At 41.0% G+C, this 144179-nt stretch overlaps 4 protein-coding genes and 1 non-coding gene across 12 annotated transcripts; 4 read left to right on the top strand and 1 right to left on the bottom strand.

Annotated features, from left to right (window-relative positions):
- Window positions 1-9900: 9900 nt before the first annotated feature.
- LOC132575414 (enoyl-CoA delta isomerase 2-like) lies at window positions 9901-33598 on the top strand. The gene is made up of 9 exons (XM_060244178.1): window positions 9901-10137; window positions 15836-15934; window positions 18435-18620; window positions 21538-21607; window positions 22217-22319; window positions 27127-27247; window positions 28960-29049; window positions 30270-30413; window positions 32941-33598. Exons 1-9 carry the CDS (start codon window positions 10030-10032, stop codon window positions 33094-33096), a joined length of 1077 nt encoding a protein of 358 aa, XP_060100161.1. The 5' UTR covers window positions 9901-10029; the 3' UTR covers window positions 33097-33598.
- TRNAP-AGG (transfer RNA proline (anticodon AGG)) lies at window positions 19518-19595 on the top strand. Its single transcript has one exon. It is a non-coding gene; the product is annotated as a tRNA-Pro (tRNA).
- An 18691-nt stretch (window positions 33599-52289) lies between the features above and the next one.
- FAM217A (family with sequence similarity 217 member A) lies at window positions 52290-65456 on the top strand. 2 transcript variants are annotated; one of them, XM_060242992.1, is made up of 7 exons: window positions 52290-52323; window positions 53903-54011; window positions 56020-56101; window positions 56183-56208; window positions 57056-57124; window positions 57247-57326; window positions 64070-65456. In XM_060242992.1, exons 2-7 carry the CDS (start codon window positions 53943-53945, stop codon window positions 65211-65213), a joined length of 1470 nt encoding a protein of 489 aa, XP_060098975.1. In that variant the 5' UTR covers window positions 52290-52323; window positions 53903-53942; the 3' UTR covers window positions 65214-65456. The 2 variants fall into 2 exon arrangements, with proteins under 2 accessions (XP_060098975.1, XP_060098974.1); XM_060242991.1 differs by lacking the exon at window positions 52290-52323 and adding an exon at window positions 52430-52531.
- A 4947-nt stretch (window positions 65457-70403) lies between these two features.
- PRPF4B (pre-mRNA processing factor 4B) lies at window positions 70404-114544 on the bottom strand. 6 transcript variants are annotated; one of them, XR_009555676.1, is made up of 19 exons: window positions 114321-114544; window positions 103413-104612; window positions 97009-97179; window positions 90327-90479; window positions 87924-88005; window positions 86930-87140; window positions 86155-86228; window positions 84534-84624; window positions 82972-83119; window positions 80982-81119; window positions 79761-79914; window positions 77932-78046; window positions 76909-77060; window positions 75159-75245; window positions 73473-74240; window positions 72905-72950; window positions 72291-72375; window positions 71495-71541; window positions 70404-70585 (listed from the first exon to the last, which is right to left on the bottom strand). XR_009555676.1 is itself a non-coding variant. In XM_060244176.1 (16 exons), exons 1-15 carry the CDS (start codon window positions 114428-114430, stop codon window positions 74037-74039), a joined length of 3090 nt encoding a protein of 1029 aa, XP_060100159.1. In that variant the 5' UTR covers window positions 114431-114544; the 3' UTR covers window positions 72700-73607; window positions 74015-74036. The 6 variants fall into 6 exon arrangements, 2 of the variants coding, with proteins under 2 accessions (XP_060100159.1, XP_060100158.1); XR_009555674.1 differs by having other exon boundaries at window positions 72905-74240; XR_009555675.1 differs by lacking the exons at window positions 70404-70585; window positions 71495-71541; window positions 72291-72375 and having other exon boundaries at window positions 72700-72950; window positions 73473-73607; window positions 74015-74240.
- Window positions 114545-121239: 6695 nt separating this feature from the next.
- Window positions 121240-126898, top strand: LOC132575411 (uncharacterized). 2 transcript variants are annotated; one of them, XM_060244173.1, is made up of 3 exons: window positions 121240-121817; window positions 124023-124103; window positions 125314-126898. In XM_060244173.1, exons 1-3 carry the CDS (start codon window positions 121268-121270, stop codon window positions 125757-125759), a joined length of 1077 nt encoding a protein of 358 aa, XP_060100156.1. In that variant the 5' UTR covers window positions 121240-121267; the 3' UTR covers window positions 125760-126898. The 2 variants fall into 2 exon arrangements, with proteins under 2 accessions (XP_060100156.1, XP_060100157.1); XM_060244174.1 differs by lacking the exon at window positions 124023-124103 and having other exon boundaries at window positions 125314-125807.
- Window positions 126899-144179: the final 17281 nt, after the last annotated feature.

The raw sequence follows: 144179 nt of genomic DNA, 5'->3' as shown, positions 1-144179 counted from the left end.
CACGAGAAGCATTTTGCAGAGATGAGTAGGCTGTAGTGGGAGGAGGGAAGCAAGCAGGTTCCATTCTGCTGATGAAAACTTAAACAGATTCAACTCACTAAATGAAATTGAGGGGAAGGAATAGGAGATACAGAGGAAAAAATGGATTTTGAGAAAAATAAAGAAGGTAGAAAGGGACTAATTCTGCGCCAGAAACCATGTGGGAGATACTACAGCTCAGTGGCAGAGCATATACTTTCCATGCTGTGGGTTCACTCCCTGGTTTCTTGGGTACCAAGGCTGGGTTAAGTCTCAAGTGGGACTCTAGAGAGCAGCTGTCAGAAGGTGGAGACTGGAGATATCCTGAAGTTACAACTGATCTGCAGATGAAAGAGATCAGTTCTCCTGGAGAAAATGGCTACTTTGGGAGGTGGGCTCTACAGCATTATATCCCTCCCCTCCCCAAACTCCACCCCCAGGCTGTTCCTCCCAAATGCCCAGGTATTTCTCAACCTGAAGCTGACAACTAGATAGTAGACTGCTTCCACTCAAACAAAATGTTTACCAAACCTCAAATCAACAAGCAACTTCAAAGCAATGGGGAATGGGATTCTCAGCCTTGGAAAAACCAATAGGTTCCCTGTGCGTTTGATGTGTGTAGCTTGGACTTTTGAACCTGCACCTGACATTATCCTCAAAAGCACTTTGCTGAGGGCATTTTCTTTGGGGGGGGGCATAACTTGGACTCCTGAAGTCCAGTCTGCATATAACTTGGAGGCCATGTAGAGGAGTATCAGGGGAGGTCCCTGTGAGTTTTATGCTTCTAGTTTGCACAGAGTCCATCCTATACACTCCTGAACCTGCACCTGTCATTTTCTCAGAAAGCACTTTCCTAGGGACATCATCTTTGGGAGCTGTAACTTGGACCCTGTAAATCCAGTCTTCACCAGATTTGGAGGGCAGGTTGAGGAAAGTCAGCTGGAGATCCCCTGTGAATTTGGTATCTCTAGCATACTGGAGGTAGAGTTCTATTGCATCGTGAACCTCATGAACTGAACCGGTTCATTTGGCAGCTAAAAGCTTGCGATGGCTTGTGGTTCAATAATTGGGCACGCTATAAACCAAACTGCATTTTCCTGATTCACGCCCATCCCTAATGTTGACTGAAGGGACATGTAATAACTTGTTTGTAAAAGTTTCTGTTGTGCTTTTTCTAAAAAGATCAAAGTGGCTTATTTAATAGCATTCATCCAAAAGTAGGATTTTGAAATTTCTGCAAGACTTAGTCATGGAGCTCCCTTGATGGGAGTACATTCAGCCAATGCTGAAAGAGCTGCACTGGCTACCTATTGTGTTGTGAGTCTGTTTCAAGGTGTTGGTATTGACCTTTAAAGCCCTTTATGGTCAGGGGCCTGCTTATCTACGGGACTGCCTTTCTCTGCATGTTCCCCAGAGAGCACTGCATTCAGGGACACAAAACCTACTGTCCATCCCTGGACCAAAGGAAGCCAGGCACAGGCTAGGGCCTTCTTGGTGGCAGCACCAGAAATGTTCTCCCGGAGGCCATAAGGGTCCTGCAGGATCTCTCTACTTTCCACAGGGCCTGCAAAACTGAACTGTTCTGACAGGCCTTTAATATCTAACCGGGAGAGGACTGCCACCCCACATCATTATAGAGCTATGATACTATATGATCACCATCAGGAAGGAAGAATCCACCTATATTGAAGTGGTACAGCACCACGGAATGGTTTTAATTGTAACTGTATTTTATTGGTTTTAAATTGTAAATATAAATGTCTGTTAGCCACCCTGAGTCCACTTGCGGAAAGGGCAGGATAGAAATTTAAAGTAATAAATAATAATAATAAATAAATAATACCATGTAGCTTCTCCCACCATATTGCCAGTTGTCCTGTCCTAAAAATGCTTTGCCTAGAAAAAGCTGTTCAGATTTTATTACTTACATTTGCATGTAATAGGAAGATCAAACCTAAAACTTAGACTGGAAGATCATTGAGAACTTGTTCCCATGGTACGTTAGGACCAATTTCGCACTAGGCAGGTTTAGCCCTGTTCCCAAACTGACATTCTACACTAAAATCATAGAATCACAGAGTCATAGAGCTGGTTTCTCTTATTCTATTATTCTAGCATAGAATGTCAGTTTGGGGACAGGGCTTAACCAGGATTAAAGGTTTAGTGCAAAATTGTCAGGCTGGGAAAACTGGAGTATAATGTGTAGTTTGGCCTCCAGATGGCACTGTTTTAAAAAGAAAATTGGCCAAAGCTTGTGAGCACAATTTAAGAAGGTTATCAGTAGACATTAACATTGTTATTCCAAAACAGTGGCTCATTGCTGGGCAGCAGTATTAAATGCACTGTTATCTGTTTGAAATACACTTCCCCCAATAAAATATAATTGCAACATTTAAAATAAGAACATATAATAATTCAATATATCATTTCATTCAAGAAACCCCTACGATGCCCTGACCTGGATAGCCCAGGCAAGCCAAATCTCATTGGATCTTGGAAATTAAGCAGGGTTGACCCTGGCAAGTACTTGGATGGGAGACCTCCAAGGAATACCAGGCTGGGTCACAGAGGTAGGCAATAGTAAGCCACCTCTCTGAATGTCCAAGCCCCACTAGGGGTTGCTGGAAGTCACCCATTACTTCCAAGCATGCACAGGGACACAAACACATAATACTCACACAAAAAAGAAGCCCTTACTGTGTCTGTTATGTGAAGCATAATCTGAAGATAATATTTTCATTTTATTTTACTTTGAACCCAATTTTAAATCAGTGCATGGCAATTATAATTGCTTACATCTTCCCCCCCTTCTTCCAACATTTGAGAAAAGGTTTCCAATTCCAAAGTCAGCTTCTAATTCAGGGGTAGGGAACGTTGGCTCTCCAGATGTTTTTTTGCCTACAACTCCCATCAGCCTCATCCAGCATGGCCAATGCCTGGGACTGATGGGAGTTGTAGGCAAAAAACATCTGGAGAGCCAACGTTCCCTAGTTGCATGTTTGCCAGATCTTACAAACACATATGTTAATGAGTGGACTTTGGGAGTGACTCTCATTATTAATTTCTTTGTCAATAATCCTTTTTGCAGCTAACAATAAACCTGGCACCATATAATAATATTTTGGAATAACATAACTGCTAACAAGCCACAGAGAGATATTGTTGGTTCCATTGGTAGTTTGACACTCACCGTTCAGTTTGTGTCATAATTTTCCTCCTATAATGCTGAATGAGGCATTGGCACCACATATGTAAAAAGTTTCCTGAGATTTGTCTACATTTTGTCACAAGCTTTACCGGATCATGTTAAGGGCCACATAAGCCTAAGTAGAGCAAAGGGCTGGTTTGCCAAGAGTGGCTTCTCCCATGAAACCACAGTTAGTTCCACACAAGGGATAGCATAGGTAGAGAGAGCCTTGTAATGTGGGCAAAACATGTAGTTCAAGTTAACCTTTATTGGCATAAAAATATCAGAACAAATTAGTTAAGAAGGTAGAGTGGAACCATCACATACATCTATATCTGAGTGAGCATAAACATAAATTGTTTCTATGAGATCCCTTGACATATCTTTAAAACAAAGAAACTTAGCCACCTCCTCAGTAATATTAGATGAAAAATTGTTCAAAGGTTTATAGAACTTAAGTGCATCAGAACAATCCACCATGCTAACTAAAACAGAATGTAAGTACTTGTGACAAAGATCTGTACACAAATGACAAAAGATATATCTAAGTGGGCAGCCATGTTGGTCTGAAGCAGTAGAACAAAGTAGGAGTCAAGTGGCACCTTTAGAACCAACAAAGTTGTATTCAGAATGTAAGCTTTTGTGTGCTCTAAGCATACTTCATCAGACATTCTGAATAAAACTTTGTTGGTCTTAAAGGTAAGACTCCTACTTTGTTCTAAAAGCAAGATATGTATGACTTGTAGTCCTAAATGAGCATCTATTTACTAATCAACTCTGCATAAAATTTTAGCTACATGTTTTTGTCAGGTTGTTCCCAGTTGTGCCAGCACAGTTACCACTACTGCATGGCACTCCAACAAGTCTCACCTGTAAAACAATCAATTAGCCATTCCTTCAGTGGTCACCTTATCTTCCTTATGAGAAAACCAGTGAAACTATGTTAGCTCCACCCCTAACCTGTCAAGTTCTACATTAGTTCCACCTGCCCTAGCTCTGCCCACTGTCCACACAAGGACCAGTGTTTTGGAAATCAAAAGGCACATATCTAAATGTGGCTCGATCATTTTAGAAATGGAAATGGAATCTGCAATGTCTTTCCTTGTTTTAATGTGCTAGTAGCTTTAGCAATTAAAGACTGTTCTTCTTGACTCTAAGTAAACATTAATTATTCCATAGACACTTCACAATAATTAGATTCTCAGAAAAGAAAGTGGTATAGAAATACATAGTGCAATTAGAATAAAGAGGATGGGAAAAAGAAGATAACTTCAAAGGATGTAGAAGATTTTATTTTTTTGAGGGCAGAAGCTGCAGAGAAGAATGTGCATGCCAGAGCTGGTTATTTTTATGCTTCCTAATTGCATGGAGAGAGAGAAAGCGGGAGACAGAGAGGGAGAATAGTTAAAACATGATGACTATGGACCAACTAATTGATTATTAAAGCATTATCATTTAATATAAAAGCCTTTCCCAACAATAGCTTGGCACTCTAGCACTTGGGCCAGGGGAAGGAAGGATCATTAAGAAGATGAAAGAAATGCTGCTTTTCTGCTTTAGAATACATTGGCAAGATTGTCTTTCAGGCATGCAGTTCATTTGATAGGATGATCTGTAATAAGATTATGTACCAGGAGATATAGCTGTGATTTTACACTCCTCCTGGAAGGAAAGAAAAAAAAGAACAAAGTGGTTCCTTTTCCAAAATAAGACAGGGGAATAATGGAAGATTTGCAGAAATTGGTTTTAACTAGCTAATACCTGGGTAACATTCACACATCTGTTTTGAGTTTAGCATGTACTCGTGTGCGTCCAGTTGTATGCATCAACAACAGCACATAGAAGTCCTTCAGTGTAGAACATTGGTTAAAGAGTTGGATTACAGCTCGAGAGACTCAGGTTCAGATCCTTCCTTGGAAACTCACTGAGAGATCTTGGGCCAGCTAATCTTTTTGTCTAACCTACCTCACAGGGTTGTTATTATGCCCCCCTCAGATCCTTGGAGATTGGATGAGTTAAAAACAAGCTGTAATTGCTGCTCAAAACATCTTCCAAATAAACAAGTTAAAGCTCTCCCTGTATGAGTATTTGCATTGTTCAAAGTACTCATATCCTTTCACCTCTCCAACATCTAATCAACTATATTGCATAGATGAATTTTCTCCCCATCCCACCCCTAAAGACTAACAAGAACAAATGTCCTGGAACTAGGAGTGGTCATGGGATGATGTCCAGTACTGTGGAGGAGTTGATTCTCTCTCCCTCCCCCCCAAATCTGCATTTGCAGATGCTGCCTATTATTTTATTTGCAGAATATCCAAATGGACCATGGTGAAATACTATAATGTAGCAAAAACAGCACAGTGTAGAAACTCTTTTAGAATCAGTGTATTATACATTTTTGTAAGTAAATATAATACATTGGCAATTTCTATTTCAACAATCAATCTGATCCTTGCGATCATCAATATATATATAAAGTATATAAACCACTACACTTACAGTGATGTTCTCAATTACATATAATCGTGGGATGATATTATCAAGTACTGGAAAGGGCGGTGTTGTTGATTCCCCTCTCCCCAAATTCTGCGCATTTGCAACTCTACACAGTTAATATTTGACATTTGCAGGTGTTGCCTATTATTCTATGTGCTGTATTCTATAGGCATGTAGAAGTGCACACATTACCCTGCCCTCCCAAAACACAATTCAAGAAGGATAGGGCATTCCCACAGGTAGGTGACATTTTATGGTTTTCATCTGTCCACATTTATAGGAACAGAAGATGTAACTATGGGAGATAATAAGCAGTATTGCCCATTCCTTAGAATCAACCAGCTTTTCCATGAAAGTATTAGGGCAACCCTTTAGAAGTGCAAAGAAGTCCTTGTATTGATGGTTATCTGATTAGAAGATCTTGAAGTAAAGAACAAAATTCATAGTACTGGAGTGGGCGGGGGGGAGATCAGTCCGGTTGTGTTTTCTGTGGCTCACTGTATACAGAAAATATTTAGATTATTCTGTCAGCTAAGATCAAAATTTGACATTTAACCAGTTGCCTGAATATTTAAATTACCTCATGCTCTCTCACACACACTGTATTGCCAAGGGGCAATAATTCTTTCCCTCTAAGAGATATGGAGGTAATGAACACACAGTGGAGGAAAACAGATTTTATTAAGTAGCTTAAGCAGTCTACAGAGGAAAACCACATTTACAAAAGAAGCCACATTTACATCCCTTCAATTGTCAGAAACCCTTGGAGAATGACAGTGGGCAGACCCCTGGCCAGTTGTGCAGTACTACCCCATGGTTTCAGTCTGCATTGAGGTTCAGTTCTGGGGGAGGGGTCTGTCTATGGTCATTCTCCAGAAGTTCTTGACAGCTGAAAGGATGCAAACCTATTACTTTGTTGCATTGATTTTTCTCTATATGTGGTTTTCTGAAGACTGCTTCAGATACTTAATAACATACATTTTCCTTCACCATTTGTGTGTTTGTTGCCTCAATACTCCTTAGGGGGAAAGAACTATTGTCCCTTAGTAATACACATACATGCACCACTGAAACAGCCAGTCACAAATACTATCGTGTGATTGGAGAAGCTTGGAGAGTTTATTACTTGCCATACTCTGCTGTGTGACCTGCAAAGCTTTCTAAAAGTGCTGTCATCTGCACAACACAAGTTGGTAACCTTTTGTTATGCTGGTGAGCTCTTTTTAAAATGTTGACACATCAGAAAGCTGCATATCTAAAGAACTGGCTGTTTGGTTCATGTCAGAGATCAGTTTTACAGGCAGGGAGTCACTTGACCTACAAAGTTTTATTCGAGGTATTAAGTTTGTGTGCAGGCACGCCTCTTCATTTTGTGTGTGTACACACAAAAGCTTAATACCTTGAACAAAACTGTTGGTCTTAAGGGTGCCACTGGACTCAAGCTTTGTTCTGCTGCTAGTTCAGACCAACACAACTACCTACCTGAATCCATCACACAGGTAATTATTCTCGCACACGGTTTACTAGCAGTTTTATAGCTAAGCGTTTATACATACTGTGCAGACTTTTAAAAGCTATTTGTATTGGATTAAGGCTTTTATGGTCTTTCATGGAAAAAAACCCCGCTTTGATTCCAGCTGGCCTCTCAGAAAGTCCGGATAAGAGAGTCCATCTTGTCGAAAGGGCAGCGTTTTCTCAACATCTTCTTGCAGCAGAGGTCATCCTCATACTGTTAAATGCGACTTCTAAAAGCCACGGGTGTCTTTATTTATTAATTAGGGATTAACCGGGGAATAGAAGCTCTCAGCGTTGTATGGAGAGGAAGCAAATTATTTTAAAGCGGTTACTGCAGTCCATAATGAGGTAAATAAAGTTAACTGCTCAGAATTATAATGAAGTAGTCTAAGAACAAGAAGAAGAATGTCAGGGAGAGTGTTTGGAGAATGCAAGCAAAAGTCTGAAAAGGGAGTGATTTAATTATTGCCAAGAGCAGGATTTTAGAATGGAGTGTGTGTGGGGGGGGGAATTAAGATGCAGCTGTGTTAATACCAATATATATACCTTTATAATGCTTTGTTCTGTATTAATACACTTATATGTAATAATTTCAAGACCAGAGGTTTTCAAAAATTAGGTTTTTGAAATAATAGAAATGTACATATTCTAACTATTGTGAGTGCAGAGGGGAGAGGTGGTTGTTAAATGATTCAAGGCCCCACTTCACCTTATGATTTCTTCCTTCTTTCTTTTAATCAACTGTTATTAAGCTGCCAAGACTGCTTTTCAAAGGAAAAGAACTAGCACGAGGAGAGAGGGAGAGTTTCACTCTTTCTTGCCCTGCTGTTTTGGTGTTTTCAACACATGGACAGGCGTGTGTGGCTTCAGTGTTACTTCTTTTGCAACCAACACAGCACAAGGCAACATGACTTCCACGTAGCAGGTTTCCTTATAGCTTCCCTGCCACAGTCCCCTGGCAGTGGCCATACATACCCTCCACCAAGGCTTTTCCTGGTTTAGTTCAAATCAATAATTGAATATCATTATATCAGTACATTACAACGATAAATTTTCAACTTTCATTTTCAAAAAAATTAAATTTTCAGCCCTTCTCTTTGCAGATATATGCCTTTTCTTTTATATCTCCACAACAAATAGAGCTAGAAACTTTTTAAAATGAAAGCTGGTATGTTAGAGAACCCGTTATTAAGGTTGCCAGATCCCTCCTATCAGCCAGCAGGGAGTTGGAGGTCTGCTTACCAGGAGCAGAGAGAAACACCCAGCATTTCAGCAATGTGTTGGAAGTGAAGTAGGCACCTCAGGGACATTTGGGGGAGAGGGGTGACTCTCTGTTTTTTTGGGGGGGAACTCTATGATGTCCTCGACGTGCCTTTATCACTTCCAGGTCACATAGGCACATCCCTTTAATTTCTGGGATTCCAGTGTTCCTTACTTTTGGGGGGCTTGGCAGTGGGATACCCCTGACCTCACCGGGGGGGGGGCGTCTGGCATCCCTACCTGTTACAATATTTTATATCCATATATAACAATATTCAGCTGTCAATTAAAACATAAAATAAAAAAATTAAATAAAAAATATAGATAAAAAATTAAATTAAATTAAATTAAATTAAAACAACAACAGCGGCATTGGGAGGCAGTTGCTACCATGGAGGAAATTGGTATCATGTGGATGGGATTGGCAAAATCTGAATTTTGCCACTCACAATACAGCCATCATCCAGACTTTGCTGCAATCTTTTCCAGAACTTCAGAGCAAATCAGGTTTGGGAACGAATGGGGAAAAGCCAGGGAAGTCCTAGTAGGTACATGAATGCACCGTGATGGAAGAAGGAAACAACGTCATTTCTAAAGAGCATTGAATCCTGGTCAAAAATCCTGTGTGGAACTGGCCTTTCTTGCTAGAAAAAGCCACTCTCTTGAGTTTAAGTTTATAATTTGTCTGCTTTTGGGTAGGTAATCTCCCAGAAATCTGGCCCTCCCACTTGGTTTTTTGTCTGAGCCACAGGGAAATCTTCAGTTAGTTCAAAATGCAGCAGTTGGAATGCAAACTGGGACTACTAAACTAAATTTGACATTGTATCATCTCCACGGACTCCCGCTTTGGTTTTTAACACATTTCAAAAATGTCACTTTTGACTCAAAGCCCTAAACTGTTAGAGTCCAGGAGATCTTAAGTTATGCCTCCTTCCTTGTGAATTTACATATGTGCTTAGATCATCAACTAAGATCCCACTCAATGTTCCTTACTATCTGAGTTGTGGCCGGTGGATAAGGAGTAGGGCCTTCTCTGTGGTGATGCCCAGGCTCTGGAACTCTAGCCTGAGAGGCCTGTCTGGATCTTTCTTTCCTCCAGCTTTTGGACAACTTGTTAAGATGCTGCTGTTTCAGCCTCCGTTTGAGCTAAGGGGTGATTGGATTTATTTCTGTTGCTCACAGTGTCCTTTGCCTCATGTAACTGTTCATATTCTGTTTTGGTTTAGGACTTGTGGATTGTGTTAGTTTGCTGTTTGATATTACCTTTAGTGACAAAATCCAGAGCTCAATGTTTACCTTAAGGACTAGGTTGAATAACTTTGCCCAAAGGTTATAGATACCAAGGCTAAACGTTAACTGTCACTTCAGGGCAACTGATCTTTGCTCTGATGAGATCTACAACCTTTTGAACAAGAAATTCAAGCATTTGTTCTATCATTTGCTGAATATTTTACTTGGATAAATACTAGTTTAATTTTTCTTTTCTTTCCAGGAATACAGCGTGTGCTCTTTATTTTCCTCTAACACAATTACACACAACTCAACGTGGCATGCAGGCCAGCGAGCAAGACTTCGAAAAGGCCAAAGATCAACTGAAACTTTTGAAGACTGATCCTGGTAATGAAGTGAAGCTGAAGCTTTATGCACTGTTTAAACAGGTAACTCCAGCATTTTCATTTTGTAACTGTAGCTATATTTGTTAAGAAGATTGCTGGAATACTTTGCTTCGCCTGACTCAGAGTTTTCCTTAGAATACACAGCCGGTTGAACAAATCGTAGCTTGTTTTTAGTTTTAAACAATTTATTACACCACAGTTTTTCATAATTGTTTTTGTATAAATCAATGTTCTTCATTGTTATCTCTATTCCAAGGTACCTAACTTTGGTTGTGACTTCACAACCTGTCACCTTTTGTAGTTCGTTTGTTTTATTTGGTTGCATGTTTTTACAGAGGAATTTCGATTTCTCCTTATTTATGTATAATCCTGCTAGTTCTCCGTACTCTTTTATCTTAGCTAACAGCAGTGGTGACACTTGAACCGGATTCTCCATTATGAGCACTATATCATCTGCAAAAGCTTTATATTTATAAGAGAATCTTCTAATTTTTAGACCTTCTATTTTTTCATCTTTTTGAATTTGTTGTAACAAAATTTCAAGAGTCATTATAAACAACAATGGTGATAGCGGGCATCCTTGCCTTGTTCCTTTACTCACTTTCAATTCTTTGGTAAGGTCTGCATTTATACACAATTTTGCATGCTGATCTGTATATATTGCTCTTGTCATTTTTATAAATTGTTCCCCTAAATTAATTTTTTCCATTACCGCAAACATAAAGTCCCAATTTAAGTTGTCGAAGGCTTTCTCTGCGTCAACAAAAAATAAGGCCACTTCTTTTTCCGGGTGCTTTTCATAGTATTCCACAACATTAATAACAGCTCTTACATTGTCCCTTATTTGTCTTTTAGGAAGAAATCCCGCTTGGTCTTTGTTTATAAAGTTGGTCAGGTATTGTTTCAGTCGCTCTGCTAAAATTCTTGTATAGATCTTATAGTCATTATTCAACAATGAGATTGGTCTATAATTTTTTACGTTTGTGCTATCTTTATCTTCCTTAGGAATCAGAGAGACTACAGCTTCCCTCCAGGTCTTTGGGATTTTCCCTTCTTCTCTTATCGTGTTTAACAACTTCAACAGTTTGGGTGTTAATTCATCCTTGAGAGATTTGTAAAATTTTGACGTGAATCCATCTGGCCCTGGAGCTTTACCCTCTTGCATTGCTTTTATTGCTGCTTCTATTTCAATTTTCTCTATTGGGTCATTTAATATCTTTTTCATATGTTCCGTCAAAGGTGCCACCTGAATGTTTCGTAGATACTCTTCCACTTTTTCTTTACTTACATTCACACCCTTGAATAAATTTGCATAGTATTTAAAGAATTCTCTTTTAATTCCTTCTTGATCCACTACTGTTTTCCCATTTGCCATGATTTTATTTATAGTCTTATTTTCTTTCCTTTTTTTTAATTGCCAGGCCAGGTATTTACCAGGTTTGTTTGCACTTTCAAACGATTTCTGTTTCAAATTTTTTAAATTCCATTCTAATTCTTTATTCAGCAAATGTTTAACTTGGGATTGTAATATCGTAATTTCTTTTATTAATTTTTTCTTCCCTGGTCTTTTTTTTAAGTCCTTTTCTTTTTTATCTATTTCATTTTGCAGTGCTGACAGCCTTTCTTCTCTTGCTCTTTTGTCTTTATTATTCAATGTAATTAATATACCCCTCATTACTGCTTTATAAGTGTCCCATACTGTTGGATATTCCATATCATCCGTTTCATTTATTTGGAAGAATGCTGCAGTCTCCTTTTCTAAGAATGATACAGTGTCTTTATTTTGTAGTAAATCCTCATTAATTCTCCATCTTCTTGATTTTCTTTGCAATTTTGTTGACCAGCATATTGGATTATGGTCCGCCCAAACCTTTGGAAGAATCTCAATTTTTTTTGTTATGAGGCCCAAGCCTTGGGAACCCCACAACATGTCAATTCTGGAAAAAGAATTATGCCTTGCTGAGAAAAATGTATAGTCTCTTACCTCAGGGTTGAACTTTCTCCAAATGTCTTCTAGATTTTCCTGTTTAATCAACTCAAAGAAAGAATTGGGCAGCTTCCCTTCTTTATCATTCTTCTTTGGACTTGATCTGTCAAGGTTATTTTGTATTGTCCCATTAAAATCGCCCATCATCAATACCTGGTCATAAGTCTCTTCGTCCATTTGTCTATTTATGTCTTTAAAGAATTTGTCTTTCGCTCCATTGGGTGCATAGAGTCCTAGTAGTAACGTTTTTTTCGCCTCTATCGTCACCTCAACAGCAATGTATCTTCCTTCTTTGTCTTTAAAGATTAATTTTGGGTCAAGTTGTTCTTTAATGTAAAAAACCACCCCTCTTTTCTTTTGCTCTGCTAGTGAAAAAAATTCCAACCCCAAATTTCTATTCCACAAAAATTTACTGTCCTTGCGTTGTATATGAACTTCCTGTAAACAAATTATATTACATTTTTGCTTTTTAATCCAATGAAATGTTCTCCTTCTTTTCTGTGGTGAATTTAGTCCATTTATATTCCAAGATAGTAATTTGTACTCCATTATGATGTTGGTTCTTTATTTTCTTCAAAAAAGCTATGCATCTCTTGTTCGCTTCTTATTGTAATCCTTTTGCCATTTTGTTCAAATCCAAGACCCTCTGGTATTATCCATCTATATCTTGTGCCCTCTGCACGCAACTGATCGGTTAGCTTCTTGTACTTTTTCCTATCGCTGATCACTTCTCTTGGTAGCTCTTTCATTATTTTAACTCTGCTCCCTTCTATTGCCCAGGCTTTTTGGTACCCTTTCCTCAAAATTTTCTCTGCCACTTCTTTTGATCTTAATCTTATGACGATGTCTCTTGGCAGACCTTTATTTTTCGCATAAACTGAGTTGACTCTGTAGGCACCCTCCAACATACTCTTAAATCTGTCAGGGTCTTCTTCTATGTACTCAGTGATGATATCCACCATATAGCCTTTTAAGTCTGTGTCTTCTTTTTCAGGTACCCCTCTTAGACGCACTTGTGACTCCAGCAACTTACAGTCGTGTATTATGACCTTTTCTTGAATTTTTAGCAAGGCAGAGGCCTGTGTATCCACTTTCATCTCTACCTCTTTCACTTTATTTTGAGTCTCTTCCTTAAAATTCTCTATCTCCTTCTTAAGGTCTCCAACTTCTTTTTTAATATCTTTTTTTATTGCCAAATGCAATTTGTCCATAGCTTTTAACATTTTTGCCTCCAGAGCGTCAAATTGAGCCTGCATCTTGTCAAATGATTGGGCTCTTGCACGTGTTGTTCTTTCTACTGACATATAAAAAATCACCAAACCTTAAAAAAATCCCCACATAAAATTTAGCATCCAATCCAATAGCTTAGAGCCAGTTCTTTCAGATGAGACTAGTTTCGTTTTTCTCCCTTCTTCCTGAGCAAAGATATTGAATTTTAACAATTTTGACAGTTTTTCTCCCTTTTAAAATGGCAATCGTTATTTCTCTATGGTACAGTTCCAGCCTAGAGAGGTCTCTCTTCGTCTTTCTTGATCTGAGTCTTGGACTCAATTCCTTCCTAGTTCAAAGGTCGGATGTCACAGCTCTTGTTGTCCTTATAGGCTCTGATTTATTGTCCAGCCCCTTTTAGTTTCACTTCCTGTCACAGCTTAGACTGATCTCGTGTCTAGTCTCGCAGTTTTTTGAGCTGCATGAAGAAACCGCAACCACAAAAATTCACAACAATATGTCCTTTCTCCAAAATATCTTTGAAGGCAATTGTTTTTACGGCGTTCAGTTTTCCCAAGCTGAATTCTTTTCCTGCTGTGCCCCCACTCAGCTCAGTTCATTCTAGGTTCTGCAGTTTATGGGCATATATACACGGCAACTCTCTTTTCTTTCTTCTGCGTCACCAGCCTCCCATTGCCAACTTTCACTCTTATCTTGAAAGGTTTTTTTTTTTTTGCTGTTGTTCACATCCAAAGCCACAGAGCTCAGCTTAACAAGGTAAAAGTTTTTTTTCATTCAATTATGCTTTGCCTTCGTCTGTTATTAATCCACTCAGTGTTTAAACTATATTCAAAGTCTCTCAGAGTGAAGATAAGAATGATGAGTCTACCTTTTAGATGTTCTCAACTCCCCCGGCTGCTATTTTCTTGCAATTAAAATCAGTCCTTCTAGCGTGCTTGGATTCCGACAGCCTTAAGTGACCGAAGTCACTTTAGAGTCACTGCAGACGATGGTTGACATTCCATTGCCGGACATCAAGAAATGAAGGGGTCAGCTCCCTGACTGCTCCAGTTCGATATCAACAGCATTAAAGGAAGATAAGTCGTCTTGGGTTAACCCTTGCCTAGGGTTAATGAGCATAGACCTTATCAGGGGTCTTTAATACCCTGAACAGTGACAATAAAATCCCCCTCTGTTAGGGAGCTGCAGACTGTCTTCCAGCCAAACAGGAAGTCTCAAATCGTAGCTTGTTTTTGAAGCAAGAAGCTAACTGTGTTCAGTGAGCTTTTCGAGTTCTCCTCTTTGTTTTTCTTAATCCATATTTCCCCCCATTGGCTGTCCAGAATTACCTGCCAGCTTTATTTAGAGATGCTTTCACCTTTATCTTTCTGTTCTTTTTCATCCGGAAGGACACTATCATATAGGATTGCCAGCCAACAGGTGGGGACTTGGAGATCTCCTGGAATTACAGCTGATCTCCAGACCACAGGAATCGGTTCCCTTGCAGAAAATGGAAGATTCAGAGGATGGGCTGGATACCGTTATGCACCTCTGAGGCCTCCCTCCCTGAACCTTGCCATCCCCAGCTTCTACCCCCAGAAATTTCCCAACCTTTAGCTGGCAACCCAACCACGCTCATTCCATGCACAGATCAGCATACAGTGTCCCCTTAGAAGCCAGTGTGACCCTCCCTTCCCCCACCAGGCTACATCATCTTAACAAGGCCATCTGCTCTGGCGTTCCTTATTATGAAGCACTGACAGTGCCATCCTCAGTAGAATTATGCCCTTTTAAATCCATTGAAATCAGTTGGTGTAACTCTTTTGAGGATAGCACTGTGAACAGCTCAACTCCTTTCAGCAGCAGCAGCAGAAGAAGACTGCAGATTTATACCCCGCCTTTCTCTCTGAATCAGAGACTCAGAGCGGCTTACAATCTCCTATATCTTCTCGCCCCACAACAGACACCCTGTGAGGTGGGTGGGGCTGAGAGGGCTCTCACAGCAGCTGCCCTTTCAAGGACAACTCCTGTGATAGCTATGGCTAACCCAAGGCCATTCCAGCAGCTGCAAGTGGACCGGGAACTCAAACCGGTTCTCCCAGATAAGAGGCCACACACTTAACCACTACACCAAACATGTCACTGCCTGTCCTGTAGGGGCATGGGGCCAGTGAATACTGCACAGATGGTGAGGAAATAGCACATAGCCTGGTCAAGATGCTGAACACACAGCCACACAAAAGTGATGCAAGGACTGCATGAGCTCTTCCAGGATGGCTGTGCATGCTGCTTCAGAAGCGTGCATAGTTCACTATTAAGCCTGAAGGCATATGTATGCCTTCGTTATCTTGAGATGCTGTTGTGTAAAAGTATTAATACAGATGTCTAGAAATACCAGCATTATAAGAACATTGCATAAACTAGCTCCAAGTTTTGTCCAGGAGGGATATATGCAAGCCTTGTAGCTGATTGTGCTTTTAATTTCTTAGTTAAACAGTTTAATTTGAAACTTCATAGAAATATGTATCTATTTCCTTCATGCAGGCAACTCAGGGTCCCTGCAGTACCCCCAAACCAGGCATGCTAGATTTTATCAACAAGGCCAAATGGGATGCATGGAATTCACTTGGCTCTTTGCCACAGGTCAGTATGCTGTTACCTGCAAAAATTAATTTTTATTTGGGGTTGCAGCCTTGTGCATCTAAATGTGTTGTCTGTTATTTGAATATAATTAAGGCTTAGCATGAGAAATAAAACAAACCTCTGTTCATGTAGTTAGTGTATATAACTGATTCTTCTTCTGCTAATCATGGGGAAGTGGAAAAACAATATATGGTACTGAACTTCTGGCTACTGGAAATTTAATTTGTAAATGTTCTAAATGTTTCAAAAATGATGTCCAGTCTTTGTCTTATATTTAATTTTTTTCCGGCAGAAGTGAATTATGATGTGAAAATATGTCTTTTCGCAAATAATTCTTTAAAAGTGAAGACTTTTCAATCATGTGCTCTTTAATTTACATCAAAGCTCAGGGATAGATGTACATATTGTGTAGTATTAATCTTACTTTGCCAATTCATCACCTTTTGTGGGTGGTCCACGCTCTCTCTGCTTGGATCATTTACTCCTTCAACTGGAATTTGTTTTCACTTGTGCTCTAATAACACACCTGTTTTAGATTGTTTGGCCTTTTGATCTCGCTTTGTCATAACATCCCATTCCCTCTGAGTTGGTTTAAGAAAGCAGTGTCCATCTTTCAGGGTTAGTAAGACGCTAGAAACAAACTGATAGGCTTTAAGTTGACTCCTGGCTAAGGACTGTCCAGCCAGTGGACATGCAAATGGGCTTTGCCAGTGTCAGATCAAATGAGGGGGAAGTCACACCACTGCCAGAGAGAACAGCTGTGTCACCTTCTCCTGTCAAACAGGAAGAGACAAACAGTCATCTCTATGAATTGGGGCCTCACATATTACAAATTCTCTGGAAAGTATCTCTCTCTACCAGGGCTTTCTTGCATTGTGTGCATCTCTGGACTCATGCCCCCAGATTGAATAATTCCCTTGGACTCCATTTTGTAGCCATGCTAATGAGAAGAAGTCCGAACCTTGAACTCAAGGTAATGACTTTTCTCTCAGGGCTTGTACCTCTAAGAGTTACACCGGCTACAAACAAGTGTAGTCAGCGTGAGACATTCTGCCATTTTGTTTTCCATATTTTGCTCAGTCCTTTTGCCTAAAAGGAATCTGGAGTATGTGCATGATTCCTTTAAAAAAAAAATTCCTTCATCCCTGATAACATGAAAGGGTGTCTGCTTATTCCCTCTGGAGCTCGGCTGAGCAAGGTGGTCAACAAAGTAAGTAAGTGGAGCCAGCACAAGGCTCCAGAGATAAAAGGGGGCAGGAGTTCCATTCATATGGCCAGTTATACTTTAGTGAGTGGTGGTGTCTTCGAAATAAAGGGCAGAAGAGAAAAAAAATGGACAGTTTGCCAAGCAGGGCTGTAGCCAGGATTTCATGTTTGGTGGGGCCCACAGCTGGAATTGTTGTTTTGGGAGGGCCAGGCCCTGGGCTCTCAGCATTGTACGCAGCCTTGAGTCTCACAAACTAACCCCCCTTTGCTTGGGCAGTCACAGCAAATCAGCTCCCTCCACCCCTTTCTTATGTGCCCCTCTCTAAGAGAGACAGATACCTCTTGACTCTCCCCCCCCCCGCCCCACTTTGCTCTGCACACTGTGTTAGGGATGGGAAGAGAAAAAAGCAAAAAGATCAGCAGCAGTGATACTACTTGTTCAGAGCGGCGGTGAGCAAAGGGGGCAGATTGGGGATCCTCCTATGTGTTGGAATTATGTATCTGTTCTGCATGTCTTTTGCAATGTTCTAAAGTTCCAGTCATTATAGGATTAATATTGTACCTGTTTCCCTATTGTCTGCATGACCTAGGAAGAAGATCCTGGCTCCCTGCCAATCAAGAGATAACCCGGGAAAACTTGTTTGTTTGTTTGACCAGTTAGTCAGGTGACTCCTTTATCTAGTCAGCCAAAAGGTCAAGAAGATGGAGAGAGTCTCCTCTCACTCTTAGCCATGTGTCCTCCATAGCAAGATGTAGTTTTTTTAGTTCTTTCTTATTTTCTCTCCCAGTTCCCCATTCCCTTGTAGTAATAAATATATTTTGCAAGCCTCTCAAGCATTATTTCAATCCAGCAATCCTTCGAACTGTTTGAGATATAGAAATTGAATTTCAAACAGAAAAACTCTATCACACTGGAGGGACCATACAGTTGGAAGGGTGGGTTGAAAGGATGCACCTGCCTCCCTGGGCCCCACTGTAGCTATGGGCCTGTTGCCAAGTAGTAACTTAGGAATGGCCTGGAAAAACTCCTAGTGAAGAAACAGCCTGGTGCCTTGCCATGGCTGGGGCAAACCTCCACTATGCAGTAACAAAAACTTTCCAAAAAATACATTTTTCAAAACTGTAGCAGATCACATTTATATTTTCCACCCCTCAAGAGATTTGGGAAAAACTGGCTCAGGCTCTCATTGATGCTGAATTCCCCATTTTGTATTTTGTTTCTTCTTTCTGGGTGGCAAGTCAAACCATAACTTGGCATTTATTTCACATTAATTAAACAAGTTTCTCATTGCAGGAGAGTGCCAGACAGCAGTATGTCGATCTTGTCTCAAGCTTGATGCCTTCAGAATCTTCAAGTCCTGTTAAAGAGAGCCCTCCTGACATCAAGTCCGGCTATGAAACAATAGAGGTCTCTACTGAGAACAACATCACAAAGATCGTATTAAACCGCCCAAAACTGAAAAATGCAATCAGTGTAAAGGTGATGCAATTAACTTCTGGGTCTATATATTTTATACTTCCATTTGTAATTTACTTGGGCTATCCATGTAATGAAGAAGATGATATTGGATTTATATCCCACCCTCCACTCTGAATCTCAGAGTCTCAGAGCAGCTCACAGTCTCCTTTACCTTCCTCCCCTACAATGGACACCCTGTGAGGTAGGTGAGGCTGAGAGAGCTCTCACAGAAGCTGCCCTTTCAAGAACAGCTCTGAGAGCTATGGCTGACCCAAGGCCATTCCAGCAGCTGCAAGTGGAGGAGTGGGGAATTAAACCTGGTTCTCCCAGATAAGAGTCCACACACTTAACCACTACACCAAGGTAAAGGTAAAGGTCCCCTGTGCAAGCACCAATCGTTTCTGACTCTGGGATGATGCTAGCTCCAGGTAGGAAAATACCAGGAGATTTTTGGGGTAGAGCCAGAGGTCGGTGGGGTTTGGGGAGGGGAGGGACTTCAATGTGTACTCAGAGAAGGGCAGTCTACAAATTTAAATTATAAATAAGTATAAATAGATAATGGGGTGTAATGTCATAGAGTCCACCTTCCAACATAGTCATTTTCTCCAGGTGAACTGATCTCTGTTGTCTGACAATCTCCATCTACCATCTGGAGATTGGCAACTTTATACACCTGTTGTGCCTAAGGTTCTCACACAGCGCAGTTACTCATCTCCACTTCAGTTCATTGTCTATTGCTGGCAGGACAGGAGAAAGCATAGCATGAAAAGCAACCACATGGCTACTTTAATTTGGCTTTGCACTCATCCCCCAAATTGAGCAAATCTCATCTTGACACAGTTAAAAGGATTCTATCAATTCTTTTTGTAAAGTCCCTGATCCTTTTACATGTCTCCTTTCTCCATAGATCCAATTACAGGGGATGGGACGGTGGCTCAGTGGTAGAGCATCTGCTTAGGAAGCAGAAGGTCCCAGGTTCAATCCCCGGCATCTCCAAAAAAGGGTCCAGGCAAATAGGTGTGAAAAACCTCAGCTTGAGACCCTGGAGAGCCGCTGCCAGTCTGAGAAGACAATACTGACTTTGATGGACCAAGGGTCTGATTCAGTATAAGGCAGCGTCATATGTTCATATGTACAGGAGAGTCAAAAGCATGCATGCAGAGCCACAGAGAGAGAAGAGCATAGGGTCTTGTGTGCTTAAGAACTTTTGTTGTATCCGTTTGAAATGTCTCTGAATACCTGGATTGATTCTCTGGTTGCATATAGATGTACCTGGAAAGGTGTTTCTGCTGCAGGGTAGCTCTGCTTCCCTTTGACTTTGCTGTAGTGATATGTGAATGCTGTCCTCTTTGCCCTTCCTTCCGTGTTTCAAATAGGCTGTCTCTGCTACTTTTTTGTTTTGTCTTCAGGCACCTTCACATTTCATCTCTTCATAACTTTTGTCTGCTTTTTTTGTGCATTTTTTTTTAAAAAAATGCTTAAACGCTTTAAAAACTGTTCCAAGAAACAGGATGATGTAGCTTAGTTAATGGCACAAGATCCACCTTATAAGCATTTTGAAAATCCTTCTTTCCTTTTGAATTAGACTCAGTGATGGATTAACACTGAATTTACGCATTTCATGGCTAGTTACTAGTCAAGAGGGGAAAAGACTTCAGCCGAGTTCATTCTGGGGAAGTTTAGGGCTTGTGTGTCCAAGATTTGTTCAGGGTGCTTTCATAGTGTCTTGCTGTTAAACCAGTTTGGTGTAGTGGTTAAATGCACAGGCTTTAATCTAGGAGAACCAGGTTGGATTCCCCATTTCTCCACATGCACCTGCTGAGTGGCCTTAGGTCAGTCACGGTTCCTGAAAGAGCTGCACTCTTAAGAGCAGTTTCTCAAAAGAGCTCTCTCCATACCATAGACCTTTATTGGCATTAATACAAGAATACAGTATACTTTAAAACCAACAGTGACACTGTAGAATATAATAAAACCTTAAAAAACCAGCAAAAGTTAAATGACATAAAATAGCTGTGGGCTATGCATGAGTAAAAGCCTCTCTGATTTGGATCGCAACCTGTAAAAAGCAAGCAACATGAGTAGTGACAAAGTTGTGTTTCCCGTGGAGTCAAAAACGAACCTTGGCATTGTCAGAAAGGCCTTGATGGTCAGAAAGCAGTGCATCTAGGTATCTTGCATGTGGACTGCTATAAAAAGGGCAGTCCAAAAGAACATGAGGGACCGTTCCGATGACTCCTTGACTACAAAGGGCATCATCTAAGATTGCAGGGGATTCTGTGGTATCTTCCGAAAAGGATGGCCGATGGTAATGCATTAAATCTAGCCAGCATGAATGCTCTTCTTTGGTGAGGATCACTTAAAAAGAGGAAATAGGGAGCTAAAAGCCCAGGAATCTGGGATAAACCCAGATAGCTTGGGGAGCAAGTTTTCCGAGCTGCCTCAGTTAGACATTGCAACTGGATATCTAGTAGTCTACATTTGATGGATTGAAATACCGCAGAAGCAGAGGATAGATAAAATGCATCCAAGGAAATTCCTATGGATGTGATTTTCTTTTGGATCAGGGTCAACCATTTGAAGCTCTCTCAGCACCACCTAGGTCACAGGGTGTCTGTTGTGGTGAGAGGAAGGGAAAGGAAATCATAAGCTGCTCTAAGACTCTGGGTGAAAGGCGAGGTATAAATCCAATCTCCTCCTCCTCCTCCTCTTCTCCTTCTTTTTCTCCTCCTTGTTCTTCTCCTCCTTCTCCTCCTCCTCCTGTTTGCTGCTAAACATAGCCTTCCTGTAGATGAGAAGAGAAAGCCCCTGTATTCTGGATCATGCCCCAAATCTTTGATACAGCAGAAACTTGAACTTTGGTAGCAAGCTAGTTACAATTATTCTTTCTATAGCATCATAATAGTTCTTGTTTTTACTTTTTTCCCATCCTGTGCAGATGTATGAAGAAATCATCAAAGCCCTTGAGGAAGCAGCAAAGGATGACTCTGTTATAACAGTTCTGACAGGTACTTCTGTTCTGCCATGTTTATTTTTCTTTGGGGTATATTTCCAAAATACATTCACATGCATGCGTCATTTCTTATGAAAAAAACAGACAAGTTAAGTAGGTATTATTTATGCACAGTGATTTGCTGAACAGGTTGTCAGCCACTACAGTGATGTTTGTACTAGGCCTTGTGCAACTTCAGGCAGAATACTAGTTTTGGACACAGAGCACAGTGCAAACCTCTTTTTAAAAAATGTAAATGTTCTTTCATTTGCACAAAAACACTTAGGATGCAGGCCATTTTTCTTGGGGGGTTGGAAATGAATTTTGCAAAAAATTTTATTCAAATGCATATTAGGTCTGTTTAGAGCTAATGTTTCTTCAAAGATACAAAAGTGTCATTAGGTTTGCAGAGATTTTCTAATTTGAAATATACAGTTTATTACGGACATGAAAAGTTACGTAGATGGTATCTCTCATCTGACAGCAAAAGTGCATAACTTTTGCTGTATCGTGTCTGTAATAAACTGTATATTTCAATTTAGAAAATCTCTGCAAACCTAATATGGTTATTTTCCATTTGACTGTTTCACGTGATCAGAATTCTTGATATGTGTTTTTTCTGCAGGAAATGGAGATTACTATTGTAGTGGAAATGACCTGAACAACTTTGCTAATATCTCAGCGGGTGGAATAAAGGAAATGGCAGAAAACGGCGCAAAGCTGCTCAAGTAAGTCTTATTTCAAATTATGTTGACATGCACAGGAAACATCACAAAGGGTGTGGCAGGAGACAAAGAAAACAGTAGTGAGACTTTAAGAAATGAGAAATGCATGTGTGGTAGAGGCCCCAAGCCACCCAGTGACCAGCGTAGCCTGGAATCTCCAGCACTGCCCCCCATGAAGCAGCAGCTGCCTACAGCTAAAGGCCATTGGGTGTTCCATGGGAGGGAGGCCTGGCCACTGAGCCATGTGCTCGGTGGCAGGACTAGGCCCTCATTGTGTGGAAGAAAATGCTAAAGAATGCCCCCTCACAGGCCAAAGCACAGCTGCCACATGGGGGGAGCAAATACGGTGGCAGTGCATTACAAAGCATCTCACACGTGCTGAATTTACAGCATGAAAAAGTCTGAGGATTTTGGAAAAACTGAGAAATTTTGGGGAGCACTGAAAAAATCTTATACATTATTTTAAAGGGGTTTTTCTAAATGTAAATTTTGGCGACGATTAATGCGCTCTCATGTGTTTAATGATTAAAGAAAAGAGTTCAGTATTTTCAGTGTTATAAAGTTTCGCTTAATATCCAAACATGCTGGCAGTCTTACCTATTGTGATTCTATGAGAGTGTTTCTGGCCAAAGAATAATACATTCTTTTGTTTTCTTTAGAATTTGTTTTATACCCTCAACATTTATTTGTTTATACTTCTCAGACAGCAAAATTTAAAGATACATGAACTATTGTAGCATAGGGTGCAGCAATCTGCAACTCGAGTACTGGGTACAGTTGTGATTTTTCTTATAGAATATGTACATACTTTTAAATTTCATAAATATGCCAAATAGTACAATCTTACATGCTGATGAAGTTATAAAGAATGCATTTCATATTGTTAAACCAGTAAAAATTGTTTTGGTTTGATAGGAAAGTAATTGTTACATATATTTCAGCCCCCTCTCCCAGATTTCCATTCCCCCTGGGGGGAAAACCCTGCCCCCTCGTGGCTTCAAAATTTCCAGAAATTTTACAGCATCTGGTACATCCAGGTGGGCAGCCATGTTGATCTGAAGCGATAGAACAAATCTGGAGTCCAGTAGCATCTTTAAGACCAACAAAGTTTTTATTCAGGGTGTAAGCTTTTGTGTGCATGCACGCTTTGTCAGACAATTAAATGGGGTACAGTGAGCAGTGCTACATATAGCTGGAGGACAGTAGTTAAGCATCCAAAGTAGTACAAAGGTAGAATGAAAAAATAATGCTTGGTCTGGATAGCATTTGTGTGGGAAAGCAACAAAGGCAGTAAACATGTCGGAATTGGAGAATGATGGTGAGAGTGTCACAAGGCAATAAATGCAGAGTCTAATTGCTATATTGCAGGGATCCCCAACCACCAGTCTGCAGACTGGTACTGGTCCATGGCCTGCTAGCAACTGGGCTGAAGAGCGAGGCAGAGTTGCCGCACCACCTCTGCCCACCTAGAACTCAGGTGAACGAAAGAGGCATTGCAGCCTTGCTCCAAGGCATGGAGGCAGCCTCAGAGCAAGGCAGAACGGTCCCACCGCCAAGCCCACCTGCCTGAGACCTGATCAGCTGACCAGCAGGGGCCTTTAAATGGGAGGGGGAGGCAGATTGGCCTTCTGCCACCTGGCCACCTAGCGGAGAGGTGGCAGAAACAGCTGAGTGCCCCCATTTAAAGACCCTCATGGGGCATGGGTGGGGGGCAGCCTGGGGCAACAAAAACTCCAATGCCACCCCCCCCCCCCCCCAGTCCATGGAGAAATTGTCTTCCACAAAACTGGTCCTGGTGCCAAAAAGGTTGGGAGCCACTACTCTATTGCTCCTCAAGCTTGGGTTAAACTGAGAATATGTTTTTTCTCAGAGGTGTTCCTATCCATGTAATTTAAATACTAGGCTGTAAAGCTGCTGTGTAGACATGCCCTTGGGGGTGAAACTTGCTCTCGTTTAAGCTGCTGATGATGACCATCATCAACATCATCATTAACAGCAACGAGATATTATGCTCTTATGCAAAGGCTAGAAAATGTGGGACCAGTGCTCTGGATCTGTATACTGATCACTCTCAGTGCATGCTTTTTCTGGGAAGGAGGGAATCTCCTTTATGATCTGTACTCAGGCAGCAGAGTTTCCATCTCCCTACAGCGGAGGAGCTAGCTGTAAACCACATCAGGAAGGACCTGTCTTATGAAGTGTTTCCTGTTTGTGCTACCTACCATCATTGACTTAAACCACCCTAAAGGGGTAGGGAGAAATCAAGATTGTGAATCCCCAGCATTCATAGAAAAGCAGTGCCTTAGAGCAGAATCGTAGAATAAGAGTTGGAAGGGACCCCCAGGATCATCTAGTCCAACCCCCTGCACAGTGCAGGAAATTCACAAATGCCTCCCCCTAAGTTCACAGGATCAGCATTGCTGTCAGATGGCCATCTTTGTTGTTCAGTCACACAGTCGAGTCCAACTCTTGGTGACCCCATGGACCAAATCACACCAGGCTCTTCTGTCTTCCACCGTCCTCCTAAATTTGCTCAAATTCATGTTCATTGCATCGATAACGCTGTCTAACCATCTCATCCTTTACCATCCCCTTCTTCTTTTACCTTCAATCTTTCCCAGCATTAGGGTCCTCTCCAGTGAGTGTGCTCCCTTCTCATTTGGTGGCCAAAGTATTTGAACTTATCTAGCTTCTGATTAAAGACCTCCAAGGAAGGAGACCCCACCACTTCCTGAGGGAGCCTGTTCCACTGAGGAACCACTCCAATTGTCACGAAGTTCTTCCTAAAGTTGAGCTGGAAACCCTTCTGATTTAATTTCAACCCGCTGGTTCTAGTCCTACCTTCTGAGGCAACAGAAAACAATTCCACACCATCCTCTTTATGACAGCCCTTCAAGTACTTAAAGATAGTGATCACCTTCAAGCAGGCAACAGTGACTCTTGCACAGTCACTTGATTTGGGCTAACAGATGCATATATTGCACTATTAGAGAATAGGAGCATAATAATCCAAATTAGTTACAAATATTGCTATACAATAAAGTTATAAACACCTAAAATGAAACCAGTTAGTCATAAGATTTATTTACTGAGACAGTAATCTTGGCCCTAATATTTTTTGCAGCCAGGGCGAGAAGCAATACTCTATAAGTAACAAACAGGTCAGTATCAGATAATTTAGAAAACCAGTTTATCGAGATCAGAGGAAAAATTTGTCCCTTTAACAGATTTTCAAGGAATGTGTGTGTGTGTTTATATATATATATATATATATATATATATATATATTGGCCACTGTGTGATACAGAGTGTTGGACTGGATGGGAATTTAGTTCTAACTTCTGTATACATAGGACAAAATAAAATGCAATGAAATATATCCTCTGGAACTGAAGCGCCACATATACAAACACGCAGGGGTTTGAATAATGGCTCCAACTTTCGAAACTGGGTGTATAGATGTGATGCCTTATTTATCTGATAGCTTTACCATCTCTTAAATCTAAATTTTCCCCTTGGTTCAAGCTAATCAAAAAAGATCGCATTAAATCATCTTACTTAAAAGTACCAGCGGACTCAAACTTCGTTTGACTGCCTTTCTGTATTTAGTTTTACAAGGCAAGGTATCCATATATTATGACATAATGTTAAACCGAAAACATCTCTGTAGAAATTGAGCCCCTTCACTAGACTCTTCGGAGGCAGCCCAGAGAAGCAGAAGCATCATTGATATGATTCACTCGGAAGCATCACAGCATGAGAGAATCAATGGGAAAGAAGTATCTCTGCCTTCAGGCTGCAAATGAAACACAAAATAATTGAGGATGAGAAAGATGTATTACGGAAAAGTAGGATGAGAAACATTCCGTACTTTGAAAAATGGCTTCTATCCTTCCACAGGTTTTGGATGATGGATGGTGATTTCTGTCACTCTTGTCACTTGCACCCTCCCTCAGTAGTTTCTCACTTTGTTCCTGTATATGAAGGTTCTCTGACCACCCCCCCCCCCAAGCAATTGGTGGGGGCTAAGGGACAAACTGCACATTCAGGATTTTAACAAGTTAGGTTCTGATTCCCCTCAATCACACAGCAGCTGCAGGAAATTGGCTTAAAAATAAAAGGGAACCCAAAGCTTAGACCTCCTTGGTGGGAGGAGGGAGGGCTCTTGCTCCCCCCACCCTGACCTTTTCCAGTGAAGCAAATGCAGAGGGGACATTAGCAGCAAAACCAGGGAATTCCACCAGGGAACCAGCTAGAATTCCACCCCTGGAAAGAGGAGTTATTTTATGGCTGTATGTGTTTAATTTGTAGATCCCTTTTGTTCCTAAAGGAACTTCCCTCCCAGTGCTGTTTCAGCAGGGGAAAATGGCTTAGGTGGGAAGGCAGGAGCCCTCCTCCCACTGCAGCACTGTTCCACCCCATTTGGGCTTGCCTTTTATTTTTAAATGCCATTTCCCACAGCTGCTGCATGGTGTGGGAAGTCTGAGTTGGGTCCAGAGAACCCAGACCCACCCAGATGATTCAAAACCCGAAGACATAGGTTGGCCTTTGGTGAGCTGCAGCAGGAAAGGGAAATGGGGAAGTTCCACTTCGTTGCACTTGCAGATCTTGTTAGATACTGGCAGTTTCCAAAGGTTTTGTAGTCCATCATGCAAGACACAAAAGTAATAGAAATTTTTAGCATTTGAAATTATTTGGCACTCTTCATTCAGGGATAACGGAATGTCTACATTATTACATTGTATTCCAGTTTGTTGTGGTATGGAATAAATTGCTGGCAGTGAAGAAGACTGCTCCTTTCTCTTTTCAGAAACTTTGTCAACCATTTTATTGATTTTCCTAAGCCATTAATTGCTGTGGTGAATGGGCCAGCTGTTGGAATCTCTGTAACTGTCCTTGGGCTTTTTGACATAGTATATGCTACTGACAGGGTAAGTCTTCTGCACTATTATCTGCCATCTCCAGTAAGAAGCCTTCATAGAAAGAGTCAGGGATGGAATTTTAGCAGAGCTCCTTTGCATATTATGCCACACACCCCTAGATGTAGCCAGCCCTCCAAGAGCTTTTTGTAAGCTCCAGGAGGATTGGCTACATCAGGGGTGTATGGCCTAATATGCGAAGGAGCTCCAGCTAGAATTCCACCCCTGGAAAGAGGAGTTATTTTATGGCTGTATGTGTTTAATTTGTAGATCCCTTTTGTTCCTAAAGGAACTTCAAGGCAACTGCCTTGAAGTAATAAAATTCATTAAACAGCAATAAAAATCATTAAAATAAACAGGGTAGGTGCTTAGCTCTGCTGCCTGGTGGTGCAAAATGTAGCCATTACAAATCCTGCATGAAAAAGGCTCCTCCTCAAGCTGATCAATGTGTCAGTGGCCAAGACTGCCCTGAACTGAAGCCTCTGCACTCTTGCACTCCATTATCTCACCCCAGGATGGTGGGCAGAGGAATTCTATGAGATTTGAAAGAGGGGCCCTCAGCTTGTTTCTTCTGTTGTTCCTCTGGGAATGCAAGTTGGAATTGGGAAGAAAGGAACTGCATTCAGAGATCCTGTATAACCCCGGTCAAATCAAAACGGGCATGAACTTAAGTTCCGCTAGGCTTAGATACTTGCTCAGCACATCCTCCTTCCTTTTTCCCTTTTCACACAAGAGCACAATGAAGGAATTTGGAGCTTAACGCTAACTCTGGATAACCATAGCATACAAACACAGGCATGCAGCATAACTGGAGTTAGTTTTATCCATGCAAGCTGAAATTCCTATCCAGAGTGTAGTCCTGGTTTAAGTTCCCAGTTAAAAGGAGGAAAACTAATCCTGGTTAATCCATGCTCCTGCATTCATATATCACAAATAACTAGTCTTTTTTTTAAAAAAAACAAACCTTTCGTCATGCTCTGCAAAAGAAGGGAGGAGGGAGGGAAGAGGCAACATGTGTGTGAGTCTGGTAATCCAGGTTCAAGATCAGTTTTATATAACTATCGTTAACGGGATGTCTCAATGCTGCTAGAACCTGACTCTTTCTATGAAGGATATTAAGCGAAACATGTCTGTTTTGCATTGATTTTCCACCTAGCTGCTGAAGCTCAATTCAGTGGAGGATTTATAGGAGTGGGTATAAAATGTTTGCATGAGGGTCCTTATTAGAAATTATGTAGAAGTATGGTTATATTGGTGTACAAGAGGGTGCCTTCCACTATTTCAAATCCAATAAATTTGGGGACATCAAGTTGTCTGACCTAAAATGGCTTCAAAAATAAACAAAAATATGGTAAATCACACACACGTAAAAGATCCATTGGCACTGATTTTGTATGAACCGTGTCACGCATACAAAGAACTTGGGCATTAGTATGTTAAGTAGATATCCAAAGCTATGTTCAGTCTTTTTCTGGATGACTTGGGTATCATTAATTGTGTCTGAAAAGTTGAGGCGGGCCTCACTGTTCCTTTGTATTTCATAATAGTCATAAAGAAATTGGCTTTTGTTGCTAGAGCCATGCATATTGCCTAACTGCGTTTAAAAGCTCTCAAAGGCGATAGTCATTAGTACCCCTGGTTTATAAATCTTCCATTGGAAAGTGGCACATTAGTGTTTGGGGTCTTCAATTTAAATGAAGAGTCTGTTTTGTCTTTTTACACAGGCTACATTTCACACCCCTTTTAGCAGTCTGGGTCAGAGTCCAGAAGGATGTTCCTCATATGTATTTCCAAAAATTATGGGCACAGCAAAGGTGAGATCCTGTTAAAATTTGGGATTCTATGTGATAGAGGGCTCATTTTATCATGAAAAACTCATAGTTTATTTAAACAATAATTGTAAAAAGCCATTTTGTGATTTTGCTCAGGTAGATTTCTTAATTGCAAGCCCCCACCCCACCCCACCCCGTTTTCTGGAACTGCTTAGTGCTGTTTTCAGCCACTGAGGGGAGAGGTCTCTGGTTCCAAAATGAATGTGTTAGTGTTTAAAGGTGGTACCAGATGTTTTGTAATCTTGGCTGCAGCAGTCTAACACAGCTACTCTTCTGGGGCAAAGATCTCCTGAAATGCAACAGATTGCTGACATCATCTAGGACAGGGGTGGCCAAACTTGCTTCTCTCTGCTGCGGACCCACTGGCCAGCAGGGGAAAACCCTCCTCTAAACTCATCTCCAACACAATGGCATCACCCCAAAGTAATGGCATTGTGTCAGGGATGTAGTGCAGGGACACTCTGGTATTTGGGCAAACTCTGGTTTTGAGGGCAGCAAAACCATAGAGCAGAGGTAGCCAACGGTAGCTGTCCAGATGTTTTTGCCTACAACTCCCATCAGCCCCAGCCAGCATGGCCAATGGCTGGGGCTGATGGGAGTTATAGGCAAAAAACATCTGGAGAGCTATCGTTGGCCACCCCTGCCATAGAGTTTTGCCAGAGCGTCCTCATGTGACATCCCAAATGCAACTTCCTGATGATGTCATTGTGTTGGGGACATTATGTGATGTCCCTGCCCACCCGTGGAACACTCCCCAAATCCTCCTGCCAGATGGGTGAGGGGACCTGGCAACCCTATGTAACCTTGGTTTGGAATCCTGGACTGCAAGGAAAATGTAGGCTATACTTTGTCAGGTCAAACATAACAATGAACCATTTTGTGCCATAAAAGCAGAAATAATTCATTAGCTGGTGGCACATGAGGAGAAGCAGAGAACGCATGAACCCACAAATCTCTAGGTTTAGTCATGTTAACAGAAAGCCGTAGTTTGATTTAAGCTCAGTAGCTGTTGCACCCAAACTGATACAATCCTAGAAAGCAAGCATCTCAACAAGACTGGGGATGCTACAGAACAAATATTGAACAGAATGCCAAAATTAGCAGCTGACATGACAAATCATACTGGGAAGCTGTATTTTTCTTTTTTCTGCTTGCCTATCATATTTTTTGCACCAACAATGTCTTGTTTTCCTTTCATGCAGGCAACTGAGATGCTGCTTTTCAACAAGAAGCTGACTGCTGCAGAAGCCTGTTCAGTGGGGCTTGTTACTGAAGTTTTCCCTGACAAGACCTTCCAAAAAGAAGTGTGGGCAAGGCTAAATGCTTACGCAAGTCTTCCCAGAAATGTCAGTATTTTTAAAAAAATTAAAATAATAAATAAACATGAAGTGCTGTGTGTAGGAATGAATACTGCAAGCAAAAATGCACACAGCAGACTGTGTCACTTGCTCTATACTGTTCCCTACCTGTTTTGTTTCCTATAAGAGCAGAAGAATTGACTCGTCACACTTTAAGTCTGCCTGTTTGTAACTGGCTCTACAGGGTTGCCAGCTCTTGGTTGGGAAATATCTGGAGATTTTGGGGGTGGAGCCTATGGAGGGTTGGGTTTGGGGCATAATGCCATTGTAGAGTACAACTTTGAAAGCAGCCATTTTCTCCATGTGAACTCTGTTGCTTGGAGATCAGGCGTAATAGCAGGAGATCTCCAGCCACTACCTGGAGCTTCCAATGCAAAAAGGGAAAATCACGGAAAGGTTGATAGCAGGAAAAAACTGTGATAAATTTAACTAAATAATATAATCCAATATTTCAAATGATTATTCCACAAAACTTTTAAATATAGTGATTTCAACACATCGCACTTATATATTATTTCAACTGGGTAAAGCAATCATAACATTTCATGGCAGTGTGCAACTAAGCACTTATGCAATATTTCATAGAAATTAATTCCAACAATAAAGTGCTTAGTGCAAAAGAAGTGCATGTACAGTAAAGTGCTATGATCAAGCAATTAGTCCATTCATGAAGACTCCACAGTGTCCACCTCTGATGGAGCCTGAAGCCAGCTTATAACTTGTTGCGCTGTTTCCAATCTCTTTATCAAAGAAGGGTGTCAGAAGTCTTTTCTAAATCTTGCACCATAAAAGTATACAGCAACTCATACAAGCACACAGTTCATTCCCAGGGCGTATCACCAATGACAAGCTACAAGCCGGCTTCAGGCTCCATCAGAGGTGGACACTACCTGGAGCTTGGCAACCCTAGTTGCTTACAGCAAGTTAAATGTCATAAATCACACATGCACTCTTACAGTGTAATCCTAAATAGTCGCACTTTTCTAATCCCATTGAATACAGTGGATTTTGAAGGGTACAACTCTGTTTAGAATTGCACTGGCAAGAGGGCTACTCCCCCACCAAACATTGCCTCTGCAAAACGTGTTCCAGACCAGGGTGTGTATCCAGCCTTCCTCCAAGGAGTCCCCCTCCCAACAAAGGAGCTTCTTCCCTAGTGGTCTTGTGCTGGAAGAAGAGTTGCTTAAATTGGAGAAAGGCTCTCCTCCAGCTCCTCAGGCTGGAGCAGTGGTAGGATATGGGTAGGACCTAGTCTAGTATTTTCTGGTTAAAGCCAATATGTGGAGGGTTTTGCCAAGATGGGTTAGCCTGCTGCATCAGAAACAAACAACATTTTACAAAGTGGGCTTTAATCCACAAATCCTTATACTCAATTTTTTAAAAGCATTAGACTGATTTCCCACTAGTGTTGCTCTACCCTGAGTCTTATGTCCTCCCGCCCCGCCTCCCCCCCACCCCGGCTCAAGTGATCAATTTCCCATCAGTTGCTCCATGGGCGCATTTTGACCCACAGCAACCTTTTGTTCCCTGTGCCGTTTTTAGATGCAGTATTTTCAGGATTACGTTGCCACAGGCAGAACTGGAGGTTGCCGTGCCGCAGAATGCACCTGCGGAGCAACCAGTGGGAAATCTATCGTTTGCTCCGAGGAAAACAGAAGCCTGGGGGCAGAGCAATGTTAGTGGGAAATTGGTCTTAGTCTTTCAGATGCCACAAGGCTTGCTTGTATTTTTGGAGAAGAATCAGTGGGACACACATCTTCCTATCTGTTCTCACCCACTGCGATTTCTCCACCTGCTGACTTTAATCCAGTCTCACAGTTTGTCTGGGTGAAGGGTCGCAGGAAGGAAAGCATCAGGGGGAGAGAAAAAGATTAAAAAGGTAAAGGTAGTCCCCTGTGCAAGCACCAGTCATTTCTGACTCTGGGATGACATCGCATCACAACATTTTCACGGCAGACTTTTTTACAGGGTGGTTTGCCATTGTCTTCCCCAGTCAACTGCACTTCCCCCCCAGCAAGCTGGGTACTCATTTTACCGAACTTGGAAGGATGGAAGGCTGAGTCAACCTTGAGCCAGCTACCTGAACCCAGCTTCTGCCGGGATCAAACTCAGGTCGTGAGCAGGGAGCTCGGACTGCAGTACTGCAGCTTTCCACTCTGCACCACAGGGCTCCTGAGAAATAATTTTACACTAGAGCTTTAATTCTGGTTTAACTCTGTCCCCAAACTGACTTTCTACACTAAAACCATAGAATCATAGTGTCATAAAGTTGGTTTCTCTGATTCTAGTGTAGAAAGTCAGCTCGGGGACAGAGTTAAACCAGGATTAAAGCTCTAGTGCGAAATTGGTCAAAGAGATTAGGCACCCCCTTTTGCACCTGCCAGTCTTCCCCTTCCTCTACACTAGGATTACCAGGTGTAGGCCTTTTAATGTGTAGCTCTAGTTCCAGAATAATGCTACTTGGAACTGTTCGTTCCACACTAACCGTAGGCTTTGAATTTTATTTTCTCTGTAGTCCCTGGCAATCTCCAAGCAGTTACTCCGAAGCATGGAAAAGGAGAAGCTGCATGAAGTTAATTCTCAAGAGTGTGTGCAGCTCAAAGAAAGATGGCTATCCGATGAGTGCATGAATGCTGTAATGAGCTTCTTGAAGAAGAAATCAAACCTCTAATCGCTCATCCAACTGTGTAAAATAGATTTCTGCAGAACTAATTTCTATCCCTTTTCCTACAAGAACAAATGTCACTAAATATTCCAGGTAAGTATCCAAGACGGTGCCTTAATTTTGACAAGGGTAATCCGTTTATTGTATTGATGCCAGAGTCGCTGAAGTCCTTAATGGTCTCCACTGCGGAGCTCTATCCCTTTTTGTATCTGGACATGAATTTATGATGCCAATCGCATCGCAAATTGCGGCTTGAACCACGAGCTGGGAAAGCTGTTATCGCTTTACATGCTGAGCAAATCTCTTTGAATACAACAACGATGGTTTGCCTTCCAAAAGGGGTCACTGATTCAATGTCACCAAATTTTGCAAGCTCATGAATAACTGATTGCTGGTCGTGTTGGACTGAAAGGCTGTTTGGTGTCCACCTGTAGAGTCAGAAGAGACAAAAGACAACGACTGACGTAATTTGTATTAGCAGAAAATCTGAATTAAAGTATTTGTTTACGAAGTCTTGTTTACGGACCAAGAATTTCTGACTGCATAGCAGTTCCATAGGTTTTGTTATGTATTATGACACTTTGTGTGTCACAACTCTTACTGGGTAGACACCTGTGACATTTTCCCTAAGAAAAGAGGAGCTATAAAGTCTGAAAGTATGTTCAAACTACTAAGGGTTGAAAGGCGATATATGTGAAAAGATTTGAATAAGCAGTCTCATTCTGCAACCCGCTAATTAAACCTTTGTTTTAACTTGACCTATGATATAGAGGGTTCCACGCAATGAAGAGGTGAGGTGCTAGTGAACAGAGCTCTTTTGTTCGTACAGCATAATATAGGGCTGCACTCAAAGACTGAAGACTGGGCCAACAGGACCAACCATATATACACTCAAGGTTCCCACCCCAGGAGGCTATTGGACCATTCAAACCAGCAGGGGACCCGTGATTGGAGGAGGACAGCAGGGATTTGAATCCTGCTGCCCATTGTCCCCAAGCTCAGCCTTCCAGGCTCCAATGAGCCAGGCAAGAACTCCATATATTGAACACACTTCAGATCACATATATAACATGACCTTTAATTGCATTTTCCACCTCTGGCTGCCCTCAGTGTTCGGGTACTTAGAAGGTTAGGTGCCTGCAAATCTGGGGAGGGGGCGGGGCGGACTGAAGTTTTGCTTATCCTTGTGTGGCAGTATTTCACCAAGCTGCATACTGAAATTTTTTTTTAAATTCTGATTCATGGACAAGTTGTGATTCCTGACTACTCAGCTGCTACGCAGCTACTACCCAGAAGAGTGCTATCAACTGATTCTCCTTAACCTGTGGGCTTTTTTTTTTTCTTGTTAGAATAATTTTATCTAAGGCGTCATTTACCCTGCAGTATAAAAGCTACTAGGGGTAGAAGGGAAACATTTATGCATGACATGATCCTGTGTAATGTGAGCCTCTGATGCCAAGAAAAAGAATTGAGTTCAGTCCGCCAAGAAACCTCAGTTAGTTGGAATTTTGTATGATCAGGCAGCGGGAGACTACAAGTCAGAGAAACAAGCAGAGATGGATAACGTACTATTGAGGCAACAGTATTAATTCACTCACCAAAAGGATTTTTAAAATGGAAAAAGCTTTGGCTTTACATTGCTGTTCCTCTATTTCTTTAGAAGAATTAAACTGATTCTCTTCTGTAGGACCTAGAACTGCTGCCAGTTCCATTTTCCATCGTCTTCATATATAGCTTTTTTGTATAGCACAAGTACCCTAGAGTATGATACCTGAAATTCTGTTTTGTTTCACTTTTTCAGTCTTCTGACAAGTATAAATTGCACTGAGTGGTCTGTTTCAGAGAGAACATTGCATAAGGAAGTGTGACCTGATTATTTCCTGGCCATTCATTTAGCTTTTCTTATTCTGAAACCTCAAATTTTCACAAGTAGATTCCCCCCACACAGAGTTTAACTGTTAGCTTTTTTAATTAGTTGCCAGAAGAACAGTTAGAAGTTGAATGTAAATGTTTTAGTAGTATCCCTATCACTGAGCCAATTCCTATATTTGAGAAGAGAGAATTGTGAAGAGAATTGTGTTCCCTAAAGAAATAGGAGCATGAAGCAAATAAATACCAAATATTGAAAAAGAACTAAAATATGAGGAGTTCCTTTCGTATTTCTTGGAGGAAAGTTAGCATGCCTTTGGAGTTCATCTCTGATTTTTTGGAAGGTGGTAAAAATTCAGGGGAAAACATACAAAAATGTCCATAATTAAGAATTGTTGTGGCGTACTTAGAATTGCTTTTTAAAAAACTGTTTCTCTTCCTGTACTTGTAACAGTAATTCGGCTTGTGGAAATATAGCAGATGAAGCTTTCCAGGCAGTGAGACCAGGTGAAGCTGCTCCATCCCAAGAAAAAGTTTCATCTGTTAAATTTCTGTGAGCCAAGAAGAGATGCTGTTAAAAATACAAGCAGGGCTGGTAATAAAAGTTGGAAACTTGACCACAGAGTAAGAATCATATGAAATCTAGGTAGGTAGCTAAGACATTAAAGGGTTGAAAACAAGCAAGATGAATGTACATGTGTGTTTGTGTCTTGAACGAACAATTAGGCCTATTAATTGGTTTTTGTCTAAGATTCTGAAAATACTTTGTATGCTGCAGCTTCACTGCCCAGATCCAGCAAAGAGTGCTATGTACACCAAAGTAGATTTCCATGAACATATCCCCAGAGGAGTTTATGCATAAGTTAGCACTACACATATGGTTACCCACTATAGTTCAAAAACTGGGATTGGGTAGACTCTGCACTTTTTAGTAAAACTACCATTGTGGAGATGCACTACTGAGGGGGAAGGGATGAGGGGAACAGTTCTGCTGTTCTTCCTTCCCCACCAGACTGCTAATCAAACAGCACTGGATGTATAATTAGATTTTAAGAATGCTTTTAATCCTTATGCCTGTAAACCTTTGACTGCTATGAAACAAAATGAAGAGAAATTGTGCTCATATAGAATTTTTCTCCTGGTCAGAAGGTAAAACAACTAAGCATGGGATACGAATGGGACTAAACAAATCAGAGATCAGACAACAAATGGCCCTGCAAGGACTATAAGAGAGGTGTCTCATTTTCCTCTCCCCTATTTCCTCTTTCTTCCCTCTCCTGGCAGCCTCTACAGCCTCTTCCCTTTCCCTGCTTCTTTCTCTCCTTCACACTCACCAGCCAACCTACCTTTTATCTGCCTATCTTCAGCTATATCTGTTATTATTAACAAAACTTATCCCACCTTTCTGCCCACACAAAGCTGCCAAGGCAACTAGCAATTTAAAACATACAAAACAAAATTACATTATAAAACCATTAAAATCCCCCTCAGGGTTGCCAGACCTCCCAGTGGAGGCAGGGCTTCCCCTATGCCAGGCCCTGCCCCTCAGCCACTGATCGGCTGGCCAGTAGGGACACTTACCTGGCGCAAGACAAACGCTCAGGCCTCATCGTTGGTGTTGCTCAGAAAGTGACATCACACTAGCAATGTACACATGACACTCTGGTATTTGGGCAAAAACTCTATGGTAGAAGCCAGTTTTACCATAGAGTTTTTAGCCAAATACCAGAGCTTCACCTGGACATTGCTGGTGTGATAATGTCACTTCCTGTGCAACACTGGTAATGAAGCCTGGGCCTTTCTTTTTCTCAGATAAGTCTCTCCCCCCCCCCCACTGCCCATTTGCTGCTGGTTGCCAGGAGGGACTTGGAAACCCTTCCCCCTCCTGAACATACATAATGAAAACAGTTAAAACACAAAGTTAAAATACATGCAAATAATTAACATATATGGTACAGGAGAAGGATGTTGGGGGGGAGGGCTGGATTTGACCCATGTGTGGGATGTATGGCCTATGGGCTGGACATTTGGTTATGCCAATAAAGTATTGTTGCCAATCCCCAGGTGGGGGCAGGGGATCCCCCAGTTTGGAGGCCCTCCCCCACTTCAGGGTCGTCAGAAAGCGGGGGGGGGGAGGGGAGGGAAATGTCTGCTGGGAACTCTATTATTCCCTATGGAGATTTATTCCTATAGAAAATCATGGCGAATTGATCCGCGGGTATCTGGGGCTCTGGGGGGGGGGCTGTTTTTTGGGGTAGAGGCACCAAATTTTCAGTATAATATCTAGTGCCTCTTCCCAAAATACCCCCCAAGTTTCAAAAAGATGGACCAGGGGGCCCAATTCTATGAGCCCCAAAAGAAGGTGTCCCTATCCTTCATTATTTCCTATGGAAGGAAAAAATTGAAAAGGTGTGCCGTCCCTTTAAATGTGATGGCCAGAACTCCCTTTGGAGTTCAATTATGCTTGTCACAGCCTTGATCTTGGCTCCACCCCTAATGTCTTCTGGCTCCACCCCCAAAGTCCCCAGATATTTCTTGAATTGGACTTGGCAACCCTACAATAAAGGTTTCTGGAACTGGGCTGGACATTTGACACCCCAGGATTAGCAGTCCTTCAGGTATGTTAGCTTATTGTTTATTTACTTCCTTTATACCCCACCTTTCTCCCCAGCGGGCACCCAAAGCAGCTTACATACTTCTTCCATACTCCATTTTATCCTCACAACACCACTGTTGTAGCAGTAGCGGACTGGGTCTAAAAATATTGGTTGCCAGGAGATAAAGAACTTCTATTATTAGGGTTTGTAGAATCTTTCGGGATCAAGTGCCGTGTTCTACTGGAGAAAGTTTTCCTACCAGACGTTTCGTTGTCAGCTGCGGAGAACATCCTCAGGAAGATTCTACAAACCCTAATGATGTTACCAGCCGTGAAAACCTGAAATCTTTGATAACTTCTGTTATATTGGAACTTCTATTATATTTTCAGGCTACTTAAATGGTCGTTAACATTTTTAACATATTGTCCAATATTTAAGAGGCCTGCTTCATCAGGGGCCCACTTGCCATTGGGCAAGCTGACACCCTGGCCAGTCCACCGACTATGAGGTACATTAGGCTGGAAGTATGTGTTTCTAGGTCAAGGTCACCCAGTGAGCTTCCAGGGGAGAGCAGGGATTCAGACTGGTGTCTCCCAGATGCTAGTGTGAAATTCTAACCGCTATACCACACTGGCTTTTGTGTGGTGACTGCTGCTGAACCGTAGCAAACCACCAGACCTGCCAGTGGCTGCCACTGGGCCTGGCCTTTAAGTCTTCTCTCAAAGGCCAAATCAGGCCTGGATAAGGGCTTTTCCTATCCCCTTTATGTATGTATGCATGTTATATTTATATCCCATCCATTCTATACAGACTCAAGGCGGCTAACAGCATAAAATAAACAGTAAACAAAAGCAATATTTAAACAATGAAACAATCAGATAAATGGCAACGGTGCTACTTCAGGCGGATCATATAATATTTTCTTTCTCGTGCACACATGTGCACACACATGCACACTTGACAGAAACAAAGGCTTAAAGACTGGTAATGCTATTGTAGCTGCCAAGCAAGTCCCACAATGGCCACTGTAGAGGGCATACGGATGGGGGGAGGGGGGGTTAACTTCCCATTTTTTTACAACTTCAGATTTTTTTGCAAATCTGGAGCTTTTCTCAGATTTGTAGACAGATCCATCTAGTCTGATCATGGCTCCAGTCTCCGGATTTAAGTATCCACAGTAGGGGTAGTGTTGAGAATTAGTTATATTGATGATATGCAAGTGTATGTACAAAAAAGTAGTGTACTGTAACTTACCTTGTAATTACAGTTGCCATTGGAGCATCCTGTCTGTATATCCCAAAGTCTTTGTATGTGTTGGCAACCTTGTTGGAAGATATTCTGTGTCCCAGGGGCACATGGTCTGGCCTTGGTGAACTGTAAACTCCCTGAGGTAGCTCCCTGTTAGCAGCAAATACTTCAAAGGAGGCCTCATCCTCTGCAGACAGAGTAGAAAAATAAGTATTTGAGGAAATTATGGGATCCTTTGTCTGCCCTCCCCCTTACTGGTCCCACTGGAGTGCCATTAACACTGGAGTGCCATTAACAACTGCTGCCCCTACTTCACAGGGGAAAAGTAGAAATTAATGCCCCTGAAGCTTACGAAAAATCCTCTAACTACGAATGCTGATTTTCACTGTCATGTGCGACTCTGAATCAGAGACATCAGCTGTTACCTAAGGGTTGTATCCAGGGCTTTTTTTGAACAGGAATGCACAGGTACCCAGTTTTGGCCGACTTGGCAGCAGGGGTGTGGCCTAATATGCAAATGAGTTCCTGCTGGGCTTTTCTACAAAAACACCCTGTGTGAAGTAATGGTGGCATCAGGGGGGTGCAGCCTAATATGCAAATGAGTTCCTGCTGGGCTTTTCCTACTAAAAAAGCCCTGGTTGTATCCACGTGAATAGTAGAGAAACCACCGGAAGCAATGAAATTTACACGTGAACGTGTATAAATGCTTAAACAAAACAAAACTACAGAACACTACACTGAGCTTTCAACACATGAAATTTCCCCACACAGTCTTTCAATAGCCTTGTGAATCAGCTTCCTTCGAGTAGACTCAGTTGTGGATGAACGCTTTTCTCCTCAGTGTCCGACTCCTAACAATGCAGAGAGTGAGGAAGGAACCACTTATGAAAGGACTCCTCATGGTTTCGATCACTTTATCAGTCTCCTCCTCCCGACGTTACATGGAGCCTCAGCTCATTTCTTTCAACATGGGTCTATGCATGCTCTCATCAGCTGCTGCCGGCTCTCTCTCTCTACTATTCACATTGATTACACTGGCTCCAGTTGTTTTAATCATTACTGGTTGTATCCACGCCTTTTTTAAAAAATCAGAAATGCCCAGGAACACAGTTCTGGCTGACTTGGCATCAGGGGAAGTGGCCTAATATGCAAATGAGTTCCTGCTGGGCTTTTTCTACAAAAAGGCCCTGTGTGAAACAATGGTGATGTCAGGGGGTGTGGCCTGATATGCAAGTGAGTTCCTCCTAGGCTTTTAATTTAAAAAAATACCCTGGTTGTATCTAATGGTCATTTTCCTTTGCTGGATGGTTACTTCTGTTGGCCAGCAAAGTTATTTTTGCCAATTCCTTCCCTCACCACACACACCCTATTTAGGCCACACTGTTCTTGAGGGTCTCCTGGATTCTAAGAGTGGAGAGTTTTGATGGTGGAGTGAGGTGGTCAGTGGGCTACTGCAGAATGTTACTGTTTTAGCAAAAGCAGTCTGAGAGTAAAGAACATGTAAGGTTCTCCTGCAAGAGGTATGGATGGAAAGGCAAATGGGGTATGTATTGGAGGCTTCAAGATGTCCTTCTAAATAGTAAATAGGTCTCAGCAAGATTAACATCTATTTTTCTACTCCTGTCTTTGAATGAGAAAGGCAGACAATAACTGAAATAAATAAATTGGTTTTATGAAGAAAACAAATTGCAGACTGTCAAATAAGATAGGACAAGCTTCTGTTACGCTGTGAGCACTAATCCAATAACCTATTTCAAGTGAGGAGAATATACTCATTAAGAAAACTATGATACCAAATTCAAACTCTGGGTGTGTCATAGACTGTTAATTCCAGTGCTCAATGCTTTGTCTTCTAGGGTATCAGTTTCACTTGTGTACTTTGCATGAGGGAAGATCTGTAACGGGGAGGGAGCCGACAATATATTGAGAAAGGGTGGGAATACATCCTCAAACCTTGCAAAGACCCTGTCATAATGAGATGTAAATGATCACAGCAATCTACCATCAAGATTCATTAAATCAGAAACGTGTAGCTCAAGGGCTTCCTACTGTTTGTGTTCTATTCAGGAAAATGTGAGATCCCCCCCCTCCCAAATATCTTTTTCAACAGGTTTTTACTTGTTTTATTCTTACACATCTTAAATAAAATCTTGAGAAAATTAAATGCTCTTTTCTCACAAAATATTGAATTGGAGTTTTTCAGATGGGCAGTGTTAAAGCTCTCCTTATCTAGGGAGGATTAATTTTATTGAAATATAATCCTTCCTTTATCCCGCTTCAGACATTCCTTTAATCTTCTGCAAAGTAGCATTAATGCCGTTTCTGGCCTTCATTATCATCTATATTATTAAGGAGCAGGCATGACTTCTCAAGCTGCAGCTGCTAAGGGTTATAACAACCCAGAGCATTCCTCTTCTGAGGTGCTGACAGTTAAAAAAACACAAAAATGTCATGTAAGTATGCTGCAATGTGGTATAACGCCACCACTTTAAGAACATAAGAGAAGCCATGTTGGATCACGCCAATGGCCCATCCAGTCCAACACTCCGTGTCACACAGTGGTAAAAAAGAGAAAAGAAACAGGTGCCATCAGGAGATCCATCAGTGGGGTCAGGACACCAGAAACCTTCCCACAGTTGCCCCCCCCCCCAGCACCAAGAATACAGAGCATCACTGCCCCAGAAAGAGAGTTCCAACAATATCCTGCAGCTAATAGCCACTGATGGACCCCTCTCTATATGTTTATCAAATCCCCTGTGGAAGCTGTCTATGCTTGTAGCCACCACCACCTCCTGCAGCAGTGAATTCCATGTGTTAATCACCCGAGTGCTCAGCAATTTCACTGAGTGTCCACGAGTTCTTGTATTGTGAGAAAGGGAGAAAAGTACTTCTTACTCTGCCTTCTCTATCCCATGAATAATCTTGTAAGCCTCTATCATATCACCCCTCAGTCTATGTTTTCCCAAGCACTTTAACCTTTCTTCATAGATCATCCCCTTTCAGCATGTAAACGTCATGTACTGGAGGATTCAAGATGTTCTTCTAAATAGTAAATAGTTCTAAGCAAGATAAAAAGTAGCCTTTGTGGCTATACCTGCTCTATCCTAGACTTCCATTGCTTTGCTCCCACTAAAAGTCTCTGTCTCTTCCCCTTTTTCTTTGAGCAAATATTTTCATATCCCATTCTAGGCTTGACTAAACTGCCCCCCCTCAAAAAAAAAATCTCTTCTACTTCAGGTTGCTATTAAAAGCAAATAACTGTTTTCCGTAATTGTTGTATGGTAGGCTGCTGTTAGAAGCACAGGAGCAGATGCAGTGAAATGTTGGCAACCTAATTCCCACATATATAGTATGCACATACGGTTTCCTTCATCTTCATAAGCGCACCAGAGCAGCTGCTCCTTCAAGGGATCGTGCAGCTTGCTGTGAAATTCAGAGACCTTTAGGAATACTCTATTTATGTCTGCGGCATCATCACAGCAGCAACTCAGTTTCTGATAAGTGACTAATGGTGGCAAGTTCAGAGAAGACCTTGTGGCAGCAGGTGAAATGGCACGTCTCGTCTTTCTAGTTTGCTGACAGGGTGCTGACAACTTCTGCAATGGCATCCTCTTGGAAGCTATTGCTCCTTTCTTTTTCACCTGAGCTTTGGACATTTAAGCCACGCCCCTAAGGGACAAAAACAGTCTTTTTTTAGTCCCTTCTTTTTACACCAGCCACAGACAGTTTGCCTCAATGGAGGGTAACTCTGTTTCCTAACCCCTACTGCTATGCAACCTAAATGTCACAAGAGCAGTGTGACATCACAACAAGCAGATACGGGAAGGCAGAAACACATTATAGGCCCTGCAGAGCAAAGTTGGTGGCCACTGACTTATCTCTTAAATCAATGGTAGCCAGATCTAAATAAACCTAGCGACTTTGGTACTTTCATTTATTAAGGGTACTTATAAGCTGCATTTCCTACCATGAACAAAAGTTTAAAATATGTAACAAATCAGATTTTAAAATACAACGCAGACCTTAGCTTCATAAAACAGACTGTAGTTTAATAAAACTGTAAGATGGATCAGTAACAAGACTTGGGACCTGCGTACACACACCCCTGTTTGACTATGCCCTCACTCTGATCCTGCTAGGGAAGCTTTTGCCATATAGTTACCCAATCAGGATATATGGAGATTTTTTTTTAACTAAGGGAAGTACTACATTTAGAAAATCCTGGCTCCCCTTTTAAAAAGAATAAAAATCTTTAATTATTTCTTAGTAAAAATCATCAGGGCTTTTTTGAGCAGGAAAGCACAGGAATGCAGTTTCAGCTGGCTTGGTGTCAGGAGGTGTGGCCTAATATGCAAATAAGTTCCCACTGGGCTTTTTCTACAAAAAAAGCCCTGTGTACAACAATGGTGATATCAGGGGGTGTGGCCTGATATGCAAATGAGTTCCTGCTGGGCTTTTTCTACAAAAAAAAGCCCTATCATCTAGAGGAAACATGCAGGCTTTACTGCCTCCCATTGGCCATTTCCACATGGGTGATTTGCCCAATGCAGTTGGAAAGTAAGATTCCCCCCCCCCTTTATTCCCCATAGCACATAGGGTTGCCAGCCTCTTGGTGGGGGCTGGAGATCTCCCACTTTTACAACTGATCTCCAGCTGACAGAAATCAGCTCCCCTGGAGAAAATGGCTGCTTTGAAGGGTGGACTCTATGGCATTGGACCATGCTGAGGCCCCTCCCCAAACCCCACCCTCTCCCAGCTCCACCCCCAAAGTCTCCAGGTATTTTCCAACCCAGACCTGGCAACTCTACTGAGGAGCTTCTGCACACCATCTGATTTTTCCTCAACTGTCAAATTTGTTTTGCTGCAATGTTTTGAGAAAGATCGCAGCAAAGTTAGGCTGCCTGGTATACTGCCAGGAAATCCAGACTTTCCTGGGCCTGCCCACACACCCAAGTCCCCGCAGCGGCTACCAGGGGGCTCCCCACTAAAACAATGATGATTGGCATATCAATAGAATGATTTATCAGTATTCCATAACCAGTGTAAAACCTTGGAATAATGGGGTGGGGGAGGGGTAGTTGCCATGGTGAATGGGGCAAGGAAGATGCAAGGAAACCCACCCTTTGGAAGCTCTACTGCTGTGCTACATTGGCTTCCATAAGGCAGCATTGCCAATTTAGGGTTGCCAGCTCTGGGAGATAAATACTTGGAGATTTTGAGGGCAGAGGCCTGAGAGGATGGGGTCTAAGTAGGGGAGGGACCTCAGCAGGGTATAATGCCATGAAGCCAACCTTCCAACTCAACGATGTTATCCAGGGCAACTGATCTTGGTCATCTGCAGATCAATGGTAATAGTGGGAGATCTCCAGGTGCCACCTGGAGGCTGGCAACCCTAGTTGCCATGTGGAAAATGCCATTGTTAGATTGTATCCCTAGCACGTCTCATTCCATATTTAATATAATTTTTGTCCTTTATTGCCCAATATTTTTCTTCAGCTGTTTCCCTTACTTTCTTTTCCTGAACTTGCAGATCTCTGTATAACTGGCTGTTACCCTGATGCTGCAGTCATTAAAAGTATCTGGGAGTGAAATGTCCTGGTTTAATTTCAGCTGTAAATGAAATTTGCAGAAGAAATTTAAGATGCTTTGATGAATGTGATGCATGTTTGCAGTAGCACAAGTTCAGCAAATAAAAATAAACACTTCAGACAATGGAGGTGGTGGGACAATAAGTGGGATATCCTGAAACTTCTATCTAAGAACATAAGAGAAGCCCATCCAGTCCAACATTCTGTGTCATCAGGAGGTCCATCAGCGGGGCCAGGACACTAGAAGTCCTTACACTGTTGCCCCTCCCAAGCACCAAGAATACAGAGCATCACTTGCCCCAGACTGAGAGTTCCAACAATATGCTGTGTAGCAGTTCTGTCTTGTGTGGGAAAATGTCATTTTGGACACATCCTGTGTCTTTGAAAACTATCTTTTCTTTGTACATGAACAGGATAAATTATCAACTTTTGTTTGCTCTGCAGAAAATCACAGTTTTATATTATTCAAGAAAAAGAGTATTGAAACAGTTCATTTTCAAAACTACCTTCATCTTTTATAACATGGTATCTGACAATAATTTTTTTCAAGGGGGGAACTGTGAACCTCAGGATAATAAGTCCTAAAGGACAGTTTCTAAAGGAAAATAATGTGGAACAGAGTATTAAATGTGTGAAAATGGGACTTGATGGAAAAATCATATGTAACCTTCCTAGAACTGTCAATATTAGGGCTGATCGCTTTAATAATAACAGAAGGCAGAATGTATAAAGTCAAGTCCATTAATGGTTCATTAAATACAGTGACTTTTTAAATTACCCTTATTACTTGGACCAATATCCGGCCCTCCAATCAGCTTTTATATGCAGTTGCTGCAAATTCAAATGTGAAATTTCCATTCTAGGGATTATGACAAATAATGCTATCTTACATTCAAGGCTTCAATTATAACTGACTTATTTGGGATCAACTCCCACTGAAAGTGGGACTTACTTTTAAATAAACATTCATAAGATCATGCTGTATAAGTCTTTACATAATTCAAAGAAATATTTATGCCTGATATTGCAAGCACTTATTGAGATGTTCAAATTGAAACCATGGAAGATATATCAAAGTCTGTATATAACACTGAAAATATGCTTTGCATAACTACAGGGAGGCTTAGAGCCTGGGGGACATTGGGTGACAGTGAGAAATTATTACTGGCTAGAGACCAGTAGTAATGTATGGCTGTGAGAGCTGGACCATAAGGAAGGCCGAGCGTAGAAGAATAGATGCTTTTGAGATGTGGTGCTGGAGAAGACTCTTGAGAGTCCCTTGGACTGCAAGAAGATCAAATCAGTCAGTCCTAAGGAAAATCAACCCTGACTGTTCCCTGGAAAGTCAGATGCTGAAGCTGAAGCTCAAATACTTTGGCCACCAAATGAGAAGGGAGCACTCCCTGGAGAAGATCCTGATGCTAGGAAAGACAGAAGGCAAAAGAAGAAGGGGACAGCAAAAGATGAGATGGCTGGACAGTGTTACTGATGTAACAAACATGAATTTGAGCAGACTTCGGAGGATGGTGGAAGACAGGAGGGCCTGGCGTGACTTTGTCCATGGGGTCGCAAAGAGTTGGACTCGACTGTGTGACTGAACAACAACAAAAGAGACCTGTTAGACTCTCAGAGAAATTAGTTTCCTGATCTTAAGAAACTAGAGTTGCAGCATTTTTCTGGGTCTGCTCTTGTGCCCTTAACAAGCAGCCTGACCCATCCAGGCAATCATAAAGTTAATTTCTGCCTGCCACGTTACTACTAAGGTCATTCCATACAGCCTGTGTCATCCATGCATGCAAGACAGAACTGTTCAGATATATAATCATTTAAGACCACTTTATACCTAATGTGTATACTACTTGATTATCCATTACTTAATTAGTATGCATTTTATGCCTGGCAGCTCAGTATGTGAGCCAATTCTATTGAAAAGCATTGTGATTGAGCTGAAAGTACTTGGTAGCACTGGATGACTCATGTACTGATTTAAGACATTACAAGTCGATGGAAGCTGGGTTCAGGTAGCCGGCTGCAGGTTGACTCAGCCTTCCATCCTTCTGAGATCGGTAAAATGAGAACCCAGTTTGCTGGGAGAAAAGTGCAGATGACTGGAGAAAGCAATGGCAAACCACCTCATAAAAAGTCTCCCGTAAAAATGTGATGAGATGTCACCCCAGAGTGGGAAACGACTGGTGCTTGCACAGGGGACTACCCTTACCCCCTCCCCTTTTTTTTTACATTGTCATCATTAAAAGGCTTATTTAACATGCTTATAAACCTGCCTTTTTCCTAAACATCTGAAGACCTATAGGGGGTAACAACAATAAAAATTATTTATTTAAAGTATTTATATGCTCATGTTTCTCCTGAGCATCTTAGGACCCAAAGATGGGTAACAACAATGTATAAACAAACATAAACCAGTTTAAAACTACATTATGCATTCACCCTGTGCCCGGGCTCAGACTCCCTCAAATGTTCTTAGGACCAAGCTCTGTTTTGTAGCCTTGCTGGGGAGCCACGAGCGTAGGAGCCCCCCTGACCTGTTCTAGGAGGCAGTTCCAGGGGCATTGAGTGGCCACTAAAAAGGCTCAAGTCTGGCCTTTTGCCAGACAAGGGACAAGGGAAACACTGACAGCTGAGGTGACCCCCCAGAAAGAATGAAGCGGCCTATGGGATTGTGCAGGTAGAGGGGGTGCTTCAAATATGGCCCTATCTGGGGTGGGGAACAGTGGCTCTCCAGATGTTTTTTGCCTACAACTCCCATCAGCCCCAGGCAAAAACATCTGGAGAGCCACTGTTCCCCACCCCTGCCCTAGGTCATGAGGAGTTTTAAAGATAAACATCAGCACCTAAAATTGGGACCAGAAAGGAATTAGCTGCCCTTGAACACAGTTCAAAAACTTCCATGAGCCAGACTTTAGTAGTAAGATTGCTAGCTGTGAACTACATGCATCATATTACACCAGTGCTTAAAGAGCTGCACTGGATGCTTGCTTGTTTCTGTTCCCAGGTCAAGTTGCTAGTTTTAATAGCCTTGTGAATCTTGGGGCCAGGATATATGAAGGACTGCTTACTCCCATACACTCCTGTACAGTCACTTAGATTTGGCTTCACAATGAAGTGTCACCACATCCTTGGATACAAGGCAAGTAGGCATGAAAAAAGGGCTGTTTCAGTGATTGCCCTTTTGCCCGGCACATTCTCTGGGCAGTTTTATGATGCCAGATAAACGTTTTGGTTTCAAATAGAATATCACACACACACATACACGGTTGTTTTTAAAATGCTGCTTGATAGTTAATTTGGTTCTCTTTGCTGTTTTGCTTTATCGGTGGTTTATTTAAAAAAAAAATTAAGTATTTTATATTTTTAACAACTGTACACCGGCTCAGACATCATTTGTGGAGAAGCAGTCTAGGCCAGGGGTTTGGAACTCACTTGTTATGAGGGCCAGATCTGACATAAATGAGACCTTGTCAGGGCGGGCGATGTGTGTCATAAAATGCAATGCCAGGCAGCAGAGATATAAGTTTTATAAAAGACACATACAAACAATTTGTGTGTGTCTGTAAGTTGCAAACCTACTTTTGATTTATTGACATTCATTACAGAAATCTCATGGTCAATGCTTTGAGCCTAAGACCCAGGGAAAAACATGAAATGGCTGGGCATTGTGAGCTTTTGTACATAATTTGCTTCATGTGCTGGTCAGCCACTGGAGAAAACAGAGGCTTTGCTCTGTCGTTCCTGTGTGATTGAGCTAGCCTGGCAAAGCAAGCTGTGATGCAGAAGGAAGCAAGAAAGAGAGAAGGAAGCAAATGACAGTGAGTTGCTCGTGGGCCTGATAGGAGCCCTCCAGGGGCTTGTCCAGCTTTCGGGCTACAAGTCTGACACCCCTGGTGTCAGTATGAGTATATTCATACTCAAAATGAATAAAATTGCCTTCCTGAGGGTTTGTTTTTAAAAAGTAATTTGGTAGTATCATGAGTTGGAAAGAATCTGCAGAAGGAAGGAGTAAGCAGCAGCCTCTTAATTTGCCTTTCTTCTCTGACATAGTTTGTCAGGGCTGCTTTAGGTTCTAAAAGGTGTAAGAAAAAGAATCATGGAACTCTACACTATATGTAGTTTGAGCCCAAGTCATAATGTGTCTTGATGACACAATCAGATTCTAAAAAGCTAAACTCTAACAAAGAAAAGTATCTTAAGCCACATGTGACACTAAGTTTATGGAAGTGAGAGCATGAAGAGGTATTTTCTAGCTGTGGTCACTTTTACTAGATTTCTTATATCTAAGCTATGAAAAAGCACTATTTTTTAAAGTGAGCATTTATAGTTCATTGCAAACTCAATTGAGAGATATCAGAAAATGAGTCAAACACTACGTGGTTTGCCGTTGCTTTTGATAACAATATTTCATATCGCCAAATGTGAGGTTTATTAATTAAACCAACCTCAACACGTAATTACTGTTTCCATAGTCAGTGCTCTGTTTCCATAGTCAAGCCTGCTCTAACAATGACATTAAAGCAACAACTACTTCATCTACCAAAAGCGACAGTTGTATTCTATCCACAAGAAGGCAGTTCTTCCAGTTATAAAACTACCTGGCCTGCCGCTGAAAAAATGCAAACAAGCAGTTTAACATATGGACTACCCATAGTGAGTATGTGTAGCACACCTTTTTATTCCAGGAAAAAACTACTGAGTAAATGCCCTGCTGAAGAAAAGGATCAACCAGGTCTCCCTGACATTAACATGTAAGTTTCAAATGTGCTAAAAATAAGGCATTAATCCATAATACCCCGCTTCGGTGGGGTAGGGTGGGATATAAATCTAAATAAATAAATAGATAAATAATACTTTTAAATTAAACATAGTGGAGTTTTTGTGACAATATTTCATAGATATACCATAGGAAAAGAAGCTTGTAGGCTGGTTACTATGTAAGCCTTAAATGTCTCTTGAATATGTCCATAAAGACCTAAGTCTCCGTCCAGTCAAAAGTCCTATTACTTTTCTCCCACTGAAATCGGATATACAGTATTTTTAATGCTCACATTAAAATAAAAAAGCGCTTAACTTTGGCTGGATCATGACCAAAATTAGCACTAGGTCTCTACAAGTACTAGGAATAACATATACTCCAATGAGATATTTAGTTGCCTCGCTTTATCACAGTAGGGGATTTTTTCCCACACATCTCAAAAGGCAAATTTCACATTTAGTTTATTAGGAATATTGAAAGAAGGACTATAATGTAATGCATATATTTTTGAGAATTCTTTGAGAATTGAGCTCTTTCTAACTAGATGACAAAAATTAAGGTACATGGGCTAAGACAGCATCAGGTGTATCAGCTTGCAGTTTTCTCTCAAGTATTGGCTATATTAACACTTTGCTTACAGAAAATGATTGCAGTTATAACTTTTATATTATTTATTTATTTATTGCACTTATATCCCGCCCTCCCCAGACGGGCTCTAATAATGCTGTCATGTGTTGCAATTTTATATGCTAAGTAAACTATAAATAATTTATTTCATATTGTTAAGGCGGCAAAATTAACTTAGGGTTATTAGGACAATAAGTACTGAATATATCTCTATTTTCCTGCCGAATTTCCAATTTTTTTCTGGGGGGGGGGGAAATCCAGAAAAAAGCTTTGAAATTTTACAACTCTCTCTTTTTAAACCTAAATTTTATTGAGTTGAATTTGACATCTCCAGTTGCATCTAACATAGCATGTACAGTTATTGTTTCATCACAAAATAGATATTGTAGTACTAGAACAATGCAGAAAATGTAATGAAAAGACTTAGGGGCCTGAAAAAACCATCACTAGGAGGAAAGGCTGGAGCATTTCAGTTTAGAAAAGAATAACTAAGGGATATGCTAGTAATATTATACATAATGCATGAAAAATGAATAGAGAGATTTTCTCTCCTTCCCCAATATTAAACAATACTTCTTCACTAAACTGTTTATGAAGCCTGGCTTAGATAGTCTATCAAGCTCAGTATTTAGGACTGCCAGTGCTAACATCCAGGTGGGGCCTGAAGGTCTATTGGATTGAAACAAAGTTTATTGGGGGAGGGGGGGAGAGATGAGGAGGTGGAGCAAAAACTGTGCCAGAACCTCAGAAGAAAACTGAGATCTCCAGACTACAGAGATCAGTTATCCTGGACAAAACAGTTGCTTTGGAGGGTGGACACTGTTGCATTGTGCCCCACTAAGGTCCCCATCCTCCCCCGATTCCATCATCAAATCTCCAGCAGTTTCTCAACCTTGATCTGGCATGCCTAACCTCCCCCCCACCCCGTCATCCTCTACCAGTGGCCAGCTGGGACCTGCCAATCTTAATTATACCCTGCTGCAGCTCTTCCACTCTTCAAACCCTGCTCTCCCCAGTCCCACCCCCTCAAAAAAACCTCCAATAATTTGCTAACTTGGAGTTAGTAACCCTAGCGGTATGACCTCTGAGGTCCAGGTCTTTCACATCATCTACTGCAGGAGTGTGAAACTCATTTGCTATGAGGGCCGGATCTGACATAAATGAGACCTTGTCAGGCTGGGCCGGGCCATGTGTGTACCTATTTAAGGACACAGACAAACATTACTAATTTTTTTAAAAACTTAAAACATTAGCACCTGTTGGTCTTAAAGGTCCTTTCTTTGGATTTCTCCCATGGGATCCAGGGAACGAGGCAAAGGAAGCTCTGGCCAGTTCTTTCCCTCCCTCCCTAGGAGACCAGGAGGGAGAGGAGCTTCAACCAATGGAGAAGATTGAGATTTTGCTCGGTAGTGAGATTAAGCAAGCCTTGCAAAGCAAGCTGAGATGCAGAAGGAAATAAGAGAAAGGGAGAAGGAAGCAGACAAGAGCCAATTGCTCAGGGGTCTGATTTGGTCCCCAGGCCCCATGTTTGATACCCCTGATCTACCATCTATTCCTCTTAAGCAAAGAGGCCAGGAACTGAACCTGCATTTTTTTTCTGCATATAAGAGTATTTGCTCTGCCACTGAGACAGAGCCCTTCCCCAAAAGGAATTCACTGGGACAATATGAGGTCAGTGCTGTATATGGCTTTAAAAGAGGAGGAGAGAAACTCAGAGAGGATAGTCTATGAAGGGCTATTGCTGCAGGCAACTAAATGGAGCCTCCTGAGAAGAAGGCAGTCTTCCACTGAATGCCAGTCAATGGGGTGGTATAGAAGAGCTGGCCCTTCTTGTGGGCTTTCTGGCAGTTTAGCTTGCTTGGAGGGTGGGAGGGACAGATGCGGAAGCAGGACCTCAAATCTGATCCAGCAGGGCTCTTAAATTCTTGAGTCTGTAAAGGTTTGCTATTTCTGAAAAATGTATATGCAAGTCAACTGCCTAAAACTGTCAAACGAGGCAGGGAAAGCCCCAAAGACTGGAGTCATGTTTTGAATTTAAATGCACACGCCCGCTAGGGTAGCCTGAGCTGAGGTCACAGGAGACACTCCCTTAGCACACCCGGGTGTCTTGTCTTGCTGCATCTCGATCTCCCCTCAGCTGCTTTCTGAGGAAAAACGAACTCGAAAGAGGGCGCCTAGATGTGAAGCAACAGGAGCGTCGTTATTAGGGGACTCCCGATGCCCAAAGCCACCAGGGCCGATTTTAGCTGGAGGAGGTCGAGAACTGAGCTGCCGCCTCAGCCCTCAGGACGGAGAAGAGCCATATTCTCCTCCTTTGAGGGGCCTCGCGGGCTGCTGCTGCAGGCAGCTGTGCTGGGCCCGTTCCCATGGCGACTGACTCCCTATACCGCGCAGGGAAGGCCGCGGCGAAGGAAGGGCCTGAGCCTGCCCTGTGGCGGCGTCCTCCCCTGCCCTATCCAGTCATGTACCCAGCGGAGAGTGGGGCTGAGCCCGCTTCTGCGAGAGAAACACACGGGGAGTGCAGAAGCTTCCCAGGGTAGGGGATGTGGAGGCGGCGGCGGAGGGCCTGGGGAGAAGGGGGCGGTGTGGGAGCCTCCGCCCCGACGTAAAACTACTTCCTCTCCTTTCCTAATCTCCCAATTTCCTGAAGGATTGTTGTTCCTGCTTCAAACTCTTGCAGACACGCGCTGCTTCTTTCGCCTCGCTTTCCTTTATGCCTCGCTTTCCTTCACAGCCCATAGAGGGTAAGGAGTTCCACGTGCTCTGGGCCATGATTAGAAAGGAGACTCTCCCCTCCCTTTAGCCTCTGTTCTTTAGTGCAACCTGGAATGAGGCTTACTTTTAAACATAATAATCTTTTGGCGTTTTTCATGTCCGGGCTACTTGCTTCTTGCATTATGCACCGTATTCACACAGAGTGGAGTTGGTTCCATAATCCTGATTTCCTACATGATGTGACACAAACATACATTTGCTAACATGCAGAAAACACGTGAAACGTTGTGCATTGAAACATGAACAGTGGAACCCAGGAACTTGAGGGGCAAAAGTAAATTATTAAAATGTTTGATTTTAAATTGGCTCTCTTCTGCATGCAGCGTTAGTTAAACGTGCACGGTTGAATAGTAATTAATTTCTTGTGTGACGTTGTGGTATAGCCAGGAGATCCAAAGATTGTCTGGCAGCCTTAAATTCTAACTTGTTTGTGGTGAGCTAGACTTATTTTGGGGGGTTGAGAGAGAGCTGTGACTGATCCAAGGTCACCCAGCAGGCTTCATGTGGAGGAGTGGGGAAATGAACCCAGTCCTGCAGATTCAAGTCTGTTTCTTTTAACCACTACACCATGCTGGCTCTCATAACTGAATAGCAAAAATCTGTTTTTAACCTCACAATTTGTACAGATCAAACATTCTTAAAACAAAGCACACTCCCCTCTTGAATGCAGAAAGCTGCTCTGATTTTTTTAAAACCTCTTCCACCGGTGCACTATTTGTTGTAGGGTTGCTAGATCCGGGATGAATCATGGGGAGGCCAAGTTTTAGGGAGGCAAAAGGACTTTTGCCAGGTATAATGCTATAGAGTCCAGCTTCCAAAGTAGCCATTTTCTCCTGGGTAACTGATCTCTGTCAACTGGAAATAACCTGTAATCCCAGGAGACCTCCAACTCCTCTCCCTGGAGTTTGGCAATCCTAGTATGCTACTGTCAAAGGGATGAGACTACTGCAAGTCTTGTTCAATGGGAAAATCCCCTGGTGTGTCTTCTTTGACTTGCATACCTCCTGCCATTGGCCAGCTTTTAAAATAATTCAGTATTTGAGCCAACACCTGAATGGTGTCATATGACCCCGAGGTATAGGGGGGGACTGTGTGTGTCATGGCAATCATGAGCCACGATGTGTGAATGATCAAGCACCCCTTCATAAGCTCATAGTCCCTTGGTGGCATCTGTATTTTCACTTTATCAATCCTAACTATAGTCGCATGCAACCCAGCTGGCTCTGCTATTTGGCACCATTGTGGCTGCTTATGCTGTCATAAATTGTCCATTTTTGCTGTTTTGCTTCTTTTGATTTCTACTATTTTTGTGTCACTCCTAAATTCCTGTCTCCATACAGGCTTGGCAGGGGAAGCAAGATCAACAAGTCTCCCAGCTTAATGGAAAAAAATGACTTCGTTCCTGGCATTTATGGGACCAGTCTCCCACTGAGCTGCTTCACACACCAGGTAGGTGAGCTTTGGTCTCACGGGTCACATTTTACACACATTATTTTCCCACATGTGTTTCATGATCAAGTAGGTAAGAGTGTATCATATTAAGAATGAAATATATTTCTCTATTTGTTTGAAAATCCAAATTGCAGGTTTGAGAGTCAGTGAAAAGAAACTTGTGGAATCGTATAAAATAAGAGTCTGCCATTTTTGTTGTGTCCCAAGAGAAAGTAGATAAAACAAAAAACATGTTAAAGCTTTTTTGTACTTGTCAGATCTTGATAACTAAAACTTTTTAAAAAGCAAGTTGACCATTGTGGCTACTGAGTCCATTGAAAATTTGATGGCAAAAGAATTCCAAACGTGGTAATCAACGGGCAAAAGAAATTAAGTCTCATGAGTTTTACCTCTGAATATCAAAATTATGTATAGTCCAGTTGGTGTGTTCACATAAGGGGAAAACATTTCAGAATAAGAATATTCTAAATAAATGAAATGTTTTCATGTATTGCAGTTGCCTGTTTGGCAAATGTCGTGAGTAATTATTAATACCATGGCCACAATATGCAGACTTCAAGTTTATGGTATGATTCTAGAGTGCCTACAAGACTAAATCCACCATAGTAATATGTGGCAGGGTGACACCACGTTTGTTTGCTTATGATAAATTCTTGATGAAATGGCTGAGATGGTAGAACTTTGCTTAGCAAGGTCATGCTGACATCTCAGCTAGATGGCCCTAATTTGGGGATTAAAGTGAAGTGCTTCCGGTCCTCAAATCTGCACATGGTTCATGCTATGCCAGATTTTACTGAACTGCATACCTGATAGTGACCGGCACAGAATTAATGCAAGCGGCTCATTCTATATGGCTTCCATGTTTCCTTTCCTGTGATATTTCTGTGCTTTGTATTTTATACTATAGCTGCCCTCTGGATGTGCCCTTCCTTAAGTATGGAGTATGAACAGGTGACGTTCGTGCATTTTAGTTTTCCTTTACAAACAGAAATATATGGTTATTACAGATTTAACTCATCTGTCTGTAATGAAATCATATAGTCTTGGACAGGAACGAGCATTGGCAGGGGCAGGCCTTGAATTCAACAGGAGCTCACAGGAGCACAGCTCCTGAACCTTTCTGAGGGTTCCCCCTCCTCCTCCCCACCTTCCTACCTTGTCCATTGAATAGTAGGTGCAGCTGCATAATCCCTGGATGAGCTTCCCCACTTTTTTCCTACAAAATGACCCCTGGGCAGGGGCAATAGCTGCATCCCCATGAGCCTCATTGTTTCCGACTCCTGTTCCACAGAAGCAGCTTTGGGAGAGCTCAAGAGGGTGAAATGGAAAGGGGAGACTGCTCTGATTTTTTAAAAAACCGCTTCTACCAGTACACTATTGGTTGTAGGGTTGCCAGATCTGGGATGAATCATGGGAAGGGCAGGTTTTGGGGAGGGGAAGGACTTCAGCCAGGTATAATGCTAGAGAGTCCACCTTCCAATGTAGCCTTTTCTCCAGGGTAATCCCAGGAGATCTCCAGGCCCCATCTGGAGCTTGGCAACCCTAATGTGCTACTGTCAAAGGGATGAGTGTGGAGTGTTTGTGGAATACCATGTACAACCCTTTGAATCCTGGTGAATATCCTTGATTTTTGGAGCAATATATTTTCCCTTCAGGACCAGGTATTATTATGAGATAGCATTTTAAAATTGCTTGTTTTTCTTAGGGAAACTGACTAGTTAAAAGAATCTTCAATAAGGTTTATTTATGTAGATCTCAGAGAAAAAGAGAGACTTTGGTTTGCTTAGTTGCTTTAGCAATAAATACAGAAATGAGTGTTTATTACTCATTTGAACGTACTAATGAATCTAGTTTATATTGTTTCTGATTGCAATTCTTGCTCGCTCCCCCCATTCTATTTAAAATACAAACCTAAATTATACTTGATGTATATGTGCAACTGAACAACAACAAATATGCTACAAATACAGTTGGTATGAAACTATAAAAAAACATGTAATTGCAGATACAACACAATTGTGGTCTGGATTCTGATGGCTCTACTCAAAATAAATTAAATTCACCAGGAGATAAAGTTGTCACTGGAGGTAAGCAAGCATAAACATTCTTAATACAAACAAGTTGTTTGCAAAATGTATGCTGATAAAACAACTCCTGGTCTTCTACAGGTGTTCATGGAAGCACATTCTATAAGGTAAGAACAAAATAACCATCACTTTTTAAGTTATACTTTACAACTGCAGTATCTTGTTACAGTTTTTAATTCACAGAGATAACCTACATTATCCACTGGTATGAATGGGCCTCTAAATAGAATGATAACTGAGTGCCATTGAAGGATTCCCCTATTGTATTTTCTTTACAGAAAGAACCCATATCTTCATTTGTGAGGATATGCTAATGCAACTGTTGATTTAACACCTCATTAATTTCAAAAATCCTGTGAAGTGCCGCCATTGGCTGGCATCATCTCTTGGTTTTGGAGACACCTAGATTGCCAGTTGCCTTTGTTGCTGCAGCTGCTCAATGAGAATTGTTTAAGCTCAGACTTTGCAAAGGGTCATCCAGCATCCCAGGTGGTCAGCAACATCACCATTTATTTGCCTTTGTACAGGGTTTTTTGGTAGAAAAAGCCCAGCAGGGACTCATTTGTATATTAGACACACACCCTGACACCAAGCCAGCCAGAACTGCATTCCTGCTCAAAAAAACCTTGCCTTTGGAGCACAAATAAGTTACAGCCCAAACGAACATTACAGCAAGAAGTAATGATATCTGTACTGCTTCTCTGATGCCCCCATGTGGATGCTTCCTCTGTCCTTTTGGCAAGGATTTTCCTTGAATTCTAGAGTCACATATATGTACCATTTGAAAGAGGTCATCATGTCCAGTTGAAACTTATGGGGATGTAACAGGAGAATCTTAAATTAGTATTAGAATCTAAAATAATTATTGGGATCAAAATATGCAGTACAAATTAAATATTACAGTTTAGAACTAATGTACCTTCTCAATGTTGCAGTGACTCTGTTCTTTTACAGGACCATTATAAAGCTGCAGTGGAACAGCTGGCAGCTCTTAGCTTGTCAAAAAATACTAGGACAGCACAGGTAGTATTTGTTTGCCAAAATCACCTTTAATAGAGTTTGCTTCTTTTTGTATTCACTGTCCTTATTCTGACTTGCATATCAATAGTTTTTTGTTGTTGTTGGACATGTTTTGCTCATTTCAGCTCAATCCAAACAGCAGCAAACAGGGGGCATTCCATACCTGGAGCTATCTGCACCACCAAGGCAACAATTCAGTAAGCAGGTAAAGAAATTTATTAGCACTGTAAATAGAAATTAAATAGAATGGCTAGACAGGTATGCCAAAACATGCAAATAGCCATGTTCATAGATAAAAACTGAGTGCTAGGTGCCAGCCTTATCGTGTGTATCAGAACTCCTTTGTTTTGAAGTCTGTAATGCTCTTGGTTTTTTCTCTTGTTGTTTGTATATATAAATGCTTCTTTGCTGGGGTTGGAGGCTCCTTTTTTAAAAAGCCCAACGTATATGCATAGGGACCTATGAAATTTGTTTTGCTGGGTATTGCAAAATAGTGAAAAGAGCTGGAGGTGGGTTGTGTCATTGTATGCTTACATATCTAAGAACAAATGAAAGGAGAAAAAACAGATGTGATTATTGGAAGAGATTTTTGAATTGATTGACGTGTGCAAAGTTATATCAACATCTCCATCACATGAAATTTTAATAGTGAAAGACTGGCAAAACAATTGATGGAATGAAGGAACACTATGAAATGCCCATACATTGTCTGTCTGTCTGTCTGTCTGCCTATCTATCCAGAGCTTTTTGGGTAGAAAAAGCCCAGCAGAAACTCATTTGCATATTGGGCCACACCACTGATGTTACCATTGTTTAACATAGGGCTTTTTTGTAGAAAAAACCCAGCAGGAATTAATTTACATATTAGGTCACATCCCCTGACCCTAAGCCAGCCGGAACTGCTTTCCTGTGCGTTCCTGCTTTTTAAAAAAGCCGTCTGTCTTATCTGTCTGTCTGTCTGTCTTTATTTGGTAACAGCCATGGATAAGCCGAAACTTGATACATGGACAATGCCTGAATACGAAAACATATCAAGAAGAATAAAAAGAAGTATAAAGATGAAGTGTTAAGATCCAGAATTCTGCCTTGGCATCTTGCACCTTTTGTTATGTAATATGGTCTAACCTTACTGACTGATCCTACTCACAGAAGAAAACAAATATATTTATATTACTTGAGCTGCAAAAGCATGCATGTGCTCTGTATCTCATACCAATCTTTTGAACCTAAATATTTGTACAACTGCCTACACTGATCTTTCTGCTTGCAATCAGTTTTCGTTCAGGAAACTGAGCTGGGCTTTTTCTACCCAAAAAGCTCTGGATAGATAGGCAGACAGACAGACACAGACAATGTATGGCATTTCACAAAGAAGTCACAGGCGACAAATTATATTGCTATCATTTCCATCACGATTAGGCAGCTGAAACTTCCCCTTCTGCAGTCTCCAGTTTAAAACCATTCAACTTGATCCTGCATATGTTTAATCAGAAGTGCCAGTGATTTCACTCCAGTAAACACGGAGTAGATCGGTTACAGATTAAAACAGCTGAACCAGCAAACAGTTTCCAGTCCTTTATTTCTGCTGAATAATGCTGGAACTAGACACTAGGGGAATGTAGAACTGGTGCCAAAAACAGCAATCTCATGCCCAGTTTCCCCTTGCAGGAGTTGCTTTGTAGAAAAATAAGTGGTGGAGCTTGTCCAGGGGTTGTTATTCAGCTGCACATACTATTCAATGAACAAGATGGGGAGGAGGAGGGGGAACCCTCAGAAAGGTTCAGGAGCTGCACTCCTGTGAACTCCTGCTGAATCTGAGGCCTGCCCCTTTGTCTCTCTGTAGTATGTAGTTAAGCAAATGTGTGACATGTTATTAAATTTATTTTTTTTATATTTAAAAGTTTTATTGATTTAAACTACAAAAAAAGAAGCATTGCAGAAGATACATAAAAAGAGGGAAAAGGGGCCTTGACAGAATGGGGAAAACAGAAACAGAAACCAATACAAATATATCAATTATAATTCCACCTCCCAATAAAATGCTCAGATCATTCTACCTACAAGTATAAAAATCTCCTTAAATATTACCTTTCTTTCTTCTTTTACCAGAATAATTCTTTTTAATAAACTAGTAAAGCAATGTAAATCTAAACAGTTCTTAAACACAAATTAAATATAACCAGTTAAGAAAAAAGATTTTTTCTTTCAAGACTGTCTCAAGGTCAAATTTATCTAATTTAACTCATGCCTATAATAAGCACAAAGTCAGTTATTGATTTAGCATAATCCTTATTAAAAGAAGCACATAAAATCATTTCTTTGTCCATAGCAAATTACCGTATTTTTCGGTCCATAAGACGCTCCGGACCATAGGACGCACCTTCCTCCTGGGGGGTGATCCGCTGCATCCGCCTCCGATCCCGGCGCTTCCCCCGCGCCTGCCTGCCTGGCTCCAGCTCTGCTTCCAGCAAGCGCTGGGATCACTCCACACTGCCCCCACCACAAACCCAGCGCTTCGCGAGCGCCGGCTGCGGAGGGAGCAGCGTGCTTCCTCCGTGCCTGTCTGCCTGGCTCCAGCTCTGACGCTTACAGCAAGCGCCAGGATCGCTCCCTCCGCCCTCCGATCCCAGTGCTTGCTTTAAGCATCAGAGCTGGAGCCAGGCAGACAGGCACAGAGGAAGCACCCGACCCCTCCGCAAACCCAGCGCTTCGCGAGCGCCGTCTGCGTTGGGGAAGCCAGGCAGGCAGGCACGGGGGAAGCACCGGGATCGGAGGCGGAGGCAGCGGATCCCCCCCCCCCCCCGAGGAAGGTACGTCCTATCGTCCCTTCGCTCCATAAGACACACACACTCCCCCCCCCCCACTTTTTTTTGGGGGGGGAGTGCATCTTATGGTCCGAAAAATACGGTACATAAAATACAACTGAATATTTTGTCTATCTCCATCTAAACCATTTCTCCTGATAACATATTAAAAGCAAGTTTGCCAAATTACCAAGTCTACCAAATTCCACAGCAATTATGCTATCTGCCTTTTCACCCTTGATCCTATTCTTACATCATTATAAGCAATCTCACTAAATAGGCAAACTATCAATACATCTATATAGAGAAATAAGTTAACTACAGTCATTACTTTTTCAAGATCTCCCTTATTCTTTTAAAGTTTAACGTCTGTTCATTATTAATGGTTACATGTTTGTTTATTCATCAGGAAAGGAAAAAAAAAAGAACCCAGATTCCAGAGTTCTTCTTCCCAAAGATTAAAAACTTTTAAGTTCCTTTGATTTCTGCACCCAAATTGTATCTGAGGCAGCCCATATAATCATAGTTTATCTTTTGGTATCACATTTTATTTCTTAGTCAGAGTTCCTTGTTCAGTCATTAACCAAAGCAGAAGAAAAAAATCTAAAACCCTTTTTTTGAATGGCCTTCCAAATCCAGATTTGTTGATTGGAGTGCAGCTTTTCTCTTCTCAACATGGCCTGCCCCCTCAACCACAGGGGGAAGAATTCATCACCATTTTTCCCTCTCCACTTGATTTTACTGCAGCTTAATTTCCAGTCTAGTTTTGAAAGTGCGTAAGAAGAGACCATCTTACTTTTCCTTTGTTTGATTCGCAAAATATCAGTTTCCCCTTCTACTTTCACTGCCATAAATACACTCTTTAGTATTGGATACCTGTCGGATCTTCTTCCCTCAGATCATTAGCTGTCAGCATAAAATAATCTCTAAGGAGCTGCATAAATGAAATAAGATCTTCCTTCAGAAAGCTGAGATTTGCGCAAATATCTTTTTCATGTGCCATTACATTAAACGGTGCCATATCAAAACTCAGTCTCTTAAGTCAGATTGTACATTCGCGTCAAGCTCCTGTTTGACGCCGTTCCACAATGGCTTCAACTAAAGTTTTAGAAACCATTCTTTCAAATACAGTCAGGCAATAGAGACAGAACTCTTTACTGTATATCTCCTTTGTGTTCAGATCATATTGCAAATTCTTGGTAATCTCTTTGATATATATCCAATTATAGTCCGAGTCAGCTTTGATGATTATATTCAATCCAGTTTAAATAGTTAAGACTGCTCATAGCGTTTCGAGGTCTTTTGAGCTGATCTTTTGAGCTAGTCTTTTGTTGTTATGCAGAGTGACCCATCGGGGAGTAGAATTAGAAAAAACACCTACTTGTTTAATAGAGTCGTCGCTTTAGAAGTGGAAAAATGCTGCTTTAAAGATGTACTGGGGAAGGTGAAAGCATAAAAGCGGTCGGGAGTTCTTTTTCTGGTAATATGCCAGCTTTCATGGCCACGGAGCTTCAGGACGCATGGAGAGCACAGAGGGCAGTTGCCTCTGGCCCCCTCCCCACCCCCCCCCTGTAAAAGTCCCATGCCGGAGAAAAAGCCCTCTGGGCTTTTCCTATGGGGGCATCACTTCTGTGACACCCCTCCAATGGCCAGACTCAGAGTTGCTGCAGGGAGACGATCTGCAGGCAACTCTGAAGCCCGGAAGTCAACATGTTATTAAATTTTATGGCCCACCCTTTCCCATTCAACAGTATTGGCTGTCACAGTGATGTCATGTCATACATTTTTATAACTATATGTAACAAAAAAAGGAGGGGAGATTCTGTACATGGTTGTTTTTTTCAGTGGCAACCCCACTGTCATTGTCATAGTTTTTCTTCCCAGAAGATTAGATAATCTATGTGGAGCAGATCTTCAGAGTATGTGCAAATATATGGCAAACCATGCCATCCTGTTGATGCATTTGGAGGCAGAAGTGGGTATCAGGGATTTGCCTTGGATCGGTTTCAGTTCTTCCTCATGGGCTCAAAGAGTTGCCAGCGGAGCGAGCTGTTTTCACTGTGGGAGTTCTCTTGTCCATCCAGTTCCACAAAGCACAGATCTGTTATTCAACCTCTATGTAAAGCCTTTAAGAGAAGCCTTTCTTAGCTCTGGAACTGGAAGCCATCAATATGCTGACATCTCTCTATTCTCAGCGTGTTTTCAATATACTGTATCTCTTTATTCAGATCCCCAGGTGAAGTCATAGAAGTCGCTGTGGTTAAAAGCCTAAAAGTGAACAAATTGAAACTGAACCCAGACAAGATGGAAATGATGCTGTTTGGGAAGACACAAATCTTCAAGGATATTGTGCCTTCCACTTTTGTCAGAGTTCAGTTGACTCTTGTTGACTCTGCTAAGAGCTGGATCATACTAGATCCAGTATTGCTGCTGGAGAACCATTTTTAATTATTTTATAGTTTCGTTTCAAAATTTTTGACTTTGAAAACTCTGTAGTTATGTTAAAGTATTTTTACTGCATTTGTCAGTCTAACTAAAAATAATAATAAAAGCCCAGCAAGACTGCACGGCCTTGGCTAAAATTTAATCATCCATCCTTTACTAAAGATACTGCATTATGCTTGCCTTTTAATGTTTAATTCCTTTCCAGCATACCAATTGGTGTTTCAGACCAAAGTCGATATTTTGTCTTTGACAATGACTAGCCAGATGCCCTAGACTAGAAACTGAGGAAATGATGCGGGACATATAATTATCCCTGGGCCACCCTCAAAGGAAACATATGCCCCTTGCAATAGTCGTGACAACACATCTCAGTGCATAACTGTGCACTGGACCTGTTGACTGATCTTTGTATAAATCAGAAGCCTGTCTCTCTTTTTTCTCAGAGTAGCTCTCAAAGTGTTAAAAGGGGGGGGGGGGGTTGGCCATTAAAAACATCAATAAATTATCAAATGTTTCAACGGATAACTAGCCAAGCTTTTTATTGAGGGGGAAGCGATCTGTTCTCTCTCTCTCTCAAAAAGTGGGCAATGCTGCCTGAAGAATGTGGGAGAGAAGAGATCACTTCCAGTCCTGGGGCTGTACATATGTCAAATGAGGAGTGAGGCTAAGAAGCAGCAGAACGTGCTCTGCAACAACCTTTTTGGCCCCTGGTCCTTTGGGAAGGCATGGGTGTACACCTACCACATTCGGCTGCATTGTTCCCCTTATTAGCTACCATTGAGAGGCATATGTTCTATCAGCGATTAATTCCTAACACCAAATCAGGATGAATTCCCCAGACTACATGATGTGAGAAGTGCTTCTCTCTGTTTTTCCAAAACTGCTAGTCATTTTTCTAGCTAGTTATTGAACTAGAGGTGGGAAGTTTTCTTTTACATGAGACTGGGGACTTGGGAACAATGGGCAGCAGGATCCAAATCCCTGCTGCCCTGCACCAATCAGAGACCCCCAGCTGGTTTGAATGACCCAGTAATGTGCTTGCGCAGGAACCCAGTGTTGTATATAGTTGGCTCCTTTCTGCAGTCTTTGCAGTGCAGCCATCTACCATGCTGTACCTAATAACGAGCTTGTTATCACCACTACCTCGCCTCTTCAATGCATAGAACCCACTATATTATAGTAATGTTAAAGGATATGCTGTTTTTAAAATGGAATGATGTAACTTTTGTATATCAGTTAGATTAATAAATTGCTGACAATATTGAACTCTCACGTCATTGTGTATTGTCATGGAATTTAGCTGCAAATACATTTATTCTTCCTCTGCATCAGCAGTGCAGAGCCAGTTTGGTGTGGAGAGCCAATTTGGTGTAGTGGTTAAGTGTGTGGACTCTTATCTGGGAGAACCGGGTTTGATTCCCCACTCCTCCACTTGCACCTGCTAGCATGGCCTTGGGTCAGCCATAGCTCTGGCAGAGGTTGTCCTTGAAAGGGCAGCTGCTGTGAGAGCCCTCTCCAGCCCCACCCACCTCACAGGGTGTCTGTTGTGGGGGAGGAAGGTAAAAGAGATTGTGAGCTGCTCTGAGACTCTTCGGAGTGAAGGGCGGGATACAAATCCAATATCATCAATGACAGTAACAGCTGTCTCCTGTATAATGTATTGCTCTACCTTATTAATACAGTTTCTCTCTTTCTCCAGAGATTTCAGTAAACCTTCTGCAGAAAAGCCATCTAGCTCCAATGATACTCCAACAACCCTCAACACCAATCCAACGCTGGTAGGTTCTCACCCTGCGAATAAGTACCAGTCAGTTTCATATCCTGGAACCCAGCAGACAGAGAACTGCAGCAGAAATGGAGATGGGGACTTTTTCAAAAAGACCCATGAAACCTTTGTTTCCAGTCATAGTGAAGATACGCTTTCTGTAACAAAATTGAACTTGAAAACAGGAGACAGCCACGGAGAGGACAAGCTTTTAGCCAAGGAAAAGGATGCATCTGAGGGTGCAAAAAACAGGTCAGTTTTGCTAAAATATTTAAAAAAGGCAAATCTTAATCTAAGACCAGAGCCTATAGAAGACCTAGAAACTTCTTCTACTGAGTGTGATACAGGATTTTCATATCCCGATTTCCTTCCTGCACCTTACAATACATTGGATTTACAAAAATTGTCCTTATCCAAGGGGGATGATTGGAAATTATCATTTGAGCCACCACTGCAAGGGTCACTTGATAAACTACTTTCTCGCTTAGTGGAAATGGAAAGATTACAGCATTTGACAATATTAAAAGAAAGGACAAAGGAACTATCTGCTTCTCCTACCACGAGCAACCGCCCCAGTTCTACAAAAGATGTGTATCAGTTGAAGCAGTTGAAATCAACTGATTTTTTGTGTCCTCAGGCAGCCTTTGATGGAGATTTTCACAATTTTGGCAGTTGTATGAAGGAAACAGACATCTCAAAGTGGACTTGTCACCATTGTCATAATAAATGGAATTCTGGACCAGTTCTCCCTCTACGTTCAAAGCACCTGCAAGCACCCTACAACAAGAGCACGAAGGCGCCAGTGATTGTAGACTCCGGCAACATAGCTGCCCGAAAGTCTCTGTCATGCTCTAGAAGTTCAACAAGAATCCATTCGACTGTCAAGAAACCTTCACGCAACACACCTGCAGTTTTTTCTTTAGCTGGCAGTGAAAGTTCAAAATGTAAACTGCCAAGGAACAGAAAGAAACCTTGTAGAAATAATATTGCATTAATGAGCAAACCTTTCAGCTCTCACAGATTAAAATGTTTGTCTGTTCTGGCAAAGGCCAAGCAGTCACAGGTTGACCATCAGTGATCTGTTGAATTTGGTCGTTAGGCCAGAAGCACTTCAGAACATTGCGTCCAGTTGTCATTTGTATTATATTAGAGTATCAGATGTTTTTCCTTAGCAATCATTTTAATTATTCCTGCTTTAGTAGTGGTGAACTGGCTAGAAACAACTATAATCAGAGTTTTCTTTGAGCTTTTTTTTAAGGCAGCATTCAAATTTACTTTTTACTATATTTATATTGAATTGTAAATAAAGTGTAGCATGTGGGCTGATTTGTTATTATTCTAAACTGCAAAACAGTAATGAGAGATTAAATAGACTTTTTGATAGAAGCTCTTATGGCTTCAGATAAGCTTCTTGAGTTGTGTTGGTAAGTGAGGGAAATGAGCAAATCTCCCTTTGAGCTTCTGTATGGCATCCACATACCATGGCGAACAGAAAAAGATTCACATGTAACACCTTGAGTGTACTTCTGGACAGTGAACAGTTTAATTGCTCTGACACTGCCATTCATCTGAGGGATAGATATTAGAAATGGAAGACACACTACTATCCACCTCTCTCTCTCTCTCTCGGCTTGACTTCGCGAACGAAGATTTAAGAAGGGTGCAGTAGTCCACGTCTGCTGCAGGCTCGCTGGTGGCTGACAAGACCAATGCGGTCTATCCACCTGCCATTGGATGATTACTACTTTCAATACCTGTTTAGCAGTGGAAAAAAAATGGTTGCATACCTGTGCTGAGACCATGTAAGAACATAAGAGAAGCTATGTTGGACCAGGCCAATGGCCCATCCAGTCCAACACTCTTTGTCACACGGGGTTTTTTTTTACCCAGGTGCCATCAGGAGGTCCATCAGTGGGGCCAGGACACTAGAAGTCATCCCACTGTTCTCCCCCAAGAATACAGAGCATCAATACCCTGTGGCTAATAGCCACTGATGGACCTTTGCTCCATGTTTATCCAATCCCTTATTGAAGCTGTCTATGCTTGTAGCTGCCACCACCTCCTGTGGCAGTGAATTTTCATGTGTTAGTCACCATTTGGATTTTTGACCACGACAGAGCAGCTGTTACAGGATATCAAATTGTTTACAATTGGGAAGGGGACCAGCCTCTTTATCGTCTGAATGTGGATAACAAAAGCAGCAATATCCCACTTTCACACTGGGATCTGCCCTAAGAAACAAACATATTCCATAGTAGGTTCCATTGTTGAGGGAAAAATTATTCTAAAGCCTATAGATGGTTATAGCTTACCTAAAACTCAAGGGGTTTGATATGAAGTGTTGAAAACCAAATGAAAGTTTGCAATTTGTGGTTTTCATTCTCTTGGGACACTGGCAGTAGATACTGATTAAAATTATAATTTGTTGAACACACTACAACCAGTGCTTTTTGCAGTACAGGAAATGTAACACACATTTCCATTCCCTTCCTTTGCTTCCTTTTCTCCTCGACACGGCTTTATATGGGCCTGTCTTCAGCATTTTTTTCCCTCTGGCAGCTCCTACCCAGGAAAGCTATGGCCTGGTTGTGTGGTTCTCGCTGTTGGGCTGGGGCCCAGTTCTGTAGTGGGGAACCCACAGGGACTTGTAGGGGGCACTTCAGCTTCCCATATCCCCCACCCCCAATGTTTTTTCTCCTCCTGGCATCTGCAACATCCTTACATTTCCAGACTACATTTTTTTTACCCATCAACCTTTTCTCTCAATTTATTATTTACCTGTGATGAAGGATAGGCCGAGAATGTATAACTGGCCCAGTCACCCAGCAAGTGTCCACAGCAGCATGGGGATTCAAACCTGGTTCTCAGATCTTACTCCCATACTCTAACCACCCTGCAACACTGGTTTTCATAGGGTAGCTGCTGTTGAACAGTAGCAAGCAGCTGGGCCTGGCTGAATTATGCAAGACAGCTGGTAGCAAGCCATCTTGTGGCTGCTGCCAGGCTTGGGCCCAACAGTCTTCCTTGAAAGGCCAAAACCGCCCTGGAAAGTGCCCTGCTCCCACCTTTTATTGACAAAAGCCCCCCAACAGGGCTGGCAATAAGGTTGTAGTTGCCTAGCAACTCCCACGGAGGGCATTCTTTTTTTTTTTTTTTAAAGTTACTGCTATCATTTTGGGGAATATTAACACCCTCCCTTAAAAAAGATTTCAGGTTTTTCCGTAAACCTGGGGTTTTAAGTTTGCAGAAAGATCTTTCTTTTCTGTCCCTGGCGTCAGTCTCTGGAGCTAAGATTCCAAAGATGGAGCCACATCTGGGAATTAGATATATTAATATGCTGCCCATTTATGTTACACTGACACCCAATGCCATAGATGGAATTTTTAGTTAGCAAACAAGTCTGACACCGCATATCATCACTTCAGATGGTTGCTGGGAGCTCTCGTGAGTGACTGCGCTGTTCCACGCTTCAAAAATCCCTCATACAGAAAATTCAGACATTGGGGGAAAGACTAACTTGAACTGTTCCCCCTAATCCAGAGTTCTCTCTGTTCAAGGAATATATTCTATGGATGGGCACTCAATCGTCTAAACGCAGAGGTCCCAAATCTGGTACCTACGAGTACTGTGGCACCTGCTGACACCTATCCAGGCACCCATCACATTTTTAGAATGTGGGTGAAACCAAGTTGGGATTTTGCCTAGTATGGCTTTTGATTGACCACTGGAGATTGGATTGGCTCTGCAATTTTTTTTTTTTTAAATGTAGTTTCGGCAGCAATTTTTTTGCCGAAATATTTTTTAAAAATCTGCACAGCCAGTCCAATCTCCAGTGGCCAATTAATTACAAGTCCTGCAAGGCCAGTTTGGTGTAGTGGTTAAGTGTGATTCCCCACTCCTCCACTTGCAGCTGCTGGAATGGACTTGGGTTAGCCACAACTCTCATAGTTGTCCTTGAAAGGGCAGCTTCTGGAAGAGCTCTCTCAGCCCCAACCACTTCACAGGGTGTCTGTTGTGGGGAAAGAAGATCATGGAGATTGTAAGCGACTCTGATTCAGTGCGAAGGATGGGGTATAAATCTGCAGTTGTCGTCTTCAAAAGCACCACCTACTAACATACTGTGTACAAGATCACTGCAGTAGCTAGTGTGAAGCAGAAGATGCAAAGAGGCACGGCCTTTAAGTGGCACTGGAAATACCCAAAGAGATTAAAGTAACACAGGAGTAAGGGAAAGTGCAGCTTTGCCAGGCAGAATCCTGGGACTGCTACAGATCTGTCCAAACTCCAATATGGGACAGAAATGTGGCTGCAAGCAGTGGGGTGTATCCAGCCACCCTCTAAGTGGCTCTTCCTCCAACAGAAGAGCCACTTAAGTCGCATAAAGTCTCCTTTGCCTGAATAAACTCTACTCAATGAAATGGTAGGATACAGGTAGGATCCATACCAATGTTTCTCCACAAGGATAATTTAGAAGTCTGTGAAAGTCTACATGAATAGTTTAGACATTGCTTTAACCTATGGGTATATTTTAGTAGATGAAAAACAGCAAACAAAAAAGCCATTCTGCTGACTCTGATCCTCCCACAAATTATCAATTCTTCTTATTGAATTCCTTATAGGGCAAAGACTTTTCAGAGACTTGACAACAGCACTTTACGTAGCCAGCTTATATGTAACAGGTACCTCTGCCATTTAAGAGATAAAATTCCTTGTTTATAAAAACGACAGAGGTCCAATCCTAATCAGGACTGTGGCATGGTGAGGAAGAAGAGTTGGTTTTACACCCAACCATTCCCTACTCAAAAGGAGTCTCAGAGAAGCTGGCAATCACCTTCCCTCCCTCTCCCCAAAACCACCCTGTGAGGTAGGTGGGGCTGAGAGAGCTCAGAGAGAGCTGTGACTGACCCAAGATCACCCAGCTGGCTGTATGTGGAGGAAGAGTGCAGAATCAAACCCAGTTCTCCAGATTAGAGTCCAATGCTCTTAAGCACTACACCAAACTGGCTGTCCCCTCATGCCATTTTCAAGATCTTAACTCCCTGGCATTGGGGCTCCTGAAAACAGCACACAGACAGCAGAAACAAATGTCTCCTAGTCATGGTCTCGAGCAGAATCCCTCTCCCTGGTGGCAGCTGCAGAGAGAATGCATACCTAGAAAGGCAGAGGTGTCCCTGTGGTAGACGTGGGGATGCTACCACACCTAGTATGGCACTCTAATTATTAACAGAACATTTCTGCTAGTAACTCAATACTGGAAGAATGAGGGTTACTTGAACAAAAACAAGAGTCTTGTAGTATTTTAAAGATTAACAGATTTATTGCAGCATAAGTTTTGACGTAAAAGCCCACTCCATCAGATGCATGAAATGCTGCCCATCAGTTGGCAAATAAAACATACACAAGCACACAGAAAACAAGTCTGGAAACAATTGTGCTTAAAAATTGAAAAAGACTATCTCTGTTACCAGAACGGAAAAGTTAAGAGCACAAAAATGTTCAGGTAGAAGGCTTGCTTGATGATGAGAGCACTGAGCCATTTTCAACTCGGTTTCTAAAGAGACTGACATTTATATAAACTTGCAAGAGAAAGTTTGACAGGACACTTCCTTCAAGTCCTATTTTATCAGTACTATATGACCTTCCTTCGTGTAAGCAGCAGATACTGTTATATATGAGTTTCATTTTAAGTCACACCAATGAATGAGTCAATGCTTTCACAAAAAGCAATTACTTGAGAAAGCAAGATCTAAGAGTTAATATAAAAGGAGAAAAGGACCCATGGAAAACAAACTGTTAATGATGACCTTGAATTAGCAACCCCCATGTGGTAACACCTGCAAAACCATTGAGATGAAAGATAAACAATCAAAGCGAGAACTAAAATGTGTTTTTAAAAACTATAAACGTGGTCCTAAGCCCACAAGTGTCATGGAAGGCACCTAAAATCTGAATATTTCTGGATAGCAAGCCACTGTCTTAAGCAAAAGAAAAGTGTGCACATGAATTAAATAAGCTAAACTGCCAACTCAGATTTGGAGCAGGAGAAAAAGATTAATTATTGTTGTTTAGCTGCTTGTGAGGGAGAGGGTTGTGGTGGCTCTTTCACAAGTGGAATCAGAGTCCAAAGAAGTAGCGAATCAATATAGTGACCTTCCTTTGAACCAATCCCTAAGATTGCCTGGGTGTCTAATATTTTAAAAAATCCAGCATTTACAGATTTCTTAACTGAATTAATTTTATAAAAATTACAAATAAATCTTAACAGATAATTTTCAAAGCTATTTTATTATCTTGAAGTAAACTACCACTTTAACATTTTGATACACCAGTCTCCATTACAGCTCGTCAAAGATACCAGCATTTTCATTTTCATATTTTCATAGACTGATCTGCCTCTTGAGCACAAGTCAATCCATGCAAATGTTTCTCACAGGTTTTCTGCCACTTACCCTACACAGGAAGGGAAAAATATCATTAGCAAGGAAAAGTGATGATTCCACATCAGATTTACCAAAATCATTCAAGAAATAACCATTTATGGCATGTCAACCTATACTGTAGCACAAAACAGTGATGAAAATATATGTACAAAAAAAAATTCCCATAATGCATTTCCTAAACTGCTACATCATTATAAAAGAATATTTACTTGACTGAACAGTGCCAATGCACGAATCTCTTCCCCCCCCCCCCCCCCCGGGGTGCGTGCATGTCAACCTTAATGTAACAGATGTTGTGATGGAAGTCAGAGAGTTGTACAGAAAAAAAAAACCCCAGCACCTTCCTGCCTTTTCTTACCAAATTCATGGATCTGGATTAGACTACACAGACCTAGTTTAGACAGATCTATATAGTCTCTGTAGTCTCTGTTGGCTTTCAGGCACACAACCACATAGACAATATGTGCGGTCAGGAAGAATAAGGGGTCTGAAGAATCTAAGCCTGCCTGACAAACCCACAACAGTAGTAACATTTATTCCACTGTCAAAGCATACACAATGCATGCTCTGAAACAAATGAATGCTGCTGTATTTAATACTTTTTAAAAAGCACATCAGTGATCCTAATTTACCCTAATATTTGGTTGATCTTTAACAAGGGGATAAAATATTACAATAAAATGTTCAAAACATACTATTCCATGCCTTTCCTCTATTTTATAAGAAAAATCACATTACCCAAAAACAAAACGGACAACTTTTTACATCTTTAAAAAAATGCCATGATAGTACTATGCTAAGATCTGCCAGTGTGGCAAGAGTGTAATGAAACCTATAGCTGAGTGCTGTGAACTGGGGGAAAAAAAATAGACATAACTAAATGGAAAAATGTTTTTCATATCTTTTATAGAACAGAAACCTTTGTTCATGTCTTCTGGTTTGCCATCATCTTCATTTGAACGGCACCTACAACACAAAGAACAAGTGAACAAGCAACTTTGTTTTTCTTGAGAATGGTTTAAAAATTATGTAGCATAAGGCACGCTGCCGCTACTGGAGTTGACATGACCAGTTCTTTTCAATATTTGTATAACAGTGATATGAAACCATGATGGAGGCAACAGAATTGTACAACATCTGTGTCAGACTGCCACCAGATGTGGAAGTGTCATCAAAGCACTGCACCACATTACTTTTGTGTGCAAGTAACTATCAAGTAATCTACTTCTTCCAGTGCCAAAGCTGCATTCTGTCTCCTGCACGAACAAGAAATATTTTGAAGTAAGTTGAGAGAGAAATAAATTTACTGCTCATAAAGTAACATTAAACTGAAGAAGAGGAGACGAGGTTGAAGTTCAAAGCAGGCAGGTGACATCACCCACAATCTGCCTCCTTTGTGGTTCACTATGTTGCCGTGGAGAACATCTCACGAGGAGCACTCCACAAGCAGCAAGCCTGATTGCACTAAACTGTGCACGTTGGAAGCAACTATGAGGTTTAAGAAATCCTATTTAAGGGACCATTACAAAGCACCTAAAATTGTGGTTTCATACAGCTGTGGAACATACATAAAATGTACAAAAATAGATTCACTTTTAACCCAAGAACTGGATCAGCAATAATGAATTCACTGATTTGGGGATCCTCACGATGTACAACAAACTATCGTTTACGTTGCTGCTAAATGTTTATCTACACATGCTGTCAGAAATAACCTTGTTAGGAAGGTGAAGTTGGTGTCTCAGCAAACCAGACCCACTGGAGTAGGCGTTGAGTGGCCTGTGACTTGCCTTCCTTTGTCTCTCTCAGCACCATCAAAAAGGAAAAGTAAGAAAAACAGCACAAGCATTAGTTAAAACCTGTATCCAATCCCAAAACCTACAGGAATAAATTTCATTACAATGAAAGCAGACAAGTATCTGTAGGATGCTGGGGGGGGGGGGGGAGGGGGAATGGGGATATTTATACGACAAAGTTGGAAATTAGTCTAATATTTTCAAAGGACTGTATCTTTTAGTAACAGATTTAATTAATGGACTATCAAAAATGAAGATTTCTTCTTATGGATTACCTGAGTCGGCAACACTGGAGACAAAAGAAATCTTTTAAAAATGGCTACCAATGCCTTGTTCACAAAAGACTTTATTATCTAATGATGCATACTGAAAACATACAGAAATCTGCATGGTCCACTTTACATGCAGCAGAACAATCTTCACTTCACAATAAGTGAATGTCAACTGTTTTATGCAAGAGACAACACTTTAAAGTCACATTTCTTAAAGAAAGCTTCATTTACAAAAGAAATAAAAGGTAAAGAAGCAATTACCGCTTTTAAAAAGCAGCTGCTTTGTTCAAGAGTGGAAGGTTTATGCCTGTATTGAAAGACAACATGATCACAAATAATGAAAACAATGAACAAATTAAAAACACCTTTAGCATAAAGCAGTACATTTTCAAATGACATACAAATAGCTAAAAAGTTTATTATGGTGTTTTCTATCTGGCCGTGAGATCAGGACTTTCAAAATCAGAGTTCAATGTTTGTTGTTAGGAAATGAAAACTGTTCTCTAAGCTCTGGGTCTATGCCATAGTGAACTGTATTTAACAAAATGTATATAAAGTCTATATATACAGCAAGTTGATTTTTTAAAAATGAAGGTAATAAACAGTACACTGAAGGCGCTCTCTCCATCAAGTGCACACTCCCCCAATTTTTTTAAATGTGATGACCAAACAGAAGTGGGAAATTATGCCACAGTTGTAATGTCAGAAAACAAAAACAAGATCATTTATCAAACATGCAGGGAATTCTGCTACAAAGCTATTGACCCTCATTTGTCAGTTGTCCCAGTACAGTAACTTAAACACCAGTGATGTTGATGGTTTAGCTTACCTTCAGTGTACTGAAAGTTGTACACAACCTGCTTTAAAAGAGGAGACCATCCCTGCGGGCAGGCTCAAGAAGGAACAGACCCCCTTCGGCACTGACTACACCAAGGGCATGCTGCTGTGGCCTGCACGCACACACCTAGGAAAATGTAATATAAACAGCATTTATGCTGGCCATTTTTCAGAGACAAAAATGAAGCCAAATCTGTTAAAAACTAAAATCAACAACCCGGTCTTACTGATCTTGCTGAACAGATTTTCTGTTTTAGATAATGTGGGTTTGTGTGTGTTTATAGGAACTGCAACCATATACATTAGCATTGTACTTCTGTGCAGTCTTGGCAATTAAAACAGTTCTACAGTGAAAAAAATCTTCACATTAGAGACAAAGATTTACTCTAACATTTCTAAAAGAAATATCAGCCTCGGTGTTAATTCAAATATACCATTCTTTCTCAACTCTGCAGGGAAATTATTTATATATTTTATGTACACTTATAAACTGCTGTGAAATTTCATCAGTCTTTGTATAATAACTATTCAAACCCTTTGAACTTCTTCACTGGATTTAAATTTTCTCCTGGATGAAGGCATGCTGCAGAGCCTGGTTGATACTAATCCGTTTAGCTGGGTCTAACATAAGGATCTGGTCCAACAAGTCCTTCAGCTGGTGAACCTTTTTACGCTGGTCTTCAGGAAGGCGCTGGCACCCAATTAAATCTGCCAGTAGATCCTTTGTTGGATTAATGGTGCTCATGACAGTTACTTTTTCCTAGAAAAACAACAGAACCAAGCACTTAATTTCCAAATCTCTACAAACATTAAAAAGACTAAACAAAGTTTAGAACCTTGCCATCAATTTTCAAAGGACACAGCTCATTCATGAACGAAATGCAGCTCCCATGCTATATTTTACAGCACCTTATCTGGAGAATTATAACGTTCATCCTAAATCCAGCCAGCTCTACTTCTGCTAACCACTGATGGATACTGCCTTGAAATGTATCTTGAAGCCTTTCATGGTTACCATTTTGTGTATGCATACATGGGTGTGGAAGAATTATGCTCCTGATGCACCCCCCAAGGCACAATTTTAAGGGGTTGTGGGCTGAGACAGAGGGGATAGGTGGGAAAGTCCTATTCCTTGAGCTCTCACAGACCTTTAAATCCATCCCATGCTTATTCATCTCTCATCTTAATGTAAAGAGTCAGCTGCTCTATAATTAGATGAGAGAATGGAGACCCACCTAGAGAGAATTTATAACAAGTGACAGGCTCAACTGCAAGCCTGAAAGTAAGCGCTAATCAATATACTCCTCCAAACGTCCACCTTTTGCATACTCTTAAGACAGATCTATGTGTAGAATTCATCTGACAATACAACTGCAATATTAGTATAGTTGAATATGCCACTAAATCAATTTCCTGTAACAGAAACTTTAGGTATGTAGTCATCTCTAACAGAATCTGTAGATCATGCACCAAATTCTTGGAAAACATGTCACTTCTGCCTATTAATCTAAGTATAATGCACGTGTCAGTGATTTTAAGACACAAGTACTCCAAAAGCCAGCACATCATATTAAAGCTGCAACCTTCTAATTGACAACGAAAGATGTGGTAGTAAAGAAATTTCAATTCTATATACAAAAAGGTATGAAATAATTCTCACAGAGTTGTTCAGACTTACCCTTTCTGTTACTTTATCTACCTCTATATACATAAAGTTGAGATTTTGATCGAAGTGTTGATCTTTGAACACACCTTTTCGGATCATCTACCAATAAAAAGGTAACAAACACACTGTCTTAGATTTACATTCACACGCTGTCAAAATATTGAAAACACTAATCCCAAGAGAAAACCTACTGATTAACATTGCAAGACTCACATAGCAAACCGACAAATGAAATAGCCAGTTTGGTGTAGTGGTTAAGTGTGGGGACTCTTATCTGGGAGAACCAGGTTTGATTCCCCACTCCTCCACTTGCGCCTGCTAGCATGGCATTGGGTCAGCCATAGCTCTCGTAGGAGCTGTCCTTGAAACGGCAGCTGCTTTCAGAGCTCTCTCAGCCCCACCCACCTCACAAGGTGTCTGTTTGGGGGGGGAAAGGTAAAGGAGACTGTGACCGCTCTGAGACTCTGAGATTCAGAGTTTAGGGCGGGATATAAATCCAATATCATCATCAACATAATAGTTTCCTCTATTTAATGGGATCCCCTAACTTTAAAAAGCTAATAAACAAGGAAGGATAGGATCCTGCAAGAACATTCTGATAACAGAACTGAGGGGTGATTTTCACCAATACCCCCCTTTTCCTACTACAGACCTCCAATGCTCCCTCCACCATCATGCCAGAGGGAAGGGGACATGGTTACCAGGGGCAACATTTCAGGAATAACTTAGGACAGGGGTGTCACACTCATTTGTTATGAGGGCCGGATCTGACATAAATGAGACCTTGTCGGGCCAGGCCATGTGTATCATAAAATGTAACGCCAGGTAGTGAAGGTAAAGGACACAAACACAATTACAGATTTTTTATAATATGCTTAAAAAGATTAGTACTCTTGCAATATTTTGTTTATTTAATAGTCTCTGATAACTGACACTTCTTATAGACAATGTCTATAGTGTAGCAATCTTGAGTATGCTGTTCAGGTGTTGTTCAGTGTGTGCATACTAAGTTGCAAACCTACTTTTGATTTACTGACATTCATTACAAAAATGCCTAAGACCCAGAGGAAAACATGAAATGGCTGGACATGCGAGATCTTGTACTTAAGTTGTTTCATGTGCTGGTCGGCCAATGGAGAAAATAGAGGATTTGCTGTGTAGCTCTTGTGTGATTGAGGAAGCCTAGCAAAGCAAGCTGTGACGCAGAAGGAAGCAAGAGAGAGTAAGAAAGAAGCAGACAGTAATTTGCTCCTGGCCTGATAGGAGTCATCTGGGGGCCTGCTCTGGCCCTTGGGCCACACGTTTAACACCCCTGACTCAGGCTGTGGTAATGAAGAGGAAAGAAAGTCCCATTTGATGGTATAATTATCTTTTGTGAACAGATTTATTGCAGGATCTGAGCAATGATGCCAAGGTGCTTGGTGATGTATTTCAAAAAAACATCTAGGATTATTCTTCATTGCATTTCTATCCTGGCTTCTGGCTGAGGATCAGAACACTGCTTATGCAGGGTTCCTAGGAGTTCTCTTATCCAGGCATAGCAAAGCTGCTGCATTATGTGGCTTCAGACTACAGTCTGGGACTCTTTGCAGAGAGAAAGTTTCACCATAAAAGCAACCTCTCATTAGTTAGCTTTGAAGGAACAGTATAGATAAGAGTTAATTTCACTGCAATTGTCAGAACATATCTCAAACATCATGCTGATTCCTACATCAAAGGAGGAAAAATTCTAAACTTGATTATAAGCACTTTATTTCTTTACCTTGTTTGGCATCTTTCCCTTGAGGTCCATGGCAAGTTTCAACATATGGTTATTTGTTTTCCCAGGAAACAATATTTTTCCTGTGTAAAGTTCATACAATGTACAGCCTACAGACCACATATCTATACCGTAGTCATAGATTTTGCCTATAACTGAAGGAGGAAAACAATTTCAGAGTTAAAACCACTCATCTAATAGACACTGAAACTAAAGGTCACTCACATTTCTAGGGTAAGCTAACAACAAAACAAACAAACAAAAAGAGAATAAATGGATTATAGTATCTAGGCCACTCAAGAAAGATGGGTGCAGTAGTTAAATCTACACATAATTTATGCCCTTCTGGTCCTGTTAGGAATCTGATGTTGCAGTATACTGCGCTTACAGCCTTATCCACTCTGAAAGACAGTGGTTGGGAAGTAGAAAGGGATGGCAGTTGGGCACAGCAGAAAGTATATGGTGCAAAAACACACAGACTATATTGCACCGCTCATTAGATAATATATAGAGTGGGCATCTCTAACTGTCCATTCAGTTATGAGAGGCCAAATCTTGGTCATCCTACAGTCACGCATACAATCATTCCACACGCAACTCCATCATTTGATAAACACAGGGATGAGCAGATGAAAAGAGAAGGAAGCAACGGTACCAAAGAAGGAAAAGAAGGAGGGATAGTGGCAGGGGCTTGGGGGAAGGAGACAGCAGGGTATGTGAGATGATGACTGCAAGAGGACAAGAGAAAGCAAGAGCGAAGGGAAGTTGTGAATGGCACTCACCCTCCCACTCAGCTGTAGCCTGTCTTTACGTTCACATTTCCGTACACATTCCCACCATTTGGCGGGCATCTCACACTAGTTGACTAGATAATTATAAAAATCTAATTAAGCACCAAGAAATGTTATCAGGTATAAAAATTCCACCTTAACCGTTAAATATATGCTTATTTTCTTTAAAAATGCATAAACTAACATTAACATAATTAAGAGAACTTGAATACAGGAACATTTCAGGTTAACTTACTAATTTCAGGAGCACGATAAAATCGACTGACAAGGTATGGAGTGATGTCATTATCAGCTACATGTGAGGCTGATCCAAAGTCACAAAGCTTTAGAATGGTTTTAGATTCATTCACCTTAAAAAAAAAAGACATTTTATTTCAGGTCATGAACTATAGCCTCAAGTGATGATGTTGATATTATGCATACTAACAACCAACACTTAATATTAAAGATGAATTTTTTTCAAGCATTCCTAAATATTTGAATGCATTAATATTTAACTTTCATTATATTTGGAAAAAAATACTGATTTCAGAGGAAGATTACCTCTGGATACCAACTGCTTCAGACAAAGAATTTGGTTATATGACCTGCTCAGAGGCTTCAAAGGAACTCTTGGCCACCCACTGTTGGAAAACATATGCTAGCCTGGAAGGACCACTTGGACTGATGCACCGGGGCTTTTTTTTTATGCTTTTAGCATTTTTTACAAATAGAAATCTCAAAAATGCAACCATCCTCTAAGCAGCCTCGTTGTAGGAAGAGCCACTTAAGTTGGAGGAAGACTTCAGACGTGAGTCAAAAGGAAAGATGAAGTATAAATACTGTAATCTGATTGTCTTTGGACTGATAAGCCACTGCTACAGAGGCAGGGCTTTTAAGTTATGCTGTTTTAACTGCTGTTTATTTGACTGTTTTAATTATGATCCATGTGTTTTTAGCTGTTTTACTCATGATGTAACCCACCCTGAGCCTGCTCTGCCGGAAAGGGTAGGATATAAATTGAATAAAATAAATAAACAAATTAATATATAAATGAACTTTGCTCAGAGGAGAGTGATCAGTGGGATAGGGATAGGTTCCAGACCAATTTCTGGAAACCCAGATGATTTGACTATCATTTTTATAGGCATTTATGTTCTTTCACCTTTTTAACAGAATAAACAGTAATACCGGCATTTGCTGAGAATGACAAATTCAATCAGATTGCCTTAATATAATTTTTTCCTGCATGGATTTTTTTAAACAAATATGTCTTGGAGTCCAGAGGTCCTGGCACAGTATAGAACCCTTTCCTACTCATCCCTGTTTCCTGTAATAGCAAAGTAGCTGATGCCAAGGCAATCACTAACGGCATTAAAATGGATCCATCCACAGCCATAAAGAAAGCTACAGTTCTTTTCTCAATAGCAGATGAAAGCAGTAGCATGAATTCTCTCTACACAATGCAACTGACCCACATAAGCCAGGCTCTATAAACTGTAGCTGCACACTGAATCAGTCATCATACAGGAACTTTTTCTAGTATGTCAAGATAACTGTCAATGGTTTAGTCCAAACTTGGTATGGTTCTATATGAACAAGAAGCCTAGAAATTACTCACACAATCTTGCCTCCACTCACATACCAAGAGCTTTTCAAGTTTTTAGTAAACTATACTTTGTCACAAACAAACTAGTGTCTGGAATCCTGGTTTCCTAGACTAGTAATTTCAGTTTGTTTAGACATAAATGGAAGCTACAGTTTGCAGAACATTTGGAAAGCATTAGGTCATAATTCACAAGTGGAAGAGGAGGCAAGGAGATATCATGCGCGTATACCCCAAGCTTCTTAGATTAGCTGCCCAAAGCATGGTTTGACATTACAGTCAAACATTGCCAGCAGAGAGACCAGTCTTAAGGCAAATCTTCATTTTGCAATTTTGAAAACCTGACTTTCTCTTATATGTTTTTGTATCTTTCAATATGTATTATTGTTTTCACATGCATGGATATTTTTGGGGGGGTAAGGCAGAGCAACATTTAGGTACATTACTGTATATTTCTTCAAAAACTAAATATTGCTTACCAAAATATTATCTGGTTTTATATCTGCATGCAAGATGTTACATCTTTTCAGAAGTTTTAATGCCAGAAATAGCTGCTGACTGTATGATCGTACAGCCTTTATATGGAGACCAACATCCTTTCCATACTTCTTCAGAACCTCTCGCAAATTCATACTTTTAAATGACAAAACACACAACAGAAGAAGGTGGAAGGAAAGACAAACAAGGGGTCAACATGATTTTAAAAAGCAGGCTTATATTCTCTTAAACAAAAAAGTTTCATGGGAGGAAGACCTCCTCATGCAGTGGAATCCTAGGAACCAGCACAATACATGGCATTACAAATATTAACATATGAGACATTTATTCATTATTTGGGTCAATCAGGATAATTTCCTTTAATGTATTTTAAACACTTTTCAGCTCTCATATTGCTTATAACAGGCCACTGAGAAGCTGACTATTGACAGGATCTGTATAAAAATCTAACATTAAATTTGCATTAAAGTTAGTTTGCATCAAGAACCCTATGGTTGTTTTTCAGTAACTGCACGCTTAGCATACATTCAAACAGAACTTTAAATAAAATAGGACTGAAATAAAATAGGACTTTATTCTTTATTTTAAGAATAAAAAGCATCATGTCCATATGGAGAACTGCCTCTCTAATGGCAAAAGAAAGGTTATGTACGAATGTTCCCACTGAATGTCAGAATCCAACCTTTTCTGACTTGCGTAACACATGACTTTTTAAATCTTCTGTTTCAGAACTTAAAACCCAAATGCAATAAACTATAATCACTTTTAATTCTCCCACTCCATGTGTACATGTAAGTTAAAAAGAAAAATTGGTTGTTGTAAAATTTAAATGCTTAAAAAATCCCAAATATTAATTAATGTGAAAAATACTTAATAGTCTACATTGTATATTGTGAATTTTTAAAATGTTTACTACAAATATTCTATTGTGTTGGTCACAATCTTGACATTATTATTCTTTCATAGGCTGTGGAATTATTTTCATTTTTGAAAGGTCAGTTCACTGTACTTATTTTCTCCCAATATATTGTCTTATAATATAGAGAATACTACTCATTCACAAATTTGTTTTATCAAATACTGAAGAACAATTTTTGAAACATTCATAAAAAGAGTTATTTGGGGGGAAAATAGGCAGTAAGATTAACAAGATAATTTTGATTACTTTAAAGAATGCTTTAAAGCTACTTTTCCAGTCTCACCTGAGTGGTTCAAATACCAGACAGAGGTGCTGCTTGTGAATAAAATGCCTGAACAACCGTAAACAATGAAACTTGTCATCTGGGTCTGCATCATTGAGTTTTTTCAAGAAGTCTAATTCTTTTAGACCAGTTTTCTGCCTGAAAAGAGATTAATTTACTGTAAAAATGCAGCAGTGTAAGAGCCTAAAACTATTACAGTTTGGGGGAAAAGTAGCAATAATGGTACTATTAAAGCTAAAAGGATCTACACAACCTAAAGCTAACAACAACAACAAGCAGGTGACACCATATTCTGAGGACAAAGTGAAGAAGAAGAAGGCAAACCTGTGGCAACTGAGAATATGGAGACAGAGAGCTATCTTTCCCTACAACTGGCTGCTATGAGCAGTTTCTAATATGCAATGGTAACTTGAAAGCAAATGCAGGAATGGAACTCACACCATATTTTGTAGGACTAGATTCAAGTCCAGAAGCAACTCAGACAAACAAGTTTTTTGGGCTATAAGCTTTCAAAAATCAGTACTTCCTTTGTCAAATACAAGTAGGAAAGGAGATTCCTGAGGCCTTTATATCCCAGTAAAGAGATGTGGGGAGGGGTGTTGCAAAGAAGGAAGTTAGGATGTAAAGGTACAATGCAATATAATCAGCTTGATCAGAACAGGGGAGAAATGTGGAAGATTATGGAGCACCGTGTTAACATCAGGTGTAGGTAGCAACAAGTACGGTGTAATAAGGGAACAACTGTATGGAGCTTAACAGGCAGAGCTCAGGTTATGGCTCAGAAGGCAAGGTTATGACAACGGAGTCTATTATAACTGAGGCTGGCACAGTTTCTTTCTTTTCTAGAGTCATCAAACTCTTTCTCCCACCTCTTTCATGAATAGGCTGCTTATGAACAGCAAAAGAAGAATGGAAACACACAGTACTGGCATGTGATTTTATCATGTATGTTTTAAATCAGGGGTCCCCAACCCCTGGGCCGTGGACCAGTACCAGTCTGTGGCCTGTTAGCAACCAGACCGCAGAGTGAGGCAGAGGCACAGCACCACCCTTCACCACGAAACACCTCTTTCATCCGCCCGGATCTCAGGCAGGCAGAAGGGGCGGCGCGGCAGCAACTTTCACCTACCCCTCATTTAAAGACCCTGGAGGGGGGGCAGGGACAGGTTGTGGGGCAAGCCTGGGGCATCAAAAACCCCAGCACCCCACAATCACCGGTCCGTGGAAAAATTGTCTTCCACGAAACCGGTCCCTGATGCCAAAAAGGTTGGGAGCCTCTGTTTTAAATTATTAGCCGCTTTGGTGGTCTTTGTGATGGCAGAAATACAAATAAAAAAATCTGTAACAATAAATAAAATAAAATTTGACAAAATAAAATGCCATGAGTAGCTCAAGAGGGCATCTTAAACCTTGAAGTAGTCCAGTTCTCTGACAAGAGCACACAATTTATTTCCCCCATAAACCTAGCAATAAACACTTGATTGATGATGCTAAACAGTACAGTGTCTTCAAGTATGCAATTTAAATTTCATGATAGGTTACACATCCTATGAAAGCTGGCATAAATGCAGCATATAAAAGAACACTGGAGGACAGAATGAGCAAGACAGAGGGGTAGGGGTAGGAAGGAAAACACCAAAGAGCCAGAAAGGCTAAGTACCAAATAAGTGGGGGACTAGGAGACCACACTTACCGTAATTTTCATTAATATTGGGACAATGGTCCCTGTTAAACTGGGAAGACCCTGCCCCTCCCTCCCCACCCAAACCATTTCTGTACTATCAATGTGTTCCTTGGATCAAAAAACTTGGGACATCCCTGTTACAGACTGTCACATTCTAAACAAATGCAAATATTTTTATCAAGCTTTATTTTTATTCATTAACACAGTACACCTTACAAATTTCAGTTACTGCCCCTGCGGTATTACTACTAGCCCAAAAAATGGCTGATTATAACTTATGACATTGAAAAAGACTTCTTTACTTACATAAGTTCATTGTTCCTGATTATTTTGACAGCCACTTCCTGATTTGCTCTTGCCATATCTCTGGCCCTCACCACATTACTGAAAACTCCTTGCCCAGTGTAACCATATACATTGTAACGTTTTTCTAGAACTTCACCAATATTAACACCTAGAAAGTAGGAAAAAATTACTTCAGAAATTTGCAGTGCACATAAAGACAGTGGGAGAATTAATACTGCAATCTTTCTAGTATATAAATAACTGTACTCAGCAGGGGTCTCTAACACCAGTGAAGTACCGCAGCTCACTAGCTAGTCCAGAGTAGCTCCAGAGTAGCTTGTGCATCCTCTAGAAAACCCAGGAAAAGATCACAAATAGATCTACAGTGGGCTTTTAAAAATAGCTTTTATTTCGTATGATTTTTCCTTGTGTTACTTAGCAGGTAATTTCATTTTTATGCTCTATATTTTAGTGTTCATACCATGCTTTGAGTACAAAACAAATATGGTAATACATGATGAGGATGGGAGCAGCAGTCTGGGATATTTTCCTTATTCATAAGTAGCTCTCATTAAAGAAAAGGTTGGTCAACCTGATAAAGAGTCTAATTACCTACCAGAGAGTGATTTCATACAACTGCCTACTGCACTAGGCACAGGGAGAAATTGAAATTCTATTGCACTATGTTCATGATTCTCAGTATGAAAGACAGACAGATTATAGGGGAAAGAGTTGGTCCTCTTTAACCCTATAAGAATTCCCATGTTCTATTCCCTCCTCTACTAAATAAGTCTTTTAATCTAATTCTAAACATGGCTCCAGAGCATGGATCAAAAAATCCACACAAATGTACACATTGTGGTACTTCTACAAACCTGGGAGGACCTTAAGATTTGTAGAAAATTTAATTTGAAAAAACACCTTAAAGCCAGGGAAGAGATGCTTGTTCCAACATCAGAACTTTTACAAGAAACAGGAATTTTTAAAAAATGTAAGACTGACAGGGTTAGGACATACATGGAATTTTCCCTTTCCCATGATTCCCCACAGGTCTACCCTCCACAGCAGTCATAGCTGGTGCTCTTTAACCCTTATAAGAATGGCTGCAAAACTGGAAACAGAACCCTTCGCAGCCATCCTACAGGGTGAGAGAGCAGTGCATCCTGGGGAGATCCCAGCTAGTGTTCTTTTAGAACTTCATTCTTTGGATTTCAGCCATATGGAGCATGCTGATGATTATTTCCAGAAAAGGCTGAGAGCATGTAAAGTACACAGGAGTCACTTCAAGCTAACAAAAGAATGACATTATGATATGTTATTACAAGTTATATTGTAACTGTTGCTGTTTAATTGTTGTACCGTTTCAATGCAATTCCATAGGCAGGCACTGCTGCAAGATGCTCTGAAAGCCCTACAAAATTACACAATCAGAACAAAGTTCAAACTTAAACATTCTATCACACATTTGCTTTAGGAGATACCATGATATTAACATTTTTTTGCTGGCCTTTATTTAATTTAGCAATTTCTCATTTAGCAATTAGTTTAATTTAACAATTTCAGTGTGTAGTAGCCACACTCACGGTAATATCCTTCTGCATCAGTCCAGTTATCTCTGAGATTAGGGTTTTCTTTGAAGTCTTTTCCAATGCCAGCAGCCCTAAGGCGTGCGCTCTGAAAGAAAGCAATAATTTAGCCTTATTTTTCATGTTCTACAGTTAAATAACTGATTTTGCTTAATCTGTGGCTGTGGAACTAAAGATCTACAAAACAAGATAAAAAGTATCAATTGCATTATATTTCTAAATACTAATTAAGCAAATCTACATTGTTTGCCAAAGCATGTTTTACTGATCAATGCACTTTAAGAACATAAGAGAAGCCATGTTGGATCAGGCCAATGGCCCATCTAGTCCAACACTCTGTGTCACACAGTAGCCAAAAAAAATTATTTATATATATACACACACACAGACACACTGTGGCTAATAGCCACTGATGGACCTCTGCTCCATATTTTTATCTAAACCCCTCTTGAAGGTGGCCATGCTTGTGGCTGCCACCACCTCCTGTGGCAGTGAATTCTACATGTTAATCACCCTTTGGGTGAAGTACTTCCTTTTATCCGTTTTAACCTGGCTGCTCAGCAATTTCATCGAATGCCCACGAGTTTTTGTATTGTGAGAAAGGGAGAAAAGTACCTCTTTCTCTACTTTCTCCATCCCATGCATTATCTTGTAAACCTCTATCATGTCACCCCGCAGTCGACGTTTCTCCAAGCTAAAGAGTCCCAAGCGTTTCAACCTTTCTTCATAGGGAAAGTGTTCCAGCCCTTTAATCATTCTAGTTGCCCTTTTCTGGACTTTCTCCAATGCTATAATATCCTTTTTGAGGTGCGGCGACCAGAACTCCACACAGTACTCCAAATGAGACCGCACCATCGATTTATACAGGGGCATTATGATACTGGCTGATTTGTTTTCAATTCCCTTCCTAATAATTCCCAGCATGGCGTTGGCCTTTTTTATTGCAAACGCCCACTGTCTTGACATTTTCAGTGAGTTATCTACCTCGACCCCAAGATCTTTCTCTTGGTCAGTCTCTGCCAGTTCACACCCCATCAACTTGTATTTGCAGCTGGGATTCTTGGCCCCAATGTGCATTACTTTGCACTTGGCCACACTGAACTGCATCTGCCACGTTGACGCCCACTCACCCAGCCTCAACAGGTCCCTTTGGAGTTCCTCACAATCCTCTCTGGTTCTCACTACCCTGAACAATTTAGTGTCATCCGCAAACTTGGCCACTTCACTGCTAACTCCCAACTCTAAATCTTTAATTCTATTCACAAATAGGACTCTTATCTATGCCAAGAGGGGGGGGGGTAGGAGTCCTATGCCACAAAAGGGGGAAAAATGTTTTAAGTCTATTTCTGTCAACACACAAAATGCAATTTCAAACAGTCACAATTATCTTCACTGATATGCATATTTTAATACTTAGGACAACTGAATAGTAATACTGGAATAACAATTCTTGAGAAAGCAAAAGAATTACATCCTATAGTGGGGTTAATGTTTCAGAAATCTGTTCAATTACCTTTCCTTTAACAAGTCTCTAGCATACGGTTCTTGCAAATGTTTCGGCAAAAATAAACACTTGATGAACATTATTTCAACAATGTATTTTTGTGAAACTACCTACATCAAAGTATGCAGCAAACATATCATCAGATTCTGTGAACATGTCAGGTGCTGTGATTTTCTTCTGAGATGAACCTTTAAAAAAAGTTTATATTATTAATACTAAAAACAGAATAAATTGAGAACCAAAACTGGTAGTGCAACACATTTCCATGAACAGAACTTATATATCATTTTTGCCTTTCAATAACACCAACTCTGGCTGCAATTCAACCCAACAATTATGCCTGTTTAAGATACTAAGATTTCATGGGGCAAGCATCTGTAACAGAGGTTAACAGAAATAGAAACTTCATTTAGTTTATTATTCCATTGTATTGAGGCTTGCTGCTAATACTAAACACGCATTCCGCCTACCTTTCACACTCTTCTAGGAATTCTGTAACATTAGCATATATCAAGCTTCGCAATGCTACACAGATGTACTGCTAGATACACCATATTGTAAAACCCTCAAATTCAAACCTTGAGATAAGAACATAAATCCTCACTACCCTAAGAAGAATAGAGAAGTGTTTTTGAAATATGACAGCTTGGACAGTCAGCTTGACAATGATATGCTCAAATTTTCTGGTTACTCAGCAGGCGGAGTCTAAAAGTGGCCTGATATAATTTAACTAGGCTTCTACAAATGACAAATAACTTAGAGTCTTCCACAGTGCTTGCAATACAAGGAGACTATAACTTTTAATTATAGCTGCCATGTTCTTCTCACACATTTGACCTTTTGTCACATCATTCTCTCAGAATCTCATAGCAGTACTGCACATTCTTACCATTATTTTGCTCAACAGTCATGAGGTTGTGCTTGGCCTTCACCGAGGCCTCAAAAGTGTCCACATTTTCCCGTTCATACTCTTTAACATCTGCAGCCACCCGTTCCAGAATGTCATCAGGTGAATTTGAGCGACTGCGAGTACTGCTCTGAGGACTGCTTGGTTCAGATGGCACAGACATGTTACTGTCTTCAGCTAAGTACTTGTATTTCTGGAGAAAGGGGAAAAAACCCCTTTGTTATGGTCTTAATATAGGACAAAAATTAGATTCTCTAACCTCTAAAATACTATACATTCAACTGCTACCTAAAAATTCAATTCTGAGAATACTGGCAGAGGGTTACTGTTGAATCATCACTTGCATTAGTCAATGCCAGACTGCAAGCATGCTGTAGGCTGTAACAGCCCAGCACTTAGTTTGTTAAATCTTTCAAATGTGTCCCTTTGTCTGCTCCCTTCACTTTGCAGTTCCTGTCAACACATGGGAATCCATGGAGAAAAGTTTGTGGGGGTAATAAAAAATGTTGGAAAGTTCAACTGTTAACTTCTGGAACTGCACAGCCATGCTTTATGGGAACTTTCTGACTGATGCTCTACTTGATAGTCCAGTTCTTTCCTTGAAAAGGTATTATAGAGATGGGATGGGTAGGACTGTCTTAGCATCATCCACTCTCCTGTCCCCAATCCCACTGCACTTCTTGCCCTGCCATGACTGGTATTGAGCTTGATACTGATTACTCTTGTCAAAGACCACAACGTATTAATCAGTTATACCTACCCAAATTTCACCAATTTCATGTAAATAACCAGGTAGTACTAATTTTAGATAAAGTATTAAATAAGCTAGAAATATCAACCCATGCAATATTTTTATTAAATAGTTGTAATTTCAAAAGTGTCGGATAAGCTTTGACAGCATAACATATATGTTTTTACTATATTTACTAGTAAGGGGAGGAAATCAGACTTCATGAGCGGAGGAGTAAGCATATACCTGCACAATTGCTTGCCTCTGTAACCTTCTCAGTTCTATAAGAGCTTCTTCATCTTCTTCTTCAACATCAAAGTCTTCAAGGCTGTTAAAACGTAAAAGATTGACACGTTCTACTTAAGTCAGTAATTTATATGCAATACTCATTATTTTTTTTGCACCAATATGCCATTTCAGCATTCTACTTGTATATTTGTGAAGAAATGTAGTAACCTTTTCTGAATTTTTTCATCAAGCCCTCTAAATGACAAACTGTAATCTTTCCCAAAATGTGTAAATTGAGTGTTTTGTTTTATGCAGAAGGAAAATGTTAGTCTGAGTCTGCTTAGCTGAATAGGCAAAGTGTGGATACTGAGTCAACTTCTGAGGAATATGTATATTAAAGAAAAGCACTGCTCTCCTTTAAAAGCAGTGACTTTTAGTTGCAGAGAACAGCCTGAAATGTGTCATGTGCATTCACCAAAGGCTCAAAGCAAACGAAAAGAACATCAAACTTATATTTCTGAATCTAATGATTTTGAAAATTCATCTCAATGATTCATCTGGGTTATTAAAAAGCTTCATCAACACAACAGCTGGCTGAAACCATTAAGAATGACTTTATCATATTTAAATAAAATGTTTGGAACTGTTTTCTTATCACAGCATAAAGGAGCAGTTCAAGATACATATCTCAATGAGGTAAAAGAGTGATGAAAGCCTATCAATTAACACCCATAATCTTAAATTTATTTGGAAATATAGTAAAAGCTGTGTTATCCAGTGGTTTGTTATTCAGACTACTCTGTTAGCCAGGACCATACAGTTAACAATATGTCTGGTGGCAGAAGGACCCCTTCCCAATGCTTATTGGTTGCTGTGTGGAGAAGACTGACCCATTGATTGAGTGGCTCACCATGGCCACCTTGCTCCATCACCCAGTACTGAAACTCCCAGAGAAGGCAAGTGACAAGCTGGGCCTTTCGCAGGCACCCTGTCTGCAGTGAGGATGGGTGCAAACTCAGCACTGGTGGACGGTGATGAGATTGGCTAAGCAGTAACCAAGCCAGCCTGAGATGAACAGCAAAACAAAACACTAACACCACCCCTGACCAGTGAAATTAACAGCATTAGCACTTGAAAGGAGAGAAAACCCAGTGCTCACTGCAGTTTCATGCTGAAGCTCCTGGCAAGGGTGAGTGAGGTTGCAGGCCTTTTGCAGGCGCTGTGGCTTGCATTGAGGACAGGTGCAAATTTGATGCTGTTTAGGACAATACAAAGTACAACAGGACTGACAGCAGCCTAGCCAGCTCCAGAACAACACTTTGCCAAGGTCTTCAGCCTAAAGGAGGAGAACCCAGAGTGCTGTGCAGCTTCACACATCAACAAGCAAAGGACAGAAAATGTGTTGTGTTGACAGTAACCTGGAAATTAGACATAATTAGATACCTTGAAAGAGGAAAAAGATGTAGCTGACTGATGAATGAGTCTGGCATTGGGTCGTTAACTATTTACAATATTAAGCTCTATCGCCCAGGACATCTAATTAACCAGCAACTCCTGTTTCCTATGATTACTAAGCTTTTACTGTATTCCAAATCAGTGCTTAAAACATGACCAAAACCTCCTAGTATAAGGAAATAAACCAGCAGTGGCCAGGACCAAAAAACTAGTTCCATGAACCCACAAACACCTGAAAGAGATTTTCTCAAATCACAGTCCCCCATGTGATAAGAGATCCTGATAAGGAAACTCAGTTTGTTAGAAAGGAAAAGGAAATGTCTTCTCCTTCTAGGCTTCCCACTGGATCTTCAAGGGAAGAAGAAAAGAAAGTTTTTATCTCGCTTTTCTCTACCTTATGGAGTTTCAAAGCAGCTTACAGTCACATTCCCTTCCCCACAACAAGCACCAAATTGTGAGACAGATGGTGCTGACAGAGAGAACTGTGGTCCAAGGTCACCCAGCAGGCTTCATGTGGATAAGTAGGAAATCAAACCTGGTTCTCCAGATTACATTCTGCTGCTCTTAACCATTACACTACACTGGCTCTCAGTGTCCTCTATAGTTCCTACTGCAAACAAAACTGATACCTTAACTCTGGCAACCTAATCTGCCAACATCTGGTTTGTTTGCTTTTTAAAATCATTTTCATAATAACTATTAATTTGTAGAGGGAAAACCACCAATCTGTGTTTTTTTTCCTTCAAACATTTGGGTTTCCATGGATTCCTAGAACTTGATACTTTGGATAGAATTTGCTATCCACTTAGGGCCCATCACTTCAAAATTAGACTTAAATATTAACACTTGCCTCCCATATGAAAATACTGCTGGGTTTAAGAAATAACATTTCAATTAATTACATTTATCTGCTTATAGGACTGTACTTTTATGAAACATCACCAAGTATTTAAATTCAAATAATACTTTTCATCTGATGAAGATTCTTGCTCAACTTTCATTCCTTCAGAAAGACTTCCTTTAAATTTATCTTCTATTTTGCTCCTACTCCTCCGTCTATGGCCACCTCGTGACCTGGATCTTCTCCTAAGACGAGATCTACTTCGTCGACCTCTATCTCTGCAAAATGTGAAACAATATTTGTAAAGAGATGTAAGAAGACAAAATATTAAATTCTGTATGGTCATACAGTATGACAATGTTTGTTAAAATACTTATCTCTTCCATCTTGGGATAAAAATGTTTAGCAAAGGGCTTATCTGTTACTAAAACAGCTATGATATAAAACACTGAAAAACAACAAGACAGAATCCTTATAATGGATGCTAATATGCAACAGCCAACAGAAGCCTGAGATAAAGTAATAAACACAGACACTTTACTATCTGAAGTAACGGATAATTATGAAATTGGCCTAATGCAACCTTCAACAATGGGTTGAGACCCTCAGGTGGGTTACAGGGTCCCATGTATGTAACTGCAAGTGTCTATAGGGCTGTTATGGCACAGTAGATTTCTAACACAAACACAGATAAAGCAAGGGAACCGTTTCCTCTCTACCCTTTCACACAAAGAACAACAGAACATTGAGAAAAGGTCACTCAAGAAGAAAGAGAATTCACTTTTACTGCAAGCAGGTTCAGAGACCACCACCACTTTCCCACAAAAGCTCCTTCTATGCATGGTCATTCCTTCCCCCCACCAGTCAGTTGTCCAATACTCCATGTGTACTTCCAGCACAGAACTTCCTATAACTTTGGCTCCTGTTCTTCCTATCACATAAGTGCATGTGCCATCAAGTCCCATCTGACGTATGGCAACCCTGAGGGGGTCTTAAGGCAAGTGAGAAGCAGAGGTGGTTTGCCAATGCCTTCCTCTGCACGGTCTTCCTTGGTGGTCTCCCATCCAAGTACCAACCCTACTTAGCTTCCAAGCCCTGATAAGACTGGACTATACTATATTATTCCACATTCCCTCCTATTCCATGCCTAAACATATTATGATTTGCTATCATGTTTGTATCTCAGTAAGTTTCATGCTGTTGTCTGGGTGTTAAAGGTGGGCCCTGAAAATCTGAAGACTCCTAGCAGAGCTTCTGGTTCCAATCTTGATGCAAAAGGAAGTGCTGTTGTTGCTGCACGCTATTTTTTTTTAAATTAAACTTTGTACTTTTCTACTTTACTTACTATATTTTATCTATTATTTTTGCTAGAAGCATACAGAATTACTGTTTTTGCTTTTAGCTTGCTGGCTCGTTGACTAGGCTGTTGGATTAGGCTTTCGCCTGTTTAGGTTTCAGCCTGATGAGGCTATGCTATGCTTGTTGAGCTTAAGTTCAGATGAGAAGGCAGCTGACAGTCTTTGTTCATGATGAAGATATTTAGACACTCCCCTGTATGACTTTTAATTTGTTAATAGCACTGAAACAATAGCAATTTAAACAATACTTAGCTCTTTAATTAGGACTATATTGTATTATAGAATGGAATTCAGTTAAATCCTCAAAGTGAATGTAGCCTTGGGGTGTCATGTTGGAGTGGGAAATTGCTAAAATCAATAAAACCTTTCATATTATACTCCCTTGAACAGTCTGTTCTATTTTATTGTTTTTGTCTGCTTATTTTACCAGAGTAAAGGGGAAGAGGTTGAGTCACTGATGACCCTTCGATCCTCATTGACCAGAACTTCCCTCTTGTATTTTCTCTCTGTGTTCCGACAGCCCTCATCTGGTCGTCTCGTGCCCTGGTCTTCTAAGTGGTAACTTAAGTGCCATTTGACCTTCTTCTTGGAGACACCCTTTTCCAGAATTAATATAAAGAAGATAAGAATGGATCCAAAATCCTTTATATCCAAAAGCTAACCCCTTTCAGAATCAATCATTTGTCTTCTTTTAGACAAGAGGGATTATATGGGTAATTTCAACATTATTATCAAGAGACATTTCATCAATTCTGATGTAAAACTGCTCCTTCAAGAGAAATCAAAGGGTCTTGCTGGTAAACAAACAGATCTTCTACCTAAAACAAAGATGATTAGTGATTCTCCTGGAAAGTCCTGTCTCCCTTCAAGCATGAAGTCCAATCATGACTCTACTCTGCTTATTGATCTGATAATATCATCTCCCTGCAAGAAGTAACAGAAGTGCGAAAATCTCCCAGTAATAACAAGCTCTGATTAATTGAATGGCTTAACTGCTCATTAGGATCAAATTGTTTCTAACATACTTTGCTCTTTCAGCAGATTACAGCCCTCTGATCAGTCTTATATGCTAACCAGACTTGAAGTACTATATTCAAAATTTGAAATCCATTGCCTTGGTAAATTGGTACATTACCAACTTCAAAGAACCCTTTTCTTCCTTACATTTCCCTTCAAACTAATGCTATAAATGTACAGGAAGACCCTGATGCTATTGTTCTCACTGAAGCTGAGGACTCATCCCCTTTCAAGCCAATAATTTCTCTAAAACCACATAATATAGTTGAGAAGACTGCTACTCATCATCAATCTGCTGATCAAATTTCAAGCTGACTATCAGCTCTAAAAATACTCTTATTCATCCTATGATGTGCAAGAGTTTATCAGTGTCCATGATAGCATTCTTTTGCAAGAAACTCTTTGTAAAGAGCATATTTACTATCTTTTGTTAGCCCTGCTACTCCAAGCTCTACAGGAGGCAGACCTAAGGGTGGCCTTCCTCTTTCAAATGGCAAAGCCTGGAGTTGATTCTAGATCTAGATTATATATTGGTGATTAAACTTGAATCTTAGGGCCATCTTTTGATTTTACTCACTATTTCTATCTCTCCAGGGATTCCCAGTGGTGATTATTTTTCCTTATGGAGGGCCACTGAAAATAGGATATCTTCTATGTTACATGATTATCCCAAAGCAGTTCTTCTAGTGACTGGTGACACAAGCATATAGGATATAGAAATGAGTCAATTCTTTTTATCCTGCATGAAGCAAATGTTGATGCTTTGGATTTCCCAATTTTGGATAGGACCTCTAAAGATTCCAAAATAAGTACTAGGGGAAAGATTTTTTTCCCCACTCTACCTTTAAGTTAGGATTTAACATTTTAACTGGCATCAGTGATTTGTGGGATTTAGGAGAATTTACATGAATTACTGAGAAGGGAGGCAGTGTAGCTGATTTTTGCTTGGCTTCCTCAAATCTTCTACCTTATTGTGTCAGGTTTAGGGTGGGTGAACTGGTGGGCAGTGACCATCCGGAATCAGCACTGCATTTTGGTGAGAAGCTCGCTCAACAACCTGAGGCTAATTTTATCTGTTCAGGTAAAGTTGTGAAGAGAGTCTGTTGGGATGTCAAGACATCTAAGGAGGCTTGTAATATCTATTAGTCAAACACATGCCAAACTCTTATACTCCAACTTATTAATAAGGCTTCATCTATCATGACTGAGAAGAAACTTCTTCAACATTTGAACCATCTGTTGGTCAAAATTCTGAGGCAACCAAACATTTGGCCACTAAACTAAAAATAAATATTGGTTTGATAGAGATTATTGCAGTATGCTCCAAGAAATCCCTAGAATTTATAGAGCCTACAGGCATACTAATTCAAAGAGATTATTGGCCATTTCAATTGTTTGAAAGAAGCAATATAAAAGCCTTATTTGGCATTTAAAAATGATGTCTCCTAAAAGAAGACTGGAAAAGACTGATTACAGTAATCCATAATGATGCCTCAAACTTCTGCTCCCTAGTCAACGGGGCCTGGAGGTAACATCTAAAGTATGTTGCCATATCTCCCCATGTAACTGGGAAAGTTATTTTGAAAATGTCTTCGGCTCCATTGCCTTGTCTGCAAATACTAGTATATATAATTTACTGGATAATTTTCCTCCTTGGTTCTCAACAAAGAATAACAAAGAAAGAAATAACCAGCCTCATTACAAACCTCAAAACTGTTAAGGCCCCTGGGCCTAACTTTATTGTTAACAAACTCTCTACAAGTAATGTCTTCAGTTGGAGTTTAAGATTTTAGCTCCTTCCTTTTCAAATATTTGTAATTCTGGCTCCATACCACAATCTTGGTTCAAATCAATAATTCTTCCTATCCATTAAAAAGGTAATTATTTGCTTCCTGATAAGTATAGACCAATTAGTTTGCTCTCGTCTAGGTAAATTATTTACTTCTTACCTGCTTATTAAATTACGATCTTGGTTGTCAGACAATCAGGTCCTTATGCCCTCTCAGATTGGTTTTAAAAGATGAGCCTCTACTATAGATCACTGTGTAGTACTTGTTGTAAAATGCGCTAAAGCAGGGATGTCAAATGTCCAGCCCGCTTTAATCAAGGCCCCCCGGCTCTTTTCTCCCCGCTCCTGTCCTCACCCTTTGAAGCTCTGAGGCTGCCTTGTCTTTGAAGGCTGAAGCAGGAAGCAATTCTGGGGTAGCAAAGCTGCAAAGAAAATGCAGAATGGACCTTCCATTAAGGTCTCTGGAAGTAGTCTGGGAGTAGTCTATCTGTGCACAGACACCTTAATGGAAAATCCATTTCATGTTCTCCTTTTGCAGCCTGGTCTGCACTGCAATGTATTTTAATGGTATGGAGCTCAGTTTCACTTTTCAGCATTTATATGACCAGTTAGAAGCTGTTCTTTGCTGGAGTTGTGTGATTGTAAATAAAAGACTTATACTCTGAGCCAGCACCTCTCTGCTAAAGGGACCTTAGAACTGATGCCTAGTGAGTACACTAACCTGGGAATCCACAGCCAAAGGGGAATATTACACTGAAGAGCTATTGCCAGTCTGAGTAGATCTGGGGGCAGGAGAAGAAACTTGCAATGCCCAGCCATTTCATGTTTTCCTAAACCCAGAGCATTTTATATTTTTTTGGGTTGTATTTTATATTTCAAGTTTCTACTGTGAACCTTGTGCTTTTTCTTGATGTTTTATTTTTAAAATTGCATTGCCAAATCCTACTATTCCCCCACCCTTCCATTTTAAACAAAACATCACAGGAGTTGTAAGCTTGTTTGTATTTTAAATTTAAAAATGCCTTCGATTGTGTTTCTCTGTATCCTTTACAAAGTCTATATCTCCACTACCTGGCATTACATATTATAATATGCATGGCCTCACCCCACAAATTCCCATTTATGTCAGATCCGGCCCTTGTAACAAATCAGTTTAACACCCCTCCACTAAACCATCTGGGGGTAAACTTTAAAAAGGTAAAGGTAATAGTTTCCAACTCTGAGGTGACATTGCATCACAACATTTTCACAGCAGACTTTTTACAGGGTGGTTTGCCATTGCCTTCCCCAGTCATCTACACTTCCCCCCCAGCAAGCTGGGTACTCATTTTACCAACCTCGGAAGTATGGAAGGCTGAGTCAACCTTGAGCCGGCTATCTGAACTCAGCTTCCGATGGGATCGAACTCAGGCCGTGATCAGAGCTTAGGACTGCAGCACTGCAGCTTTACCACTCTGTGACACGAGGCTGCTTAGGTAAACTTTATACGGCTTTTATTGACATAAAAAGGGCTTTTAATTCCCCATGCCAGATTGTGAGAAGAACTAGCAATGACCTCTATAGACTGTTGTCGACCTTGGTTAGTCTATAAATTATACCAAAATAATATTGCACAGATGAGATGTGGAAACAATGGTCAGCTGACCAAAGAGATCAAAATAAATAAGATGTGTTCCACAGTGCCGTCCTTTGGCCCCTCTACCCTTTTAGCTTCTATATAACTGACATCAATAGTCTACCTTTCTGGTGAACACTTCCACCCCACTCACCTATCTCAAAGACCTATTTCAAATTTGTTTTATGCTGACAATGTCATACTGTTATCTCAGTCTCATATTGGTCTAAGATATTTATTGAATGCTTTTGCACTTTATTGTTCCCAGGAGCCTTTAGATATAAATTATCAAAAGACAAAAGTGGTTGTTTTTTTAGCAAAGGTGCACCTTCTTGCCATATATCTTGGTCTATGAATGGCCATTCAGTTGCTAAAGTGAACACCTTTTGTTATCTAGTTGTTCTGTTTTCTTATAATTTGTCCTGAACAAGTCACATCACCGCTACTAAAAAGCTAACATCAAAACATTTATCAGCCCTTCTGAGACTCTTTCAGACCACAGAAAGCATCTATGTACCTGCTGATAGTTGGGCCTTTCAGGTGAAGGTATTATTATATGGTGTGCCATTGTCCACAGCTAAGGTCAATGACTACTGTGATTCCTACTTAATTTTTTTCCTAATTCATTGTCAAATCTCCCTAGGTGTGCCTCTGCCCCAGCTATCCATATGGAATTTGCTGAACCATCTCTGGAAACTAAAGCTTGGATAGCAACTTTCCTCTTTAATTGAGATTTGTCATAAAACACGAGGTTGTAGCTAAGTTACTAGCAAATATCTATCCAAATGTAACTCTTGCAATTACAGGATTTTTGTCTATGGCATTATTTCCTAACATAAAAAATGCATCCTTATGTTTTTTTACGTTGTCTGTATATTAATATAATTTCCCTTGTTTGCTTACAACCTGTTGATCTACAAGTAATAAAAGACTGAAGACTACAAGCATAATGTGTAATATTGAGAGTAAAGAAGAACTGTTTAAAATATCAGATGATGTACAATGTACAATTAGGGTAGGATACATACCTCCTCCGAGGAGATCTACTACGCCTTCTTGGAGACCGGCTACGGCGAAGAGGTGAACGAGATCTTCGCCGAATGGGAGATCTCGATCTCCTTCTGGATGGAGACCACCTAGGTGGGCTGGCATCTTTTGATCTCTCACGTCTAGAGAGAATATCATCTCTAGTTCGTGTTCTTGAAGTTGGGAGAAGAAATATGGTAAAAATAAAGAGAATAAATAAATTGGTTGCACTTCCCTTTAAACTTTATCCAGAAACTAAAAAAAAATGTATCACATGAATTTACATACTTAAAACATGTTATAGAACTGCTAGTCTTTGTTTTCTAGTACAGGAATATGTCCTCATTTATTAATAGCAAGCATGGGAAATAACTGCTAGACTTCACTTTTAATGATGTCTAAGACAGAGGTATCAAACATGCAGTTCAGGGGCCGAATCAGGCCCCAAGCAACTGGCTGTCATCTGCTTCCTTCTCCCTCTCTCTTGCTTCCTTCTGCATAACAGCTCGCTTTGCAAGGCTTGCTCAATTGCACAGGAGCTACAGTGCAAAGTCTCTGTTTTCTCCATTGGCTGAGGCTCCTCCCTTGGGGAGGAAGGGAGGAAAAATAGTTTGCTTTGCCAGGCTATCTCAATTGCACAGCACAGCTACTGAGCCAAGCCTCTCTTTCTTATACTGGCTGAGGCTCCCCCCCACCCCAGTCCCCTAGGGAAGGAAGGAAAGAGCCAGAGCTTCCTTTGCCCAGTTCCCTGGATCCCATGGGAGAAATACGAAGAAAGCATCTTTAAGACCAATGGGTGCTAATGTTTTAAGCATGTTTTACATTTTTTAAAAAAACTATGTTTGTGTTTGTCTGTGTTCTTTATAAAATTTATATCTCTGCTACCTAATCTTAAATAGGTACACACATGGCCCGGTCCAACATGGCTCGGCCCAACAAGATCTCATTTATGTCAGATCCAGCCCCCATAACAAATGAGTTCGACACCCCTGGTCTAAGAGGTCTGTTCTAATTGTCTTCACTTGTAGTTGTTTGTTATAAGAATTTAGTTCTTGAGAATACTGATTACATTTTATTATTAATAGATATCTGAGCTTCTCAACCACAACTTGGAAGCCTAAAATTCTAAAATAATGTCATCATATTCTATGATTGGAGGAAAACAACCAAATCTGGATATGAGATGGCAATCAAAGCCGCAAAGAAAGCGTTCTTTGCGGCTAAGATTGCGTCCGCAACTTCGCGCCCGGCCCAATTGTTCGACATAATTAGAGGACTTACAACACTGCCGCAAGGCAGACCAAATTCTATTGAATTGGAAATAGGCTGTGAGGCTTTTGCGAAATTTTTTGTGGATAAAATCGCGTCACTCCGCCCCGACTCCTCTGCCAATTTTGAGACAGTTAGTGAACCCGAGGCTCCGAGCCTGTCTTCGGATTATACGCTGGATGACTTCGACCCCCTCAGCCTGGAGGAAGTTGACAGGATACTCTTAGCTGCTCGCCCAACTACCTGTAAATTGGACCCATGCCCTTCCTGGCTTATTAAATCTTGCCAGGGTGACCTTAGATATCCTATACGGGATATCATAAATAGATCCCTGAGGGAAGGGCACTTTCCAACGCCACTTAAAGAGGCCGTGGTCCGTCCCCTCTTAAAGAAACCATCTTTAGATCCGGCCCAATTGGCAAACTATCGGCCGGTCTCAAATTTGCCCTTTTTGGGCAAACTTATCGAGAGGGCAGTGGCGATGCAGCTGCAGACTTTCCTGGAGGATGCTTCCGTCCTTGACCCATTTCAGTCCGGCTTTCGCCCGGGACATGGGACGGAGACGGTGCTGGTCGCCCTAATGGATGACCTTCAACGGCATATGGATCGGGGCGGCTCGGCGGTGCTGATGTTGTTGGACCTGTCGGCGGCGTTCGACACGGTCGACCACCGGCTACTGAAGGGTCGCCTCGCCGACGCAGGGATTCAGGGGTTGGCTTTACAGTGGCTTTCCTCTTTCCTTGAAGGTCGGGGACAAAGGGTCGCAGTTGGGGGGGAGCTGTCCCGGAGGTGCACACTTGACTGCGGTGTGCCTCAAGGGGCGGTTCTCTCCCCGATGTTATTTAACATCTATATGCGACCTCTTGCCCAGATTGCCCGAAGGTACGGGCTAGGGTGTCATCAGTATGCTGATGACACCCAGCTCTATCTATTGATGGATGGCCAGCCGACCTGCGTCCCGGAAAATCTAGACCGGGCACTATATGCCGTGGCTGAATGGCTCAGACTGAGCGGGCTGAAGCTTAATCCTGCGAAGACAGAGGTCCTTTGCTTGGGTCGCCGTGGTCCGGAAGGGGGAATCCCCCTACCAGCCTTTGACGGTGCGCCGCTGATAGCGGCGGACAGGGTCAGGAGCTTGGGGGTGCTGTTGGAGCCTTCCCTAAAGATGGAGGCTCAGATAGCAGCCGCTGCCAAGTCCGCGTTTTTTCATCTTAGGCGGGCAAGGCAGTTGGCCCCCTTTTTGGAGCGCGACGACCTAGCAACAGTGATCCACGCCACGGTCACCTCGAGGTTAGACTACTGTAATGCCCTCTACATGGGGCTGCCCCTGTCCCGAACTCGGAAATTGCAGCTGGTGCAGAATGCCGCGGCCCGGCTGTTATTAGGTCTCCCAAAGCGGGAACACATTCAGCCGGGTCTTCGGACCCTGCACTGGCTTCCAGTAATATACCGAGTCCGGTACAAGGTGCTGGTTATCACCTTTAAAGCCCTATATGGCTTGGGACCTGTCTACCTGAAGGACCGTCTTTCCCCGCACGTTCCCCAGAGAGTACTGAGGTCGGGAACACAAAATCTCCTTACTATCCCTGGGCCGAAGGAAGCCCGGTTGAAGTCCACCAGAGAAAGGGCTTTCTCTGTTATGGCCCCTACATGGTGGAATCAGCTGCCGGAAGAGGTGAGGGCCCTGCGGGACCTTGTTCAGTTCCGCAGGGCCTGTAAGACGACCCTCTTCCGGCTAGCCTTTACTTAGCTTGAGAATTTTACTGTAACTTGCTGGATTCCTTTTATATATATAGCTGAAATATTTATGTGTATTAATAATTAGGGTTTTATCTGTTTTATCTGTTTTATCTTTTTTAAATATGGATCCCTTTATATGTGTAATTTTGATGGATCTACTATTGGAAGCCGCCCTGAGCCACTTGTGGGAAGGGCGGGATATAAATCTTAAATAAATAAATAAAAAAATAAATAAAGTATGTAGCTTACATATTTTCTAACTGCAAAAATGGTTTCTTGTATTAAGGGAAAAGGAAAAGTCCCCTGTACAAGCAACCAGTCGTTTCCGACTCTGGGGTGACGTTGCTTTCACAATGTTTTCACAGCAGACTTTTTACAGGGTGGTTTACCATTGCCTTCCTCAGTCATCTACACTTTCCCCTCAGCAAGCTGGGTACTCATTTTACTGACCTCGGAAGGATGGAAGGCTGAGTCAACCTCGAGCCGGCTACCTAAAAACCCAGCTTCCCCGGGGATCAAACTCAGGTCGTGAGCAGAGCTTAGGACTGCAGTACTGCAGCTTTAACACTCTGTGCCAAGGGTCTCTTTTCTTGTATTAAACTAACATTTAAAAAAGAAAATCAGTTTTTTTCAACATAGATGTAAAAACAGAGCCATATAGTGCCACCGAAAGTAGTTAAAACTGCAATGGATTAAGTAGATCCAACCCTTCTTCAGATTTTGTCCTCTTTGCAGGACAACCCCCACGTGCTCCTTGCAAAAGCAAGTGAACGTTTTCCACAGCAAACTGTTTCTAAGAATTTCTTGTTGCCTAAGATAGGTGTGTGTATGTGTGAGGTGGTGATAAGAGAATAGAAACCATTTCTTCACGTCTATTTTTTTGCTTGTTTAGAAGAAAGCCTGAGGTTTTGTTTTTGTTCTGTTGCATTGCTGGAAAAGGTGTGTATGTATACATGAGAAAGACTATATGCATGTTCTGGCATGTATGCTTCTGAATGTAAGAGAAATGCATACGTCACAGTGATGGAACAAAAAGCATAGGCACAGAGGCATACAATTCAGCATCTCTGCCATACCTACTGATATTAGTCATCTGTAGGACACAGAAGGCCTTGAAAGAACTTAATCTCTAAGACAGCAACAGCAGCAGCTCATCTGTGATATGCTGTAATAATATACTTAATATTTAAACACAGTGCTTCAATCTACAACTGCTGATTAAACCTGGCTTCAAAATTCGTATACATTTTACATCTCCTCTATTAAGTATGTAAAGTATTAAAATAGAAAGTCCTTACAAACAATTCTAATTTCATTTGTATTCCTCCCAGCTAGTATTGTAAATCATACTACATAAACTCAAAATCATGAAACACAAACTAAGACATAGAACAAAGCAGTAGACAATTTGCACCTTTAAGACCAACTAAGTTTTATTCAGAATGTAAGCTTTCGTATGCTCTAAGCAGACCATCAGACAAAAATGGAATGGCAAGCAGCAGCTCTTAATATAAGTGGGCAGTGAGTTGACATGTAAAATCATGGGAATGTTTTTAGCAGATTAAAAGAATCACAAATTGGGGTCTGTGTTTGTTAGTGTTGTTAACTGGGCTGAAACTTCAACCGGTGAAAACAGAGTTGGGAGGGTGATAAAAAGCAGATTAATGTCGTAGGTGTGAAGTGCCATAAATCTGGGTAACATTCTGGCTTTATTAGTTTTGGGTTTAAATAGAGGGCATAGTTACTCAAGAGGCTATAACATCATTATAGTTTGCCATTAGAAAAAAAGGAATACATTAAAATACAGTGGCGGATGGGTTAGTATATGTAATAAGATAAACAGCCAATATCCCTTATTTGAGTATGTCAATACAAACCACCCCCCCCCCCCAATATTCTGATACACTGTTCTAAAAGAGAAATACATATTTGTTAGCCATTAGAAAAACAGAGTATATTAAAATATAGTGGAAGGTGGGTTAGTATACGTAATGAGATAAACAGCCCATATCCCTTATTTGAGTATGTCAATACAAAAAAAACACACACCCGCACAAAAACCATTCTGATATATGGCTGCCCACTTGGCTCTACAAACTAAGACAGTTATGAAGGAAAGTTCACTTTCTCAAGCTCAGTGACTATTCTTTCTTCTAAGAATTGTACTACCATGTAGTTTAGGACAACTACAATCCAAAAATGTCTACAAGAATTCTGCAGTAATATAACCGCTGTATAGAACAGCAATAAAATGCTGCTTGGAGAAGGTAAAGAGACTGCCTTCCATTTAAACACCTTCCGGGTGAGCTCACTGCTTTGGAGTTCATTCACTCATGGTGCAGCTGGCAAAAGGTATTTAATAGGACCACAGTCCCTTTAAATGCCTTTCCCCCCTCCATTGGAAATAATGAAGGATGGGGGCACCTTCTTTTGGGGCTCATACAATTGGGCCCCCTGGTCCAATCTTTTTGAAATGTGGGGTGTTTTTCTTAAGAGAGGCACCGGCAGCTATGCTGCAAATTTGGTGACTGTACCTCAAAAAAAGGGCCCCCACAGAGCTCATATTCCCCCAGACTGAGTCTCCATTATCCCAAATATTTACTGAATCTCCAAATATCCCAAATATTTACTGAATCTGAATACCATTAAAGTATTGGGATTTGGGAATATTGGGAAATACCAATTTTTTTGGGTTCAATATACCCAAACCCGAAACATACCAAGTTATTTTTCACACACCTAGTCAGAGAACATGATCATTTTGCTCAGCATACAATCTGTTATGTTAGTCTTATATGACACGAAGTTAAGAAAGAGTTGCTATTTGTCACTCACTCAGCATTTCATATTGGCAGTCAATGGGTCTCTTAAAATAACATTTGCGCTTAAGGCTACTGTGATCAGTAACCTGATAGAACTGTCTTTATGTAGTTCTTCTTTTAAAAAGTCATGTATGCTTCTCGACATCCAAGTGTTCAGAAACAATGAATGTCACCCTAACTAGCTTGAAGATAAGGATTAAACAAAAGATTCACAAACTGTTAATAAAAGCCAAGTCTACAAAAATACTTCATATACACAGATACTCATGCTGTCCTCCTATGCCTTGAATTATTATATCAATTTAAGACAATTACCATAATTCAGAAAATTGGTAATGCAAAAGCAGCAATCGTTTATCCCCATGATTCTTTGTTACTTTCAGATGCCTGTATTTTAAATATGTGTTTCTTAGGGTTTTTTTAAAAAAAATGCAGATTATCTTTGGGGGCATTTGGGGTTCATCTTGTTTTTAACTTGGAGTGCTTCTAAATATTATTTTCAAGGCACATTGCACCATGATAAAAAGTAGAATATAAATATTTAAATAATAAAATAAATTTAATGAGAACATTACCTTGGTGAGGAAAACCGCCTCCTTTCTGATTCTCTTCTTTTTCTCTCTGCTGACCTACTTTTTGCTCTCCTACCGGGAGACCTGTTTCGAGATGGTGATTTACTCTGCTTAGACCGGCGATCATTAACAAGAGGCGATCTACTGCGTCTTAGCTTATCACGCAGTTTTGGAGACAAACTTCTTCCTTTAGGGCTGCGGCCTGGTCTTCGACTAGGAGACCTGTTTTCTTTCCCTGATGAAGCATCTTTAGAAGGAGACTTAGCAGGTTTCTTTTCTTTATCAGTCTCCAGTCTCCTGGATTTTCGCTCTTTGGACCTTGACCGTCTGTCTTTGGATTTGCTTCTTTGTTCTACTGGAGATTTGGATTTTTTGCCACGATCTCTACTTTTACTTTCACTAACAATTGGAGATTTTTTACGATCTCTTGATTTAGTCTTATCCTCTCCTTTAGTCTTATCTTCGGGAGGAGATCTGGACTTCCTATTTTTCTCTTGAGAGCGCCTTTTAAGGGTTGGAGATTTTGACTTTCCTACTTGGTCTTGTAATTTGGATTTTTTAGAGGGGCTTTTGGATTTTTTTCTTTCTTTTGATTTACTTCTAGTTGTTTTCTCTTTGACTGCATCAACTCCTGACTTGCTTTTCTTTTTATCAGATCTGTGTCGAGTCCGTTCTTTTGATTTACTTCTACTTCGTTTCTTTGAAATAGTTTTATTGTCTGCAATCTCCTGTTTTCCCTTAATGTTTGATGATTTAGTTGTAGGTCTAGTCCCATTTCTAATCTTGTCATTGATTTCTCCCTCTTCTTCAGAACCTGACTCATAACCCTGCAATATTAATCCCATTCCAGAGTGAACTTTTCCTTCCATTAACTCATTTTCAAGTTCAGCCTTTAGCAGTGCTCTTTGTTTTTCCAAGTCTTCTAGAGGGGCTAAGAAATCAATTTTAGTTCTTTTTGCTGGCCCATCTTCTTTATCAGAGGCATCGATAACCTCCTTTCGTTTATGTTTCTTATGCTTGTGTCTATGTTTATGTTTTTTGTCCTTATCATCTTCTGAAGAATGTTTGTGTTTCTTATGCTTTCCTCTATGTTTATGTTTCTTTTTTTTATGCCTGCTGTGCTTATTTTGAGGTTGTTCTACTTCTGAAATATCACCATTTTCTTCATTTGCACTTCTCTCTGAAATATCAGCATCTTCAAGCCTGTAAATATGTTAAAAGGATAGATTAGTAATCAAATACAGCATTCTAAATTAAGAGGACAACAATCTTTTCACATTCTCCATGTATGCCTTGTTTTTAAAACTGTGATTTGGTTTTAATTGTAAGACACCTTGAGCAGGACTCTGAAGAGATGGCATAAAAATATCCTAAATAAATAAATTCAGAACATTCCAACAGTAAGTCACTCAAACATTTACCTTGGTCTGTGGAAACATCAAGATGCCTCACACAACAAAGATGTGATTATTTAATTGGTTGAATTTTTGACCGCCCTTCCTGAAGCTGGGCTCAGGGCGGTTCAAAACTTATAACAACAGTTATAGCAAATAAAATCAAATAAATAACATTAAAAATATTACAATCCTCTAAGAGACAGGATGGGATCAGATCCTAAAGGTGCCACACTATCATGCAGAAAGAATGAAGCTGAAGTGGGGGAGTGCCAAGATGAAACCACCACTGCCCTCCACCAAATTCACCAGAAAATATTCCATATATACTAGTGCTCAGCTATAAAATAGCAACAGTACCAGGGATTATTCGTTATTACTTCTATTACAGATTGGAACAATGAGAAATCACCATGTGTTTGCAAACAATTCCCTCCGGGCCATTCCTCCCACAACTGATACTTCTTCATTACATAAGCTGCAGCTAGCCAATTATTACCCTAATCATGCATCATAACTGGTTTCCTATTCCATTCCTCATATTTATATTACATCCTTCCTCCAAGTTTATCAGAAGATGCCTGCTGCCCAATTTTATCCTCATATCACCCTCTGATATAGTCACTATATAGGTCACACTTCTTCTTTCCTTCTCTCTCAATAAAGGGATAACAACATTTATAATCATACATCAGTGGCACTTTGCACAGCTCCTTGGACACCCATAATTTTGTTCCCCTTGCCCTACCCCAACCCCCCCCCAAAAAAAGACCTTTACCAAGTTTTACATTGTTTCTGTCTAAATTTGTTGGCTAGTCTTAGTCACTTGGAGGGGGGGTGGTGGTAAAAAGCACATACAAGAATTAAATCAATCAATAGCTTTGTTCTTAAATGCATGTGACACAAACTGGAATGTCCCCTTGGAGTTTTTTTGAAATGACACTTGGAACTTGTGCGCTAATCTTTATTATCATTTTATATTCCAGACTGGGCAGAGGGCTGAATCATTTGAAATATTAGCATGCATCCTGTAATCAGGTGCTAAACAAACTACATTACTTTCTTCACAGGAGAAAATTATATTTTGAACCATTTCCCCAGTGCTTTTACTTGCTAATTTATAATGAAATCATGTATAGCATAGAAAGAAGGTACCAACCACCAGCTTTATGATCATAAAACAGGCCCAGCATAACAATCTTTTTGTTTCATAATGAAGAATTAGAATTTCTGGAGATAAATTAAGAATAAAATGAAGAATAAATATAATGGTTTAACAGACAACCTGAAATTACTAAAATTCTAATGGGCTGCTCATACATAACCTTAAATACTTTATACTACGTATCCATCTAGGCATGAACTATTCACCTTATAATCTCAGGATAGCTAAATGTGAAGAATTTAGGCCTATTAAAGTTCATTATAAAATTTTTTACAAAGTATAAAATAGTATATTATACCACAATGCTGCAGAAAGGGCCTCTAAAATTCTTTAGAAAATTATTATGAGCTTTGCAAATATTAATTTAATATGCAACAAGTTAATCATTTCAGCATTTTAAAAACTCATTGCCTCTCTACAGACATTATGCTATGAAGATGATTAACCTTTAAAATTAAATGTTTTACACTTTCTACATATAATACTGAACAATGTACTAGAAAAAACACATTTTTGTGCCATAGCTCTATACCTAATTTTTCATTCTGAATTATATGACATCTTGCTTTTTTATTTAAAGTATGTATTTATAATGTCATATATAGAAAGATCTTGCAAAATATATGCTGCACTAATGTAAGTTGCACTCTAACTGATGTTATTACCCTGAGTCAGCTAATAAATTCTATGTGTGAAAGCCAGCTTCAATCCATGTTGTTTAGTGAATCAGGAATCACTAGCATAAATCAGATACATATTTGAATTAGAGCTGCCAACAGCCATTTTTTTTAAAAAAAAATAAACCTTTAACAGAGGTTTAACAGATGTAATTTTCCAAGTTTATTTGCCTCAATTTCATGACATTCAGCCACCCATTTCCACACTTTAAGTGTCTGTTAAAGGGACAACTGGCAACCCTAGCCGGCTCAAGGTTGACTCAGTCTTCCATCCTTCTGAGGTCGGTAAAATGAGGACCCAGCTTGCTGGGGGGGAAGTGTAGATGACTGGGGAAGGCAATGGCAAACCACCCCTGCCATGAAAATGTTGTGAAAGCGACGTCACCCCAGAGTCAGAAATGACTGGTGCTTGCACGGGGGACCTTTCCTTTCCTGATTCAACTATGGTTGCATTCTATTATGAATGTTTTCTTCTCCATCTGTATTCTAATTTAACTAGCCACAAATCTTTTAAAAGCACAAATGATTGTATTCTGCCTGAATATTAAATATAAAAACCATTCCTATAGACTCCAGTACAACAGTTCATGAAAAGCATGCCATCCAGGTGCAACTGACTCATAAAGGTTAAAGGTAGTCCCTTGTGCAAGCACCAATTGTTTCTGACTCTGGGGTGACATCGCATCATGCTTTCACAGCAGACTTTTTATGGAGTGGTTTGCCATTGCCTTCCCCAGTCATCTAAAATTTACCCCCAGCAAGCTGTGTATTCATTTTACCAACCTCGGAAGGATGGAAGGCTGAGTCAACCTTGAGCCGGCTACCTGAACCCAGCTTCTGCCAGGATTGAACTCAGGTCATGAGCAGAGCTTGGACTGCAGTACTGCAGCTTACCACTCTGCACCACAGGGCTCACTATAACCGACTCATAGCCACCCCATAAATTTCTACCTCATGAGGTTTTCAAGGCAAGAGATGAGCACAAGCAGTTTGCCATCAGCTTTCTCTTCATAGCATAATTGAATTTTGTTTTTAATAACCCTGTTTCTTTGCTCTACTGATTTAATTTCATTTTTAAAATTTGAAACTAGGGGCTCATTCTCATGTTACAAGATAAAATCAAGACTGTTCAATGAAACATTTATATTTATTAAAACAACTTACCTAACATTATTACTGTTTATAACAATGAATTGCAAAACTTAAGGTAATGGTTTTGGAATGACAACTAAATAATTTGTTTTTGTAATTAGTACTAGTATCAAACACATGCAGATGAAGTATCTTTGTTATTCTAGTATGACATTTGACTGTTCAATTAACCAAGTCCAAGCAACTAGACAAAACCAAGTCCCACCTTTCAGCTGCTCACTGAGGCGATAACTAAATGACTTTCCTAATAAAACAGCTGACTGGCATAATCACTTACTTTCCCAATAGGTTGCCCTGACTTGCTGGCCTGACCTTGTCAGATCTTGGAAGTTAAGCAGGGTTTGGCCTTGGCTGGTATTTTGGAAGGGTGACCTCCAAGGAATACCACATTTGTGATGCAGAGGCAGGCAATGGCAAACCACCTCTAAAATGTCTCTTGCCTTAAAACCAAGTTTAGCTTGTCCCCTAGTAGAGCACAACACTAAAAGAGCTAGAACTTCTGGCTGCCAGACAATCTTAGGATCTCCTGGCAATACTACACACAATGCCATACAATGATAATAAGAACCCCAAGAGGACTCTGTATACACCTCCCCAACAGAATTAATGGGTGGAGAAACCACATGCATGGCATCTATTTAAAATGTGAAGTCTCTCATCCAGCTAAGGATATAAATTCCAAAAACTGCTTTTGCTGAGATAAGGCCCCTAAGTAGATGAAGGCAACTAAATGCAAAACAATGTAGGTAAAAAGAATCCTGAGGGAGCGCTACTTAATGATCAGTGTATTCTGAAATTATTTTCTAATATACATTTTACAGTAAATGTCCAAACTGCAAATAAAAAGCACAAATATGTATGTAAGTAAGTAAAATTTTATTTGTATCCCGCCCTCCCCCGCCAAAGCAGGCTCAGGGCGGCTAACAACACAATGACCAATGGTACATTAATAAATAGAACAGTAATAAACAACACAATGACCAATGGTACATTAATAAAACAATTACATTAAGAACATTAAAACTGAGCATTAATTTAACCTTAAAAACCAGTTCGTGCATTAATTAAAACAAACCATAACATTATCATTGACGCTATATTCTAGTTAATGCTGATGGCGGATATTTCTTCGTTGTAAAATTATAGTGCAGCTGTTCATAAAAGCTAATTTAAAGAGGGTGGTCTTGCAGGCCCTGCGGAACTGATCAAGGTTCCGCAGGGCCCGCACCTCCTCTGGGAGTTGGTTCCAAAGATATGGGGCCGCAGCCGAAAAGGCCCGTGTGCGAGTGTTCTGTAGTTTAATTTCTCTTGGCCCAGGGGTAGTCAGTCTGTTTTTTCCTACTGACCTCAGTGCTCTCTGGGGCTCAAATATGCTGTTAATTGTTTGTACATCTGAAGAACACTGAAACAATGGGACCAAAAAACCTTCTCTCTGAACTTTATAGTTTGGATATAACTATTTTTAACTAAATGCTGATAATGTTTAATGTAGTTTTATTTACTTGTATAATTTAACTCTGAACCATGTTGTTAGCCGCCCTGAGCCTGCTCCGGCGGGGAGGGCGGGATACAAATAAAATTTGTTGTTGTTGTTGTTGTTGTTGGATATGCCACAGCTCACTTTCACAGATGTGGAAATTAACAGCATCGAGAGCAAAATGAGAGCAAAAACCAAAATATATAGCAAAATATATAAAGCAAAATTACTACATATATTAAAACTTTTATTTTACAATTAAATGGTATGATGATGAGCTTTATATTGTTATCATCTAAATATTTAGATTTGATGACTGCCAAATTCAGTCTTTAAAAATCAAATGCTATTTTTAAAAGTCTGATATTTCTTTTTAAACAATAATGCCATTCTGATAAAATTATAGCAATTTTGACTCTACCTAGCTGAGTTTCAATTAATATGATGTCCATAATAATTAATTTCTACTTATTAAAAATTGAGAGCAATCCTATCCTACTCATGACTATTCAATGGGACTTACTCCCAGAAAAGCGTAACAGTTGCACTATTAGCATTTATGATTTCTTATACCAATGACTGCACTATTAGAATCTAGAAATATCCTGTTGCTAAGGTCAGCACTGGAGGTAGATGTAAATGTTTATAACTGGATTCCAGGTCTTAAAAAATAATTCTAATACTTGTCTCTTATGAGCTGCATGTTGTATCATTCATTATCTTTGAATGAAGTGTACATTATTAGAATGAGCACACAGACCTAGTTTATACAGATATTCTTAGAGAGGGAAATATCATCATTGTTAAAATTTTGAAACAGGGCTGAGCAGACCTAGATGCCAATCCACAAAGAAATGAAGTTCACTGGGTATCCTTAGGTCATTAATAAATTACTACTAACAGTCAATCCGATTTATCATAGTTGAATGAAAAGGTGATCTATAATGTATTCAAGATCAACCTATTCACAATATTACAAATCAAAATGAAATCCTGAATTGTACTAGTCTTCAAAGGCAGCCCTATAAATGTTTCTGACCAAAAACCCCAGGAAAATAAATCATTATGCTAGCCCAATTGCAAGATAAATATGGCAGCTGCAATATATAGCTCCCATTAATATTTTGTTCTTCAGCATAAAATATGTTGGGCAAAAAAGTACTGGAAAATTGTATTCCTTTTAATTTTAAGTTTGGGTAGAGATATGCATATTCACTTTCTTGGAAAGAAGACCATACATTAAATTACTCCAATGATTTCTAGCTGACAGGCAGAAGGAAAGCTGTTGCAGTGCTGTAGTGTATGTGATGAATGTACCTCCCAGCTTGTTGGCTCCAGGTAACCCTGCAGGGAACTGAAGGTGAAAGCAAAAAGCAAATACATGAGGTTTCCCATCCTCACTTTCCTTTAGGTAGAGCTATACACAAGCAGTTTAATTCTCAGCATCTTTACCATTTAAGAAAACAAATGAAAACAAAGAAACAAGTTCTGTCAAGAAACACAAGTTTATACCACTTACTATAACAGATGCCAAACTCTCTCAAAAACTGTGTTTTCTATTGTGATTAGCACCAATTGTTATAGAAAGATCTGCAATATGAAACTGACCTGATTATAAAAGTTACAATACAAGCTAAAACAAAGTATACACAATAGTTTTAAAGTATTTAAAGGCATCTCAAATTCTGGACAAGAAAAAAATGTTTCCTTCTATTCACAACCTAGTAATTCAACTTACACTGCTTAATAAATGTTACTCAATACACTTTTCTAATCCATATCAGAGATTGTGATTGTAAAATGTTTGTCCCCTAAAGTAATACTTAAGCAATGGGTAACAACTGGCCTCATTTGAAAACACCTCTGATTTTGTTAAACAGTCCCTTCACACAAACTGCAGTCCTCATTCAGAGTTGCTCGCATAAGGCATACTGTCCTCTTTTATTCCTGTAGGATAGGCAAATTCTATTCAAGTTTACTCAGAACAGTTCCACTGGGTTCAATGGACCTCACTCCCAATTATGCCAGCTCAGAACTGCAGGTTTAGAATCACTGCTGAATGTGGACCAAAATGTCAACCTAGCATCAAAAGTGTATCAACTTTTTCCTGAAAGCCTGTCCAATAAATTGGATTTCCAAAAACTTCTAGATTAAATAAGAGTCAAGTATAACTCAGTACTAAAACTTACACAAAAGTTATCTCCCCCAGAGATAACATTTCCCATTTCTGTTCTACAGTCAGTTTGATGACGCAATAGCTGAATTTGTGTATCACAAGCCAAAATTAAACTGTAATCAAACACAATGTGCTCCTAAGCGTGCATGTTTTTCTTTCATCATAAAGACCTTGATGGAAACCTTCCCAGCTGGATTAACCTCCAGTTGGCCATGATGCAGGCACCCTGTCAAATCAGAATCAGATTTCCTTCACAAACAAAAATTCTAAACCTTGGTTAAATCCCATTTAAAAATCCTAGACTGAGGGAGTAAACAAACTTTGATTTCCTAAGGTGTTTATATTTGGAACATTAAGCCAAATAGAGGCTTGGTTAAACAGGGAAGTTTCCAATCCAGTTTCATGCCCAAGAAGAAAGGAATATGCAAGCACAACAATCAAGCTGCACTGACCAATTCCAAACCAATGCCAATTCCAAACCAACCTCTGTTTAATTAGTCTGTTACAAAATCTGGATGAAGTGCTTACTCACAAACCTCTTCCAAGCAGAATTTATTATAGGAAACTGGTGACAAGGGATGCATAGCTTTGTTAGAGAGAGGGGAGAGAACACAGAGACACTGGTCCTGTAAAGTTCCCCATTCTCTGGAGGGCTGGACTGTTTCTATGATCCACAATGTAAAGACAAGCAATAATCCCAACAGTGTTATAACTTATTTTCAAACATAACTACACACAAAAGTAACTTTGTTTCTACTGTGTGTACTTAAAAAGAACAATTGCATGACTGAATTTAATAGGATATCTTCTTTTAATAACTTCACAGTTTTATTTGTTGGATATGGCAGTGTAATGCAAGATTCATTTTTATGTCACCAGTAGATTTTCAAATACATATGAAGCTGCTTGTCTTCCAAGTCAGATCAGATCTGATTAACAAGGGCCTTCTCCCTCCCAACACCTGCCACCCAAAATCCTTTTCTGAAGATCAAAATTGAGTCCTTCTGCATGCACAGCACAGACCCTCTCAAGATCAGGTTCTTGGATTTTTGTTTTAGATTTCAAGCTTTTCCACAAAGCTCATATTACAAAAACCAGAGGGAAATTTTTAACAGTGCACTACACTGTACTGTAACCACTGTTCAGCGCTGCTTTATCAGCAAAGCACATGAAAATTTCATATGGAAATATTGTGGAGCAGAAAAACATGGCTCCAATACTCCCTCTAAGCTGTGGAGTTTTGTGAGCAGAAATTCTACTTTGTGAGCTACTGGCATGAAAGTTGTGAGCTACTGCATAAATTAGTTTGCTCTGGGGTCATCCTTCCTGAGCTAAGACAAAAATGTGTGAGCTGCAGGCTAAAACAACTGTGAGCTAGCTCACACTAGTTCAGCTTACAGGGAACACTGCATGGCTCCATTAAAAAAAGGATTATTGGCAGCATTATAATATTTGAACTGAGAGACTGTATGATGACTTCATATGGACTTGCTTGTCTAAGTTTGCACAAGATGAACTCTGTAGGTACATACCTTGTTCTGAATTACTTTGGCTCAACCAAGTTTACACAGCAACGCCAACAACAAAAGCCACTGAAGTGCAAAATAAACTCATTCTCAAACCATGTGGTATACACCAGTGTTCCCTCTAAACTGAGTTAGCATGAGCTAGCTTAAATTTTTAGCTTCTAGCTCACACATTTTTTTAGCTCAGAAAGGATGACCCTAGAGCAGGGGTCCCCAAATACTGGTCTGTGGACCAATACCAGTCTGTGGACCTGCTAGCAACTGGGCCACGGAGCGAGGCCATACCACCTCTTTTGTCCACTTGGCAGAAGGGGCAGCGCTGCTGTGAACTTAAACTACCCCTCAATTATAGGCCCCCTCTGATCAGCTGATTGGCGGAGGTCTTTAAATGGGAGGGGGAGGCAGATTGGCCGCTTCTGCAACCTGGCCACCTAGTGGGGAGGCAGAAGAAACAGCCTCAGACTCTCCCCCGCCATTTAAAGACCCCCATGGGGGGCAGGGATGGGGCACGAGTGGGGGGCAGCCTGTGGCGGCAAAAACCCCAGCGCCGCCCCCCTCCACCGGTCTGTAGAAAAATGGTCTTCCATGAAACTGGTCCCTGGTGCCCAAAATGTTGGGGGCTACTGCCCTACAGCACACTAATTTATGCAGTAGCTCACAACTTTAATGACAGTAGCTCGCAACTTTAATGCAAGTAGCTCTCAAAGTTGAATTTTTGGTCACAAGACTCTGCAGCTTAGAGGGAACATTGGTGTCCACATGAGATATTCCCAACGTCTCGACGAACGGAGAAACCTGGCCTCACTACCAGATGCAGCGGCCTCGGGTTAAGTTTCTCCGACTACAACCGAGTTTCACTTCCAAGTAAACAGCAGAGGTATACAGGCTTGAGGCAGATCTGTCACTCTTCTGTTTAAGGCTGAAGCTTGTGTATGTGGGGGGAGGGGAGAAACAGCCAACAATAATCGTCTGAGATGAAATAAAATAAAGCCCTCAACTCGGCCTGAGGCGGAGCGACTCCACCGTAAGCACGCAAAGGCTTAGCAGGCGAAAGCGCGTAGGAAATCGGTTTGTGCGGGGGGAAGGAGCTCCTGCGAGGCGGTGAGGGGCGCGCGCGCAACCGAGCACGACGAAGAAGCTCGCCGTATCCGAGCCTCGCGCGCCAGGCCCGAAGAGGCCTCCTCGCGACCGTTATAACGGCCCAGTGGCCGCTCGCGCTGGAAGGCCGTTCCTGGCCTCGGTCTCCCCATCCCCTTCTAGAGTCCTCCGCTTTTCCCCTCTCCGAAGAAAAGCGGACGATATTTAAAGGTCTTTTGTTTGTTTTATAAGTATTCTTTTTCTTACCCGCGACCCCTCAGTCCTGACTCCACCATCGCCGCCGCGGCCATTTTGAACTTCCGAACTCCTTCTCCGCTGCTGCTGTGTGCTAGTACAGAGACTGGGGCGTGGCGCATGCGCGGTAGGAAGGCCAGCTAAGGCGACAGGTGACAGCGTAGAAAGCTGCCGAGAGCGGAAGAGCCTCTCGTCAGCAGCCGGAAATGACGTCAATGTCACGCGCCTGAAAAGGGGGAAGAGAAAGGGGAACTTCCGATATCTGGGCGCGGTTGCGATACGTCAAAAGGAAAGTTTCACAATGCGAAGACTGATACTTTCGATTCCCAGTTGAAAAGTATAAGCGGTGTGGTCAACGAAAAAAGCTAATAGGACGCCGTAACGATATTGTGTTGGAGAGACCCACATATTACTTTTACCCAGTGTATGGCAATTTTCAAATGGTTGCCGGAAGTGAGGAGTGTAGAACATGGTTGTGTTTTTTTTTAATCTCTATGGTTTCAAGTATTTCAGGAGGAACGGGTTATGGAATGTTCTGTTTAGGGAGTGTCTGCAAAAAGCGTTTGTCAGGCGCAGGCGTAGAATGTTTCTGGTAGATTCTCAGCCCTTCTACAGTGAGTCGAGAGAACAATATTTTGGAGACCTCTTCAGCTCGGAACGATGGCAATGTTCATTAATTGTATTCACTGCCACATACTTCCAAATAACTGCGTGTGACTGCAGCTGTTGGCGGATTAATTCTTTCCGTGATCACTAGAAGTAATATGCTCTCTTACAAACTTGGACTAGAGACCACTACTTCAGCTACACTGCGAGTCCTTCGTTATCACACTCTTACATTTTAAATGGGAGGATTGGGGGGGGGGGACATAGACTAGATAGGCTGAATCTGCTTTTTTGGTAGAAAAAGCCCAGCAGGAACTTATTTGCATATTAGACCACACCCCCTAACATCGCCATTGTTTCACACAGGCTTTTTTGGTAGAAAAAGCCCAACAGGAACTCATTTGCACATTAGGCTGCACCCCTTGACACCAAGCCAGCCGGAACTGCGTTCCTGTTCAAAAAAAGCCCTGGGCTGAATCCAAATAAAGCTAAATAGACTGAATCTAAATAAGGGGTTAATTTATGGGCCTAAGTAGCAAAAGACACTTTTGGTAGCAGTGTACTTTTCCATTTAGACAATTGTTCCAGTATCATGGCAGGTTATTTCATAGTATCACAAACTGTGTCTTAAGTCTTAGTGTGTCATCACTCAATAGTATACACTGAAGTTTTTTCTGGCATAGTCATTCAAATGCATTTTGTCCCATTTTTTTAGCATTTATGAGTTACTGTGCAAAGTGTGGGGTACTCAATTAATCTGGAGAAGGGGATCTCCTTGCTGTTGTTTGACAATATCCTGCAAATAGTACAAGCAGGTATATGCATAGTAGGTAGGTAACATTCTCACATTGCAAATATACAGTTGGGGTGAAATACAATGGATGGGTTAGATTTAAATATCAGCTTCTCAGGACAGAGGACTGGATTCTTGAATCGTTGGGGTTTTGTCTTAATTAATTAAATGTTTAGTTATACTATTTCATCTGTCATAGTGGTTACCTATTTTACAGACTATTGTTTCAGCCCTATCGAACATAGTGAACAATTACAAAAACAAGACAGTTTCTTTAACTCTTCAGTTGATAATAATTAAACTACCTCAGGTTGGATTTGTGGAGCGGCCTGCCTGAGGTGATCACTTCAATCATTTTACAGGACTGCCAAACAGTAAATGTTCAGGAGAGCATTTTTAATAAATGGAACAGTCCAGGAGGGCACTTTTGCAAAGGAATGTGATTGAAGTTTATTGCAATGTTTATTGTATGTTCCACCTTGCTTACTGTATTATTTTCTATCTTCAAAGGCGAATCTGTATTATGGCATGTTAAGGACTTTTGAGTTCTGTTGATTTCAATAGAAGAGTTAGGGAGCAATCCTAAACAAGTCTGCTCAGGAGCAAATCTGATTTTATTCGTTAAGGCTTACTCCCAGGAAAGTGTTCTTGGAATTACAACCTTAAGTACATGCATAAATTAATTGGATCCAATGGAATTTAAAACTGCATAAGCAGTAGGGTTAATTCCTGATGTTTCCAGTCTCCTTGCTTGAGCACACATCTTGGTCTAAAGTTATGACAAGGTTGCCAGGTCTGTGTTAGAAAATACCTGGAGACTTTGGGAGTGAATCAATGAGACGGTGGGGCCTTAACATGGCACAATGTCATAGAGTTCATGCTTCAAAGCTGCCATCTTCTCCGTGGGAGTTGATCTCTGCCAGCTGGAGATCAGTTGTAAAAGCGGGAGACTGGCAACCCTAAGTTATGAATACCTCTGGAAACCCAGAAGCACACCAATTCCAAGCACTCCAATATAATGTTCCAAACCAACAATCAATGAATAGAAAATGGTTGAAGAGAAGAAAGGAATTGTGTTGTTTACCTTCAGACATCCTAGCAACGTTCTACGAAATAGGTTCTAAGCCTATATATAATATTATATAAAATTGTGTTTTTGAGACACCAGTTTGACTTGTTAGCTGCCCTGAGCCCACTCATGGGGAGGGCAGGATATAAGTGTAATTAATTAATTAATAATGCAAAGTGATGGCGTCAAGTATTGTATTTCTCAAAAACTGCAACAGGACCAATAAACATGCAACCTGGGCAAAGTGTATTTCTAGAAAAAAGATTGTACAGGGGAGGGGAAAAACTCTTAATTTATTAATGCAGCTGTTCATAATGCATTGCCACTTTTCTGGCCTCCTGCATCCACATTTACCAGATTATGTCAACAGTAGGCTTTTGCATAAATGTTTTGCTTTTTGCATGAAGAGATTGCCATATTAGAAATATACAAGCAGGGGAACTGCAAGGACTTATTCCATAACTCCCATTTTCCCTTCTTCCACTACTTCCTCTTCCTCCTCTCTAAAAGCCCTCATAATCTCATCCCTTTTCCTGCTTCAATCTCTCTTTCTCACCTGCCAAACAACCTATCCCCACCCCACCTGCAGCTTTTTTCCCAAACCCCCCCCCCCCTGGGCAACCTCTACCTGGGAAAGCTGGCCCAGTTCCACAGTGCCATCCACTGAGCTAGGCCAAATTGCATGTTGAGGAACCTGAAAGGACTTGCGGGAAACACCTAATTTTTTCTTCCTTTTCTAACAGCTCTCATAACCTTTCTCCACGGATGGGGACAGAGGGCGATGCAGGGGAGGGATGCGTCACTAAGTGCCCCCTAGTATGTGGGATCCTCCAGGGGGCACTCCACTCCCCAATGTTGTTTAACATCTACATGCACCCCCTTGCTCAACTGGCATGGAGTTTCAGGCTTGGGTGTCACCAATATGCAGAGCAGATGACACCCAGCTATGGTCCTGCAAAAGCTGGCTGAGGGAGTAGAGGCCATGGTGGGCTGGCTAAGAAAGAGCAGACCGAAGCTGAACCCATCAAAGACGGAGGTCCTGTGGCTGGAGGGACCGGGACTGGAGCTGGAGTGCAGGTTACTGACCCTTGATGGGACGCCATTGTCACCAGTGCTATCTGTCAACAGTCTGGGCATGATCTCAGTGGAGGCCCAGGTCACCCAAATTTCCAAGGTGGCTTTTTTCCATCTTTGTCAAGCCGGGGAACTGGCTCCCCTCCTATCTTGTTTGGACCTAGCCACAGTGATCCATGCAACAGTCACATCCAGATTAGACTACTGTAACTCGCTCTATGCTGGCCTACCTTTGAGAATGACCTGGAAACTCCAGTGGGTCCAGAATACGGTGACACGAGTCCTGTTGGGAATGCCACGGATGGCACTTATACAACTTGTGCTGCACCAGCTACACTGGCTTCTCATTGAGTACCGAATCAGGTTCAAGGCTTTGGTGTTGACTTTTAAGGCCATGAGCAGTCTGGGACCAATGTATCTGAGGGATCGTCCTCTCCTCTCTGCTATATCCCTGGCAGGGCATTGTGCTCTGCTGGTAACAACTTGCTGGTAATCCCTGGTCCCAAAGAAGCTCGGCTGTCCTCAACTAGGGCCAGGGATTTTTCAGTCCTGGCTCCTATCTGGTGGAACTCTGCTAGATGATGTCCGGGCCCTGCGGGATCTTTTACAGTTCCACAGGGCATGTAAGGATAGAGACTCTTGACTGAGGCAGTGATATCTGACGCCCTCTCTATTGCCCACCCTCTTCAGAACTGTTCCCTCCCTCCCCCCATATGCTCCAACATTTTGATAAGAATGAGTATAATTAGCCAACTGCCATCAGAGGTCAGAATTCTTATTGCTATTGTTTTATTGTATTGAAGTATGTATTTATTTGTTTTATGTATTTTTATCTGATGTAGATTGCCCAAAGCCTAGTCTAGCCGGGGTGATAAATCAAATAGAAATAATAACCACCACTTCACCTTTTCCTACTTTCTTTCCCCCTTCCCACCTATCTTTTATCTGCCCAATATCTCTCATCTATATTATTTCATTTATGTGCTGTATTTCTCCACAATGAAGACCCATTCTCCTCTCCATTTTATCCTCACAACAACCCTGTGAGGTAACTTAGGCTGGAAAAATGTAACAGTGAAAAAGCAAAGCAAGGTTGGTGTTGTGTGTGTGTGTGTGTATTAATGAAACAGGGTTATCATATTCTGAAAAGCAAAAAAAAGGACACATTCTGGACTACTTCAATCATCAATGAAACAGGGTTATGATATTCTGAAAAGCAAAAAGACACATTTCTGGACAAGGGTATCTCATTTTAAATACCCCTTACTATTTAAGATGTGAGAATTGCTGGCTAGGAATATTCCTAACCTTCCAATTTTCATCCTTTTTATATAAAAAAAAAAGCCCGAAAGAGGACGGAAACCAAAAAAGAGGATATTTGTTAACCCTAAAATGAAAGCAGTCTCAAAGAGGGAAGGGGGATGAAAGGAGGACGCCCACTTTGACTTCTCACCAGCATACAGTTTCTTCTAAAGATGGTTACAGTTGCAAGATCAACCCTGAAATTATTTCAGAAGGGTTACAGAAGCCGTTGGCTCGGAAAGGAAGGCGCCTTGCTCTGTTACAGTGGCATACAAAGCATGTGGGAGTTCTGTGTTGAGATAATTTGTACAGACTCCCTCAGTCCTTTGGAGGGAGGGATCTAACCGTAGGCAAGAGGTTTTGGATTGTGAAGTTGGGAGGCGAGCGGAAGCGGAATGAAACCAAAGGGAGGCGTCCTGCTTTGCCTTCCCCTGTTGAAGGGAGCGGAAGATTCCGCTCTCCTTCCTCTGCTGAAGTAGCGTGCAGAAGATTCGTAGGGTTTGGGGGGCGTTTTCACCGGCCCAGGGCCAGCTGACAGAAGATCAGAAATCTTTTTGCATGAAACTTTGGCCATGGATGGACCATGAGTAATGACCACAGCCACGTCTCGGGCATCAGCAACTCCGAGGAGGACTGCATTTTGAAAGACAAAAGCCTGAAGGGCCTCTGTGGTATAATCCTCGAGTATCTCCTTTTTAAATTTCCAAGCCTCTACTTCTGCTTCCAGTAAACAGGAGACGGTACTGATCTGTCTTGTCTTGTTCTAGAGGAAAGCCACGAAAAGGGATTATTCTGTATGTGCTAGAAATAGTCGGCTGTGGATTTCAGAAACAGTATGTTTAGCGTGTAGGGGGTTTTTTTGTAAAGGAACGTTGGTTTAAATATTTGCAATTTTGTGTCTAATTTTTTAAAAGTTTGATGTGTTGCAACTAGGTGCAGTGATTTTATGAACAGTTGTTTAAGCGTAACAGTTTGCCTGTTTTTTTAAAAAGCATTCCCAGTTTTCTTTCTAAATAAAGGTGCAACTTTTTCACCTATAGTTTTAACAGCTTGCTTAACACCCCCAGCCCCTCCCCCTAAAACTATAATCGTAATTGTGCCAGTTTTAGTAAGCTAGCACATCTAAACATGGGACAGATTTTGAACTCTTATTTCTCTTACAGTCTTGTACAGGTCTACATTCTAAAGGCACATCAATTTAATTTTACATATTAATATTTCCACACATAATGCTCAAGTTACTTAAGAAGTAATACACACATGCTCTATTTTGCAGTGATGGACCTCGACGTTTGCCTGTCTGGTGTACTTGAAATATGCAAATAAAAACACTGATTGAGACATTGGCTCTTCCAGCACAACAGATGAAAGTTGTAGAGGACTTTTCCCTCTAAAAACACTGGACGCTGCTTGAGGCAAGTACTTGGGAATATTTATATCGGTTCAAGGTGACCAGTTATTGTTTTGTTTTTGTGAAATTGTTTTTGAGAATATTTCAGTTATTCCGAATTCTTGGTGTTTAGTACAGTGCATAGCTTGAGGGTTTGGATGTCTTTTTCAGATGTCTCTGGCACAGTAACGATTTTAGGCATTGCTTTCATTGCCACTGTGAATAGTTGGAGGTTCCCACCCACTACAGCCATCTTGCAGCTTCCCCTCCTCATTTTTGTACAGGCAATCTGTACAAAAACTGTCTGCATATTTTCCCTTATATCTCCTCAGCAAAACAGGCTAGAGACTTACTTCAGAAAAACTAGAACATTGCGGCCCTAGATTTTTATAACATTACTGCACTATAGTGCAGTAGTAATTACTGATTAAATGATGATGAGATGATGGCGGAGCTGAGAAAACAATTGCTGCAAAGGGTGGGAGTGAGCAGCAGAATGATCAGAAATACATACCTTTGTGTCCAGATGGCATGCCTGATCTTGTCAGATCTTAGAAGCTAAGCAGGGTCAACACAGGCTAGTATTTGGATGGGGGGCCACAAAGGAATACCAGGGGCATGACATGGAGGCAGGCAATTTTATTATTTATTTATTTATCCACTTGAATCTATCTCCATTTGAATTGTAATTCTTTTTAATTAAAAAAAATTGCAGTTTTCACAAGATGAGTCGCCGTGGCAACAACTGGGCCTACACCGAGGTCATTGACCTCCTGGATATATGGGGAGAACAGAAGATCCAGAAGCTGCTTCAGAGTAGCTATCGTAATATGGACACATTCCAAGTCATTGCAAGTGAGATGGCAAAGCGGGGACACGAGCGAACTGCGCAAGAATGTCGGACCAAGACAAAAACAATGCGCCGGGATTACAAAAAGGCCAAGGACAACTCTTCCTATGGGAATGGACGTCTCATGTGCCCTTTCTATGAGCAGCTTGACAGGATATTGGCTGGGGATTCTAGTTTCCAGCTGCCGAGGAGACAGCAGAATATCACACTGCCAGAGGAATCTTCAGGGGATACCAATTCCCCATGTCCCATGATAGAGGGAGCGGTGCCAGCAATGAACGGGGACTACATGGAGGGCCAGGATCAGTGTTCCCCTTGCCCACAGTTATCCGTGGAAATCTCTGATTCCGCCACCCCCAGTCCCATGTTCTACATGACGAGGGCAGCATCTGCAAAGCCTGCAAGCATGTCTTGGCCAGCAGCAAGTAAGCACTCTTGTTTGGTTTCTCTGAATAAACCACAGTGTCATAGTAAATATGTGCTTGTCCTCATTTTGGGACGTGATTAATTAATTTTCTCAGGGCTTTTTTTGTAGCAGGAACTCCTTTGCACGTTAGGCTATACCTCCCCTGATGTAGCCAATCCTCCCGAGAGTTTACAGAGCTCTACTTACAGGGCCTACTGTAAGTTCTTGGAGGATTGGCTACATTAGGAGTGTGTGGCCTAATATGCAAAGCAATTCCTGCTACCAAAAAAAAGCCCTGAATTTTCTACCCTGCACCATCTCTCCACAGGAGACTTGGGATGTTTTACAGCATCAGTGTTGACCTTTAAAGCCCAAAACTATTTGGGACCAGCATACCTTCAGAACTGCCTTTCCTGGAATGTCCCCCAAAGAGCAGTATGCTCTAACAGTCAAAATCTGCTCGTGGTCCCTGACCCAAAAGGCATCCAGCTGTCTTTTTTGGCCCAGGCTCCAGTCTGTTGGAACACTCTTCTGGGAGAGATCAGGGCTCTGCAGGACTTGTTACATTTCCACAGGGTCTACAAAACAGAGTTATTCTGCCAGGCTTATGGTTGAGGACAGTGACGGACTCCCAATGAATTCCATCTAGGATTGATTGGCTTCCCCTCCTCCTCCTTTCTCCATTTCACTTTCCGTTTCCTTCTTATCAGACTTATATATTGCCCCCACCTAGAAGAAGAAGAAGAAGATATTGGATTTCTATCCCGCCCTCCACTCCGAAGAGTCTCAGAGCGGCTCACGATCTCCTTTACCTTCCTCCCCCACAACAGACACCCTGTGAGGTGGGTGGGGCTGGAGAGGGCTCTTACAGCAGCTGCCCTTTCAAGGACAACCTCTGCCAGAGCTATGGCGGACCCAAGGCCATGCTAGCAGGTGCAAGTGGAGCAGTGGGGAATCAAACCCGGTTCTCCCAGATAAGAGTCCGCACACTTAACCACTACACCAAACTGGCTCTCCTAGGATTTTGGGCCATCTTTAGCTGTACAGTGGGTGTGTTTTATGGGTCTTACTGTATTTGTTGTAATTATTATAGTATTTGTAAATTTGTTGTGTTTTTAATTTGGAATGCTGTATGTTTTACAAATTGATGTTACCCGTTCTGAGCCCATTCCAGGGTGGGCAGGTTAGAAATCAAATAAACTATAAAAATACAACAAATACAAATAAATAAATGCGATAAATAAAGTGATAAAACTAGTCAGACTATTGACTGATTAATCAGAGAAATCAAAACAAGTGGCCAGCTCCCTGGTTTGTAAGGTTATACAAGGCCCACAGGAGACAAAGCAGCTTTGTGGGTCTTATGGAATGCTGGAAGATCCAGCAAGGCACCAGCTACTTCGGGGAGCTGATTCCAGAGAGACGGGGTAACCACTGAAAATGGCCTTGTCCTGGTGGTTGACAAGCAGGCAGGCCATGGACCAAGCACCAGTAGAAGGCCTGCAACAGTGATCTGAGGGGGCAAGGGGGGGTCATACTGGGAGAGGCGGTCATGCAGGTAAGATGGTCCCAAACTGCCTAGGGCTTCATTGAACAAAAACAATGCTATGAATTGGAATCAGAAGCCAGTGCAGTTGACAAAGTATTGATGTTATATGTGCAGGCCAGGGAGACTCAGCAATCTAGCAGTTGCATTCTGGACCATCTGAAGCGTCTTCCAGGGCATGTATATAGAGTGCCTTGCCACAGTCTAATCTGGAAGTGGCTCACAGGGCAAGGGCAGAGCAGGACAGATAGGAGGCCACCTGGCGGGCACAGTGTCGGTGATAAAATACCTACTCGTGTTTGTCCAGAGTGAGGAAAGAAGGAGCCACATCCCTAAGCTCCTAATGAAGTCCACTGCAGAGAGCTGGACTCCGTTAAGTGCAGGTAAAACTGGCCACTCCTGAGCCCTGGAACTACTTGACCACATGATCTCTGTTTTTGAAGGTTTTAACTTCAGCCACCTCTCACCTAACCAATCCACTGTGGCACCCCAGGCACAAGGTCAGGGCTGAGATCACAGCAACTGGCTGTTTTTCAGGCAGGAGGTAGAGCTGGGTGTCATCTGCATATTAGTGGCACCTGATTCCAAATCTCCAGACAATATATTACTTTTGATAGTTAATGGTTTACACTTGTGTTTTATAACTCATGTTTTTGTTTTCTTCTCCCTGCCTGCTAGAAGTCGATCATCCAGCTCCCTCTCTGCCATCTTTCTTCCCTGCTCATCCAGGCAGCTCATCCAACAAAGACTCAAGAATGGGTAATGCAGCTGCGTTTGAGATATATCGATACGTTCCCTTTATTTATAGCCCACTTTTCTTGCAGAGACTCCAAGCAGATTACAATGATGTCACCAGACAGCATAAGACTTCAGGTATTCAGTATAAAAAGAGTAGGATTGCAGAACTAGAAAACAATGAAAACAAACAAAAATATTGGACATGCCATGCTATAAGCAATGCAGGGAATGGAATTCGAAAAGTAGAATGCAATGCAGTTACAGCAAAATAAAGGTTACAGCAAGAACTGGAAAGACTGCAGTCCTATTTCCTTTATAAAATCAGCCTCCTGTGCCAGTCCATCATATTAGATCCCTGGTCCCTTTTCAAGGTCATTGCAAGTGACCTAAACAGGGTCGGCTCTGGACAGTATTTGGATGAGAACAATGTTCCCTCTAAGCTGCAGCATCTTGTGAGCAAAAATTCTACTTTGTGAGCTACTGGCATTAAAGTTGTGAGCTACTGCATAAATTAGTGTACTCTGGGGTCATCCTTCCTGAGCTAAGACAAAAATGTGTGAGCTGGAGGGTAAAAATCTGTGAGCTAGCTCACCCTAACTCAGCTTAAAGGGAACACCGGATGGGAGACCTCCAAGGAATACCAGCGTAGTGACGCAGAGGCAGGCCATGGCAAGCCACCTCTGAACGTCTCTTCCCTTGAAAACCATATGGGGTCACCATAAGTCAACAGTAACTTGGTGGCACTTTCCACCACCACCAATTCTCCCTCTAAGCTGTGGAGTCTTGTGTGCAAAAATTCTACTTTGTGATCTACAGAACACTTTAAAGACGCCATCAGGGTTTGTAATTTTTAATGTAATTGATTTTGTACATATGTATTTTTTTACTGTTGTACATCTCCTTGAGAATAAATAATAATAATGTTGTGAGCTCCTGCATAAATCAACTTGCTCTGGGGCCATTTTGCTGAGCTAAGACAAAAACATGTGAGCCTGAAGCTAAGCAACTGTGAGCTAGCTCACGCTAACTCAGCCTAGAGGGAACAATGACCACCACCATTGCCTTTTCAGAAATGCCCTCCTGCACATTTCTGCTTTCTGCAATCTGAGGAATGACCTCCTCAGGCAGGCCATACCACAGGGTGGCAGCCACAGCAAACAAGGAAAGGCTCAAAGGCTTTCATGGCAGTCTTTCTTTAACATGCCCTTTCGTACATGTCATTTGTTTTCAGATGCGGTGATGCCACCGTCACCGACTCTGCTGCACAACAGCGCAACCCTCTCTTCCGAAGGGCGCCTGACCAGAGTCCGAAAGCGCCAAAGGAAGACGAGGAATGACCTGGTCATGGAACTGTCGAGGATAGCAGACCGGAGGGTGCAGACAGCCACAGATCGGATCCTCTCTTCCCTGAATAGGTACGCCACAGCAGACTTGCAAGACCGCGAGAGAGACCGGGCGGACACTGCGCAGATCATTGCTATCATGCACCGCCAGACAGAACTGCTGGAATCCTTGGTGCAGATGCAGTCGATTGAACAGACTCCCGTCTCCCCTTCGCCCTCGTGGCACGCCCGGCCTCGCTCGGCCATCTCTCCACCCTCTCGCTCAGGCGTCCCCAGACGGACACTCGTGCCCAGAGTGAACCACAGGAGACGGCCCCAGAAGTATAGCCCTTGATTGCACAGTTGTAGTTTTGTCTCTTGGCGTTATAGTTTTATGACATTCCATTCAGTTCCTTTGCTTTTTGTTAAACATCATATAAGGTATGAATTCCCGCTTCCCCTTTAACTAATACTTGGAAAAGTAATGCAGTGATAAGCTTGAGACACCCTGTGTCCTTCATGTAACCAGGGCTATTTTTGTAGCAGGGACTTCTTTGCATATTAGGCCACACACTCCTGATGTAGCCAGTCCTCCAAGTGCGTACAGGGCTCTTAGTACAGAGCCTACTGTAAGCTCTTGAAGGATTGGCTACATCAAGGGTGTGTGGCCTAATATGCAAAGGAGTTCCTGCTACAAAAAGACCCCTGCATGTGACCATTTCTCCTCCTTTCAAAGTTGGAACCAGCTTTCCTCTTCTGTGCTGTATAATGGATGAAAGTTATACCACCCTGATGGATATATAGGTGAAATTGTATGAAATTTTGTAGGGGGTGAATATAGTACAATATAAACTAATACCAAACTCTTAACAGTAAGCTAGTTGAAGTAAGGCATGGACTCGGGCCCTGCCTAGAGGGTTTCACGCACCTCCACATCCCCTTGTTTGTGGCTAGAATGCAGAACTTCCATGCCAATAGGAGGAAAAGATGCCTGGTTTCCTCCTACTTTCCACTCAGCACCAAAGGGCTGAAAACCATCATTTGCCTCCCAGCTGAAAAAGTGATCAGCTGTACAGAATGCCTCTCTGGCACTTCAGCTTTTCCCATCTGTGGTGCTCGCAGGCAGGGGAGAGATGCACATGCACTGAAATAACTGGTGCATATGGGCTCTGTAAATCCTGTGTGCAGATGTACCTTGTAGTTTTTGGCATGTCACTGAAATGGCTGTGGAAAAATAGGCAGAAGGCTGCAGAGTGGTGAGAAGAGTCAAGAAAGAAGTAGAAATGACTTCAGGAATGAATGAAGGCATGGGTATTAGACTTGGAGCTGGAAGTGGGTGACTGGGGTAGTGCAAGTTGGTTTGCCATGAGCTTACTGTAATGCCCCTTCTCCACTGACACAGAGGGCCTACGTTCCCTCTAAGCTATGGAGTCCTGTGAGCAAAAATTCTACTTTGTGAGCTACTGGCATTAAAGTTGTGAGCTACTGCATTAATTTGTTTACTCTGGGCCATTTTTCCTGAGCTAAGACAAAAAAAATTGTGAGCCAGAGGCTAGAAAACTGTGAGCTAGCTCACATGAATTCAGCTTAAACACTGCACCACCCTCTGCAAACTTTCGAGCTGTGGTCTTATTTCCGCAGTCAGGATGCTTGGTTACAAATTGACTTTTTTAACCCAAGTAGTAAGCAGCTCTTCACCGTTTCACTCAGACACCCTCTCAGCTCCCAAGTTACCAACTCCCAGCTGCTCTCTTAACTGCTGTTGTCCAGCTGACTCTCCCCAACATTGGTGGCTCTTGGGGAGAGGCAGAACCTTGTCAATCACACTTGTACTGGACCAAGAGGATAAAAAGACCAGGAGGAGATGTAATCAGTGCAGGGAAGTGGACAGTGTCGCATGCAGATAGCAACAAATGCAAGGAGTGTTTGGTGTAGTGGTTGTGCATGGATTCCTACCTGGGAGAACCGGGTTTGATTCCCCACTCCTCCACATGCACCTGCTGATGTGACCTTGAGTCAGCCACAAGTTCTCGCAGAGCTGTTCCTCTAAAGAGCAGTTTCTGTCAGAGCTCTCTCAGCTCCACCTACCTCACAGGGAATACTGGCATTAAAGTTATGAGCTTCTGCATAAATTAGCATGCGTTGGGGCCATTTTTCCTGAGCTAAGACAAAAATGTGTGAGCTAGAAGCTAAAAAACTGAGCTAGCTCACACTAACTCAGTTTAGAGGGAGCACTGCTCACAGAATGTCTCTTGTGGGGAGGGGAAGGAAAAGGAGATCGTAAGCCACTGTGAGACTCCTTCAAGTAGTGAAGTATAAATCCAATCTCCTCTTCTTTTAACGGAGCAAAGACGTACAGCTGATTTGTATTGGCTCCCTCCCTCCAATAGCCCCCTTAATTCCCTGGAATCTCCTAACTGAGATTTGGACAGACCATCCAGAGGCAGCCATGGAACTGAAGTAAGGAAACTCGCAGGAATTGGCGCACCCCCCTTCCCTTTTGCAAGCCCTCTCTAAATTGAATCCCACGTGATTCACAGAAGCATTGGATTCAACCCTATAAACTTAAAGGCAGTTATGGAGATTAAGAGGAGTGCAGTAACTACAGAAGGTGTGAGACCACCGGGACCAAAGGAGCAGGAATTATGCTGGCAGTAGTTTCCTCCAGTGACAGCAGCACTAAACAGGAAAGAGAGGAACTGGGTATCTCACAGGATAGGTGCCAGCTGGTGGTGATGGGGGAATTGCCTAATTACCAGGGCTTTTTTGTAGCAGGAACTCCTTTGCAAATTAGGCCACACCCTTTGATGTAGTCAATCCTCCTGGATTTTACAGTAGGCCCTGTACTAAGAACCCTGTAAGTTCTTGGAGGATTGGCTACATCAGAGGGTGTGGCCTAACATGTAAAGGAGTTCCTGCTACAAAAAAAGCCCTGATTATTATTGTAGTTTCTTTCCCTCACTCTTGCGTGTAGCTGGTTTTAATCCCATGAGTTTGTCTAGACTAGCAGCAATAAACGCATGGATTGGCAAAATCAGATGGGTTGAGGCATAAATAGGGCCTTTAGATAATGGAGAACAATTTGTTCTTCAAAAATTGTAGTGGGGGGTAAATACGGCATTTTCACTGAATGGCGCAAACTCTCTTGCATCAGCTAGAAATTAGGCAGGGAAAGGATTCTGTTAATGAGCAGAAATTCATGCGTGATGTTCTAGTTTAGAATTGCATTTTAGATTTCTTTTTGTAACAGCCAGCTCTTGTTCTTTGCTTGTACTATGAATTTTACTTCATAAAATCTTGATTTAAACTGACTGGGTCCCTCTCTTTTTATGTGAATTGCTATTAACAAGCTACCCTCATTAGAAAGTATTAATTCTAACCAGCTGGAAATGGTTGCTGCTGCTTCCATAAAGCAATAGGGCGTCCACCTGGTAGTTTCTTCCACACTTCCCTTACCTCAGTCCCTACCCCCTTGACTGCCATTTCTTCCCCATGCCTTGGGAGGGCTTTAAAAATTGTAATCTATCAATTACTGGATTTTTTTAAAAAGCCCTCAAATGTCAGTGGTATGAGGTATAGCTTTCAGTAACCTTCAGTACTATCAGTTCAGTTTATTTATACGGCACCAAGCCAACCAAAAAAGCCAAATAATTTAAACGCATTTAAACATTAAATGGCAAAATTATCCATGGTTAAGATAGAATAGTAAAATTAATAAAGGTATCAATAAAATCAATCATTTGTATTAGTACTGTCAGATGGGCTTTTTTTGAGCAGGAATGCAGTTCTGTCTGGCTTGGCATCAGGGGGTGTGGCCTAATATGCACATGAGTTCCTGCTGGGCTTTTTCTACAAAAAAAGCCTTGACTATCAACCATAGTATTCTACTGAGCCAGCTGTCAGCGCTGGGACTAAAGGCACCTTTTTAAACCAAGGTTTGACTCCTACTTTGGTGCTGGTTTCAGAAGGTTGCATTGGGAGATTTCTGCTGTGCCCCATAGCTGTTGGCCTATGGAGTGCTGCAGGGTTCCGTCTTATCCCCAATGTTACTTAATAGCGATATGAAGAGAGGTCATCAGGAGGTATGGGCTGCGGTGGCACCAATATGCGGATGATACCCAACTCTACCATTCTTTTCCACCTAATTCCAAAGGTGCTGTTGATGTTCTGAACTGGTGCTTGGAGTCAGTAACAGGTTCAAGGAGGGTGAACTAGTGGAATGCACAGATGTCTCACCTGCATTTCAGGGATGTGTGTTCTCACACAGCCCAATGAAAGACCTTGTTTCACCTCCCCCCAAACATGGTTGGAAAGAGAGAGACGTGCGGCAGAGCAGGCAGCAGCCGGCCCAGCTTCTCCTGGAAGGGGGTACTCATGGGCAGCTTCGTATCTCTCACTCTCTTTGCAAGCCCGTTGGAGGCTGGAGGCGGCAGAGAGGATGGAGCACACAGTCTGGGAGTGCATGGCTGCCTAGTGCCTTCTGTCTGCCAGAGACCTTTGGCCAAGCCAGCCGGAACTGCGTTTCTGTGTGTTCCTACTAAAAAAAAGCCGTGCTGCTTCTATTCTTGCCTAGATACTTCTATATCAGGGATGGCCAACGGTAGCTCTCCGGATATTTTTGCCTACAACTCCCATCAGCCCCAGCCATTGGCCATGCTGGCTGGAGCTGATGGGAGTTGTAGGCAAAAACATCTGGAGAGCTACCATTGGCCGCCCCTGTTCTATATATACTAGCAGACTCTTGAGGATCTGGTGAAAGTATTTGGATCACGTATAAGTCAGAATGGTAGAGAGTGATGCTGACAAAATAGAGGTGTATTGACTTTAGCAACGCATGGGAAGAGCAGGATGCTTTTTGAGGAAAACATCAGCATGGCAGTGCAACTCTGGTCTAAATGGAAGCAAACTAGCAGACACTTCCCACCCCACAAATGCTAGATGGAATCAGAGTAACCTAACATTCAAAGCAGGGGGGAAAGCTCTTCTGAGGCTCTTCTGTAACCTAGGCAGCACATATGCCATTTCAGGCTGATGGTGAATGGGTGCAAGGGTTCCTTGTATTCCTTGGAAGAGAAATAAAATGACTGTTGCTAGCAGCATTGAAAGCTGCTTTGTTACCTGCCTGCAAAATAATCTGAGTTGCAATGTTGTTGCTGGCAGTAAAATTGCTGTGTTCCTTTTCCTTGCCACCCAAGATTATGCTTTCATCATAAGGAGAAAATGAAGGCATTTCTATCCATTATTCCTTAATTTAGTAGTCTACAACCCTTCTCTTTCCTGGCTCTGAAGAAATGGATTGCCTTCCTTTGTTCCCAAAGGAAATAAACCTGGATAGCTCAATGGCAGCCGATAAGGCAATTTCACACTTACAGCTTCAACTTAAATTTGATTGGTACTCATTACCAACAGAGGGAAGTTCATGCAGCTACTTCTCCTTGATCAGCAGGGGACAAATATTATTTCATGAACTAGGGATAGAGAGAAGATGAAACAACGGCTTCGACCACACGCACTAAAGAGTGCATTTTCAATCCAGTTTCCCACAGCATTTTGTCAGTTCGCACAGTAAAATCCAGTTGGAAAGTGCATTATTGTGTGTGTGTGTGACCACAGCCAACATCTCATACAAATCTTTTTTTTATATGCAACATTATATGCCTTCATTAGGGGCTATTAATGTAAAATGTTAAATACGGAGAATATCATGCAAGTAATACCCTCCCCACAAATGAGGAGGCCAGGCCTACCTTTAAAAATAACTAGGTAAACAGGGCCCTGATTTCAGTCATACTGAATGTCTGTACATACACAGACTGGAAGTTTAACGTGACCGGAGCCGGATTAACAATTAGGCCACGTAGGCACTGGCCTATGGGTCGCCATGCCTTTAGGAGCCCTGGACTAGCTTCCCCTCCATTTCCCCCCTGCTTGCAGCCATCCCAGCCTGCAAGCACAGCCAGCAACTGAGCTGCTCTTTACCCAACTTGCCTGGTGTGGCTGCTGCTGGCGTTGTTGCCAAGTTTGCCTCTCTGCCTCTCCCCTGCAGCTTAGTAAAAGGAGCTTTTAAGAAGGCGCCTGCAGGCTGCAGTGGGAGCCATGGGTGGTGGGGCAGGTGCTCAGAGTCTGAGATAATTTCTGAGGGGGGCCCCAAGATTTCAACTGCCTAGGGGCCTCCACAGAGTTTGATCTGTGTAGAAGGTTTTGCAGTCTATCAAAAGGTCCAGTAGGCTGTAATTATGTGATACTATGGAATGTATGCCCCAGTAAATAAAGCTTTCTCTTCTATAAACCTATTTGGCCTTGTTCGGGCTGCTGCTCTGCTCCAGCTATAGGACTTTTGGGTTTGTTACCTCCTCTCTGTCCCCCCCCCCCCCAATCTTCCCAAGTGTCTTTTGGAAAATCTCTGCATTTTCAAGTAGTCACTGTTTCCATACATTGGAAGTTTTATTTTCTGCCCACCAAAGAATAATTGCCAGTAAAACTCACCTATTGCCTTCCCCTTGAAAAATGATAGTTTGTATAATTGCAGCTAGTGATGATAATGGCTCGATATTGTGGTCTTCAGAGTGTAGATGAAACAGATCCCAAAGCCTTTTACAAAGGCTAAAATTAAACTGATGTTCTGCAAAGTTTGAAGAAAAAATGGGCTACACCTAGCAATGTGTCAGCAGAACAAAAGGGGGGAAATGCCTGGTGATAATAGGTGACTGGTTTATTATCATACAAAACCCCCGCAAAGGAACTATTTCATACAAGATTAGACAACCGGATGAAGATGACACAATTTTTATCATGTTTGCTGCTTTAAAGGACCCAATTGGGGGGGGGGGGGGAATCAGCAGAAAAATGTTAGAAGAATGGGGGGGTTTTGTTATTCAATAATGCAAAAAGCACGGAGAAGTTTTGGTAATCTTCAGGAATTTTTTTCATTTTCCAGAAGAGGGCAGCAAAAGGCCAATGCTGTTAATTTCTAAATGCTCTTTTTTGTCAATGCTGTTCATTGTAAAACCAGAAATATTAAAAACTTCTCTCTGTGAAAATGACACGCACAGTAGATTAATTTGTATAAGATCAGAATTAGAAATGTACTTCTGTGAATAATTTTTCTATGTTTTTATTTTAGTTCAACAACTTCAGAACAATGATCTAAACTACCAGGTATTTTGTTGTTCCCAGCTGACAGATAACAGGGTTATGTTCAGAAACGATAGACCCAGTTCCTGATTTCCAGGTTTGTAAACTATGTAAGGTTCAAAACCACAACATATGTGCTGCTTAAGATACATCATGTACTACTTTCGTAGAATTGTCACAATATGGAGAAAAGCCAAGGCCAGCATTAGTATCCATAGTAAAAAGTACAATGAAGAAGGATTTCAGGATGATTGTGGGAGGGGAAGATAGTCTTCTGTGGTTGCAGTCTGTTATGTGTAATCATGTAAAACTATCCAGGAGAGTTCTTACAAAACTGAAAAGGTATCTTTTATATGAGATATATTAAAGAAAGGATCATAACAAACTGGATAACCAAGCATACTCAGGAAAATCTTGGATATCTGTCCTGAAATTATCAATACACATGAATCCTTTAAGAACTTGAGGAAAACATAACTCTAGCTGAACTCTAGTAATAAAAATCTAAAAATACCAGCTTACCACCTGTGCCAAGAGATTGTCTTTCCACAGACAACGGAATGGAATTCATCAGTGTGATCGTCCATCAACAGATATTCTCTTCTGATCTAACCCAAGCTAAATGATTTGTACTTTCCTGAGGCTTGGATCCTAATTCACTACTTCATCAGTATAACAGCGCTCCTGCTGACAAAATGACAGTTCCATTTGCAAAGGAGAGGAAGGCAGTTTTCACTGATCCTCCCCTCACCTATGCATACTGTAGAGACTGCCATGTTGCTGCCTCATAGTGTCCCTGGAGTTACAGTGACATGCTGTAGCACCATTTTGGACAAAGAAGACTGCAGTGAGAAGAGGTGGGCAAGGGAATTACCTTCCTCTAGAGTGGCTGTCCTCACACTGGTTAAGATCCAATCCTGAATTTCTGCATGGCTGAATAAAACTGCCATCCAGTGGGGCCTTAAAAACTCACAGAAAATGTATTTAGGCATAAGCTTTTCTGAATCACAGGTCATTTGATCCGATGCAGGAAGGAAGATGTTGAAAGCTTTTAATGCCGTAAAGGATCCTTCACCCTCAGTAATACTGTTATTTTTGAGTAATTAACAATAAATTCCAGGGTTGTCAGTCCCCAATTGGGGGCAGGGGATCCCCTGGTTTGGAGGCCCTCCCACCACTTCAGGGTTGGCAGAATGTGGGGGGGGGGGGAATGTCCGCTGGGCAGTCCATTATACCCTATGGAGACCAGCCCCCTTAGGGCAGGGGTGTTGAATTCATTTGTTATGAGGACCTGATCTGACATAAATGAGAGTTTGTGTGGCTGGGCCATGTCGGGCCGGGCCATGCGTGTACCTATTTAAGATTAGGTAGCAGAGGGGACTTCTGGGATTGGAAAATGCCGAGCTGAACTGCTTCTCAGAAGGGGAGCAGGCTGGAACTTCTGTTCGGGGTAGTGGAAGGCAATTTAATGCCTACTGCCTACTTTTCTTAGACAGAGATCAGTCCAAGATATGCACAGGAAACTTTAAGGAGATTTACCTTGGCTAAAAGGGAGTCCCAGGGAGGGGGGTGCTCCTTTGAGGCTTTGAGGGGTCTCCGGAGACGAGTTGCATTTTCATCATCTGCAGAAGTTTCCAGAGTCATTTATTTGACATAAGCTCGACAGGATCCTAATCTTCTTTGATACTACTGAACATCTAAAGCTACACAAGACCAGTGTTGATCTGGATAACTACAGAAAAGGTACAGATTGCTGTCTTTCATTCTGGGACTAATTAAAGTTAAACAAAATAAAATCAGAAGGTGGGAAATTGAAATCTAGAAAGCTTGGAAGAAAAAGGGAAGAAGGGGCGAAATTTGGACTTTGTAAATTTAAAGGACAGTGCTAAAAAGTGGAAAGGAATTCATTGTTTTGTCTACTTACGGTTTTTGAGAAAAAGCCCCGTCATAGAATTGCAGCTCCCACAGTCAACACAGGAAATACATCAATATTGTGAGATCTCTATACAAGCGAAAACAGGATTTGATGGCAAGTAAAGCAGGAAGTATTGGATGGAAAAGGGAAATCAACGAAGCAGCCAGCCTACTCTAGGACTATAATATCATAGAAAAACATCGGCGGCCATTGCAAGGAGGCTAAAGTTTAAATAAAATTTATAAAGTGTTCAGGACATTAAAAATTGGTGAGCCGACAGAGGTGACATTTATAAGGTAAATACTATTGGACATTATTGTTAATAACTATTTTAGAAGCCTCTAGAGAAAAAAGAAAGAAATTTTTCTAAAGTGAGGCAGAAAGTCGTGACCGCCATTTTGGAGAAAATAAAAACTTTAAAAATTAATATCTGAGCCCAGGAGGCTCTGAGGACGGCAAAATTAGGCTTATTGAAGAAAGCAAGCTTCACTCTTTCAAACCTGACAGTTGAAATTTAATTTGGTGAGGTCAAAATTTTCGGTGTTTTTACATGTCAGACCACAAGCAAACCCGAGCAAGGACTGCTTCACTGGAGAAAATGCAGAACCAATTAGATGCAATGGAAGCCAGGATAATGAAAGGGATGAAGGAGATGATAACTGCTTCCAAAAAAGAAATTAGAAAAGATATTGAAGAGCTAAAAAAAGATATAGAAGATCTCAGAAATGAGACTGTGGTAACAGCAAAGAAAGTGCAAGAGGTGGAAGGGAGAGTGAAAGTACATGATTCCACCTTGTCAAAAATACAAGAAAAAGTGGCAATTCATGACTGCAAATTGATGGAGATTCAGATCCGTCTGAGAGGAATACCTGAGGATGAAGAAACTGATTTGAAAGAATATATAATAAAAATAATTGTAGAATTTTTGGAGGAAGATCCTGAAGGGACTAGAAATATGTATGACTATATGTATAGAGTGAATTCACTTTATGCCCCCAAAAATAATCTACCTAGAGATGTGGTTATAAGATATATGACAAAAGAAATAGTGGGAAAGATCATGAATAAAAACTTTGAAAAGACATTGATAGTGGGAGGCAGCAGAGTAAGAATTATGAAGGAGTTGCCAAGACAAGTGATAAATGACAGAAGAGCATACAAGAAACTGACAGAAAAATTACGGGACAATGAAATGAGGTATAGATGGATAATACCTGAAGGTTTGAGCTTTGAACTTCAAGGAAAAGGGATTACAATTACAAATACACAGGAACTGCATAGATTCTGTGAAGAACATAAAGAATTTGCACCATGATGGATTACAAATTATTATCTTGGAATGTAAATGGACTAAATTCACCACAAAAAAGAAAGGCAACGTTTCTTTGGATTAAAAAGCAAAACTAATATAATTTGTTTACAAGAAGTACATATCAAACAAAAGGATTATAAATTTTTATGGAATAAGCAATTGGGACTAGAATTTCATTCATTGGCTGAACAGAAGAAAAGGGGAGTGATTTTTTATATTAAACAAGAATTGGAGCCGAAATTAGTGTTTAAAGACAAAAATGAAAGATTTGTAGCAGTAGAGATAATATTAAATGCAAAAAACCCCATTGTTATTGGGACTGTATGCACCAAATGGAGCAAAGAATGTTTTTTTAAAAGACATTATACAACAATTTGATGAAGTGACATATGATCAAGTTTTGATAATGGGGAATTTTAATGGAACAATCCAGAATACACTGGATAGGTCTGGGGGGGGGAAATAATAAGGAAAATTGCCAAAGTCTTTTTTTTAATTGGTCAAACAAGAAAACCTGGAAGATATATGGAGAAAATTTAACCCTGAAGTACGGAACTATACTTTTTTTTTCAGCAAGACATAATACTTTTTCCAGAATTGACATGTTGTGGGGCACTAAGGATTTAGGCTTTATAACAAAGAAAATAGAGATTTTACCTAAAATAGGGGCTGATCGTAACCCAATAATTTGGATTACAAAATTGTCTATGAAGTCGAGAAGATGGAGATTAAATGAAGATTTACTACAGAATAAAGAAATAGTGACATCTCTAGAAAATGAAACTAAAGTTTTCTTCCAAATAAGCGATAAAGAAGATATAGAATTTCAGACAGTGTGGAATGCTTATAAAGCAGTAATGAGAGGAACATTGATTACATTGAATAATAAAGACAAGAGGGCAAAAGAAAAACAGATGTTGGACATTCAAAATGAAATTAAAAAAATAAGGGGAATTGAGAAAAAGACCAGGGAAAAAGAAAATTATGAGGGAGATTACAATATTACAAACACAAATGAGACATTTGTTAAATAAAGAACTGGAATGGAATCTGAAAAGATTACAGCAGAAATCTTTTGAGGGAGCAAATAAACCTGGAAAGTATTTGGCCTGGCAACTGAAAAAAGAGAGAGAAAGTAAAATTATTAATAAAATTGTGGTTGGTGGAAGAGAGTTGGTAGATCAGGAAGGAATAAATAGATAATTCTTTAGGTACTATGCCAAATTATTTAAGGGTGTTAAAATAAAGAAAGAAAAAATGGAAACGTATTTACAAAATATTAAAATAGCACCCTTAACAGAAAATATGAAAAAAGTTTTGAATGATCCAATTGAAAAAATAGAAATTGAAGCAGCAATTAATGCAATGAAAAATGGAAAGGCACCTGGGCCAGATGGATATACAGCTAAATTTTATAAAATCTTCAAAGAGGAATAAATACCGAAACTTCAGAAATTGATGAACATTATAAGAATAAAAGGGGAAATACCAAATACATGGAAGGAAGCTGTTATTTCATTGATTCCAAAAGAAGACAGAGATGTCACAAATGTAAAAAATTATAGACCAATTTCACTATTAAATATTGATTATAAAATATATACAAGAATATTGGCAGAACGGCTTAAACATCATTTGATAAATTTTATTAAGGAGAATCAAGCGGGGTTTCTTCCCAGAAGGCAAATAAGAGACAATATTAGAACTGTTGTAAATATCGTGGAATATTATGAAAGGCATCCAGAAAAGGAAGTTGCATTATTCTTTGCGGATGCAGAGAAAGCATTTGATAATTTAAACTGGGACTTTATGTTTGCAGTAATGGAGAAAATGGAGTTGGGGGGAAATTTTATAAGGATGATAAAAGCAATATATACTGAACAACGTGCAAGGTTATGTATAAATGCAGATCTTACTGAAGATGACAATTAGCAAAGGTACAAGACAAGGCTATCTACTTTCCCCACTGTTGTTTATAATGACTCTTGAAATCTTACTGAAGCAAATCCAAGAAGACAAAGAAATAGAAGGATTAAAAGTAAAAGGATTTACTTATAAATATAGGGCATTTGCAGATGATATAATGTTTATAAATGAAAATCCCATACAAGTAACACCATTGTTGTTAGTTAAAATACAAGAATATGGAGAACTGATGGGACTTTATATTAATAAAGAAAAATCAAAACTGCTATGTAAAAATATGCAAGTAAGTAAACAAAAGGAACTGCAGAAGCTAACAGGGTGTGAAGTTACCTCTAAGGTAAAATATTTGGGTGTGGAGATAACAATGAAAAATATTGACTTGTTTAAAAACAATTATGAGAAGCTATGGCGTAAAATGGATGAAGATATGATAAAATGAAATAAACTTAATTTGTCATTGCTTGGCAGAATAGCTGCAATTAAGATGAATATTCTGCCAAGAATATTCCGATTGTGAAAGACAGTAAACAATTTAATACATGGCAAAGGAAAATTTCAGAGTTTGTGTGGGCTGGGAAGAAACCAAGGATCAAAATGAAAATCTTAACAGATGCAAAAGAGAGAGGAGGATTCCAATTACCAGATTTAAAACTATATCATGAAGCAGTTTGTTTAGTGTGGATAAAAGAATGGGTGATGCTGTTAAACGAAGGTCATGGAAATAAATTTGGCAGGCACGCTTATATGTACTATGCGGAAAAAAAGATGGATGATTTTTTCTCTCACCATTATATAAGAAACAATTTGCTAAATACATGGATGAAATATAAGAAATATGGGGATGAGAGAAAACTGTTATGGATAGTGCCAGCAGAAGTAATAAAAATAACAGCTGAGACAGGTGAAGAAAAGTGGTTGTCATATAATCAACTATTAAAAATACAAAGTGGCAAAATAGAATTGAAAACTGCTGAAAAGCTGAATAATAAATATGATTGGTTCCAAGTGCAACAAATAAAGAGCTTGGTGGAAAATGATATTAAAACTGAAGGAATAAGAAAAGAGCAAACAGAAATGGAAAAGTTCTGCATGGACACAATGAAAAAATTAATTTCAAAATTATATAAATTACTCTTAAAATGGTCTACGGAAGATGAAGTAGTGAAATCTCAAATGATTAAGTGGGCAATCAATGTAAATAAAGAAATACAGATGGAAACTTGGGAATATTTGTGGAAGAATTCTATAAAGCTTTCGACGTGTCATAGTATTAAAGAGAACTGTTTTAAAATGATGTATAGATGGTATATGACTCCTTAAAAGTGGGCAAAGATGAACAATAAGATGCCAGATAGATGTTGGAAATGTAAAAAACATGAAGGTTCTTTCTACCATATGTGGTGGACTTGTGAAAGAGCAAAAAAGTATTGGCAGATGATTCAACAAGAAATTTCTAGGATCTTGGGATACGAATTTAAGAAAGTTGCGGAGACTTTTCTGTTGGGATTACAAATGGAAAAATTTCCAAAAGAAGATAGAACTATAATTTGGTACTTGCTTTCAGCTGCTAGGACATTGTATGTGCAGTTGTGGAAGCAAGAAGAAATACAAAAAAAATGGGATTGTATTGTAAAAGTTATGACATGGAGTGAAATGGACAAATTAACAAGATTTTTAAGAGACTATGACTTAGAAGTTTTTAAGATGGTGTGGAAAACGTTTAGAAGATATGTAAAAAAAGAGTGGAAAATAGAAGGACATTGGACAATTTTTGATAATGATTAAGTCTTAAAAGAAAGAAGAATATTAATCTTGGTTTTTATTAGTTAAGGGTACCTTTAAATATTAGTATTTTAAGTAAATAACACCGGCGGGGGTCAAGTAATGGGGGGAGGGGTGGTTAAAAAGTAATATATGGGATAGATTAAAAGAAGTTATTAATGATGCAAGAAATAGATATTGTTACCATATGTTACTAAATAAAATTGTTTTAAACCAAGATTAGGTAGCAGAGATATAAACTTTATAAAGGACACAAACAAATATAATTAAAGATTTTTTTTAAAAAGCAACTTAAAATAAAACATGCTTAAAACATCAGCACTTGTTGGTCTTAAAGGGGCTTTCTTTGTATTTCTCCCTTGGGATCCACGGAACTGGGCAAAGGAAGCTCTGGCTCTTTTTCTCCTTTCTTTTCTTGTCATAACCTTGCTCCTGGCTCCACCCCCAAAGTCCCCAGATATTTCTTGAGTTGGACCTGGTAACCCTAAACCCCCTTGAGGAGACTGAAGGAAGATTCAGAGTGGAATAACAGAGATGTGGCATGTAATTGGCCTGCTTGAGGTCCTGAAAGCTTACAGAATCCTAGAGGAAGAGAAGGTGAGTTTGTGTATAGGGGAGGCAACACTTCAAGAAGAAGAGATTGGATTTATACCTTGCTCTTCACTACCCAAAGGAGTCTCAGAGCAGCTGACAATCTCCTTCCCCACAACAGACACCCTGTGAGTTAGGTGGGGCTGAGAGAGCTCTTCCAGAGCTGCTCTTGAGAGAAGCAGCTCTGTGAGAGTTATGACTGACCCAAAGTTAATCCAGCAGTTGCATGTGGGGAATAAAACCCGGTTCTCCCAGATAAGAGTCCGCACACTTAACCACTACACCAAACTGGCTCTCAGTTTTTGCTTAATAACCACAGCAGCTGCCCTTCCCCTCCTCCATCTTGTACAAAACAGTGGTGCAGCTGCCCTGGGAACATTATATGCAGTTTTGATTGTTCAATCTCATAAGGATAGTATAGAGCTAGAGACTGCACAGAAATGGACCAAAATGATGAAAGGGAAGGAGCATCATCCTCAGAAGAAACACATAACATATTTGGGGATTTTAGACAACTGAGGGGGAACATTATTGGAAATTAAGGTATTATTTATAATGTGGGGGGAATGCACCATTTCATACAGCAATGATACTCTGTGAATTTGTTTGTTTTGCTATGTGGTTGCTTATTAAGCATAGCAGCAAAGAGCTTCCCCATAATGGGTCTTGCTGTCCCACTCCTCTGCAATAGCTATGTCCCCTTCCTGCACCAATGGGAGCTTTGGGGGGTGAGTTGAAAAAACTGGTAATTGAGAAATCGCTATAACATTACAACACAATAGTTATTTGGCAGTTAAGGTTGTTGGGTTTTTTAAAGCAAGGAGGAATGACCGCCCTGGGAGACTGGAGCAGGCAAAGTGGTATGATGTGAGTGCAACTAGGATCGATCCAGATTTTCCAGTCCATATGGCAGCTGCCCTGACTTTGCTACAGTCTTTCTAAAAAGCTTGCAGGAAAACTGGGGAAAAGCCAGAAGGTACATGCAAGCACCACGATGCTATGTGGAAGCATGGGAAAACCCTGCTTCCCATTAACATTCTGGCCAGGCCAAGCACCCAGTATGGAAATGAACAAATAATTTTTCCCCCCCGGTTCACCCCTTGGAGGTCATCTTGAGGCCATTCTAGGATTTCCCAAAACAGTACCTTTGTATTCCTGGAAGACTTTCTAAGGAAAATAAACAGTGCATCTATTTATGCAGAGTACTGAACACATACACATCTTTTTTGAAAGACACATCTGTGTAATTATCAGCCCTTATTCTTTCAAAATACACAAATGGCATTGGGAAAAGACAGTAAGCTGGACCGGTGTAGTATTTCCTTGGGTGCAAGATCTCATTTCTTCCTGGAATGGGGGCATTTGAGGCTACTACAGGAGGAGGAAACTGATAAACCAGCTCTCCATGGGCAGAAAGCCTTGTATGGATAGAAATGCTATGCTGCTCCAACCCAGCGGCTTCACTTGTGTGTTTTAAGGGGGAAATGTTAATTTCTGTACAAGGGTCTTTCAAGGTCTGCTGTCACATCACACTAGTTTCTGTCATGTTTCTGTGGGGTGCACTCAGGAGTAAATAAATGGGGTCGCTTGGCGTATCACTCTGAAACTGGTATTTCGTTAACTACATAAAGTAGGCTTTTGACTGCAACTCCAATAGTCAGCTCAGTGAGAGGGTCTTGTTTTTGTTCACTGGAAAAACGCTCATTGCAATATTTGTTGTGCTTGCGTTGCTGCATGTTGTGAAAGCATTGTGGAAATTGCCATCTTTTTAGCCCTCTGGGTTTTCTTCCTGCATTTTTTCCTTATAGTTCAAACACTCTCCAGTTCTGGGAATTAATTATTGGTGGAAAACAGGCCTGTAGCCAGGATTTTAAAAGTTGGGGGGCATGTAAAAAAGTTGGGGGGCACTTAGTGGCTCCCTCCCCTGGCCACCACTGTAATTCAGGGTACTTGTGGTGGGCCCTTGAAATGGTGTGGGGGCTGCAGCTGCTCCATGTAGAAAAAGCCCAGCAGAACTCATTTGCATATTAGGCCACACACGCCTGATATCACCATTGTTTCACACTGGGCTTTTTTGTAGAAAAAGCCCAGCAGGAACTCATTTGCATATTAGGTCACACCCCCTGACACCAAGCCAGCCAGAACTGCGTTTCTGTGCAGTTCTTCTCAAAAAGTTCTGCTGCTGTTAGGGCTGCTGACAGCATTCTGTGATGCCTTGACTATGCACTGTGCTGACAGGGTCTGTTGCCAGTGTCTATCCATCCAACCCTTCCATGACATATGTGCTGAGATCATGTGACAACATCCCAGGAACAGGGGGGTTAGGTCCAGACTGGCACGAGCGCAGCAGCTATCACAGAGGAGATCTTTGCCGCCTTTTCCTTCTTTCTGCAATTCGCTATACTCCACACAAAGGGTTCAGGATACTTAAGATGAGCTTGGGATGCCACATTGGAGGTTGCAGAAGGGAGAGTGAATGGGCGGAAATCACCTTCGTTACACTCCAGCATCCAAGAGCCAGAGTGATAAAGTGGTTAAAGTGTCAGGCTAGGATGCAGGTGATGCAGGTTCAAATCTCCTTTCTGCCATGGACATTTGCTGGGTGACCTTGGGCCAGTCACACACGCTCAGCCTAACCTCCTGTTGTGAGCATAAAATGGAGGAAAGGAGAAAGGGAAGCCAAAACTCTGCGTTCTCATTGCAGAGAGCATATGTGCTGTAAATAAAATAAAATAAAATCATTAGAGCAGAACTGCATGCAAGAATGGGAGGAGGGAATTTTGTTTTCCACTGCAGCCCCCCTTCCCCATTGCATATCATCCTTCAAGGTCCCCCAACTTTCCGGGACAGCTTTTGTGGGGCAGAAAGAAAGTGAATGCAGCCAATATCCTTTCTGTGAGCAAATTCCCAGTCCAGAGACGTCTGGATCCAGCCCAGCATCTTCTGTCTGATCTATTCTCACTATTTGTTCAGACGGTGGAGCATCAAGGCTTCTCTCCCAGAATATCCCCATAGCAGATTACTGAACTTTAAAAAAAAAATGTCTACTAAAAGAATGGCCAGGGTTTCCCCTCACTACCACACACACAGAAAATAAACAATGTCTGCTTTGGATAAAAGTAATATATTCTGTCACTTTCTTTGTACAAAGCGCTCATTTATTTCCTGTTTTCCTTCTCTTTTGAAAAGGGTTCTTTTCTTCAGTTTTGTGTCTGTCACATTAAAGTTCAATTCCTCACTAGGAGGCTCAACATCTCTTTCTTTAAAAGAAAAAAACACCGGTGCACTTAGATTCTTTTTGTTGTTGTTGTTAGCCAGAGACATTTGTGTGCATGGAAGTTGTGTTGCCATGGTTCTCACAAGATCTCCCTTCCTGCCAAAAAAATAATAAAAACTGTGTTAGAAATCCTTGGATTTCCGCACAAAAACGCTTTGTGTCTGTCTTGGCTCAGGACTTGCGAGCGAGTTCTGTGAGCCGCACAATTACTGTTTCCATTTCTTTAAATACTGAGCCATTTTAAAACTAGAAAGAAGTGAAATGAGGCAAGTACTCTATGGTAGTCACCCTCTCAAGTATATGTTATTGGTGTGGCAATAGTGACACAGGAATAGTAATGACACAGCAGGGGATCTAATTAGAAGAAGAAGAATTGCAGATTTTTACCCCGCCCTTCTCTCTGAATCAGAGACTCAGAGCGGCTTACAATCTCTTGTATCTTCTCCCCCCACAACAGTCACCCTGTGAGGTGGGTGGGGCTGAGAGGGCTCTCACAGCAGCTGCCCTTTCAAGGACAACTCTGCCAGAGCTATGGCTGACCCAAGGCCATTCCAGCAGGTGCAAGTGGAGGAGTGGGGAATCAAACCCGGTTCTCCCAGATAAGAGTCCACACACTTAACCACTACACCAAACTGGCTCTCAAACTACAATTAGCATCCACTGTATTAAAATGCAGTCATAGGCCTGTGGCAAATCAACATGTGGTGGATTAAAATATATAGCTGTAGGACTGTTTGTAAAGCAAATGATTAGAGGTCACGGGAATGAAACAATCTCAACCTAATCTCGGACGTGAAACAATCTCAACCTATTTTCAAACTTTAAAGGGGGTAAGAAA

The sequence above is a fragment of the Heteronotia binoei genome, chromosome 7 (genome assembly GCF_032191835.1).
Source record: "Heteronotia binoei isolate CCM8104 ecotype False Entrance Well chromosome 7, APGP_CSIRO_Hbin_v1, whole genome shotgun sequence".
Lineage (NCBI taxonomy): Eukaryota > Metazoa > Chordata > Lepidosauria > Squamata > Gekkonidae > Heteronotia > Heteronotia binoei.
This window is presented reverse-complemented; position numbering and strand designations above follow the sequence as displayed.

Excerpts from the sequence above, each read along its gene's own strand:
- LOC132575414 (XM_060244178.1), top strand. The coding sequence starts at position 10,030 with ATGCAGGCCAGCGAGCAAGACTTCGAAAAGGCCAAAGATCAACTGAAA. Across the intron at positions 10,138-15,835 it reads TTTATGCACTGTTTAAACAG|GCAACTCAGGGTCCCTGCAG; the intron begins GTAACTCCAGCA and ends TCCTTCATGCAG. Across the intron at positions 18,621-21,537 it reads AAAATGCAATCAGTGTAAAG|ATGTATGAAGAAATCATCAA; the intron begins GTGATGCAATTA and ends CATCCTGTGCAG.
- LOC132575411 (XM_060244173.1), top strand. The coding sequence starts at position 121,268 with ATGAGTCGCCGTGGCAACAACTGGGCCTACACCGAGGTCATTGACCTC. Across the intron at positions 121,818-124,022 it reads CATGTCTTGGCCAGCAGCAA|AAGTCGATCATCCAGCTCCC; the intron begins GTAAGCACTCTT and ends CCTGCCTGCTAG. Across the intron at positions 124,104-125,313 it reads CAACAAAGACTCAAGAATGG|ATGCGGTGATGCCACCGTCA; the intron begins GTAATGCAGCTG and ends ATTTGTTTTCAG.
- PRPF4B (XM_060244175.1), bottom strand. The coding sequence starts at position 114,430 with ATGCGCCACGCCCCAGTCTCTGTACTAGCACACAGCAGCAGCGGAGAA. Across the intron at positions 83,120-84,533 it reads TGATGCAGAAGGATATTACC|GTGTTAATATTGGTGAAGTT; the intron begins GTGAGTGTGGCT and ends CCTACTTTCTAG. Across the intron at positions 81,120-82,971 it reads ATCAGGAACAATGAACTTAT|GCAGAAAACTGGTCTAAAAG; the intron begins GTAAGTAAAGAA and ends ATCTCTTTTCAG.
- FAM217A (XM_060242992.1), top strand. The coding sequence starts at position 53,943 with ATGGAAAAAAATGACTTCGTTCCTGGCATTTATGGGACCAGTCTCCCA. Across the intron at positions 57,125-57,246 it reads AAAATACTAGGACAGCACAG|CTCAATCCAAACAGCAGCAA; the intron begins GTAGTATTTGTT and ends TGCTCATTTCAG. Across the intron at positions 57,327-64,069 it reads GGCAACAATTCAGTAAGCAG|AGATTTCAGTAAACCTTCTG; the intron begins GTAAAGAAATTT and ends CTCTTTCTCCAG.